The 144,179-nt window shown below is 40.2% G+C and overlaps 3 protein-coding genes across 8 annotated transcripts in view; all 3 read left to right on the forward strand.

Moving 5' to 3' along the window:
- Positions 1-12,692: 12,692 nt before the first annotated feature.
- GLCE (glucuronic acid epimerase) lies at positions 12,693-107,147 on the forward strand. 4 transcript variants are annotated; one of them, XM_081050198.1, is made up of 6 exons: positions 12,693-12,902; positions 95,204-95,799; positions 97,865-98,110; positions 103,377-103,783; positions 104,674-104,716; positions 104,914-107,147. In XM_081050198.1, exons 2-5 carry the CDS (start codon positions 95,217-95,219, stop codon positions 104,683-104,685), a joined length of 1,248 nt encoding a protein of 415 aa, XP_080906324.1. In that variant the 5' UTR covers positions 12,693-12,902; positions 95,204-95,216; the 3' UTR covers positions 104,686-104,716; positions 104,914-107,147. The 4 variants fall into 4 exon arrangements, with proteins under 4 accessions (XP_080906324.1, XP_080906323.1, XP_080906321.1 ...); XM_081050197.1 differs by having other exon boundaries at positions 104,674-107,147; XM_081050196.1 differs by lacking the exons at positions 104,674-104,716; positions 104,914-107,147 and adding an exon at positions 56,703-56,793 and having other exon boundaries at positions 12,724-12,902; positions 103,377-104,550.
- Positions 77,945-78,865, forward strand: LOC308497486 (latexin). Its single transcript, XM_081048272.1, has one exon. It carries the CDS (start codon positions 78,033-78,035, stop codon positions 78,699-78,701), a length of 669 nt encoding a protein of 222 aa, XP_080904398.1. The 5' UTR covers positions 77,945-78,032; the 3' UTR covers positions 78,702-78,865.
- A 26,796-nt stretch (positions 107,148-133,943) lies between the features above and the next one.
- PAQR5 (progestin and adipoQ receptor family member 5) overlaps positions 133,944-144,179 on the forward strand; it is a 70,183-nt gene continuing 59,947 nt past the window's right edge. Inside the window, exon 1 of one of the 3 annotated variants that reach the window (XM_081048522.1) lies at positions 133,944-134,087. Coding sequence is in view for 1 of the 3 variants with exons in the window: in XM_081048520.1 (XP_080904646.1) it covers positions 140,538-140,568 (31 nt within the window). In the remaining 2 variants the exon portion in view is untranslated. Of the gene's footprint in view, positions 134,088-140,390; positions 140,569-144,179 lie in introns of those variants that run through there. The other 2 variants (XM_081048521.1, XM_081048520.1) reach the window with 2 other exon arrangements.

Below are 144,179 nucleotides of genomic sequence, written 5' to 3' on the forward strand. Positions count from 1 at the left end.
TTAGACTTTTCTATATATGTCAAATTTTATTCAGTGAACATGCACTTTTATAGTAATAAAAATGCTCATTTAACATTTTTTAAAAATGTAAAATCCTCACACTCTGCCGTGAGACACTATTGTAAGCATCTTCCCTGTCTTTACAGATAATTCATTATCTCATCCTCAAATAGACAGACATTAATATTCCAACCAAATGATTGTTCAATAATTACTGCATTCATGGATTTTTTTGAAAATTCATTTAAAGCTGATATTCCTGGGTTCCCATGTAAACATCCCAGCTCCATGGCTTCCACTGGGTCGGAAACACTAAAGTCTCCCATTAATGTTCTCTGTAGCCGTTTAGATAAATCACTTTCCCTAGAGCCATAAATCTTAAATGAACGACACCCTTACTTCAGGGGATAGGCACCAAAGCCTTTGTCAAACTCCATGATTTATGAATCTGTGGCTTTCAGAATGTCAGGGGTCCTTCATCAATACCCACAGGGCCTTCCCAGGTATAAGAACATATCACAGCAGATGGAAAGCCATTACTGTACTCAGGTCAATAATTTTCACCTTTATCCTTCCTGTTTGGTTTGGGGGTTTATTTTTCTCCCTCTCATTGAAATAGCTGGGATATTAGCTGAGTAAGAGAAGCAGTGTATTAAATATGACTTGATCAGAATCCCAGCCAGCCTTTGCCCTCACTGCTATAAGGACAACATGAAGGTTAATAACCAAGAGAGGCCCCCACGCACTTAACCACAGTGCAGTACCCCATCGCCAAGTGACAATTAGGAACACTCCGTGAGTGCCAGTGACGGGTGATCAGAGCTTCACCCAAACCAGGTGGACTTCTGCATTACATTAGCTCAGCTCTCCATTCATCACTGAACTGACAGCCTCCAGAGCTCCATGTGGATGGAGCATGCGGCTCGGGCTTTCTGTTTTACACAACAAAATGATCTATGTTACCAGGCCTGGGTGGGAGAGGTGCAGGGGAGGGAACGAGGGACATGAAACAGGCTTGTCTTTGGCATGCTTGGGCAAAAGCTCAAAGTGTCTGAGACTTGAAAAGAAACACATTGCACAGTGATCTTGCTTGTCCCTGCTTGCAATTCTTTGGCTCTCAGACAAGGATGGTGCCACCTTAAATAGTTCTCTTTTTGCAGGCAGCATGACAAATTAAAGTGAGCACATAGCCAACTGCATGATTTTAGACAAGTCACTCTGGGCCTATGTTTTCTCATGCTTAGAATGAATGGGTTAGATGAGAACAGTGGTTTTCAAATTTGGTTCCTTGGGGTATTATGGTTCCTTAGTGGTGCCTCAGAACCTACAAGGATAGGGAGGTATGGAGGTTGGTGAATAGCAGGCACAGCCACTTCACAGAAGCGTATTGAATTTTATTTGTAGATCATTTAAAAATGTGCATAGCATGGTCTTACATACTGATCTCATTTGATCTTCACAACTTTATGAAGTAGTCAGGACAGATGTACTATCTATACCAGTTCCTATCGCTGCATGACAAACCACCCCAACACTTGATGGCATAAGACAACGGTTTTATTATGTGCATGGATTCCGTGGGTCACGATTTCAGATAGGCAGAGTAGGAAATGCTCTCTGACCCGTGGTGACTGGAACGTCAGCTGGGAAGATTCAAAGGCTAGGAGGGACTTAATAGCCAAGGGCTAGAATCTGGATATGTCTTCATTCACGTGTTGAACACCTACACGTGGCCTTTCTCTGGTTTTGCTACAGGGGCTAGTTTGGGCTTCCTCACTAAATAGCAACTGAGTTCAAAGAGCTGGTGTTCCAAGAGCAAGACAGATTACTATCATCTTCACTCAGAAGTCACATCGTGTTGCTTGTGCTGTACACTACTGGTTGAGGCAGTTCCAAAGTTTTACCCATGATCCTGGAAGAGGACAAGATGGGACAAGAATCAATATTACCGTGTAAGAAGAGCATGTGGGATGAGAGACAGTGTTGTAGCTATGATTGGACAATACATTCTGCTAAACCCTGTTCACTTGAAAGGTGAAGAGACAAACAATTAAGATACATCTACTAAGGTCAGAGCTAGCATGTGAACGACTTTTTCAGATTTGAGTTCCTTCTACTTTACCATGCTGCTTTTGGCTCTGGGCTTTATCTTTCTGAGCTGACTGGTCATTAATTTAGTGAAAACATTCATTCAAATATGAATCCTCATCATGGTGGTATATGAGCAGCCCAGGAGAACAATATCTTCTAGTGGATGGAACATCTAGGTTTCGTGTGTTCTCAGAAAATTGGAATGTTAGTGTGGTGAGTGTTTTGCAATATATACAAATATTGAATCATTATGTTGTACACCTGAAACTAATATAATGTTGCATGTCAATTACACCTCAATAAAAAAAGAAAAGAAAATTGAAATGAAAAATGTATATAAATTCTATTAAAATTAAAGTAAAAGGCTAGCATCAGGAATATAATAGGTACTTAGAAAAGGGTTGTTTTGTTGTTTTTTAATGAATCAACATTTGATGTTGAATCCTCTCCAAAGTCAAGGCCATATAAACACTCTTTTTTAGGTTGCTTTGATGTTTGATTGTTCCTACTTGGGGTTTACTTCTCTCTTCATCCATTCTCATAACACCTAAGTGGACTCACTTCTAACTTACCAGTCAGAAAAAGGACTTGGGAGACCGAGAGAGTCAGAAATATAGTATGGAGTCTGAGGAAAGAGTTGCACTTTGAGGGAAGTTGTAAAGTAGAAAAAGTTTTGCCAATCCAGCAACCATCGATTGGTAAGTGACAATGCCCCGTCCTACGCTAGACACAGAATCCAGAGACAAGTTAATGATGGACCCTGCCATTGAAGGCCTCACAGCCTAGAGGAGAAGGTATCTAACATCACCAGTGCTAAAGAGAGACTGACCAAAGTGCTGATGGAACACAGAGGAAGCAGCAACCGACACTGCCTGGGAGATTGGCAGGCTTCACAGGAATGATAACATTTAACCTGGACTTAAAGGGAGAGGTAAGAGCTGTCCACGCAGAGACCATGGGGTGGAAAAAGGGCCACCATGGGGGATAGATATGGGAGGTACAGAGACGTGAAAGTACAGGCTGTGTCTTGAGAAAGTTGGACATCTAGTCAGTGTTGGAGGAGGGTGTAAAAGGTGTGAGGAGGCTGGAGCAGTAAGTTGAGGTCATATTGTAAAGGAGTATCAGTAGCATCCCTAGCTACCTTCCTTTCTGTGAGCTTTGCCTTTCTCATAGTCCCACTTTACCCCCACTTCTGAGATCCTGCTATCTGCCTCTCCACAATTAAAATCTACTCTGGAAAGTGTGAGATCAGTCATTTGCACTATAGTGTAAATGAGATCATCTATAGCCTGAGCCAGTGAGTTCTTTCTTGGAGAGGTTTGTTTTTTAATTAGAAATTTGATTTCAGCTTATAAAACAAAAGGCTGTGTCTCTCTTATTCGAAAGAATGTTGTGGAAATCCTTCCTGTGGCCAATGAAACCTGAGACCACAGTGAGAGTCTTGTGGGCAAACATCTACCACTCTTCATCAGACACACAATCTTGGGCTCAAGCAACCATTTGTCCAGTTCAATTGTGCCTGTACCATCCTGGGTCATTCTGAGCTCCCTTGGTCTCTGGATGACAGCTTAATTATCCCAAGAGCTGCTAACTACTTCTCCCAATAAAACACCACACAATGATCAACGGCAGAACTCTTATCCTTCGCATATCGCAAGCCAAACTCCTAGGCATGGGGCAGAATGTAAATGTTAACAATCTCATAGCTCATTGCCTGTAAAAACTCTTTTATGAGTGTCTGAGGAACAGATGATTGTCCAGTGCCTGCAGCGAAAGTGATAATTCCACCTCATAGTACTAGCTGAATGAGATGAGTGCTGATTCTCTGTTTGAGAACATGTGGGTTACAGTGATGGGCACGGAAAGCCAGACCTCACCAACACACTGACACCGTTTATCCACCGAGCTGCAGGGGAGGAATGAGCATGTTTCCTTGGGGTGATAGGTTTTTTTTCCTTGTTGAATGACATCAGGTACTGCCTGACCTCCTGACTGATCGGTGCCTCTTATCATCTCCTACTTGTTGCCATTCTTGATGTCTACCTGACCTGGTATAAGAAGGCAACGGACGATCACTAAGCTCCATTCTTGCTGCTTTTTCTCAGATTCTTCTTCACTTCTTCTTCTTGCCATCTTTCACCTCCAGACCCCACAGATGGTCTCTTGACTTTTGTCTCACTTCCTGCGCTCTGGTTTCCTGAGCTCCCACAGGGTGACTGGCTTTTCTCCATGCTCTGCTGTTCTCTGACTGTGATTGCCAAGGCCACTTTGTACCCTCCTACAAGTACCACTCTATCAGACCACTCCCTGAGTACTATCCCAGAAGATTGACACTGAGTCAGCTATGCTGTGGCTACTGCTTCTGTTCCTTTGGCATGTCCCTGGGTCAAGGAAGAGGTTCTTGCCTTGTCTCCCTGTGTCCACACCTCTGCCTTGTACTGCAGTCCTATTCACCAGGTGTATAGCTTACCCTTTTGCTCCAACCCCTGGCCTGCCTGATTCCTTTCTAAATGTACCATCTCATTTCTTTGGAATTTGCCCTCACTGTACAAACTGTGCCCTCAGAGGCTGGAGTCCAGTGGAAAGGGAGCCCCAGTCCTTGGATCCCAAGACTCCCTCTTTTCATGCTAAGCTGCTGATGAGCTAAGGCTGCTAACATCACCTTGAAACCCTGATCTGGACTCTGACTCCTTTCCTGTCCATCTCATCTCTGGTCACTGCATTTTGTCTCCCCCTATGGACTTCCTGCTTCCATTCTTTCCTGGGTTTGCCCAGAAACCTGCGCTATCTCATCAATTAAGCCAACGCTATGACAACCCCAAATCTCAGCAGCCTAACAGATAACAGGTTTATTTCTCACCCACATAGTTCAAGTGTTCGACAGTCTGCCACATTGTGATTCAGGACCCACTCCTTTATCCAGTGCTCCCTCTGTCTTCTGAGACCTTAAAATCCTTAACTGGTACCTCTGTATCCAGCCATCCAGTAGGTGTGGGAGGAGAGATAGTAAAGGATATCTCAGGAGATTTTAGGGCCTGGCCAAGAGATGGTGTTCATTGTCTTTGCCCTCAACACTGACGAAAATTGGTACCTGACTGCAATTAGAAAATGCAGTCTTCCTGTGTGTCAGGAGAACGTGGAATGGTCAGTGTACAAGGAGCATTGTATACTACACAGTGGACACATCTGTTTCTAAGGGTGATCACCTCCCCTGCCCACCTCCCCCCACAGCCTTTTGTTTTATCATTCTGTCCAAAGCCTAGAAAGGACAGGACTCCTGAGAAGACGTCTTAGAAGTGACAGAAGATGTGGACCGAGGTTTTTGCCTTCCCACTCCCTGAGCAGAAGATGGATCCCAGGGTGGGAAGCCCTCTGCAGAGAACCTCAGGCCCTACATAATCTCACAAACTGGGCTCTCCTTGACAAGTGTGAGCCTTTCATTTCTTCCAAGAAATATTCTCTGTCCGCTCCTGGGGACTTGTTCAGAGAAGAGATACTCAAGTGATAGGTGCCTCACACATACCTAAATGGAGGGGAAAAAAACGGCATGAAGAATAATTTAGACAAAACAATGTAGATTGCCATGGAAACAATCTTTAGAACACACTGGGGAGAGAGAATCATTGTTAACATGGTTCATATGTTGCAGAGATATCCAATCATCAAATTCAATCCTGGGCCCTTCAGTCATGCTGGGGTTGTTATAGCCACAGAGCAAACGCTGGTTTTCAGGGAGCCCATTCCTTACCCATCTAATAATCTTTAATGAAGGTAATGCTTTAATTAAGGCAACTTATTGTTTCCCCGTTGGTTAATTTGAAACCAGGGAAAGGTCAAGTTACCACTAACAAGTTTACTAAGCTATTCCAGAAGTATTCTGATAGCAGAGGCTTATAAGAATATGAGGGAAACACATATTTAATTGAAATGTGCACAAGAAAAATGGGAGATTTATCACTTGTATTGCATGGGAAGAAAAAGAGAAGCTGTCCTTAACTACTCAAAAGCAGTTTTTCTCAAATTTTTCTGCCCCAACATATGTACAAAAGTTTATAGGTGTAAATGATTCTTGGTCAGTCATAATCCTTTAATATGGCTGTTTTAACAAAACCTCTTGGGTTGATCATGAGCAATTTGTTTCAAGTGCTACTAAGAAAAAATGTCAGAAGGGCAGTGGCTGTTGCAAATGAGGCCTTAGAGATGTAGGATCACCGCTGTCCAGGTGCTGGGCCCGAACCTGTAGCCTCGGAAATGTGGTGTCTGCTGTGGTAAGCTGCCCTGCTCTCACAGGGTTGTATTCCTGCCTGTTCAGCAGGAGCCCAGCCTTCCTGGGGAAAAGTTGGACGTCTTCTCATTGGAAGGCAAAGCCATTGTCTTACCTTGTGATCACAGGAACCAGCTGCATCACAAGTCATGCTCCAGGCACCCCAAGGACTTCTGGAGAATGAGTTTGTGTTCTCTTCTCTCTTTTCTTGCCTCTAGTCTCCCCAGTATATGACATGTGCAGGCTCAGGTAGAAAAGAGCCAATTAGCTTGCCTGAAACAGATGCCAAACCATGATAAAATCATAGGATTTCTCTCTTCTTCCACTTCTTCCTACCAATAATTCTTGAGCATATACTATGCACAGCGGGTCTTCGAATAATGTTTTGTTCAATGTCATTTCATTATAACACTGATGAGAAAAAAAACTCAATTCCTGGCTGGGGCTACTGTCTGTGTGGAGTTTGTACATTCTCCCTATGTCTGCATGGGTTTTGTCCGCGGGCTCTGGTTTCCTCTAACATCCCAGAGATGTGCATGGGAGGTGAACCGGGTGTCTACATTGTCCCGGTCTGGGGGAGTGAGGGCATAGGTGTGTGTGGCCTTGTGATGGAAGGGTGTCCTATCCAGAGACGCTTGCACCCTGAGCTGTCAGGATAGGCTCTGGCCACCCGTGACCCTGAACTGGAGTAAGTAGGTTGGAAAATAATTCTCTGGTTTTCATTAATCTTTCTTAAATGTATGTATAGCTCACATTTACTTCAATGTTTAATATCAGAAGTGTTTGAGGTTTTTATTTAGAAGTTTGGTGATGTTTTTGTGTCTAGCAATGTGCTGTAGAAACTTAATTCTTGTTAATACCTATTAGCCTATGGTCAAATTGGTTTTGTTGTGTGTCATTTTGCTTCAAGCCAGTTTGTAAGAACCTATCCACGTTAAGTGAAGACTTACTTCATCTGGCAAAGGGGAATGGAATAGTGGAGAGTGGACTAGCGCAAATAGTTCATTCCTGGAGCCAGGGCATTGCTGAACTAAAGCAGGTTTCTGTTAGAAGCAAGGAGTGGGTGGGGTTCTTGCTGTTGGCTAGGTAACCCAGAGTGACTGCCCAAGACGCCTTTTCATCAACTTATCTGCTAACAATTAAGAACCTACCACACACAAGGCAATATATATTTCTGATTCTCATCTAGTTCATCTGGCCTTTTTTTTAAATGGCAGGAACCACGGCTTATATTTCACATCTTCACAATACCTTGCACTTAGTAGCCATCCAATAAATATTTGTTGATTTTTTTTCAATTTGATGGTGAAGGGTTCAGAGAAGGGTGTAGAATTCAGTTTTTCTGGCATCTTGTGGTTCAAAGACTTAATTTTTGCCCTCACTGCTAAAGGAAATAGAAGATCACCATATCTGTGTTATGGCCATTTAAATCATGGAAATGCAAATGAATCTCATATATGTCTTCTTAGCTGTAAGTTATCTCCTGGTCAAATTGTAAATTATTTGACTCTTTGTGTGTATGACCCATCCATATAACTCTTACATATGTAAAATGAATTTAGACAAGCAATGTATATAACTTGGCTGACTGGTATCCTTTTTATGTGGCTTTTCCTCATTTTTTTATTTAATAGGGAAATTGTTCTCCCACTGAATCTTAATCCACAATGTTAAGACTTCAGAAATATAGTTTTATATTCAGAAAGAATTTTAATCTTACTGTCAAACACACACTGCTCTCACATGGGCACTTAATATTGTCAGGATGTCAATTTAATTTTGACAGGGCCCCCATAAGTGGAATTTTCAAATTTTTATGCTTAGTTAATTTGAATCGGTAAGAAGATGTTTGAGGTTTTTTTCCTCTCTGTTTTCATGGAAACATATACTTTCCCATAAGAGTGGATGACAGTAATATGTTTGTGAGGCACTCTAAGCTTTTGAGAGTGAAAAGTTTCTGTACTGCTCAAGACCTATTAACTCCTCTAAATAGCTCCCAGGTTGTTGTTATCTCCAAGTGCTGTGATGCTCTTAATAGTCTGAAGGCACTAGAATCTTTGTTCCCATCAAGAAATGATTTTTTTCCACTTTCTTTTGGTGCAGCACCACTTGACTTTTAGATGTAGCAATTTATGGTGACAGATCCATTGTTTTTTTCTCTTTAGTTAGTACTACTTCCAGATGATTAGTAGGATGTGAGTTTTTAGATTTTTGTCCAGGAGTAGGAGTAGCTTGAACTAATCTCAGGACTCTTGTATTAGCTAGCTAGGGCTGCATAACAAATGAAGCCAAAATGAAGTGTCTTAAAACAATAGACATGTATTATCTCATATTGTTTCTGGGTGGTATCTGGGAGAGGCTTAGCTGGGAGGTTTGGACTGAGGGCCTCTCATGATGTTACATAAAGGTGTTGGCCCTGGGACTACAGGCATCTGAAGGCTTAACTGGGGCCAGACTGGGCTTTCCAAGTAGCTCACTCACACAACTATTGGCTGGAGGTCCAAGTTTCTTGTCACGTGGGCCTCTGCTTGAATATCTGTATGACAGCAGCTGGCTTCCTCAAGAACGAGTGATCAAAGGAAGAAGCTGCAATGCCTCTTATAATCAAGTCTCAGAAGTCACACTCTGGCACTTCTGCCATATTCTCTTTGTTAGAAATGAGTTACTTGTCTAGCCCATACTCCGGGGGAGGGGAATTAAGCTCTACCTCTGGAAGAGAAGTATATCAAAGAATTTGTTTCAACCACTACAACTCTCTTAATGTACCCCCTTTGTTACTGGGTATCTGCAAAAAACAAACCAAAGTCAGAGGTTTGGTGGTCAGCAAATGGACAGATGAATATTGCTCCCTCAATCTTGGGGTAATTCAAATATAATTTCAGCCTTCCAACCTAACTAAATAGGTGCTCCCCCAAAACTCTAAAAGAATGGAGTGGAGGTGGGGTCTGAGAGAGTCAGATTTCTTCTTTAAGCTTTTCAAATAATACTGTCTTCTGTGCCCCTTGTGAATATGCAGTGGCCAGGAGGTAGCTCTTCCCAAGGCACGTGCAGAGAGTGAGACAGCAGTAAGGATGGGTGCTAAACACAGGTGTGTTTGGTTGTACTCGCCTGCACTAATAGCTCCAGATATAGGCAGCAGATGGTAAAACTGGGGTAAGAAGTTATCTGGTTCTGCTCTGCTTCTAGTTGGCAAAGATCAGCCACAGATGGTGAGAGTGAGGCTATGGGCAGAATCCAGTCTCAGGATCAAGCAAGCGCCAAAGCCTCCCACTGAAATCATCCGCAGCACCTCTGAGAGATGTGCAGGATCTGTGGACAGAATTCTAGGCTTGAATCTTGAAAACAGAAACCATGGTGGTTCTGGCTGTTAGCACAACGTGAGGAAGGGAGCACTTCGTACCAGATGGAGAGGTTGCGAGAACAGAGCGTGACTGTCAGGCCACAGAATGAAGCTTCATGCCATAAAGACAGATGGTGAGAGGGGTGCCCCCGTCTGTGGTGGCCTACTGCCTTTTCAGTACTCATCCTGCCTGTGTACCCTTCACATAGGGCCTCTTTAGGAGCTTCCACTTCCAAAGCATCTTAATTTAGAAGTCAAATGTTAATGTTCCAAGCTTCAGTTCAGGCTAAGAGCACTTCATAACTTCTTTTTTCTCACATTTAGAGACACCTGAGCTTCTGATACACTAATAAGGGAATCAGAGAATGGGATAATATATGAAACCAGGCATTGGAGAGAAGATGCCACATAAGGACAGAGGAGGGTGAAGAATACAGTTTCCTTCCAGGAACTTACTGCCATTAAGATACCTGTGCGAGACCACAGCAGGTGGGAAACATGGAAAACACACAGATTTATACTTCAGTAAACAGACTGACTACATATATCATTACCCTACTAAAGAAATTCAGTGTCTCTACCGCTATCACCTCTAGACGCAAGTGTGAGGGGCCTGCCCTTTATGGGCTCTGCTCTGGCCCTTGTCCAGTTGTACTCCTACGTACTGAGCAGAAGCCCATCAAGCCAAAGGAATGTGCTTGCCCAGAGTTGACTTTATGCCTTCAGAGCCGGCTCCAGGTACCCAGAAGCCAGAATTCCCTCCTCGCCCCTGAACCTGAATCCAAGGTCCATGTGTGCCTCTCCCCTTGATCCTGAGATATTACTCCTGGACCCAGGGAGTGGCCAAGAAATGACAGTTTTGTAGAAGGAAAAGTGGGAATAAAGTTTGGACGTGTGGACTGGAGTGCCCAGGGAGTGTGGAGTACCTCGCAGTGTGAGGCTGGACGTCTGAGGGAAGCAAAGGGGGAAGACTGCTCTGCGTGGGGACCAGTCTCCATGTTCCAATGGGGAACTCTTACAAGTCTCAGAATTCTAAGTGCAAACGTGGTCTTCCAATTTTTTAAATTTCACAGATTGTTGGCTTGTTTTATAACTTTTTCATATTTAGACATTTGATATGTGGGCCTCCACGTGTAGCCTTTTTGTGAGGCCCACAAATGTTATGATTGGTTCTGTTTCCCCATTTAATACAGAAGCAAGTTTAATCAGCTTGTCCTGGTTTTTAAGGCCTTTTATTATTGACTTCTCTCTAATCTTACCTCCCACTGCTCTTCTGCAGGAATCTTCCATCCACCAAACTGACCTACCCATAGCCAGATTCCACCCACGTCCTTTTCTCTGTGCTCAGGTTCACCCTATTTTTCTCTGAAAGGCCTCTGTTTCTGCCTACATTTGTATCGGCCTAGGTACTATTTCAAGACCCAATTGCATAGTCATGCCTCCTCCCTCTGGACTCTTCTAATAATTTTTGTCTGAGCCACTTATTGGCACTCAAAGTGTGCAACTGTGTGTAGTCATTTTCCTTATTACACACAAGGTGTGGCTATAAGATAAGGAGACATCAATATGCAATAGTTTTCAAACCAGGAAAGGAGACCAAAAAAAAAAATGTCAGAAGAGTAGCTAGAGAATCAGGAGAATGTGGTTAGGCAAGTACCAAAGGAGATGGTCAGCATTGTCCAAAGCCAGAGACGTCAATGGGAAAGATGTCCCCAAATAGACCATTTGTCCATTAGGAAAAAGGTCTTTTGTGACCATTGAAAGTACAGCAGATTGTGTGGGTGAAAACAACATTGTAGTGGGAAAAATAGAGATGCGAAAGTAGAAACAGCAAATACACTTTAATGTTTTCAAAGAAGTACGATTCTGAGAAGAAAGGAGATAGAGTAGTTTGAGAGGGTGGAAGAGGTTGGGTGTTTCGTTTTTCTTTTTTTTCCCAAAAGATGGGGAGATTGAGTTTTGTGGGGGGGGGGAGAGCTAGCTTAGAGGGGGAAATTGCTAATGGAGAAAGAGAAGATAGTTAATTAAATGAAATTTGGGAATGGCTGGGATCCAGTGCACAGGTGCAGGGTTAACCTTGGGGAGAAAGGGCGCTTCTTGCTGCTGTAGGTAAGGGGATGATGAATGAAGGCTACAGCACAGCATAGGCATAATAATGAAGATACTGGATTTAACAGTGAAGAGAGTGGCTGGCATTGTAGAGGAAAGGCTAGGAGAGCCTGAATTTTCCAAGGGAGGTCCAGATTTCATATATTTAAATATCTCATTCTTCATTCATTCCTTTCACATTTATTCAATGTCCTGCGTGTGCCAAATCACTGGGGTCTACAGAGATACGAACTTTTCATGTAATTTTGAAATTTGCCATATTGGTGACTCAACTGAGATTTACTTTTTACTTTTATAGAAGGCGTTAAGTAGAAATAAATGCACGAGTCAGAAGAGAGTCTTTTGTCAGACCAGATGTCTCGAGTTGGGATTTGGGAAACACGGGCATCTCAACAATGGCACCTTGTTCGAAGTGGAGAGGGAGGAACGGCGGAGATGGGGGAAAGGTAGTTTAGACCTGGATAATCGAGGAGGGTGAGCCTTCAACCAAGAAGACGCAACGTGCTACGCACTTCAGGCCAGGCTGTAACCGAGGGTAACAGCCCACCTGCCTACACAGGTGTGAAGACCGGCTTCTTCCCTAAACCAGGTGTATCTGCGGAGGCTGAGCAGGTCCAGACACAAGGCAAACCTCGCTATCCAAACTACCTTGCCGCGAAAGTCCACTGCCTCTCACTACGGAAGGTCACTGCTACCTACCTTTGCCCCCTGTTTATTGATGAGGCGCGGGGGAGGGAACGAAGCGGTGGGGGCGGGGACCGAATCACCTTTCCTATTTTACAATTGGTCGTAATTGGATGGGAGTCCCGCCTCCTGCGCCGCCGCCAACAGGCTCTCGGGGCTGTCACTCGAGCCGCCGCTCCCGCCCCTCGCCGTGGCCCCGCCCTCGCCGTGGCTGGGATCTCGCGGGAAGAGCGGTGGGCACGGCTGTGGCTGAGTCTCCTGGCTGCTCGCGGAGCGGGAGGGCTGTCCTCACACGAGCGCTTCCTCGCGGAGAGATTGGAGCTGCGGCAGCCGCAGGCCTGGCCCGCCCCCCATCTGCCGCCTCCTTCTCTTCCTCAGGGCTCCCCAGTCCGCTCACCCGCAGACGCTGCCCAGGTAAGGGAGCCCGGAGCGCGTCTCCGCCGGGGAGCGGTCGGGGAGCGGGGACCGCGAGCAGCCGGGGCAGGCGGGCTCCCGACGGGGGCGGCTCCGGGGGCGGCTCCCCGGGCAGCGCGGCGCTGCCTGGTGGGCTCAAGGCTTGGCGGGGTTCAGGAGCGCGGGGAGCGAGGAGGCGGTGTGGTGGGGTCGGTGCAGGCGCCCAAGGGCGGGGTAGTGGGTTCCTGGGCTCCCTGGGGTGAGGGAGCGGTTTGGGGGGCCCCTCGGGCTTGGGGTGGGGGGTGGGGGTGCCGGTCTTCGGGATCGAGGGCGATGTATCAGAGTCCTGGGGTTCCTGGAGGTGCGGTGGCGGGGTTCCGGGACCAGGGGTCCCTTATCGGGGTGCCGTGCTCTTCAGGGGCACAAGATCCAGCTTAGCAAGATCCCAGGGCTCTGAAGGGGCAGATCGTTGGGGTCTGGGGAGATCTTCTGAGCGGCAGCGGGCGTCTGTTTCGCATTCCTGGGATGAAGAAGCGGTATATTGGGGTTCCGGGGAGAGGGTCTGTGTGTCGGCGTCCTCGGGCTAGAGGGCGACGTGTCTGCGTCCTACCGGGGCCGGGCCGCCTGGGTGGGCTGCTGGGCGCAGGGTGTACGGCGGAGACCGGTGTCTTTACCGGGGTTTTTGCTTTGCCCAGCGGGGGGCGGTAACTTGGCGTGGTCTCCAGTCTTTCCGGGGGCCCCAGGGCGAGTTAGAGGGTCCCCGGGTGATCTTGAATGGAGGGCGCGGCTCAGCAGGCGCTGGGTCGGTTCCGAGCGGGAGAGGGCTTTGGTGGCCCGGTGGACGGTCTGTGGCCGGGCAGCATCTCGGAACAGGTCTCTTTCCCTCTAGATGAGTTGTACTCAGTCCTAGTTGGAAGGTTGATCTGTGTTGTTGCCCAGTTGGAGAAATAGTGGGTTGGTGCTGCAGTTTTCTTTTCTGCGCCCCAGGATTCCCGTGGGGGCGTGCTGGTCTCGCCGCTCTGGGAGCAAGAGTGGCAGCACCTTCCGTGGGTACGTAGACTGTAGGTTCTTTAGGAGGCGAGCGTCCTCAGGTTGATCGTGGAAGCCGCTGAGGATGGGGAAGACTGTGTGGGTTTGACTTCCCTCCCCTCGGTAGCCTGCTTTGCTGATACTGCACTGTTAGATCTTTCTAAAGCCTTCCTGAATGTTAGGCAGAGTCAAATGATGCTGGGGAGTATGTTCTGGCTTCTCTCTGTCCTTTGAAAGGTATTTGTGGAGAGGGATAACTTCAAGTTTAGCCTCCAAGTAACATACTGGAATTTGAAGTCGTGAAGCAAGGACTCGGCAGCAGTGTCATTTGAGACCTGTAAGGATGACTAACAGCTCTTTGAGAGAATCTTGCAACAGTTTTATTGTAAAGGTACAGTTAGTATTGCAATTATGCAGAGTTCTTGGTAACTAGCCCAGACTTACGTGGAATTCAAATAAGAAGACCTGTGTATATGTGAATGTGCTTTCAAAAGAAATCTGTAAATCAAAAGTGTGCATTTGCCTGACGGTTCTTCTGGTTAGATAACTACTTTATCATAGAGGCCTGTAAATGAAGTCTGATGTGGCAGGCAGTGGAGCCTGTACTCGTAGTAAGTCTGTAATTTTAAGTAAACAGACAAATTTGAGTGTGCCAAAGCAAAGAATTTTGTCTGCCTTAGTCTATTTCTTTTTATCTTAGAACCAGAAAGATTAGGGATAATGAACTTAATCCTTGAATCTTGCAATCATTTAAAAAAGCAACGGAATCCTACATAGTATTAGTTAACTCTTTGGAGAGCTTAAGTTGTTTTGTTGTTGTTGTTATAATTCAACCCAAAATACCTGATTTAATAGCTATCAAAACTGATCAGTTGAGCAGATATTTGTTTGGAACTACAGCCAAAAACAAACAAACAGAATGACAAATGATAAATTAAGCAGATTTCAATAACTTTTAAAGCAGCTTTTCTAATTTCTAAATAAACATACAGATCAGTCAACAAGTACTGGATTATCTGCGAGGTGTCAAGCACTGGAGGTACATTCCAGCTCTCATGTAACCTACATGGAAAAAGAAAAAGACAAGAAATTAAATAAATACATGAAATAATTGAGATGCTGGTAAGGAAGGAATAAACACCATACTTGGGGTTTAGCTCACTTTTTTTTAATAACCCCTGAATGATAATGTAATTGATGTCTCCTGTGATAACCAGAAACCAAGAAAGATAATGATCTACCTTCTGAATTATTAAAGACTAAATTATCAGTAGAATTTGAGTGTTAAATGTATATTTGCTTTTTGAAGATTAGCACCTTTTGTTATATAAGCATAACAAGTCTGTAAGAACACACATCAAACTTGCCAGTGCTGGGGAATTCTTCAGGAGACAATTGCGGAGGCATGGAAGACAGCTACTAACTTTATGCTTTTATATTACTGGAATCTATTACAATGAGCAGACATTACTTAAGTGTAAATTTAGAGAAATCTAAAAATTAAAACATCTTGGTGGCTGTGAAATTTATCAGGCCTTTTGTCAGTGTTGTCACTTCTACTTGTGTTACTAGTGAAGGAAAAAATATATTTCAAGGATCTAAAAATTATAGGAGTGGGAGGGAGCACAACAAAATAAGAAAAAGACTGAGACCTAAGTAAAATGTTAAAACATGTTAAAGATGTTGGAGATTTAATTATATAAAGATAAATTAATCTGAAGCCTTGCTTCTTTCAAATTTAATTGTTTCCTGAGTTCGAGAAAGTAAATTTGTAGACTCCCTACAGAAAAATAGGGTGTGTTTTTATGGCAGAGGAGGAGGTGTTCTTATTGTGTCACAGACGTCACAAAAAGATTTCTTTTTGTCAAACACATGCACATCTGTTAGGTATGCTTTTCTTGTGAGGCATATGAAACATAAAAACAGTTAACTATTACACTTCTGAAAATGACAATATCACAGTGCCTTTCAGATTATCATTCAAAATTCTGGAATCATAAATATGATATTCTAAAGCAGTTTCTAGAAAGAAACTCATAAGATATGAATTCCGGTCTTCACTGTGCAAATAACCACATATGACCTTAGGTAATTCCTTAGTCTCTCAGGGCCTGTTTCCGTATACATAAAATGAAGGCAAAAGAGGTCCCTGTCAATAATAATGAACTTCCAATTCCAAGGATTCTATTGCATTGGTTTTTAAGTTGCAGATCTACAGTATTACATGTACAAAAAGGGATAGATGTCATAAGAGTAGCTAGTTCTCAGGATACAACTAGTTTCATATAATTTTTCTATATCATAACTAAATTTAGAAGCCTCTTCATTTTTAAAATGTATAGGAAGTTCTTAATTCCAGAATATACATTCATGAAGACAAATGATTTCCTTGTGATAATTTAGCTTTATCTGTTAAAACATTGTTATTTTTATTTCTGATCCCTGGTTCTATAGTAGAATATCTGTATGACAATGTAATGCCCTTAGTTAACTCTGGTTGTAGAATGAGCTCTCTAGTGCTTGAGCCCCTTTAATCCATCCTTTATGCTACTGCCAAGGTGATTTTTCTAAAATGCAAATCTGTTCAATGCTTCTTTCTTAAAACCCATACTTCTTTCTCACCTACAGCATTTAGTCTTAACTATTTTTCGTTACAAGGCCCTTTATCTTCTGGCTTATCTCTTGCCTTTCTTCCACCATTAACCTCAAGCGTTCACTGAAAGAGACATACCAGATTAAGACACAGAACATTTTTAGGACCTTAGGAGCTTTTCTCATGCTGTCTCCTAGTCATTACTTTCCCGTTCTGACCTCCATCACAATAGATTAGTTTTGTTTATTTCTGAACCTCATATAAATGAAATCAAAAATTTTTTTTAATATCTGGTTTCCTTTGTTCAACATTAGGTCTGTGAGATTCATCCATGTTTTTAGAGGTAGCAGTAGTTCATTCTTTTTCATCATCGTGTAGTATTCCATTTTATGAGTATATATTTTTCTGTTCTACTGTTGATAGACATTTGGGCCATTTCCAGGTTTTAGCTCTTAGGAACAAGCTACTATGAACAATTTTGTACTTGTCTTTTGGTGGGCATACGGAGTCATTTTTTGGCTAACTATCTAGGAATTGGCCTCGCCTCTCGATAGACAGATAGATACACAGATAATTGTTTTTTTGTTGTTGTTTGTTTGTTTGTAAAACAGGATAGTTTATTAAAAGTAAAGAGTCGCAGCTCTGGGAACTAGAGGGGGTCCCGACCAGGTTGCTCCGATAATTCTTAATCCCATGTGGTTCTTAGTACATGCTAGATGATTATTAAATGACTAAAGATAAATTGCTAACTAATCATGGGCTGTGAGAGTATCTCAAATTTACTAATAATATTGGAGAACAGTTTCTGGTTCACGCTTTTTTTCTTATATCTGACATAAAACATGCAGTACTTAACTTTATCCAGTTCCTATACATTTCTCTTTCCTCTTGCTTTGCCTTTTTTTAAAGACCATATTCTTTGTTACTTGCTTTCCCTTCTCCAGAGATGGGAGAATTATATGCAGAAAAGAGAAAATTCAAATTAATTAATTTCAAGATACGAATTTCAGACCTGGTTGGCTATTTTCCTATATTTTTTCAACAGTAAAAGGAATTTCTTTCCAACAGTTTGGTTTTACCGTACATCATATATTTCCTACCAGTCTATACAATTCGAAATCAATGGGTAGAAAAACTGAATCTGTTTTTGATTCCTTTCATGTGTAACTAACTCATGTTTGGGGATATGTCAAAAAAAGACTTTCTTTGATGACCTTAAGGCATTGTAGAAGTGGCTTTAGTGAAGAATGCAAATGAGAGCTCCTACTATAATATTAATAAAAGATATCTTGAGAATATTTTTCTCATTCAGAAAAGTTTTCAGTTCCCTTTTGAAGTGACTTCTAAGCTAAGACTTGAAAGATGAGTAGGAAGCAAGGTGGATGGGAAACCCCGTAGGGAATGGGGAGGGTAAAAGCACCATAGGTAGGGAACTGAATTTGCAGAGAGAGAGAGAGCAGGGCAGATTTGGGAATCCCAGCAATTCAGGAGGGCTAGAGCCATGGATTTCAAACTATGTGCATATGAATCTCCTGGTAGGAGTAGGGCTCATGAATTTTGAGTTCTAACATGTTTACAGGTTATGGAGATGTTGCTGATTCAAAGATCACATTTTGCAAACCACCTGGCTAGCACATAGGAAGCAAATGAGAAGGAAGGAATAGGGAGTAAAGCAGGACCATATCATGAAGGAGTTTATAATCCATGTAAGGAATTTGGATTTAAAGCAGTGGTAATCCAGTAAAGGGGGCTAAGCATAATAGTGACTTTGTGAGATTTGTGATTTCTAAGTGGGCAGTTAGTGGTGGAAATAATTTTGGGGGCTAAACTCCATCTACATTTGAAACTACAGATTAGTTCATGTCTGAGAAATGACAATTGGTCCGTTCATTAATAAGTATTGTTTCTCCCACTAGCAGACTCAGTCCATTTAAAGGAAAAGTTTGGTTATATTTATTAATTTAGATGTTATATGTTTAATCAGTTCCTTCCAAGAATATTATTTTATCCTAATAAGTATTATAATTTAATTCATAATTACGTTATTAATCCTGCTTGATGGAGTTTAAATTTTGTCCATATTTACCATATGATAGTCTTCTTATAGAAAAAGATTTTTTTATTGCACTGATTTAAAAATAAGCTAGGTGATAGTGTTTATTATATGGTAGGAATGATCTTAATGATACATAGTATATGCACTAGTTTGTCATTGACTTCTATAAATGTTATTAATTAGAAGGTTTAAATTTAATTTATTTCAGCTGTTTAAATACCACATCAGTTTTGCAACATTATAAACTTAAGAACAAATGTTTGTGTATGGTCAGGGTTATATATATATGTTTATTTTATTATGTATATGTATGCATATATAAAAAATAAAATATTTTCCCCTAATTTTATAAGTTCTAGGAACTCATTTTAAAAAACTTGGAGAAACACAAAAGACAGAAATCTAATGCTTCAACCCAAATATAAGCATCACTAACATTATAATATATGTCCTCCCATGAATATATTTATTCATTTGTATACTGTTTATCCCCCCAGCAAGCACTAAATAATAAAGATTTTCCTACTTTGTTAAAATTGGTTTCAAACTTAATTTTTACTAGCAGCATAATATTGTATTAAGTGGATGTATAATGATTTAACCATTCCCAATTATTGAACATTTTATTCCTTGGCTGATAATGTTGATGAAAATCTTTGTGCATAAATCTTCCTCCGTACTTGGATTATTTTCCTAGGATAGGAATAAAAATGTTCAGTCAAAAGGAAAGAACTTAAAAAAATTATAGCTATTGACACATTGCTTTCTAGAAAGGTTATGCCAATTTATATGCCAATATTCAATATTAGTTTTAAAAAGCTTTTCTAATTTGGTAAGCAAAAATGATCTCACTTTAATTTGTATTTCCTTGATTATAAGTGAAGTTGAGCATTGTGAATTGTTTTTAAAACATTTTTTAAGATTATTGAAAGATAGTGCCTCATGATTTTCAAGATGAAATATTTTAACTAGAATTAATGTTTATTATTGTAGTTTTTCCTTTTAATCGATAAATTAATTTTTTGAATAGTTATTACAAAAACATACAAAAGTCAAAGATCCAAAAAAGTCAAAGTTGCCCCAGAGGCAATCACTGTTATCATTTTCTTTTGTGTATTTCCAGAGGTATTGTAGATCGTTTGTGTGTATGTATATGTCAAAACATTAGACGAATTATGGAGCACATTCATTAAAATACTGTCTAGTTCAGATGTGGTATTGTGTATACTAAATTGTGTAGTAAAAATTAGAAAGGGTCTAAAAATGATTAGTATCTGGCTACTGGCCCGGAAGGAAGAAAAGCAGGGTCTGGCAATATTCGGCAGTAATTTTCTATAAGACAAGTGGCCTTAGCTCTTTTTATTATTGGATCGATTCTTTGACAATAGCACTTCTGTTTATAGTGCCGATTCTATAGTACTCTTCCAAAAAAGAAAGCCAAGTTTTTGAAAATTAGTCATTTGATACCTGAAAGAAATTCTTTATAGTACAAAAGCTATTTGGAGGTATTTAAGAGAACATTTAGGGGAAAGATACTTTATTCTTAGGTATTTTGGGATTTCTTTGCCCGATGGCTACAGTTTTAGCAGAATTTTCATGATTTTGCTGCTTCACAGTAAAAGTTTAAGCTTGAATCATTGCAAATAAAATTCATCCTTTTCCCAAGCTCTTTTTACCTAATTCAAAAACCAGTCAGCCAGTGGTCCACCTACAGATGTCAGGGGCCTGGTCTCTGGGACCTGTGAATATGTTTTGTTATGTGGCAAAGAAGAATTAAGGTTGCTAATAAAATTATAGTTGCCAATAGTTCAACTGACTTTAAAATAGGGAGATTATCCTGGATTATCAAGGTGGGCCCCATGTAATATAGGGGGTCCTTAAATGGGGAAGAGGGAGACAGAAAAGGAGAGTCAGCAGAGCTGCAATGATAGAAAATGAGTGAGAGAAACTTTATGTTGCTGCCTTTGAAGACGGAGGAAGGGGCCACAAACAAAGGAATGTGAGCAGCCTCTAGAAGCTGGAAAAGACCAGGAAATAGTCTCCCTTGGGCCCTGCCGACACCTTGATCTTAGCCCAGTGGGACACATGTTGGACTTCTGATCTACAGACCTGCACCTTAATAAATTCGTGTTGTTTAAAAAAATATGCCATGATATAAATGTATTTTTAAAATTTTTTCATGCTAATAGTATAGTAGTAATTTGTCTCATACATCAAAGACCTTTATGAGCTTGGCTTGAATGCCACTGCTAAATAAGTGGCTTGAGCAATAAGTGTCAGAGGTCTTAATGGGATTCTACAGCGCTTTAACACTTCAGGGAAAAGGTATTTGCCTTTGGGATAGATTCTGTTAAGGCCTTTGTTTCCAAAAATAAAAATTTGGGATGACTGTTGTTTACTGAATACTGCCTCTCTGTGTGGCCCAGGATAATAAGTAGGGGTATTATTATAAGGGTACCTATTTGCTGGGGTTCATGTCTCCTATTCCAGATTAATTATAGGGCGGAAAAGACTGCTAAAGAATTAGCACTTAGTAGTGGTGGTAATATTTGAGGAGTTTTAAGAAAAAATTTATCAGAGGTGGGAAAAGATAATCTGGATCTGTTAAAAATGCTTACTTTTGAAATAGATATATCTTTATAGGAGAATTGCTAAGATAGTACAGAGAACTCCCATGTACCTTTCACTCAGCTTCCCCTAATGTTAACATCTTGAATAACCATGGTACATTTATGAACACTAAGAAATTCATCCTAATTTTTAAAAGGAGAAGACAGCAAATCTTGTTTTTGAACACTTACTATGTGTAAAAGAGTGTTTCCGCTGCTGAAGTATGTACAATGTTGGAAGGCAGGTCCAGGTTGCAAGTAACAATAATCAACTGATGACCTTGGTGTCATTCCTGAACAAATGCTTAGGTTATTGAGCACACGTTCTGTTGGTACTTAAAACAGTGATCACTAGGAGCCAGCATGGGTTCACAGAGAACAATTCATGCCACACTAACCTCACTCTCCTTCTAGGGGAAGTCAACTGGTAGGTACATTAGGAGGTATTCTGGCCATAGTTTATCTAGAATTATAGCTACATTTATTAGATTTTTAATTTTGTGCTAGACATTGGGTTACGTGCTTTACATAGATTGCCTCATTTAATACTGTTTTACAAATAAGGAAAGGGACCCCAAGGTTCTACAGTTGTATTTTGACAGCCTTTTATGATATCTTTATAGACCATAAAATGTAGTCTGAATCATTACACAGGTAGGTGGTTTTGTAATTGATTAATCAGCTGATGGTAAAAATAGACTGCAGTTTATTCTTAGTGGTATGCCTCAAGGTACTATCTTCCCCCATGTCCTATGTAAGGTATTTATTGGTTAGTGTCAAAATTATGAGGGGGGTGCTAGTCCTGTGGCAGAATCATGACCCTCCCCTCCCCCTGCCTGCCCCTTTATTTTTTAATAATTAGAACAAAAGACTAGAACAAAAATGTTTGTTACAATAATTTTATATTTGGTGTGTATGTAGTTTAAAGAACAAACAAAACACTATAAACGCATATTTTTAAAAAATATGCACAAATAACAGAGTTGGAGACTTGGAGGGCTAACAGCAGTCGGTGGGTTTTTCTTTTGTTTCGTTTTTTAAGCAGGTGTGTTCCTGGGTATATCTTATTGTCTGAAGTTGGAGAGTCAGTGGTTTATTATAACTGCCCAAAGGTTAACACCCACTAAAAACGTTATTTTAAAGCGTGTTGTCCAAAACATAGTTGATTATTTTTTTGTATCTGCGTTTAGCTTAGTGTTCTCAGTTCTATTTGTCACATTTTAAGGAGGGCATCAATAAACAGTGTATTCAGAGGAGAATAATCAGTATGAAGCAGTGTCTTGAAACAGTTACTTGCAAAATTGAAATATTTAAGATTTTTCAGCCTGGCAAAAAAAGAACACTTTAGTGGGGTATTTGATAGTGCTTTTAAAATTGGGTACTTGAATGATCTTTAAAATTCTTCCCGTCTCAGATCTGTGGTTCCGTGAACACACGAAGGAATGACATATGGAAGAGGGATTAAAACATCTTTTGCATCCCCATAGGATAGAAATAGGAACAATGAATGAAAAAGGAAGGCAAATATTGGTATATAATAATGTTTTTAACAACTGAAATGAAAATAGAGTGAACATTCTGTCGTTGAGGCATTAAAGCATAGACTGAGTAGAGTTTAATCAGGCTATCCTCTAAGGAATTTACCAACTCCAACCTTTTTTCTTCATTGGTTAGAATTCCCCATAGCAAAACTTTCTCTTAGGTACATCACTTATTCTCACCACCTGGTGGTTTCATATAGTATCAACTGTTAGTAATAAAATAATAATAATAATAACATAATACAAATTTAAGCAATAGCAGAGCATTTTTCACGCGTCAGATTGACAACAATTAAAAAGTTCAGTAATACACAATAATGGTAAGGGTATGTGGAATCACTTACTCTCATGCACCAGAGGCAGGAATGTAAATTTGTGCAGTTTTTTGGAGAACAAGTTGGCTTAACTTATTCAAATGATGAATGCTCATACTTTTTGACTCAGTAATTTCAAAGACTTTACCTTTGTTAATTATCAGTGGTATTAATTACATTGCCCAAAGCCCAAATTAGTCGTAATGTGGGTCTGGTTAAATAAATAATGATACAACCACACAGTGGGGTGTCACATAGACACAAAATGAAAGAAAAAGAAGCACTTTTGCCTGAGCTCATCTCTAAGACATTGTGTGTGAAAAAATAAGTTGCAGGACAATGTTTATGGTCGGTTGACATTAAAAAGGTAAATTGTTATATTTGAGTGTAAACACACATACATATGCACACATTAATAAACACATTCATGCTTCTATGTGCATAGACTTTCCTGGAAAGACACACAAGACGGAGCAGTAGTTGCTTCTCGATAGGAGCTGGGATATTAGGAGTCTGAGGTCTCAATAAGACTTTGGTTTGCTTTGGTTGTGTACATTTTTTTTTCCTATGTAATTTTTTTTTTTATTAAATTTATTGGGATGACAATTGTTAGTAAATTTACATAGATTTCAGGTGTACAATTCTGTATTACATCGTCTATAAATCCCATTGTGTGTTCACCACCCAGAGTCAGTTCTCCTTCCATCACCATATATTTGATCCCCCTTACCCTCATCACCCACCCCCCACCCCCTTACCCTCTGGTAACCACTAAATTATTGTCTGTATCTATGAGTTTTTCTTTCTCATTTGTTTGTCTTGTTCTTTTTGGTTTATATACCACATATCAGTGAAATCATAGGGTTCTCTGCTTTATCTGTCTGACTTATTTCACTTAGCATTATTCTCTCAAGATCCATCCATGTTGTCGGTTGTGTACATTTTTATACTGCTTGAATTTTTCTTTTTTGTCAAGAGTGTATTGTAAAAAAATTTCTTGGTTTTGAAGTAATTAGAGATTCACAGGAAGTTCCAAAATTAGTACAGAGAGGCTGCATGTACCCTTCATCCAATTCCCCCCAGTGGTAACGTCTTACACGACTGTAGTACAATGTCAAAACCAGAAAATCGACATTGGGACAATCTACAGATCGTATTCAGATGTCACCAGTTGTACACGTACTCGTGTGTGTGTAATTCTTTGCAGTTTTATCGTGTGTGGAGTTGTGTAATCACCATCCCGGTTGAGATACAGAACTGTTCTGTCACCAACAAGTCACATCCTGGTAGATCCCTTGTAGTCCCGTCCTTGTAGGTCCTCGTGTCATAGTCACATCCATCCCCCTAACCTCTAGCAATCACTCATCTGTTCTCCGTCAATCACACAGTATGTAACCTTTGAGATTGGCTTTTCTTACTCAGCATTATTCCACGTTGCATGTATCAACACTTCATTTTTATTGATGGACATTTGGGCAGTTTCCAATTTTTAGCTATTATAAATACAGCAGCTATCAACATTTGTGTACAAGTTTTTGTGTGGATGTGAGTTTTCATTTATCTGAGGTAATTGTCTAGGAGTGTGAATTGCTGGGTAATTTGGTTAAGTGTATTTAAGAAAGTGTAAAGTGTAAGAAACTGCCAAACCATTTTCCAAAATGGTGTACCATTTTACATTCCCATCAGCATTGTAAGAGAGGTCTAATTGCGCTGTGTTCTTTAGCATTTAGTGTTGTCACTATTTTTCATTTTAGGTGTGCTAATAGGTACGTAGTGATATCTCATCATGGTTTTAATTTGCATTTTTCTGATGACCAATGATGTATGAGGTGTGATCAAAAAATACAATGAATGTTCAAATAAAAAATCATTACAGTAAAAGACACATTACCATTAGTCCCCCTCAAAATCCTCCCCCTTGCTTTGACCACCCTCATCCCATTGTTCTTGCCACTTTCTGAAGCAGTTCTGGAAGTCCTCTTTCATGAGTGCCTTTAGTTGTGCTGTCGTGGCTGCCTCGGTGTCCTGAGTCTATTCAAAACATTTACCTTTTATGGTCATTTTGACTTTGGGGAAGAGCCAGAAGTCGCATGGTGCCAGAGCCAGTGAGTAAGGTGGATGAGGGCACACCGTAATGTTTTTATTTGACAGAAATTGTACCAGAAGCAATGTGTGATGCGGTGTGTTTTCATGATGGAGGATGAAACCGTTTGCCCATTTCTCAGGGCAGCACACTTTAAAACACACCTTGTCTTAACCGAAGCTCACACCCGACTGACTGTACCGAACAAGTTGAAACTTGTCGCACACTGTTACTGAGGTTCTGCGCGCCGCTTCCTGTGTTGAAGATCCCTGCCTTTCTGTTGGATGGCACTCGGCAGCAGCATTCACCTTATTTTGTGATCACACATCATACATATACTTGCCATCTGTGTATCCTCTTTGATGAAATGTCTCTTCATGTCTTCTGCTCATTTTTTAATTAATGTTTTGTATTATTTTTTACTGTTGAATTTGGAGAGTTTTGTACATACTTTAAATAGGAGTCCTTTGTCATATAAGTGGTTTGCAAATGCTTGTCTATTTCATCTAAGTTGTCAAATTTATTGGCATGAAGTTGATTATCATGTTTTCTTATTATCTATAGAATCTGTAGTGATGTCACTTCTTTCATTTGTAGTGTTGGTTATTTGTCTCTTTCTCTTTTTCTCAATCAGTCTGGCTAGAGGTTTGTCAATTGTATTGCTCTTCGCAAAGAATCAGCTTTCGGGTTCATTGATTTGTCTCTATTTCTATTTTCTGTTTTGTTGATTTCAGCTTTGATCTTTATTAATCCTTTTGCTTACCTTGGGTTTAATTTGCTCTTCTTTCTCTAGTTTCTAAAAGGTGGAAATTCAGGGCATTGATTTGAAAGCTTTGTTCTTTTCCAAATATGAGCATTTATTGCTATAAATTTCTCCTTAAGTACTGCTTTAGCAGAATCCTTCAAATTCTGATATGTTGTACTTTTCATTCAGTTAATAGTGCCTTCTAATTTGCTTCCCTTCTTATTTAACTCATTATTTAGAAATGTGTTCTTTAATTTCCAGATATTTGAAGATTTTCCTAAGACCTTTCTGTTATTGATTTCTAATTTAATTACATTGTGATCAGAGAATATATTTTGTATAACTTGAATAATTTTGAATTTATTTAGCCATGTTTTATTGCCGAGAATATGGTCTCTCTTCATAAGTGTTCTCTGTACTCTTGAGAAGTTTGTGTATTCTGCTGCTGTTAGGTAGAGTGTTTCAGAAACATCAGTCAGATCAAGTTGGTTGATAGTGTTGTCCAAATCTACATTAATCATGTATAATGATCACCACTAATTCCAGAATATTTCATCACCCCAAAAGGAAACCTTGTACCCTTTAAACAATCATTTCCCATTCCTCCTTTTCCTCCAGCCCCTGACAACCATTAATATACTTTGTGGATTTACCAATTCGGGGTATTTCATATAATGGAATCATGCAATATGTGCTCTTTTGTGTCTGGCTTCTTTCACTTAGCATATTGTTTTCAAGGTTCATCCATTTTGTAGCATGTATCACTACTTCATTCCTTTTCAATACTTTCTTGTATGGGTATAACACATTTTGTTTATCCATTCATTCACTGATGAACATTGGCTTGTTTCTACTTTATGGCGAGAGTGAACACTGCTACTGTGAACATGAGTGTAACATTTTTTGTTTAAATGTCTTTTTAATTGTTGGATGTATCTATCTAGGAATGAAATTGTTGTGTAACATGGAAATTACATAATTAACTTCTTGAGGAATTGCTATACTGTTTCCATGGTGGCTATAACATTTTACATTCCCACCAGCAATGTATGATGGTTCCATTTTCTCTACATCCTTGATGTTATTTTTTTTTTTTAATTATAGCCATCCTACTACATATGAAATGGCATTTCATTGTGGTTTTGATTTCCGTTTCTCTAATGACTAGTGATGCAGAGCATCTTTTTGTGTGCTTATTGGCCATTTGTGTATCTTTTTTGGAGAAATATCAAATCTTTTGCCTAATTTTTAATAGGGTTGTTTGTCTTTTTGTTGAGTTGTAAGACTTTTTTATATATTCTGTAAATAGGTCTTTGTCAGACATGATTTGCAAATTATTTTCTCCCATTCTGTAGGTTTTCTTTTTTACTTTTTTTTTTTTTATTTTTTTTTTATTTTTTTTTTATTTTTTTTTTTAATTTATTTATTGGGGTGACAATTGTTAATGAAATTACATAATTTCAGGTGTACAATTCCGTATTACATCATCAATAAATCCCATTGTGTGTTCACCACCCAGAGTCAGTTCTCCTTCCATCACCATATATTTGATCCCCCTTACCCTCATCTCCCTCCCCCCACCCCCCTTACCCTCTGGTAACCACTAAAATATGTCTGTGTCTATGAGTTCTTGTTTCTCATTTGTTTGTCTTGTTTTTGGTTTATATACCACATATCAGTGAAATCATAGGGTTCTCTGCTTTTTCTGTCTGACTTATTTCGCTTAGCATTATATTCTCAAGATCCATCCATGTTGTCAGAAATGTTCCTATATCATCTTTCCTTAACGCTGAATAGTATTCCATTGTGTATATATACCACAACTTCTTTATCCATTCATCTATCGAAGGACATTTTGGTTGTTTCCATGTCTTGGCCACCGTAAACAAAGCTGCAATGAACATTGGAGTACACGTGTCTCTATAGAGAAATGCTTTTATATTTTTGGGGTAGATACCCAGGAGAGCGATTGCTGGGTCATATGGTAATTCTATTCGTAATTTCTTGAGGAACCTCCACACTGCCTTCCATAGCGGCTGCACCAGTCTGCATTCCCACCAACAGTGTATGAGAGTTCCTTTTTCTCCACAGCCTCTCCAACACTTGTTGCTATTTGTCTTGTTGATGATAGCCATTCTGACTGGGGTGAGGTGATATCTCATTGTGGTTTTTATTTGCATTTCTCTGATGATTAGTGATGTTGAGCATTTTTTCATATGTCTATTTGCCATTTGTAAGTCCTCTTTAGAGAAATGCCTCTTTAGGTCCTCTGCCCATTTTTCAATTGGGTTGTTCGTTTTTTTGTTGTTGAGTTTCATGAGTTCCTTGTATATTTTGGATATTAGACCCTTATCGGAGGAACTATTTGCAAAAATCTTCTCCCATTCAGTCGGTAGCCTCTTTATTTTGTCGATGGTTTCTTTTGCTGTGCAGAAACTTTTAAGTTTCATATAGTCCCATTTGTTTATTTTATCTTTTACTTCCATTGCCTTTGGAGTCAAATTCATAAAATGCTCTTTGAACCCAAGGTCCATAAGTTTAGTACCTATGTTTTCTTCTATGCAGCTTATTGTGTCAGGTCTTATGCTTAAGTCTTTGATCCATTTTGAATTAATTTTGGTACATGGTGACAGATAACAGTCCAGTTTCATTTTTTTGCACGTGGCTATCCAATTCTCCCAGCACCATTTATTGAAGAGGCTGTCTTTTCTCCATTGTATGTTTTTAGCTTCTTTGTCAAAAATTATCTGTCCATATTTATGTGGTTTTATTTCTGGGTTCTCAATTCTATTCCATTGGTCTATGTGTCTGTTTTTCCGCCAATACCATGCTGTTTTGATTATTGTAGCCCTATAGTACAAGCTAAAGTCAGGCAGTGTGATACCTCCAGCACTGTTCTTTTTTCTTAAGATTGCTTTGGCTATTCGGGGTCTTTTGTGGTTCCAAACAAATCTGATGATACTTTCTTGATAGTATCTTCGGATTCACAAAATTTAATTTTGGTAAAGTTCAATTGATCTTTTTCTTTTGTGGCTCATGCTTTTGGTGTCATAATATAAGAAACCATTCCAAATCCAAGGTCATGCAGATTTCACTGTATGTTTTCTTCTTGTAGTTTTATGATTTTTAGCTGTTATAGTAGGTCTTTGCTCCGTTTTGAGTTAATTTCTGTATATGGTGTGATGTATGGGCCCAAATTACTCTTTTTCATGCGGATGTCCAGTTATCCCAGCACCATTGTTGAAAAGTCTGTTCTTTCCCTATTGATGGTCTTGTCAAAAATCAGTTCACCCTATATGAATGGGTTTATTTCTGGACTCTCAGTTCTCTTCCATTGATCTGTATGTCTGTCTGTATGTCAGTACTAACTACATGGTTACTGTAGCTTTTAGTACATTTTGAAATAGAGAAATGTGAGTCCTCCAACATTATTTTTTTCAAAATTATTTCGGATTTTGGAATCCCTTGCAATTCCATATGAATTTTAGGATCACCTTTTTTCATTCCTGCAAAAACAGTTGTTGAGATTTTGATAGGGATTGCATTGAGTCAGCGGATCGCTTTGGGGAATATTATCATTTTAACAATTTGAAGTCTTCCCACCCATGAACCTGTGATGTCTTTCCATTTATTTAGATCTTGAATTTTTTTCAACAATCTTTTCTCACTTTCAGTGTACAAGTCTTGCACCTCCTAGTTTAAATTTATTCCTAAGTGTTTTACTCTTTTTGAAGCTAATGTAAATGAAATTGTTTTCTTAATTTTCTTTTCAGATTATTTATTGCTAATATGTAGAAATACAACTGATATATATTTTTAAAGATTTTATTGGGGAAGGGGAACAGGACTTTATTGGGGAACAGTGTGTACTTCCAGGCCTTTTTTCCAAGTCAAGTATAGTTGTCCTTTTTAAAAAAAAAACTTAATTTAATTTTTTTTTTTGTCCTTTCAATCTTAGTTGTGGAGGGCGCAGCTCAGCTTCAGGTCCAGTTGCCGTTGCTAGTTGCAGGGGGCACAGCCCACCATCCCTTGCGGGAGTCAAACCGGTGACCTTGTGGTTGAGAGGATGCGCTCCAACCATCTGAGCCATCTGGGAGCTCAGCGGCAGCTCAGCTCAAGGTGCCATGTTCAGTCTTAGTTGCAGAGGGCACAGTCCACCATCCCTTGTGGGACTCGAGGAGTTGAACTGACAACCTTGTGGTTGAGAGCCCACTGGTCCTGTGGGGATCGAACCGGCAGCCTTTGGAGTTAGGAGCACGGAGCTCCAACCGCCTGAGCCACTGAGCCGGCCCGAAATACAACTGATTTTTGTGTGTTGATCTTATACTCTGTGGCTTTGTTGAATTTCTTTATTAGCTCTAATAATTTTTCTAGTGGAGTCAATAGCATTTTCTATGTATAGGATCGTGGCATCAGCAGATAGAGCTAGTTTTACTTTTTTCTTTCCAGTTTAGATGTCTTTTATTTTTCTTTTGTCTTACCTAATTGCTCTGGGTAGAATTTCCAGTACAGTGTTTGAATAGCAGTGATGAGAGTGAAGTGTGCTTTGTTTTGTTTTGTTTGTTTTAATAAAAGATAAAACTGTTAAATTTTAATCAGTGTTGAAACATGTTGCATTTTTAAGGTAGAATAATCTGGTAGAAAGTCCTTTGATCAGGATATTCATTACTGAAAACTGTTATGGAACTTCTTATAGTTTATCAGAAAAAAGGTGAGATGGGATTTGGGAAAACTGGGTTCATAGTTATAGGTACATGACATTGTGCCACAAAAGAAAAAAATAGATCAATTGGACTTTACCAACATTTAAAAAATTTGTCCAAAGATACTCTCAGTAGGGTAAAAAGAAAACCTACAGAATGGGAGAAAATATTTGCAAGTCATATGTCTGGTAAGGATCTAGCATCCAGACTATCTAAACAACTTTTACAACTCAACAACAAAAGACACAATTGACCTATCTTCAAGTTTGCCGATATTTTTTTTTCTGCTCAAATCTTCTTGTTGAACCCCTCCAATGAATTTTTCATTTCAGTTATTGTACTTTTCAGCTCTAGAATTTCTACTTTTTTCTTTTTATTACTTGTATTTCTTTATTGGTACTCTATTTGGTGAGACCTCATTCTCATGGTTTCCTTTAGTTCCTTTCCATGATTTCCTTTAGCTCTTTGAGCATATCGAAGGCAGTTGATTACAAGTCAGCTAGTCTAATATATCTAATATTGGCCTTCCTCAGGCATAATTTCTATTTGTTTCTTTTTTCCTGGCAGTGGCCCATGCTTTTTTGTTACTTTGCATGCCTCATAATTTTTTTTATTAAAAACTGGACATTTTTTATATTATCATATGGTAATTCTGGAGAATAGATTCTCCCACCACCCTGGGATTGATTGTTGCTGCTTATCATGGAATTTCAGTTTTTGTTTTTAGTTACTTTCTAAACTATTTTTGCAAAGACTATTCTTTGTCATGTATGGTCATTGACATCTTTGTTCCATTAGCATAGTGGTTTGGTAGTGATTTGACAGATTTTTCTAAACACCTGGAGCCAAAAAGAAAACCAAAACAACATCCAAACAAACAAAAACTACTCTTCTGGTCTTTGCATATTGATTCTTAGTAGGGATACTCCTACAGTGCTCAGCGAGGCTATTTGCAATTCTGCCTTAACCCTCAATTCCTGTTTACAAGGCTAAAATTCAGCAAGAGATGAAAGCTTAGGGAACTTCTTAGCTATTTTCTGACTTGTATCTAGCCTTGGACATGTGTGTGGCCTTCTAGATTCATAGGGGAGCTTTTCAAAGCTTTTATCTCCTTTTCTACCCTCTTCCTTCCAAAGCTTTTTGGTCTGTCTGATACTTAATGCCCTTACTCCAGGTGACTGTGATAGTACGTGTCTTTAAATGTTTTTGACAAGGACCCCTTGGAGGGTCACCCCAGTTCTGAGAGTGTTCCAAAGAGGTGCGATTCACAAGCAAGCCCCTGAGCCAGTCCTTCAGGGAGCCACCAGACAGGTCAAAATCCTCAATTATACTTCTTTGAGAGCAAGCCACACCTGTAATGTGAGCTTTCATCCATAAGGCCCCTCCGAGCTGGAGAATGGGGGATGGCGACCACTAACCAAAACCCCACAATGCTGTCATACTGAACTTTATCAACTTTTTCTACATTGAGCACTCCTATGGTTGTGGTAAGTTTTTGATTAATTTCCAAAGTTTAAAAAAGTTGATTCTGAGAGTTTTGTCCCCTTACTTGTTGCCTTAGTGGAGAGATGAATCCTTGGAGCTTTCTACTCTGCCATTCTCGATGACATCGCTTCTTCTGAGTCAGTTTTGATTGGTTCATTATGTTTCTAATGATGGGTCATGTTTTTCTGTCTTATTTTGTGCCTAGTAATGTTTGGATGCCAGAAAGTGTGAATTTTTCTTTTTTGGTGCTGGATATTTTCATGGTAACATATTTTAAGTTCCTTGCAGTCAAGTTACTTGAAAACAGTTTGAGCCTTTCAGGTCTTACTTTTATGATATGTTAGATGGGCCTGGAGCAGTGCTCAGACTAGGGGCAATACATATACAGTCAGCCCTCTGTATCCCCAGGTTTTGCATCCATGGATTCAATCAACGATGGATGGAAAACAGTATTTTCAATGTGCAGTTGGTAACCTGTGGATGCAGAGGGCCAAGTGTTTGCATTGTCATACGCCATTTTATATATGGGGCTTGCGCATCTATGGATTTTGCAGGGGTCCTGGAACCAATCTCCTGCGGATACCAAGAGACGAGGGACGACTATAATTAAGTTTTGGGGGAGTCAAAAGTTATATGCAGATTTTCAACTGTGTGGGGGTGGGGGTGCCCAACCCCCGCGTTGTTCAAGGGTCAACTATATTTGCAAAACACCTGAAGCACTTCCATAGAACAGTTTAGAAACGACCAATAATATAGACTAAACTTTTTATTTTGCAAATGAGGAAAACAATACCTAAAGAGAGACTGAGTTGCGCAAGGTCGGTCACATAATTATAACTAGAACCGTTTTCCCCAAATTATCTCATTGTTTCTCTAATAAACTATAAGAAAGTTCCATAATAGATTTCAGTAATGAATGTCCTGATCAAAGGAGTGGGTTTGCTAGATTATTCTATTTTAAAAATCCAACATGTTTTAACAGTGATTAAAATCTAATAGTTTTATCTTTCATTTTAAAAAGCCTCAGTGAAATTCTTTTTATAAATACGTAAGATTATTTTTGCCTGTGAATTATGGAGATCTATAAGACTGAATTTACAACCTGTATGATGATATATTTGCAATAAATGTGAATGAAATAAAAGTGTTCCTTTTGAGGAACTTGTTAAAGGACTGATTTTGAGACTAGTGTGTTTTATTTTATTGAGAGGCCATAAATTTCTTAATTGAATAAATCTATACAGCTAAAGTAAATTGATTTGATTCATGAGGGAATGTTACTGTGACTGCTCTGCTTTGGAAATCTGTCTTTAGCTCTTAAGAACATTGATCTTGTAGAAGCTTTGAATCTTTTTCTTGGTATTGGTTCTTTTTCTCCTGCCTTTCATAAACACTTGAGATGAATGATCTCTATCTCTGTAATGAAAGGACTGCTTCAAAACATTTTATAACTGTATAGTTCTGACTTTTTAGTACTGATTAGTAGGTCTATTACATTGGATAGTCACTAGATGCATAAATATACTCAGGCCAGGAAGTTTTCGAGGTATTAGGAAGAATTAAATTCTCTTAAGAATGTTGGGCTAGAGTATATGCTTTCCTTGTGAAAGGAATGTAGTAATTTATTAGTGACAACCGCCAGAACATACAGGAAAAAAAAAAAGAAAAAAGTTAGGAAAAGAAAAAGAAAAATATTCTAGGAACAAAAATAAAAGAATTTCATCACTTAATGGAAAGGAAGAGATTTTTTTTTTCAAAACTAGTTTTTAAAATATAGAAGCATTTGTGTGAATACTATGTAGTAATTAAATAACTACACAACGTCTGTGTCTGATTGAATTAAACTTTACATTTTGCCTACTATAACTCCAGTTGTTTTTTCAATGTTAATTTTATTAGAAGTTAACTTGAAGATGTTCATAGAAAATAAAAATCAACCATATTTTCTACCTCCAAAACCAACCATTATTTACTATTGGGTTTATTTTTTTCTATTATTGTTCCTGATTGTTATTTTTATCTGTGCACTTAAATAAAGGTGTCATAATGCATGTATAGTTTTTATCCTGCTCTTTTACCAACATTCATGAATATTTTTCATGTAATATAACATTTTCGAAAACAAGATGTTTTTCAATGTTTGTGTAGCATTCCATTGTCTTAACTTACAGTAAATAAGCCATTTCCCTGTTGTTAGACCAGCAATCTTACCAGTAACCAAGGACTGAAAATAAAATATCGCTGTGATTCATGGGAGGACACTCAAGTAAAGTGAGTGAACCCAACTCCCTTCCTTTCTCTGGGGGCCATGTGCTCTTTGTCTTTGCTGCTTTCTGCACGCCTGCGATCTAGGTCACTCTGCATATTTGTTAGTATCTGTTACCCTCTAACTTTGGGTTGTACATGGTTTGATTTGCCATGGCAGTACTCCAACTCTGAATATATTTGCTCTTACATCCAAGATCAGTGTCCTTAACTTAGTGTCTCTGTGTCACTTTCCAAATTGTAGGGAGAAAGAGTGTAGCTCATTTGGTTCAAGTGACTACCCTGAGTGTGTCAGAGAAGCAGGTGACTTGGCACGTAGGGCTGTACCATCCAGGGGCTGGGCAGGCTGGGTTCTCTAACATGGAGCGTAGGCGGGGAGGCAGTGGCGGGTACATTGTGTTTGAGTATGCTGAGGTGCCCAAGCATTGTCACAGGAGGGATGCTGGAGAGGGTGCAATACGCCAGCAGCTAAAATCTTCAAGAAACAACACGGAGGGCTTGGTACGTAACTGCAGTCGGGAAAGGAACTGAGGGCTGTAGTCTGATGACAGGAGACTCCAAGTTGGAGGTTTTTAGGGAAGAGTGAGGAAGAATGATCTAGAAGAGACAGAGAGGAGTGAAAAGGATACCTAGCCCACCTCCAGGCCCAGTTATATGAGGAGGTGGGAGAGAAAATACATAGCACGCGAGGAAGCTTCTGGGGAAGCAGTGGTCAGGGAGTAGCACGTGGCAGGTAGAGCAAGGATGACCCAACCAGCTGAGCTGGTAAAGAACATCCCAAATAGAGGGAATGCCACAGACACAGCCATAGGAGGTGCTGCTGTTGGAGAGCCCGAAAATTGTACTGCAGGTTTGGAAATTAGATGTCATCCCTGTCAGATATCTTCGTAGCCTTCTCCCTTTTAGCAGCACTTAGAATTTGTAAGCATTCTCTGTATTTCAGCATCTAGAAATATTTTGTAGAAAAGAATGTCAGCCCCAAGACTGAAATCATCAAGGCCTTGGTTTAGTATTTCCCGGACTGATCCTGAGCCCTTAATCACGAGTCTTGTTCCTCCTTCCCAACCACATCCTCATTTCAGTCTTAGCTCTGGGCAGGCGGTGCAGAATAAACGACACCTGTCCTCCCTCTGAGGCTTTCAGGAATCTCCAATTCAAAGAAAGATATTAATTATAAAATATAAGCATAGAGTTGTTCCATTTCTTTTCCAAAGTTTGTTCTATAGTTTGTTTCATCTATCTTATGTTACTACATCTAAATTACCTACTGATAGAATAGCAGTGTTTTTAAATCTGTTTAAAAATCCAAGAGCTCGTTTTGGTTCTTAGGTGTGTTTTGTAGTCCATCAGCTAGATGTTTTATCAACATGTCCGTTTCAGTTAGCCCTCTTCCAGCTGTAAGTATCAGAAAGCCCAATTCAAACAGCCTTACATAATAAGGACATGTCTTAGCATAGGTGGAAGTTCAGAAGCACTCGTTGGTCAGTACTTTGATGAAGACACCCAGGATTCTGAGTCTTTGCATTGTTCCACTTCTGTTATCCGTAATGCTGGCTTTATACCAAGGCAGGATTTTCCTAGTAGTTGTGTGATGGTTGCCAGGAAGGAACCATATGTTCCACAAGGAAGAAAAAGTCTGGTTTCCTTTAGCAGAAAGGATACACTTAACCAGAAGCTACCAGAAAACCTCTTTTCATGTGTCACTGGCGTGATTCCTCATTTCTAAATCAATTTCTGGCAGTGAGGATAGGCCCGCCCTAGAGCTGAAGGCAGTTCTCCAGTTGCCGCCCCTCGGATCGTCAGTGTCTGCCCTGGTTGTGTCCTGCTGCTCGGAGCGTTTCTCTATCCATTCCTTTTTGTTGTTGTTACACTTCCATAATGAGTCAAAATATACTGAGTCATATTTTATTGGTTTAATTGCCCATGTTCAGAGCTTTCTGTCATATAAAGCAATACAGCAATTATTAAACATTCCTTTCTTTAAAAAGAAAGAATGTTGGAGTAGTGAGAAGATTGGAATAGTTCGCAAATTGGAATCTGTATCTCCTTATAACCAGTCATTTTTAGCCTCTTTCACCTCCAGATAATTGACTTAGCTACTATTTACATGGAGGCTTTAGTGATTTGATGTGTCTCCTTTCTGTCTCCAAAGGTGCCTGACGCATTGTGATAAAGTAGTCAGCTGGGTTATGATGAAGGTTCTGATGAATTCTAGCTTCAGTGCTTTTCAGCTATGTGTGATCGTGGGCAAATCACTTCATCTCTCAGACTGTCAAGTGTCTTCTCTATAGGCTGAGGTAATATTACCCATCTCCTCAGCAAATTGTGTTTCAGGGAGTTAAAATGGTGTAAAAGAAATATGAAAAGTATAGAGTAGCACACAATTTTAAATTGTCTTAATAATTACACTAATTAAAGAGTAAGCAGTTAAAAAGAGGAAACCTAAATAACACGAGAGATTGTGTTCCTAAAAAATGAATAATAGCTCTTAGATTCTAAATATTCAAGATATATCAGTAGAAGGTGGTGTGTCCAGCTTTTTTGAAATCAGATGTTTAATGAATAAAAGATGTTTTGTAGAACAGCTGTTTAAGTGCTTGGTTCTCGTTAGTGTAACCTATTAGGGACTTTTCAAGTATTCCCCAGAATGTTTTTACTTCAGATTTTTGCCCTGGTTTTTTTGGTTAAAGCTGTTTTGAAGATATCAACTATGGAGTACATTGTAAAAAAAAAAATTGTATAAAGCTTTATGTGGCTTGCAGGGTATGATGGATACTTTTATTTATTTATTCTGGTTATTGACTTTTCTCGTATGCAGTCTATTCTTTTCCTTTATGGAACGTTATTCTTTTGAAGAACCTTGAGATTTCACACAGAAATGTGGATGGAGTTTGGTTGTTATTATTAAATGGGATATCACATTTCATTGCTGAGAACTTTGAAGAGCAAAGAGTATTTGGAGTTGAATGAAATTAAGATGATACTAAGGAATTTGACTTTTAAAATACTATTTAATATATTTATCATGTCTTAAGTCAGTGTAGATGTTGAATGTGAATATGTTTAAGTATAGATGATTAAATATACTTTCTTTAAATATCTTATTACTATTGGTGAAACAAAGCATACTCTTATATGCTTCTTGAGTTGATATCATTCACCTTTTTGTTTTGAGCTAGTTGCTGTTATCTGTCATGTTGGATTTGGGGCATTTCCCTTTTCTAAATGAGAAAGAAGATCAATCTTACAGAATGTCTTTCTGTTATATTGGAGATACTGTATATAGGCATTGATGGGAGGGGGAACTAATATGTGTTGACTTTGTTACTATGTACAAGCATAGTAAAGTACCTAACATTTGTGTTACTTTTTTTCCTCCAACCTGAAGAAAGAGTATTAGTGTCTCCATTTTACAAAAGAAAACATTGGCACTGAGAGATTAAATAAACTCGAAATTACTTTAATGGAGGAATCCCACTCTCCCTCCCTGTCTCACTCCTACCTTCATTACATTTTTTCATACCTGCTTTCATTTAATTATTATAGCTCCCCTTTGAGGAAGATGTTATTCTCTTTTGCAAGTATGTTTATCCACATACTTTTTATTTTAGTGCTCTCCATTCCTTTGTGTAGATTCGTGTTTTTGTCTAGTATCAGTTTTCTACTGCAAAACATCTTTAACATTTTTAATTGTGCAAGTCTGTTGTTGACAAATTCTTTCAGCTGTTATTTGTGTGGAAAAGAATTTTATCAACATTTCAGAAAGATAGTTTTGCTGGGTGCTGAATGTGAGTGTGCGGCGAGTCTCCAGCACTGCCTTCAGGTTTGGGGGATTCCGAGGACGCTCGGGACCGGGCATGTGGCCATACTCGTGGTTTATGACAGCACAAGAATGCAGAGCCACGTCAGCAGAGGGAAAAGGTACGCAGGTGAAGTCTGGAGGAAACCAAGCACAAACGTCCAGGAGTCCCACTGGAGGGACACAGGACGTGTTTAATTCCTCCAGCAATCAATTGTGACGACACTTGTCCAATTTTGTCTAACAGGGAAACTCATTGGAGACTCAGTGTCCAAGTTCTTACCGCGGGCTCTTCACAGAGCACCCTGTTCCTAGCATGTCCCAAACTTCCAGACTCCCAGAAGGATTTAAAGCATTAACCGTATTGTTTGCCCAAACACTTTAGGGACAGTAAACCACCCTTATTAGTTAGAAACCATCCTAAAGCCCAAGTTCACAGACCCCGCCAAGGGCCATCCTCGCAAGCCGGCCTTTCATGTTAACTCTTCTGCATACGAGGTTGCCTTGTTTTTCCCTTTTTGCACTTTAAAGATTTTATTTTGTTGTCTTCTGGCTTGCATACCTTATGAGGTGAAATCTGTGATGAGTCTCATCTTTGTTCCATTGTATGTAACTGTACCTTTTTTCCTCTGGCTGCTTTTAAGGTTTTTCTTTATCATTCTTTTAAGTAATTTGTTTGTGATGTGCCTTATGTATACAGAGGGTGCCCAAAAATATGTATACACATTTTAAGAAAGGAAAACTGTATTAAAATTGTAATACTCAATATACATCAATAACAAAAGATGAATACAAGTCACGTTTGACTTCTGCAATTACAAGAGGTGCTCCAAGTCGTTACCATCATTGTCCAGACACTTCTGATTACGGTGAACTACTGCTTGAGCAACGTTGACCAAAGTGTCCACTTGTGTACATTTTTTTGGCACCTCTGCGTGAATGTGTGTTGGGGATTCCTTGAACTTCTTGGAACTGTGAGTGTGTAGTTTTCAACAAATTGAAATTTTCTCAGCCATTATTTTTTCCAACATTGCCCCACCTCTGTTTTCATGCTTTAGTTAAACATATGCTAGACTGCTGATACTTGTCCCACAGGTCACGGAGACTGTCCATTTGGGAAGGGGTCTTTTTTTTTTTCCATTTCTACCTCCTTTTTTGAATAGTTTTATTTCTTTGTCTTTGGGTTTACTAATTTTTATTTTGCAGGGCTCATCTGCAATAAATTCCATTCAATGATGTTTTTAGTTCATATATTGTATTGTTCATCTCTAGAAGGTCCCTTTGATTCTTTTTTTTATGTTTCCTTGTCTCATTATGTTCAGATTTTCTGTTATGATGCTGAGCAAACATTTATTATAGCTGTTTTAACATCTTCAATCTAATGCAATCCTCTCTTTTCTGGTTCTGTTAATATTCATTATGTTTTTCTAGTTCATGGGTCACATTTTATAGCTTATTCGTTGATTTAATAATTCTTTATTGTATGCTTCTCACTGTGAATTTTATGTTGTTTGCTGGGTTTTGTTATGTTAATGTTGACATCTTTTCCTGGTAAGCTAAGTTACTTGTAGGTAAGTTTGATCCTGTTGCTTATTTTTAAGCAGTTTCAGGGCAAACCTAGAGTAGTCTTTACTCTAGGACTAATTTAACCTCACTTCTAGGGCATGGTCCTTCTGGAGTCACTATTGGCTTCCATATTCAGCAAGATTTCTCCACTTTGGATAGTGGGAACTTTAACAATTTCTGGCCCTTTTTGAGCTCTGACAATTGTTCATCTTACAGCTTCCTTGTAATTTTCTTTTCCTAGAGGTTGATTTTGATTTTGACTCACCTCTTGGTGTTTTACCTTCCACATATACAAATTGTGTTCAGCCAAAGATCCAATAGGACCCCATGCATTTTTTTAAAGCTTTCTTTGCAGAGATCTCTCCTCAACTATTCTACCCCCATCTCCCCCTAACCCCCAATTCTAACCACCTTGGCCTTCTCAAACTCTGAGGTGTGTCTTTTCAACTTAGCAAATTTGCTCATCTTTTGAGATTACCCTTTTCTGTACCGTTGTCTGGAAATGGTAGAGAGCTGGAGGGTTTCCTCGTTTATTGCTCTTTTAGGGCAGTCATCTGGGATCGCAGTCTTGTGCTACCTTTATTCAGTGTCAGAAAATAGTTGTTTCCTGTATTTTGTCTAGTTTCAAGTTGTTTAGGCAGAAGGGTAATTCCAAACCCTCTTTGGCCTTCATGTTCAAAGTGAAAATCTCTATAAACACTAAACTTTTCTATTTACACTATGAATTTTTCCCTTTTGTAAGGCAACTTCGTTTCAAAATACGTGCAGAAATGCCAAGCCTCTCATATATTTTTTTTTCTTGTTATAGCCATGATGAAGGTGATCAGGATCTCAAATTTAAAATTCTGCTCAGGAACTCACTGGAGCCACAAAAATCTTCTACTATGCCTTTGATACTTGTATATATCACAGTGGGTCAGTACTCTGAATAGGAGGAGGCAAGTGGGGTACCTAGGGTACAAAATTTAAGGAGGCACTCACTCTCAGGTGCCACCCCTGCACTTGAACTACTTATAGAGTCAGTGCCTCCTTAAATTTTGTGCCCTAGGTAACTTGCTTATCTCACTCTAGTTCTGGTTTTGCAAGGGATACTTGAGACAAAGACCATTTCATTACCTAGAACGTTGGTGCCAAACCACTCTTAACTAGATCACATATTTCCATCAGAGTAGGTGTAAGTCTTTTTTTTTTTTCAGAGTTAAATTATTTTACTTCTCTCCAACCCCTTATTTTCTTGGAGGAACTGTAATAAAGTCTGATGTAACATATCAGTCCTTCGGTATTGGCTGAAAAACGGAAGCAAGAAAAGAGTGTTTGAGGTAGCAAATACTATTCCACAAAGCCAAACGTGTACGGAAGCCATACCTATTTTTAGGTTAGTCTGTTCTGGCCCTAGAAATGAATGGCTCTCCCTACCTAAGCCAGATTCTATTAATTCCATGTGTGCTATTGCCCACTGGGCTTGCAGCCATAGTTGCAGTTTGAGAGTCCCAATAAGCCTAACATGGCTTTAGAAATGAGTCTAGACTTCTACTAGGAGAACTTTTAATGTGGGTCAGAGACACACCGGCTCTGGTGATGGGGGGAACAAAGCTTTTAATCTCGCAAGTGACTCTTGACTCACTTTTGGATTGCTTTAGGCTGCAGCTGGAATGACAAAGGAACCCCTCTCTCACTTCCCTCATCTGAGAATATTAAAGACCAGGAAGAGATCCAGATGAAATGAGTCATGGAGCCATTTGTTTATCTGAACCTGAACTAAGCCTCTGAGGAGAAGGCCAAAAAGAAGTCATTCTTATTATTTTCAGTCCAGATTTCCAGGGTTATTCAGATAAGGATCTAGTTTGAATTCTAGCAATAATTAGTGATTGTACCTGGATTGGCCTCTATTAAATATCTTCCTCTGGCTGCAGTGGTATTAGGTATCTGTTTAATAGTTCAAAGGATCTAAAACATTAATCTTGTGTGCAGAGAATAACCATTAAGCTCATGTTACTTCTGCTTTGGACACTAAGGTTTTTTTTACTAGACTTTTATTGAGTTCTTGGGCTTTTCTGCTTTTTTTTCCTATAAGAATATTAGCACATTTGTACCATCTGCAAAACACTTTTATAATGTATTGGAATGTGAAAACCCCGATCCTGAAGGCAGTTGCTTTACAGTCAGGTCTTTGTAGATTTATGCTGTGGTACCTTTCTTTAAGCACCGAGTGAGATAACAGGTCAGGATGGAAACCAGTGGATTTACATGTGGAAGAACTCAGTTAGAGTCCAGGTTGAACCACCTGTAGCTTATTGACCTCGAGCAAGTCAGTTAATCTTTTTGAAATTTTTTCCATCTGTAATGTAATTGTAAGTACGTGGGAGGTGGGGGAGATTGTGATTATCTCCCTGCTTATTGCACGTGTCAGTATGAAGATCATAATAAAGACGTAATAGCACTGTGGAAAGTGTGTAAAACACTATACAAATACAACTGTATAAAACAATATTTATAAAATTATTTTATCTCAGTTCAATCAAGTACTGTTCTTATATTTGAGAAACTGTTTAAATATTGTTTTATTTTGATAGTTTGTTTCTTTTATCACTGATAGTTTAAAAAAGGAAATGAAGTATATGTGGATGGAAACATACGATGTTATGTTAGACAAAGGCTATAAATTACCTGTGAAAAGATTTGTAGTCTCCTTAAAGTCTTTTGGGCTTTTCTTTTTGTGTTTTTTTGTCCTAGTACTAAAATTTGATTGAAATGTTTACTTATCCTGTCTTTGATCCCTAGACTTACAAATCCTTAACAGTTACATTCTATGAAATGTTGCCTGTAGATTTTCCACTTTGGATCATCTATGAAAAATTATTTTTTAAAGTCAATCCAGTTGCTTCTTGCTGTCTAGGATGGTTCTGGACTACTCTTCCCCTCCTAAGTAGTATGCATTGAGGAAATGCAAACTAATTTAATATAAGCCCTGTATGAGTGAATCAGGAAGTTAAATCTGTCAGAACATAAATCACCGTGATTGAACTATGAATGTAGTATTTTGGTACCTTTGAAATTATTCAGATTACTCCCCTATATTAGAATGGACCAGTGAGAGAATCCTCTTGATTGGTTCAGTCATTCATTAAACAAATATTAATACTATTGTCAGGCACTGTTCTACAACAGTAAATCAAATAGGCAGAAATTCCTGCCCATACGGAGCTTACATGTTAATGAAGGGAGACAGAAAATAACAGATAAAATACATAGTATGTCAGATAGCAATAAATGCTCTAAGAGAAAAATAAAGGAGGGGAAGGGAATGGGGTGTGTTGGGAGACATGGGGATTGGAGGAGGGCAAAGAGAAAAAAGGGAACATTTGAGCAAAGACCTGGAAGTGCAATCTATACAGACGGATATCAGGGAAGAGTATTCCTATTTTAAGGTAAAGCAAGTTCATCAGCCCTAAGGAAAGTGTGTGCCTAGTGTGTTCCGGGATCAATGAGGAGGCCAGTGACTGGAGTGGAATGAGCTTAGGGAAGAATAGTTGATGAGGACAAAGGGTAATGGCAGCTAGTTAAAGAACACTGTGGAAACTTTGCCTTTTAATCTGACAGAGGAAGCCATTGCACAGTTTTGAGCAGAATGATCACATGGCCTGACTTGAAAAGGCCCGGTGGTTCTGGCGGTTGGAGCTCCATGCTCCTAACTCTGAAGTCTGCCGTTTTGATTCCCACATGGGCCAGTGGGCTCTCAACCACAAGGTTGCCAGTTTGATTCCTCGAGTCCCGCAAGGGATGGTGGGCTGCGCCCCCTGCAACTAACAACAGCAACTGGATCTGGAGATGAGCTGTGCCCTCCACAACTAAGATTGAAAGGACAACAACTTGACTTGGAAAAACACACTGTTCCCCAATAAAGTCCTGTTCCCCTTCCCCAATAAAATCTTTTTAAAAAAAAAAGAAAAAGAAAAAAAAAGAAAAGGATCACCATTGGTGGGCAAATGGAAGTTCAAACAGAAATAGATCATGTAGGAGTGTATTGCAACAATCCACGTGATCATGTAGCAGTGGAGATGGTGAAAAATGGTTGGATTCTATCTTAAAAGTAAAGTCACAGGTTTTGCTAATGGATAAGAGATAAGAGGGAGAAAGGAAACAGGCCTAACACTAGATTTTTGGCCTGAGTTCCTGGAAGCTTACAGTTGTCATTTATTAAGATGGGGAAGATTATGGCAGAGGAGTGGGTCAGTGTGTGGGTGGTAATGAGGTTAATCAGGAACTGGGTTTAGAACTTAAGAAATGCATATTAATGTCCAAGTAAAAAATGTTGAGTAGGTAATTGGATATGTTCAAGGGCAATTAGGGAGAGAGGACCCGGCTATTTATCTTTTTTTAAATAATTTTGGGGGTCATCAGTTTGTAGATGGCTTTTAAGCCTTCAGACTGGAGAAGACCACGTAGGGAGTGGTAAAGTACTGTGTGTGGCTTTTTCCCCAGACCAAGCAATTCTTGGACACCAGCTGGATGTCTTACAATTCAACTCAATTCTGACTGTCTCCCTGGAGACAGCATCAGTCTTGTACAAGACTCTCCCCACCTCTTCTCACCCACTTCAGGTGCCAACCACAAGTCCAGATTCTCACCTGTGTTTCTGACCCCCCAGCTATATAAATTGGAGATTCCAACCACCACGTCCTTAGGTTTGATTAATTTGCTAGAACATCTCACAGAACTCAGAGAAACACTTACTAGATGACTGGTTTGTTATAGAAGGATATAACTCAGGAATAGCCAGATGGAAGAGAGCTATAGGGCCAAGTATGTGGAACGGGTGTGGAGCTTCCACGCCCTCTCCCAGCATAGCACTCTCCTCCTTCTCCATATGTTCATCAGCCTGAACACGCTTTGCACCCCCTCCTGTTGGGTTTTTATGGAGGCTTCATTATGGAGGCATGATCGATTGAACACTGTCCATCAATTGATTCAACCTCCAGCACTTCTCTTTCTGGAGGTCAGGGGATGGGACTCAAAGTTCCAATCCTCCAGTCACATGGTTGGTTCTCCTTGTCACCAGCCCCCATCCTTAGGTGCTTTCCAAAAGTTACTCCATTAACATCACAAAAGACTCTTTCATCACAGGCACCTCTTAGGAAATTCTAAAATTCCAAGGATTTGAGAAGCTCTTTTCCAGAAGTGGAGATGAAGACCATGTATATATATTTCTTATTATAAACCATAGTATCACAGAAGAGCAAGGAAGTCCAAGGAATAAGATCTAGAACATTCTATATTTGAGGAACCAGCAAAAGAGAATGAGGAACCAGCAAAAGAGAATGAGAAAGATGAAAACCAGGAAAGTGGGGTTTTCTGGGAGCCATGTATTTCAAGGAAGGTGCTAATTATCTATTGCTGCATAATAAAGTATCTCAAAACTTAGCAGCTCAAAACATTTATTATCTCACAGTGGATCAGGAATGCAGGAACAGCTTATTAGGTGGGTCTCTTAGAAGGCTACAGTGTGAGTTGCCTGCGCCTGTAGCCCATCCAGTGGCTTCCTAGCTCACTCACATGGTTGTTTGCAGGACTCATTTCCTCACTGGGCTTTGCCCAGAGGCCTCCCTTGGTTCCTTGCCACATGGATCTCTCCACAGAGCGTCTCCCTCAGAGCAAGCAGTCAAGATCAGCGCAAGTAAGCAGGAGGGCAAGGAAAAGGGCACGCAAGAAGGACATCCCCATCCTTTAGAATCTCATCCGAGAAGTGACACCCATCACTTTTCCCATATTCTGCTCTTCAGAAGGAGGTCACCAGGCCCAGCCCACAGTGAGGAACAGGCCATGACACAGGCATGTGACTGCCAGGACGTGGGATCGTCGGCCGTGGGTCTTAGAAGCCTGCCAGCCCGTCCTCACACGCTGCTGCCACCAAAGGCTTAGCTTGCTGAGGACATTCACGTTTCCCGTGCACCCTCATGCCTGTAACATGTCTTTGTCAGAGGGTTGGCCAAGGGAACAAACTTAGCCTGAAACTGTCAAACAGTAACTTGCTACTCAGGTTCCTGGTGTCATTGATGATTTGCTTTCATGAAATAAGTTAACATTAGTAAAAAGTTAAAATCATGTTATATTTTTAGGACCTAAATGAAACCAGGAATGCTACTTAAGAAAACCAGAATACATGCAATGTGTAATTTAATGGGAACTCAAGAAATAGTCTAATAGCAACCTATATTTTGAGATAATTCAAGCTTCCCCGTCATTCCCAACACATATACCATTTTATGGCCCAGATCGACGTAATGATATATCAACATCTGTGCAATTGAAGTATAGCTAAATTTGATAGCTACTGGAAGATAATCTTTCCTTACGAAAAGGTTTTAACAGGTTGGAATAAAGATCAGATCATGAATTTTTATTTATTTGTTTATTTATCTGGCACAGTTTAAATGTTGAGGCAATTTCTTATTTAGACGAGAACTAAGGAATCTCATCCTAGATTCATAACATGTTAGATATTAGAAACAACGTGTCCAACCTTATCTTTTTATAGGTGAGGAAATGGCTACCCGATGATGCGGCCAGGCTCGCTGGTGGCAGAGCCAGTGCCGGTTTCCAGGCTTCCTGATTGCGTTCGGTGCCCGGTACCATGTCACATTGCTAGTAATAAACCACAGCGGAACCACTTAGAGATCTTTAAAAATCCCGATGCCTGTCCCATCCCCAGACATTCTGATTTAATTGGTAAGGGTAGAACTTGAGTATTGGGATTTTTTAAAAGCTCTAAATTTGGGAACCTGCTCCATAAGGAATTAGTGTGCTTAAGGACTTGGAACCAGAGTGAAATCAATAGTACAGCCTTCCATCCATTCTGCTTCCTTAATCATATTTTTGGCTAGGTTTTTCTGGGCAGTAAAAAAATCTTTACATTGAGAAATAGCCAAGAGTTCTGCTGAACAAAGGCTTTCTTAATTAAGCTATCCTTTCACTCATAGTGTGTGTTTTGTAAATGAGATAGCCTGCAACAAAATTCTTCTTAATCATGAAATAGGAGAACACTTCCTTGACACTGATCATGAAAGGAGAGTCTTTCCGCCATCTGTGTTATGCATGCTCTGCTGTTGTTTTAACTAGATAAAATTCTAATTACTGTTAAACAGATTGTTTATGAGGTTGTTTTTAATATTTTAGAGCAAGTGTATAAAATACGAAGAGGCAAAGAAATTGTTCTAAGTTTTTTTTAAAAAAGGCTTATCCTTTGAAAGTAAATTAATCCGGATTTGATACACTGGGTTGTTTAGTAATGCATTTCTGTGTATGTCCTTGGTACTACATGTGGCAAAGAATGTGAAATTGGCAGTTTGATTATAACCATTCGGTGGGGCTGTCATGCACTTTTTGGCAGATTGTTGACCAAACATTGTAACTGGAAAAGACTAATTCATTTTGATTTAAAATATCCATTCTTTTAAACAAGATCTTTTCTTCATAATGACAAACGTGAGAAGTGTGAAGTAGAAGAGTTAAGATTAGGAGATTGTGGTCAAATTGAAGCATTTAAGAATTTTAGATCTTTTATTGAAGTAGTGGCAGGATGGTGGCCAGAGGCTGTACTCGTCTATTCAGATTGCTGGAGTAGAAGTTAAAGGCGGTGTATTAGTTTTCTGTTGCTACGGTAGCAAATCACGACAGATTTAGTGAATTTCTTAAACAACAGAAATTTATTATCTTAAAGCTCTGTAGATCAGTAGGATAACTCGGGGGTCCCACAGGGCTGAAATAAAAGTTTCTGCATGGTGGTGTTCCTTTCTGGAGGCTGTAGGGCAGGATTCTTTTCCTCCCAGTTGTAGGGCTTCAATCCCAGTTGTCTTGCTGGCTGTCGGATGAGGGCCCTTCCCAGCTCGTAGCCTCCACCCTCATTCCTTCCCTGTGGCCTACCTGCATCCATTTCAAAGCCAGCAGCAACAGGGCAAGTCCTTTCTAACACTTCCAATATCTCCTCCTCCTCCTTCCATTTCATCTCTCTGCCCCACCTTCTGTTTTCCTCTTCCACTTTAATAGACTCAGGTGCTTAGACTGTGCACCACTTGCATAATCTAGGATAATCTCCACATCTCGAGGTCCTTAACCTTAATTATAACTGAAAGTACCTTTTGTTATGCAAGGAAAACTAAACTGGGGAGGGAGGGCAAGGATATCTTTGGAGAGCCATTATTCTGCCTGTCAAAGGAGGCTTGGTTCCTGGAGTCAGGGAAGCCAGATTCAGTATTGTATTCATTTATCCAACAAATAATTCTTGAGCACTCAGTGCTAGGCATTGCAATAGGCTCTGGGCTGGGGTCATTGTGAAGAAAACAAGGCACGGTCCCTGCCCTTCTGTATCTAGCAGTATACTTATGAAAACAAGCAAAACATATAGCAGTGCTTTATAAAGGATTCTTCGTGTCTTCTATATTTACATAAATTCTTTGAAAGCAGGTACTTAGTGTCCTTTGTTTCGGCCCTTTCCTCACCCCACCACCACTACAGTGTTTTACATGCTAGATGCTGCACAGATATTGTTAACAAAGGCTTACTTTGTTCTTCCTTTGTGTGGTTAGGAACTTGACTTAGCTCTCTTTTCTATGTTCTACTCCAAAAACAGTGAGGAATTTTGAGTGCAAGTACTCCAGACTCAGATGACAATTTCAGATTTATCAGACACCTGCTGAAGAATTTTTTTAAAGGCTATAAAAATTATCATGTCCTCCATTTTATTTTTCTTAGTGAAAACCTTAAAGTGCTAAAGGCAGCTTTATAAATGCTGTCATCATAGAAATTGGCAAACTTTTGCTATTTTCCCCATGCATTCAATAGCCAGAAAGTACTTGCCCAATTCAAAAATAATCAGCAGTTGTTTTAAACCAGTGTTCACCAATAGATAATGAAGAATTGCCAACCCAGACATACATTAAAACGAACTTCTCACCATGCTTTTTCTGTGAAAGGATAGACTTTTAAAATAATGAAAAGATTTACTAACTGTTGTTTACTGCTATTGAGCTTCTGTCTTCCTCATACAGAATTCCCTAATGTGCTCCCACTGTGTGCTGAGTGCCAGTTTGCTCTTATGGAAAAACCACAGGATTCTTAATCAGTTGTTCAAAGATTTTCTAAAGATACTGTGTTTCCCCAAAAATAAGACCTACTTGGACAATCAGCTCTAAAGCGTCTTTTGGAGCAAAAATTAATATAAGACTCTAGGTCTCATTTTCGGGGAAACAAGGTAATTATTCTGAATTTTTTCAGTGATGGTCAAGGTTACAATTCTGTATTACGAGTTTCCCAAAGCAGCATTGGGGAACTTTAGTAATGATGAATTAGAGTAAGCATAGGTATGTGAAATTTATAGATAACCTACGCAGGTATTAATTTCAAACTTGGCCATTACAGAACTTTTTATAAGAACTTTTAGTGAGTGGCTAAATATACTTATAACACAGGTTTTGGCTACAAAGTGTAAATGTCACATGGGGTCTTGGAGTACCTTGATTTCAATATATACCAAATTCTCCATCCAAAATTCTTTCATGATTCTTTGGCAATTTCTCATTTTTTTAATGGATAATTTCTTATCAATAAGACTCTATGTCTTCAAACAATTTCTGAAAAATAACTTGGAATAGTGAGTGGAAAATTCATTTGACTTGCTTGTGTAGAGATGGCTATTGTCATATTTAGTTTGGATGATACTAACTTGAGTGAAGGAAAGTAATAGCTACTTTTATTTTACAAAGGTGGCTTAATGTTCTGTAATCTTTAATCTGCTGCTAGATAATGTTGATTTCTGTGAACTTTTTTTGCTGTCTCATTGTCTAGGAAAGTGTAGCATTCTGTTGGATTTACTTCACATGTAAAACTTCTTACTAACTGGAAACTTTTGAAGAAAGTTGGAAGTTTATCAGTGAATGGTGCAATAATAGAAATGACTGAGGTTCTCTTGATTCTTTTAAAAAGAGGGAAAAACCCTCCATGGTTATGGACAAAAAGGAGTGACTTAAATACATACATACAAAGCCATAGAGAGAGAGATGAAATGTACTGACTTACTGAAAGCTTTTGATAGGTGTATTCCATCTTCAGAAATCAGATTTGAATGATTAAAGCAGCCTTTGTTTAGTAAACGTAACATCTACTGAGAAGATGACATGGAGGAAAAAGCGTGTTTTAGTGGGTGTCAAAACTAAAATGGCCTTAGCGAACTATTAGAGCGACTACTCACAAATGGCTTCAGTTAGAAAAGGTAAGTTTCCAGATGTAAGTCATATATTTTTCCAAATGTGTCTCTGGGGAAAATAAACTGAAATTCTTGAAGCAGACCGTTTCACTTCTAATCGAATGTAATATTAGGAAAACAAAAGGCCTACGGCAAAAACTATTTCTCACAGTTGTTGTTTGTTTTTCATTTGAAATTAGTGCAATTGTAGATTGGTGTGTATGTATGTGAGTGTGTGTGTGTGTGTGTGTGTGTGTGTGTGTGTTTATATCTCTGATTCTTTAAAATAAAGAATGGCATTGTGAAATTGTTGCTAAATTTACTAGCACACTGAGAACAACTGTATCCTTAAAAACAAGTTAATCATTGAGTTTCACTTAAATACAAATATTTGGCTGAATATAATTTTATAAAATAACACCTAAGATAAACTTAGGAATTGAATGGATTAAATAATGTGATAAAGGTGTTCAGGACAGGTATCACCTTTGTACTTATGTTTTTAAATTTAATTCTATAGTATATTGATTTGAATGTTTTGTGCCATCTGCACAATAGCATATAACAGAAGCTTACAGTACTGCTGTGTTAACCGAGGTAAGATAACTCTTGCAAAAGGGTAGAATTCATTCTGAAGTATTGTTCATCTGATTTATATCCTTGCTTCATCTTGTCCTAATCATTCAAATAAAACAGCTGTTTTTTCCCCTGATAATAAAGGTGGAAACAAATGATTATGTTTTACTTTTTTTATTTTCAAAATGCTTTCTATGCATTTGAAGTAGAATGAATCACAAAACGTTTTTTTCAGACTTCACTGGAATTCTCTGACTGTACATCAGTATTCTAAAAAAAAAGACAACTTTCATGGAAGTTCTTTTCTGATGCCGTTCAGTCAGATGTCAGGAGTTACTCTTCGGTTAGGCGGGGTTGTGATCGTTAGCAGATGAGATCACTTTAGGTGATGCAGTGGCTAGAGGAACAAATACTTTGTAGACTATTGATCCCCCAGTGATTCTACACGTCTAGACTGAGCTGAGAAATTGGTCACTTGTTCTATCTTAAAAGTAGCCAGAAAAACAAGAGGATTTTTACACACCATCAAATCCAAACTAAATATCCTGGAAAAACGTTGATGATTTAAAGGTTACTTGTTTAAGTATCAGAAGTTTATTTTTTTTAAATGAACATGCAGTAAAATTGACTTTTTCTGTGCATATTTGATGAATGTTAACATGTCTGTAGATTCATGTAACCCCCATCACAGTTCGTATCCAAATAGTTCAATTAATTCATAAAACTCCTTCGTTCTGTCCTTCTGTAGTTGTACCTTCCCCACTCCACCAGTAACTCCTGGCAACCACCATATCATTTTAGTTTTGTCTTTTCAAAAATGACCATTAAATGGAATCATACAGTATGTAGCCATCTGAGACTGTTACACATGCATTTACTCAGCATAATGCCTTAAGATTCATCTAAGTTGTTTTGTGTATACTTCACTTCTTTTTATTTGAGTGGTGTTCAATTGTATGGCTGTACTACAGTTTATCCATTTATTTATAGAAGGACTTTGAGTTGTTTCGAGTTTTTAGCTATTTTGAATAGAAAAACTAAAAACATTTGTGTGCAGGCTTTTGTCTTACAGGCTTTTGTGTGAGTTCATTTCTCTTGGGTAAATACATAGTAGTGGGATTGCTTATTCATGTGGTAATTGTATAATTTAACTTTATGAGAAGTTGCCAAACTGTTTTCTAAGTGGCTGTACTACTTTGCATTTCCATGTACAAGGTCTGATAGTTGTGGTTGTTCTGCCTACTTGTCAGCACTTGGTATGCTCAGTTTTAATTTTAGCCATTCTAATAGGTTTGCATGATATCTGATAGTGGTTTTAGTTTGCATTTTCCTAATTGCTAATGAAGTTGAATATCTTGTCATGTGCTTTTTGCCATACACATACCCTCTTTGGTGAAGGGCCTGTTCAAGTCTTTTGTCCATTTTTTAAAATAATAGAAACTTTTATTTTGGCATAATTGTAGATGTATAGAAAAGTTGCAGAGATAATACAGAGTTCCCATATATCTCTCACTCAGCTTCCCATAATGATAACATCTTACAAAACCCAAACCAAGTGCATTTATCGAAACCAAGAAACCAACATTGGTACCTTACATTAACCAAACTCCAAATTCGAAACTCAGGTTTTGCCAGATTTTCCACTAGTCTTCCTTTTCTGTTCCAGGGTCCAAGCCAGGATTCCACGTTGCATTGGTGAGGTCTCCGTAGTCTCCCGGGCTCTGTGGCAGTTTCTTGGTCTTTCCTTGTCTCTTATGACCTTGGTAGTTTTGAGTATTAATGCTAGTCAGGTATGTTGTAGAATGTCCCTCGATTTGTGTCTGACTGATATTTTTAGGATTAGACTGAGGTTAAGAGTTTTAGGAAAGAACGTCAGTGTATTGAAGGTGAACGTGAAGTACCCATCGCGTCGTGTATCAGGGAATACAGAACGTCACCTGGTTAAGGTATGTTTGCAGGTTTCCCCACTGTAAAGTTATGATTTCTGTTATTCTAAACTCTGTTCTTTGGAAATAACTCACTAATTCCAGCCTAACCTCAAGGGGGTGGGGTGATTATGCTTCATTTTATGGTGGGGGTGTATCAACTTGTGTATATCTATCTATATATTATTAGGAATTCTTCCGCAAGGAAGTTTGTCCCTTCTCTTTCATTCTTCACCCATTCTTTCATTCAGTCATTTATATCAATGTGTATACTTATTTTATCTGTTGGTTTATAATCCAATACTATGCTATTTATTTTTGTTCCTAAAATTATACCATTGTTGACCCTGTGTCCCTTTGACATGCCCCATTCTTTTCTGAGTTCTGGCACAATGAGATGCTCCGGGCTCAATTTTGTATTTTCTCCTCCCTACTCTTAGAATTGCTCATTTCTCTAAGGACATCTGGTTTCTTGTTTTGGGTAATTGTGTTTAGAGACCATTGTCTTCTTGCTATTGGGATGTCACTGTTTCTGCACCTTCTCAGAGGACAGAGCGAGGAATTATATATATGAATGCTAATCCATGTACCTATCCATATGTATCATTGTTTCAGTATTTGTATTACATATTAAGCAGTATGTATGTTAAGTTCATATCGATTTCTGTGACTCTAAGGCAGTCCCACAGTGTTCATTCTAGTCTTCTCCCCTTTACTTATCTGCAACTTCTCTCTGACAGTGAGAAACCTGGCTTCAATCATCCATTTACTTATTTGTTCCACCCCAGTATATATGTAAAGCAAGTTCAGCATTATCAACCAGTACCGCAATGAGAAATAAACTTACAATTAAAGTACAGTGTTTGTGGACAGGTCCTTTTAAGTTTCCATGCAAAGCACTGTTTTCCAAAGTTCCTTAGGTCCCCCCCCAATCCTTTCTAGGGGTTATGCTTTTCATTTGCAATACAGTCAGATTCATTTGTCACAGACTACACTCTACCTTGAAATTCCGCGAGCACCTTAGTTGATTTTTTGAATTTGTATAGATTAAAGTTCACTCTGTGTGATGAATAATTCTGTACGGATTTTGACAAATGCACAGGGTCATTGTCCACTACCCCTGTTCCGTACAATTTCCTCACTCTAAAAATACTCCTGTTAAAGATTCTGGACCCGATTACAGTGTGGGTATTGGAGAGGGGTGGGTTTCCCATACCAACAAGCAATTCTCAGACATAAGCTGGGTGTCCTACAGTTCAACTCATTTTGGCACTATCTATCCAGAGATGACATCAGATTCCTCAGGTTAAGGGCTCAGTCCCGTCAGACTGCTCTCCCCTCGCCCTCCTGCTTCGGGTGCCAACCCCAAGTCCAGGTTCTCACCTGGGCCTCTGACCCAGCTACAGAGTGGAGATTCCAGTGCCTGCCCCTGCTTGGGTTTGATTAATTTGCTAGAGCAGCTCACAGAACTCAGACATTTTACTTATTAGATTACTGGTTTATAGAAAGATATAACCCAAGAACAGCCAGATGGAAAAGATCCCTAGAGCAAGGGATAGGGGAAAAGGATGTGGAGCTTCCATGCCCTCTCCAAGCCTGCCACTCTCCCCAAATTTTTACGTGTTTACCAACCTGGGAGCTCTTGGAATCCCCTCTTACTGGGTTGCACTGTAGGCACGAATGATTAAGTCATTGACCGTTGGTGATTGACTCAACCTCCAGCCTCTCTCCCCTCCCTGGAAGTGAGGGGTGTGGAACTGAAAGTGCCAACCCTGTAATCACATGGTTGATTGTCCTGGCAACCAGCCCCCATCCTTAGGTGCTTTCCAAAAGTCACTGTATTAAACCCAGTGTTGTGGAAAGGGGCTTGTTATGAATAATAAGACACCTGTTCCCCTTTGTGGCTCTGAATTGTGTACAGGAACTGAGGGCAAGAGACCAAAGATTACAACAAAGAATGCACTCCTTGCTCTTATCAGTCAGGAGATGCCAGGGGTTTGGGGAGCTGGGGCCAGGAACCACGGGTGAACACCAAACACACGTGAGAAATGTGTTTCGGTCGTTTGAACGGCCAAATGCGTGTATTTCTTGTGAATCACAATATTGCGCCTGTGCACCTGCTCTGCAGTCAGCTGTTCCCCGCTCCTCCGACCCCTGACAGCCGCTCGTCTCTTCCTATGGTTGTGCCTGGTCCTGTGTGCCATATGAATGCAGTCATATAATATGTAACTTTTTGGATCTGACTTCTTTCAAGACTTAGCAAAATGCATTTGAGCTTTATCCACGTGGCCACATGGACTGAATTAAGTAGTTCATTCCCGCAGAGCATTCTGTGCTGTGGGTGTACTGCAGTGGTTTATCTACTCACCTTGCTGAACTAACTCCCTAGGCCCAGTATGGAGCCACTTCTATGCCCAGGGGCCATGTCAGCAAACCAGACCTTATGTATCATGTCCCTCTAAATGGTCCACTTACCAGAAACACACTTGTCTCGTCAGCCAGTCCCCGAGTGCCACGCCCACAACTCCGGACCTCACCCCAAACTCAGTTGACTGTGCGGCCCCAGCCAATCAGTTATTTTCTCTTTTTCTCTTCCTTGTTCTTCATTCTTCATTTTATAAAAAAAAAAAAATTCCTGCTTTCTACCCTATTTTGCAGATCCCCAAGTGGAAACTGTCCACTTCTTGAAGTGTTAAGTAAAGTTTTTATCAGCTAAATTGTTTTCTGTAATCACTTTTTTAACAACCTGTTGAAGGACAGCTTGGTTTCTTCCAGTCTTTGGTGATTATAAATAAAGCTTCTGTTAAACAATTGTGGACAGATTTTTTGTGTGAATATAAGTTTTCAATTCACTTGAGTATCTAGGAGTTCTATTGCTGGATTGTAGAATACGTGTAAGTTTAACTTTATAAGAAACTGCCACTCTTTTTCAAAGTGGCTGTGCCAGTTTTCATTCCCACCAGCAATGAATTAAGAGTTCCATTGTCCTACGTCTTTGGCAGCACAAGTTTTTTGGATTTTAGCCTTTCTGATCAGTGTGCTTTTGCTCATCTACAAATTGTTTTCTTATTGTTGAGTTTTGAGAGTTCCTTATAGGTATATTTTGGTACAAATCTTTTGTTGGCCATGTAATATGCAAATATTATCTCCCTGTTTGTAGCTTGTCTTTACATTATCTTAGCTATCTTCCCAGAGCAAGAGTTTTTAATTTTGATAAAGTCCAATTTATCATTTTTTGCTTAATGGGTTATATTTTGGTGTCATACTTAAGAACTCTTTGCCTAACCGTTAGGACAAAGATTTTGTCCCCTCTTTTTGGTAAAGTTTTGTTTCACATTTAGGTTTATGATCCATTTTGAGTTAATTTTTATATAAAGCGAGAGGTTTAGGTCAAAGTTCATTTTTTTCTTTGCATTGGATGCTCAGTGGTTCCAACACCGTTTGTCGGAAAGACTATCCTTTTCTCATTGTATTATCTTTGCACCTTTGTCAAAAACCAGTTGGCCGTGTTGTGTAGAGCGTTTGTGGACAAGCTGTTCTGTCCCATTGATCTGTGCGTCTGTCCCTTCGCCAGTATCCCACTGTCGTGATAACTACGAGTATTGCTTAAAGTCTTAACACTGAATAGGGTTATTCCCTATTCAGTTATTCCCTATTCAACTTTCTCCTTTTTTTAAAATTTGTTTTTCATAGTTTGGGCTACTTTAGTTCTTCTGCCTTTCCATATTAATTTTAGAATCAGCTTGACTATAACTGCAAAGGATCCTGGGATTTTGATTGGATCTAAAGACCAGTTTGAGAGACAATTGACATCTTTACTATTTTGGGTTTTGCAGTCTGTGAACACAGTATGTCTTTCTATGTACTTAGGTCTTCTTTGACTTATTTCGTCAACATTTTGTAGCTTTTAGCCTATAGTAGATCCTATACATATTCTATCAGATTTAACACTTTCTTGTGTTAGAGAATCCCTTTCCCTCTCCTAGAGCCAGCACTAGACAGCTTCTCCTGAAGCTTTCTCTGGCTGATACCTACTTCTGGGTTTGGGGCTGCGTGAAGTTCAGGCTGGAGGATACCAGTGGGAAACAAAATGCTCTTTCAGTGGTACTTCAAATTCTGGTCTTCTTGCCCAATCTGCTTGCTACTGTTTACGTCTTAGTCCTCAAGTAGCTATTTCGTGTATTCTCTCCAGATCTTGCAGCTGCATTCACTCAGAGAGACAGGTTGGAGTGTGATTACCCCATTTTATCCAGTACTGGATCCTGACTTAAAGGCTTTTAATTTTGTTTCTCCAGGAATTTGACAGGAAACTGAAGTTTTGATCAAATATATTTTGAGTTTGAAACCAGACATGTACTAGAGTTTAGATTCTTTCATTTGACTAAGGTAAGATTGTTTAATAAAATGTAATCATACCCTTTACAGTTTCAAACTTATATTTTAATGTGTGCTTTATTAACACATGTTAACTTTTCAGTCTACCTGAGATTCTGACCTCAGAAAATACTTTCACGGTTCCTTTATGATATGATAGCTAATGTTCCGTATAACAACTTCCAGGTATGAGGAGAACATGTGATTATGTTTACCAAAGGTGTTGTATTTTGATAATCAGATGTGTTTGCCTAGTATGGGAGTTGGCAAGCTATGGCCTACAGGCCAGTCACCTGTATTGGTAAATAAAGGCTTATTGGAACATAGGCCACCCGTTCATTACATGTTGGCTATGGCTGCCTTAACAAACATGTGGCAATTTATTAAACAACCAGTGGCAGTTTATTAGTTGTAACAGTGTCTCGATGGCCTGCAAGCCTAAAATCTGGCCCTTTAAGAAAATTTTGCTGACCCTTAGCCTAGAAGATTAAATCAGGGTGTCTTATTATGCTGTGTAATTATACTGTGTGAAGTCATAGCTAACCAATTTTAGTTGTCAGTAAGTGTTGTCGTGTATGAAACTTATTAGAGATTTGAATATGCATATGAGTATGTGTGCTCCAACCTCAGGCCTAATTTCTTGAAGTGAAGCGTCTGTATTATTTCTTAGGAAGAGGTATTAATTTTCTGAACTAATTGATTTCTAAAATAAAACAATCTAATGAGTAGCTAAATGTCATATGTTTATTTCTAAGTAGGGGGTCTTTATTTGGCCTAAATTTTCAAAAATAAAAGTTTATATAATAAAGATGAAGTTTGTTCTGCTCTAAAAAATATTCACACTAATGTATTTAATTATATTTTGTCTTTCTTGGTAAATTTAAACAGAAAGGTAACATTTTGAGAAAAATGATTATGTGTTTTTAATATCTATCCTAGTAACAGTGGTTTAGAGTATATGAAGTTTTAAATGAAAACCTTCTGATATTAAACTATATTTAGTGGTTAAAGTTCGAATTATGTTTCTCTCTGAAGTTTATACTGAATCACTTATACCTGAGTGTTTAGAAAGCATAAGCCAGAAGGAGAAATTAAAACTTGAACCGAGAGAATTTATAAAATGTTTGCTAGGCTTCTCAGGAATGTCTTGACTGAAGAAAAAAACATATTTAAGCATGACATATAAATTAGAATTTCCAAGCAATATCAAATAAAAGAATTTCTCTTTTGTTTTGAATTTGTTTTAGAAACCAAAATCTTTAAAAGAATATTTTTTTGCTAGTTTCTAGGTAATTTTAACAAAATAAGTTTCTGAAATCTTCATCTCTTAAGAACTATTTGATTTGAAAAACAGCTTCTTTTATGTCATGCATAATCAGATATATTTGGGTTCTTAATAGATTTCTGTGAGGTATCTTTGCTTGTGTTCTTATAAATGCAACTCCAACCTCAGGCCTAACTTCTTGAAGTGAAGCGTCTGTATTATTTCTTAGAAAGAGGTATTAATTTTCTGAACTAATTGATTTCTAAAATAAAACAATCTAATGAGTAGCTAAATGTCATATGTTTATTTCTAAGTAGGGGGTCTTTATTTGGCCTAAATTTTCTAAAATTTTGTATAAATTTGGCTAAAATTTTGTAAAATTTACTTTTTAAAGGGAGAAATGTGGGAATTTATCTGTGAGAATGTCTGCTTCGTTTTATACATTTTATATTTAATTCAGTATAGATTTAGAATTAGAATGCTTATACATTTGAATTAAGAAGGATAAAATTAAGCTGCAGAAAAAATTGATAGGATTTCATTCTTTTTTATAGCCGAGTAATACTCCATTGCATAAATATACCACAGTTTCTTAACCCAGTCATCTACCAATGGGCATTCGGTTGTTTCTACGCCTTGGCTATTGTGTATAGTGCTGCGATAAACATAGGGGTGCATATGTTTTTTTGAATTAGCATCTTGGATTTCTCTGGATAAATACCTAACAGTGAAATTGCTGGGTCATAAGGGAGTTCCATTTCCAGATTTTGAGATACCTCCAGACCGATTTCCATACTGGCTGCACCAGTGTGCAATCCCAGCAACAGTGAACAAGGGTTCCCTTTTCTCCACAGCCTCACCAGCACTTGTTTGTTGATTTATTGATGATAGCCATTCTGACCAGAGTGAGATGGTATCTCATTGTGGTTTTTATTTGCATTTCTCTAATGATTAGTAAGGTTGAGCATTTTTTCATGTCTGTTGGCTCTGTACACCTGAAGCTGAATAACATTGTATGCTAACTATAATTTAATATATACATAGTCACGGGGTATGGAGTTCAGCATAGGGAATAGAGTCAATGGAATTGTAATAGATATGTACGATTTCGGGGGGGGCAATAGATTGGGGGAGGGGAGTGATCACTTTGTGGGGGGTGAAATGTCTGGCTATTGCATTGTATTGTGCACCTGAACCTAATTAAAAAACTAAAAAGAATTGATAGGAATCTTGATAGCTTAAATGTGTGAATGAGGCCACCTTAGTATTATGTGTGTTTAGCTGTGATCTAAACTGCATTGTGTTTGTAAAGCATCTGTCTGATTCATAGACTGTGACTTATGAATACGAATTCTCTTTTAAATGATGGATAATATAAGAAGATAGTGCTAAAGCTTTTTGCCTCTATCAAAATCGTATCTTAAGATACTTTTTTAAAAATCTTCCCTGATTTATATTTCAATATGGTATTTAAAAGTAAAAGAAAGAGAAACTTACAGAAAAGTTCACACTTTGATATTTTCCTTCCATATAATTTTCCACACAAACTTGTTAGATTATTCTAGGCCAACATAAACTATTTTAAAAATTAAATACTGCGCCATTACCAGTTTGACGATATCATTAAAATTAGATATGTGTGTATAAAAGGGCAGACTTTCTTCTTTAAATTAAATAATGCCACTTGTCTTTTAGAGCATATATGGCTGAATAAGAAAGGACTTAGGTAGACTTGTTTTGGAATCTTTTCTGTTCATATCTTTAATGGTATTCAGACTAAAAAGAATGTCAATATCTTAGTCCATTCAGGCTGCTCTAACAAAATAAGATAACTGGGTAGCTTATAAACAGTGGAAATTTATTTCTCACAGTTCTGGAGGCTGCTGGGAAGTTCAAGATCAAGGTGCTGGCAGATTGGGTGTCTAGTGAGGATCGGCTTTGTGGTTCATAAATGACTGTCTTTTCTCTCTGTCCTCGCGTGGAGGAAGAGGTGCAGAGCTCTCTGGAGCCTCTGCTAAAAGGGCACTAATTCCATTCATGAAGGCAGAGCCCTAATCACCTCCCTGAGGCCCCGCCTTCAATACCATCACATTGGGGGTTAGGATTTCAACATGAATTTTGGGGTGACACAAACATTCACTCCAGCAGTCAACTTTTTAACTTTGTAGACGCTGATCAATGTCATTGTATAGCCTTTAGGGTCAGTAAAGAAACTAGTTTGGAAATGAACCTCCAGGGTTTGTCCTCACAGGAGATAATATATGAACATCTTTCTTTAATTGGACAATATGGAATTTTCTTTTTTAAACAAAAAAAAAACAAAAAAAAAAGCCTTAAGTAATGTAGTTCTTAGAGCTTTTCTTTCTTTTTTATTTTTTAAGATTTTTATTGGGGAAGGGGAACAGGACTTTATTGGGGAACAGTGTGTACTTCCAGGCTTTTTTTTTTTCCAAGTTAAGTTGTCCTTTCAGTCTTAGTTGTGGAGGGCGCAGCTCAGCTCCAGGTCCAGTTGCTGTTGTTAGTTGCAGGGGGCGCTGCCCACCATCCCTTGTGGAGTCGAGGTATCAAACCAGTAACCTTGTGGTTGAGAAGATGTGCGCCAACCATCTGAGCCATCCGGGAGCTCAGCGGCAGCTCAGCTCAAGGTGCCGTGTTCAATCTTAGTTGCAGGGGGTGCTGCCCACCATCCCTTGCGGGACTCGAGGAATTGAACCGGCAACCTTGTGGTTGAGAGCCCGTTGGCCCATGTGGGAATCAAACTGGCAGCCTTCGGCGTTAGGAGCAAGGAGCTCCAACCGCCTGAGCCACTGGGCCGGCCCCGAGCTTTTCTTTATACACATTTTATTTTCTGCCAAATAATTTTTTTTTAGAGGAAAAACAATTTTACTCACAAAATTTGCTATCAAGAAAGATATACACACATTTGAAAGTGAGGGATGAAGGCTGGAGTTTTTTAAAGCTTCCTTTTTAAAAAATAACATTTTATTTTGGAATAATTTTAGACACAAATAAGTTTTAAAGATCGGTTTCCCCAAATGTTAATATCTTAAGTAACCTTTGTGCAGTGATCAGAGCTAAAGAATCAACAGTGACGACTAAGCTACAGACTTGAATAGGATTTCACCAATTTTTCCACTAACGTCCTTTTTCCAGGATCCCACATTATATTTATTCATCGTATTTCCTTTGTCTCCTCCAGTCTCTGACATTTCCTCAGTCTTTCCTTCTTTCATTGCTTTTGCACTTTGGAAGACTATAGGTCAGGTATTTTGTAGAGTGTCATTCAATTTGGTTTTCTCTGATTTTTCTCATAGTTAGATTGAATTTACAGATTTTGGGAACGAAAACCAGAGAGGTGATGTATCCTTCTCAGTACATGATATCAGGTTACATGATGTCCCTAGGTCTCATTACTGTGATGTTATTAACGATCACTTGATTTTGGTGATTTCTACCAGATTTCTCCACTGTAAAGTTACTGTTTTTCCCCTGATTAATAAATATTTGGGGGAAAATACTTTGAGATTACATATTGTTTCTCCTTAAATTTTTGGGCACTCATTTTAGCATTAATTGGTAGGTCTTGTCTGCAGCAATTATTACTCTGATTTTCTAAGGGTGATTTCCACTTCTTTCTTCTTCATTTATTAATTATAATTTGTAAGAAACAGGTGTCCCTCGCCACATTTATTTTATTTAATCATTTTTTATGTCAGTGCACACTCATGTATACTTATTTTATTCTCTAGATTAGAATCAATGCTATTATCATTTATTTTGTTGCTCAAATTGTTCCAGCTTTGGCCACTGGGAACCCTTTGAAATTTGCTTCTGTGTCCTTTCAGCAAGGGGTGTGTGTGTGTGTGTGTGTGTGTGTGTGTGTGTGTGTGTGTGTGTGTGTGTTTAAGCAATTTCTTACTTTCTGGTTCTACAAGATGCTACAGCCTCATCTTGTATGTTCCCTGCCCCAGGCCTGGAATTACCCACTTCTCCAAGGAGCCCAGGTCCATCTTATTGTAAAATAGTATTTAGAAGCCAACTTCTGGGTGCTAGATGTGCTCATTGTTACTGAAATATTACTGCTTCTAGGTCTTTCCGTGGTCAGAGCTAGGAAACGTATGTATGTATGATGTGTATATGTTACATATATACACACACATAAATATATACACACACATACATACATCAATGTTTATTTCTGTATGTATTGTCTATCTGTATATGTATAAAACAAATTAGTTCATACTGATAACTCCATATCCAGTCTAGCACCATAGGGATTATTCTAGCATTCCCCTTTTGCTTATTTGTAACTACATTTACATATTTGCTATACAGCTGTAGTAGTTTTAGAACTGCTAACCCATACCCCTGTGAGAAACAAATTTACCAAACAGAACAGTGTTTGGCATAGTTCTTTTTAATTTTTATTCTCACAGTACCCTGCAAAATGCTCTTTTCCAAAGTCAGTAAAGTCAGTTTTTTTCTTCCATATCTCCTTCACTCTGCTATGTCACTCATTTGTAATACAGTTAGAGGCATTTGTCACAGTTTGCATTCCATCTTTGGTTTCCCTGACACCCTGGTTTATGTGTTTTTATTTCATTTGTATCCTGCAAAGTTCACTTTTTGTGTTGCACAGTAGTATGGGTTTTGATAAATGCAGAGTCATGCATTTACCAACAACAGTTTCATCTCCCCCCAAATTCCCTTACGTTGCCCCTTTTTTGTCAGCCCCTCTTCCCACCCCAAGCCCTGGCAACCACTGATGTGTTTTCCATACCTTTAGTTAGCCCTTTCCAGAATTTCATATAAATGGAATCCTATAATATGTAGCCTCTTAGGACTAGCTTCTTTCACTTGATAAAATGCATTTAATATTCATCCATCTGTTGCATAAATCATTAGTTCTTTTCTATTGCCTAGTAACATTCCATTGTATTACCACATTTGGTTTATGTTTTTACCTGTTGAGGGACATCTGGATTGTTTCCAGCTTTGGGCAATTGTGAATAAGCTACTACAAATATTTACATAAAGTTGCTTTTTGTTTTTGTTTCATTTGGGTGAATACATAGGAGAGGTATTGTGGACCTTATTGTAAGTGTATATTTAACTTTATAAGAAACTGCCAAACCTTTTCTCAAGTGACTGTACAATTTTGCCTCCCAACCACCAGAGAATGCGAGTTCCTGTTGCTGTGTATCCTCGTTAGCACCTTGGTATTGTCAGTTTGTTTTTGTCTTTTAGCTGTTCTGATACGTATCTTCTGGTTTTCATTTGTATTTCCCCAAGGACTAATGGTGTTGAGATGCCATCCATATGTCTGTGAAGGGGCAGCTAGTCCCTTTTATTGCTCTTGATTTTCTCCTTTTCTGATAAACCAGGTGGGTAGAGTCTTTTCCAATATATTTTGATTGAACTAGTTGCCATCATTTTTGAATGTTTGGCTATATTTTATAATGAAAATAGACATTTCCTTGTATGAGTTTTGGTTTTCTGTGCTTTTTGCAATAGAAAGACTATGTCGTTTTTTATAGCTGAATATTTGAATGATAATTTCATTGTTGTCCAAAGCTAGATGGCTTTGTAAGAATTTATTCATAGATTATTACATCTCTGACTGAAAAGACATGCAAGACAAGGTAAAATGTAATAAATTCTGCCAGTGGTAAAGGTTGAATTTGGATTAACAAGTGTTACCTTAGAAAAAGAAATTTTTGGGTCTTTGGCAAGATCTTTTCCCCTTTGACAATCAAATGAACAAAGAAAACCTCATAATTTCCTGGGATGTCTGTCAACATATATAACCTTTTGTATGTTCTTATAACTAATCAGTTAATGTTAGGTGAAAGAGATTAGAAATGAATGTTTTTATATTTAGGCCACTTTACATCAACATTTGAATTGACAGGTTAAAAATACTTTAATGTATTGCTTCATCGGGCTGAATCAATAAAAATGTGTGGAATACTCATCACCTATTGCGTTTTAAAGACTACTGCTAAAAAATAAACACACCTGTAATTCAATGACTAATTGAATTCTCAGTTTGTATTTAGCTTTCATCGGAATAGAATAAAGACATCAAGTTTTAGTGAGTGATTCTTAGCATATTTGAGCTTTGTGTTTACTATTTCTGTTTTGTAAAGACCTACATTTGATCTGCTACAATATGTGCAGGGATGCTGTGTTATTTAAATAGATTTTTCTTTTTACTGTGTAAAGTCCTTTTAAGAACTTAATATATTACATAAAATATATGCTTAAATGGGGAAAATACTATATGCCTTAAAGGACAGCATTCCTGTCACGTCATTTGGGTAACTATGATTGATTCCATTGATACAGATTCTAGTTAACTAGATGCGTTATCCCCTATTTCAGTAGGAGAAAGCCAAAACAGTACTTTACATATTCAGATTCTAACATATTATTAGAAGTCATTATAAATGGAAAAATAACTTTCTTATCTCCTTTAGAATATAACTCTATAAACATCTTATTTGATAGTGTGATTACATCACTGATATTTCTATTGGCTAAACCCAGGTTTGTTGTAGTTATTATGATGACAGTCTTTGAATTTAAGCCACCAAGTTTTAAATTGGAAAGTGCAAACTCTTCTATAATGGCTGCTCTGGTCACTGTACATAACTTACATTGTCCTACTTTCTCAGGCTCTCTTTGTAAATAAGATATGACATTGTTTTCCTAGCCTTGTGAAAGGGATAAAAAGTACTATATATATTTATACTATAAATACATTTTTATTTCCTTCTTCTCTTTCCTGGACAGCAAGGAAAAAAAAGGAAAGTGTGGGTTTTTGTTTGTTAAGGTCTTAATGGCAGCCTACTTCCTTATTTACAGAGGACTCAAGGTAAAATTTGTGACTTTGGTTGAATATTCTTTAGAGCCCGAGACTAATAAAGTGGCAGCTACAAACAGGTGTGCTGGTGTGACAGTTGACCGTATCAATTTTACCTTAGTGTTGAAATCAGCATTTCTGAATTGGAGAGCTGAGGAAGGGTGGAGTTTAACTTCTTTTGAGCAGCTGTTTTTTGGATGACTTCAAGTCAGGGACTTTGTTTTGCATGTTATTTACCTTAAATCCTCACCATTAGCTTACATGGGATGCATGGTCACCTACACTTCACAAATAAAAAGACTTGATCCAAGGTAACACACTGAGTAGTGGCGAAGTCAGGGTTTGAAACTTTGTTTTCTTACCTAAAAGTCCACACTCTTATCTACTATACTACACTGCTTCTCCTAAAATTAGAAGAGTCATGAAAATTATTAGAAAATCTTCTAAACTTTTAAGCCTCTGGGAGGGAAACTAATAATTAGATAAGACTGACATTATCTCTACCTTATGTAGTGTTTTCTTCTCTCATAAGGGGCTTCATTTTTGGAAAAGCTATTTTTATACATGTTCTATGAGGGAACCCCTAACATAGTACTCATTAATGCTAATTATATGACTGAGTCGCCAACTGATATCTCAGGATTCTCTAATGATATTAGTGATAACTAATAGCTTTCTTGAAAATAAAAATCATCTGTTCTCAGAAATAATACACATCTACATTGCTGTTAGCAGTAAAAATATTTAAAAATTTGGCACATTTGCAGAAACTTTTTAATGGCCTAATTAAACTCTTAAAAATAATACTTGGTATAACATTTGCAAAACAAAGTCATATAACTTCAAGTAATGCTTTAAACTGTTTTATCAATAAACTCATTTTATGGTAGATCAATAAATTCCATTTACACAGTGATTAAACCATCTTTATCTGCAATAATGTTATACTGTCAAAATTAACAACTACATGTAGAATTGTCAGTTGTAAGAGTTTTTCTTAATATTTTTGTTATGGTAGTGATCTTATTGTACACTTAATTTATCTATAGGCCAGTCATTAGTTTAGTTTTTATTTCTAGCATATTAAAATTCTCAAATGACTAAATATAGAAAATATTTCAAGTATGATAAAATCATATGGGAAATTGTTTCAGTATATATAAGCAGTCAAACTATAGACTTTTTATTTAAAAAGTACTGAATATTAGTTGACATTTGGTAAGGAAAACGTCCAGAATTCAGTATTTCCTTTTGTCACATTCCAAGGCAAAGTATATTGCAATACTAACTAGGATGATGTAAAAGCATTACCTGAGTCTCTATTTTCTTATTTATTTATTTTGGTGTTGCAGGTAGATCAGTAACGGCAGTAAGTGGTAATGGAAAGCACAGCCTTAGAAATCAGAATTGAATTCTAATGTTTGTGCAGCCAATGCCAATTCTGTGACTTTGGGAAAGTCATTAAACTTCTCTAGATCTTAATTTTTATTTTTTTATCTGTAAATAAAGTAGTTGGACTACGGTTTCTAAGATTATTCCCAGCTCTATGATTCTTATGCCAGAAGTTCTGAACTAAACCTAGCATAAAAAGTATAATCGGTCTACTGTTCTTTTCTGGTTCTTAATGAATAGGGATTTTTGTTTTATTTTTACAATGGGCAGCCCAACAGAACTATGTCGGTGAATTTAAGTGTGTATGGTAGTGTATATACCTGTAGTAATACAGTACATGTAAAAAAGTATGATTTTTGCTATTAGGAATAAAAGACTGTAACATTAGCCAAATAGTTTTAAAGCTTTTTTCCCCCCTATTTTTGTAGGTGGGAGGTTAGGAAGGGTCAGATTATTAGGTCTTCTCTTGGCTTGGTGTGATGCAGAGTTAGCCCTTAGTTCTGGGAATGCCTGCAATATGGTAGGCATTCTCGCATCAACTCTCGTGGTATTCCCTGTTGTTATAGTCAGAATATATGTTCTGTACCAGAGATCAGCATTTGATCATATATGGTCTTAATTCTATGTAATTGGTTTGTTAATGATTATAAGGTTTTGAGAGGTAGTTATGCCTTTTGTTTTTACATGCTAGTACCTAGTAGGTGTTCAATAAACACTTGTTGATTAGATCATCATGTATAAGGAGCAATGTTTTGTGGAGTAGTAAAGGTTTTCAAATTTGGATAGACATTAGATTGGAAGTGTATACAACTTTCTGTAAGGTATATTTAAATGAAAAATTTTTGAACTTTGACTTACATTTTTAATTATTAAAGATTCTTTCTCTCATTTTTAAAACAATATGATGGTGGTGGTGGTGGTGGTGGTGATATTTCCTGACATTTATTAAATACTTTCTGTGTGCCTGGCATTGATCTAGACACTTTACATACATTAACTCATTTACTTCTACCCTGTAAAGTAGTTATTCTTGAAGCCCATAGGTTTACGAGGAAACTGAAATGTAAACAAGTTTAAAAACTGTCTTAAAAGACATAGACTTAATAAGTGATAGAACCAGGATTCAAACTCAAAAAGCACACTTAGAAGCCTACATCCTTATCTACTTTGCTATATAGCTTCCGAATGTTATATATGTGAAGTTTCAGAATTTTTTTGTCAGACTGAAGCCCTAAATTGATCAAAACTCAACCTCCTAACCACACACACACACACACACACAAACACCTATTTCAATTCTTTGTTATTAATATAGTGATCAGACTTTCTTGTGATGGTGGCATTTTCTGTTGCTCAGTTGCTTATCATTAGGTGAGTTGAATAAGAATTAGGTCTTTGACACAAATATCACTTTTGTTCCAATTTGAAACTATTTCATGGCTAATAAACATGATTTAGGCAAAGTTTCAAACACTGCTGTTGTTGGAAGTGTCAAACTAGATAGAATTCTATTTATTAAGATAAATAGATATTGCAAATGAAATATTTTTACAAAGCTCTCATAAACCTCCTGGTCTATATAAATCCTGCCTGTCTCATAAATGTACAAATGCAGAAGATAGGAAAATCTGGGGCAATAATATAGCCAGTCAGTCACTTCTTTTTTAAAAATTTTATATATATTTTTTAGTTTCAGTGTACAAAGCAATGTAATAGTTAGACATTAAACCCCTCATAAAGTGATAACCCACCCCCCAAGCTTCTACCCCTCTGACATCTTATACAGCTGTTAAAATTCTGTTGACTATCTTCCCTATGTTGTACTGCACATCCCATGACTATATATACCTATATATTTCGTTATAGTTGGCATTCAGTATTATTCTACTTCAGCTTCAGGTGTCTAGCGCATTGGACACAGTCTATGAAGTGATCACCCTGATAAGTCCAGTGCCCATCTGGCACCTTACATGATTTTTACAACTTTGTTGATTATATTCCCCATGTTGTATTAATTACCAATTTGTATTTCTTATTACCTTCATCTTTTTCACTCTGCCCCCAACCCCATTCCCATCTATCACCCTGATAGATCTAGTAGGGATGGTGCCAGATAGTCACTTCTTAAATGTAGCGTTGTCCATAGTGTTTATTCCAAAACAGCATAGAAATAATGGAGTCTTCAGAGGAATGCTAAATTGCCAAGCAGGAAAGTTCATACTAATATAAATTCCAACTCCTTAGTGAAAAATCAAAACATGGCTGCATGGAAACATTATGAGGACTTCATGTTCATGTATATTTCTAATCTGTAAATCAGGACTTTTAATACAGATTTCATGTTTTCAGCCAGAGTAAGCCTGCTAGCTAGTATTATCTTGAGTAGATGTCAGTAGAAAAAGAAAAACAATACACCAAAAAAATATTGCCTAATTAAGTCAATAGTGATTAATTGTTTAAATGTAATTTGAGGCAGTGGGACCATGTGTGAACAAGAAATAAATTTGTTTTGCTAAGTCACTAAGAGTGTGGGGAACATTAGGTACTACCCCAGGCCTTGATTATCCTGACCAGACTAATTTGTGTGTTTTACAGTAAGGGTATCCAATTAATCATTGGTGATGACCCCTTTTTATATAAAAGGATACTTTGGAGGGAGAACATCAGTATTGGTCAAGTCCTATAACAACACAAGTCACTAGTCTTAAATATTATATTCTCATTAGTGAGCTGATAACTAGAGTAGGTGTATCGGAGGAAGCTTTTAAAAACACAGCATTCAATAGAATGCACTGTTAGATAACTAAATAAGGGGAGTCATCAACTTATTTTTTTATTGGACAGTAAAAAAAAGGGGGGATAATCTTTTCTGAGCAAAGGCTTTGGGTCAAACATAAGCCCTGCAAGAAGCATTCTTCTACAAAGAATGTAGAAGGCAGAAAATAAAAGTTAGGGCCAACGTGAATGAAGGACAAAAAACAGAAGAGATTCAACAAAATCAGTACACTTAATAAAAGTAATAAACGCAATGAAGAAAAAAAGGAAAAGGCATACATTTCCAATTTCAGAAATGAAAAAGGAACATCTTAGATCCTACAGATTTTTTTTAAAAAAGATAATAGGATTTTTAAATGAGTTTATGTCAATAGATTTGAGATCTGAAAATTTAGATGAAATAGACAAATTCCTAGAAAAGCAGAACTAGTTAAAACTTACAAAAAATTAAAAATCTGAGTAGTTCCATATTAGTGAAATTGAGTCTGTAATTGGGAATTTTTCCACAAAAAAGGTTTCAGGTCCAGATGGCTTCCAAATAAATTCTTCCAAGAATTTTCAGAAGAAATGACATCAATATTACTAAAACTTTTTCAGACAGTAAAAAGAGAGAAAATGTTTCCCAGTCCATTTTGAGACTTGCATAACTTGAATATCAACACCTGGTAAGGACATTATAAGAAAGGAAAATTTTAAATCCATTTCACTTGTGAATATGGGTGAAGAATTTCCTTTCATTCGTGAATATAGGTAAACAAATTCTAAAAATATTAGCAAATCAAATCTAGATAGACAGATATAGATATTACAAGCAAGTTGCTTTTATTATAGGAGCGCAAGTTTGGTTTAATATTCAGAAGTCAGTCAGTGTGTTAACTGACCAGATTAACAGAAAAAGAGAGAGAGAATAACATCATCTCAATACACTGTCAAATAGAAGTATTTGGTAAAATTTACCCATTCTTGATTTTATTAAGTGCCTTTAGCAATCTGTCAGCAAAACAGACCCTCCTTAATCTGATAGGGAGTTCTACCCCCCATTCCACTCTCCTCAAAACACCTACAGCAAGCATGGCATTTAGTGATGAAATAGTGAAAGCATTTGTTGTGAGCTAAGGAATAAGACAAGGATGCCTGCTTATCCACTTGTTATTTGCCACTGTACTGGAGCTCCTAGACCTGAACTGTCCACTGCCACGTGTGGCGATTTATTATGTTTTTGCACTAAAGAATTTGACAGTTTTATGCAGGAACCATCAAAGTTTTAGTGTTTAATATTTAATAGTACAACTGACCAAGGTCCAAGATGTGAAGTTATCATACATTAAAAAATCTTGGGGGTGTTGGGAATCACTCTATAAACTATATAGTATGTGATAAGAATGCACACTTTATAATGTGAAACCTGTCTACACATAGCAGTTATTTGCAAAAAAGTATTCGGTCTTCTCTTGGCTTGTTCCGGATTTCAGTGTAAATTAGCAGATTTCAGTGTAAAAACAATGTTCCGGATTTCAGTGTAAATTAGCAACCTTCAACTCTTATGTGTGGCAAGTATCTTGTTTGTGCCGTCTAGTTCTTCTCACTAGCCTTTGTCGTGAGGTCTGCAGTGTATATCTCCAGCTCATGAATGTGACTACTCATATCATCAATTCCCATGATCTGGGCAGACATGGTCTGAAACATATCTTGCATCTGTTGCAGGAGTGTCTACACAACTGAGGTGAGATCCTGCAAGGTCTTGGGGCCAGTCTCGGCCATCTCCCCAGTTCCCAACTTGGTGGTGAAGTCTCAGACCATCACCAACCCACATGTGGCAATTTAAATTTCAATTAGTTAAAATTAAAATTAGAGCTCATCAGTTACTCTCACCACGTGTAAGGTACTCAGTAGGCACATGTGCCCAGTGGCTACCATACACCACAAATACAGAACATTTCCATTATCACAGAATGTTCTATTGGGCAGTGCTGGCCCAGACAGTGCAATAAGGGCAGAAGCTGATTAGAATGAGAGGAATACAACTGCAGGTTTTTACAGACGATATGATTGTTACAAAGAAAATTCAAAAGAGTCTGTAAACTAATGTAATTAAAAAGTGAATTTAGCAAGGTTGCCAGGTACATGATTTATGTACAAAAATCTCTTTTAGGCCTGTATACCAGCAACAAACAAACAAAAAGTGAAATTTTTAAAATGATATTTCGGTATATCAAAAACATCAAATACCCAAGAGTAATTTAACGAGGAGACTTCTATACTGAACATTTTAAGACATTATTGAGAGAAATTAAGAAGACAAATAAATAGAGAAATATGCCAGCTCATGGATTGAAAGACTCAGTGTTGTAAAAATGTCAGTTCTTTCCATACAAATTTAGTACAATCTCAAACAAATTCCAGAAGACTTGTTTGTTTTTTGAAATTGGCAAGCTGATTCTTAAATTATTATGGAAATGAAAAGTGCCAAGGTTAGCCAAGATAGTCTTAAAGAATAACAAAACTGGAGGATTTATACTACAAGATATCAAGACATATTATAAAGCTACAGGAATAAAGGCCGAGAAAAGACAAGCCAGTGAAACAAAATAGAGCCAACAGATGCGCACATATTTAGTGACTTGATTTATATCAAAGATAACATTGGAGTGCAGGGAAGAAAGGACGTTCTTTTCCATAAATTGTGCTATGTCAGTTAGATACCCATGTGGGGAAAAAGACGAATCTTGATCTCAACCTCAAACCATATAAAGAAGTTAATTACAAGTGAATTATAGATAAGAAAAATAAAACAATAAAGCTTCTGGGAGTAAATAATATCTTCATGACCATGAGCTGGGCAAAGATTTTTAAAGAGTATGTAAAGTATTAACAATAAAAGGGGAAAAAAGGATAAATTGGACTACATTAAAATTAAGAAATTCTGATCATTAAAAGACATCATTAAGAATGAAAAGGCAAGTCACAGAGTGGGGAAAAAGATATTTGCAATTTGTATTACGTATATCTGACAAAGAACTCAGCCAGAATATGTAAAAGTGTCCTGCTCATCGATAAGAAAGACAGACAACCCAATAAAAAAATGAGCAAAACACTTAAATGGTCACTTCCCAGAATATATTTAAAAAGCAAGGAGACATATTAAAAGATGCTGCATCTCATTAGTTATCTGCAAAGTACAGTTTAAACTCATGGTGAGATACCACTGCCTCCCCTACAAAATGGCTAGACTTAAAGTCAGACAATACCACATGTTGGTGAGGATGTGTTGCATTTGCAGCTCATTTCCCACAGCTGGTGAAAATACAAATTGCTTTAATAATTTTTTTCACTAAAGTTAAACTTACACCATATGACCTTACAATTCCACTCTTCAGTATATAGCCAACAAAAATGCAACATTTGTTCACTAAAACACCTGTGTAAGAGTGTTCAAAGAGCAACATTCACATAGCCAAAAACTGAAAACAATCCAAAATGTTGGCCAACAGCAAACTGGATAACTAAATAGCAGTGTATCTGTATACAATGGAATACCATACAGCAATGAGAATAAGGAAACTACTGCAGTACACAACCACGTAGATGAATCTCAGGAACATAATGTTCGGTGGAAAAAGCCAGTCACAAAGGAGTACACATTGTATGATTCCAGTTAGATGAAGTTTAAAAACAGGCAAAACTGATTAATTATGTTAGAAGTCAGGAGAGTTGGTCCTTTGGGGGAAAGGTTTTAAAGGGAAAATAACATGAACAGATCTTGTGTGGCTGGTTAAGGCAGTTCTGTTCTACTGATAATTTGCTATAAGCATTTAATAAAATCAAGACTGGATGTCAAAAGCTTCTATTTGATAAATCCTATTGAGATGATGTGATTTTTCTCTTTTTCTGTTAATTTGAATTTTGAATGTTAAACCAACCTTGTGTTCTTGTAGTATATTTCTTGATCTGGGTACTGGTTACACAGTGCATTCACTTTTTGAAAATTAAACATGGTGTACACTATATTATACTATGATAAAACGTTTATTTAAAATTTTTAGTTTAAAAAATTTAAAGGCTATTTGGAGAGTTAGCCAAAAATTTTCACGTTCAATTTATAGGATTAGAAGAGACAAAGAAAAGTTTACATTTCCACAGAAGAGTATCCTTCCCAGTCAGGACTGATTTAGAATGTGCTCTATAGAAGAAGATTTTATGAGCTAGTTTAGTAATTAACCCTATGCAGTCAGTTACAACTATGGCAAGGCTTTTTAAGTTTCAGTAAAACAATGGCATAATAATTAAGTGAGACGTATTAATCGTAAGAATTGACTTCTCAACTATACTTCTCCTTTCTTAGTTGTGGTTTTTCAGATCCTGGATAAAAGTCAATCCAGGAAAATGGTCTCTGAGAGAAGAGAAATGAGGTGAGCCCACAGTGTTTCTAAGCCACATCGCAGGGAGAGGAAACCTAAATAGCCCAGGAATGTCACAGGATTGAGTCTGGGAGTCAGAGATGAGAAGGAAGCTAAAACTTTGAGGGCAAAATATTGGAAAGGAGAGGGCTACACAACGGGAGAGCCTCAGAGACCTGTAAAGGGCCCCCTCAAATCTTTGGCTCAGTATCAATCTGTACAGACATGTGAAGTAAATACTCAGCAGTAGGAAAAGAACCACTGGAAGGAGTAGGAAGAAAAGCCCTCAGAGGTTACAGAATAAGTGGCCCCAGCAACCAGAATGGAACGACTTCCTAATAGACAGGCATTGGGTAAAGTCTTAAATAGGGCATTGGCCTGGATTAAAAGCTACTTGGGTCCCACTTAACAAAGTTTAAAGGTAAGCCTTGAAACAATCAAACTGTTTCCGAGTACCGTAAGTACACCCAGAACAAAGCTCGAAAACATTTAAAGGAATACCAAAAATCCACGCCATGTGATCCAGCAGTCCCACATCTAGGTATTTCTCCAAAACAATTAATATCAGGATCTTAAAGAGGTATTTGCACTTCTATGTTCATTGAAGTGTTATTCACAATAGCCAAGGTATGGAAAGCAATCTAACTGTCCATCAGCGGATGAATGGATAAAGAATGTGTGGTATATACATACAATGCAATATTATTGAGCCTTTGGAAAAAAAAGGAATTCTTTCATGCAAAAACACGGATGAACTTTGAGGACCGTAGCTAAGTGAAATAAGCCAGTCCTAAAAGGAACAAATGCTGCATGATTCCACTTATATAAGGTATCTAAAGTTGTCAAACTCATAGAAGCAGAAAGAATAGTGGTTGCTAGGTGCTAGAGGGAATGGGGAGTTGCTGTTCAGTGGCTATAAAGTTTCGGTTATGCAAGATGAAAAAGTTCTAGAGATCTGCTGTATAACATTGTGCTTATAGTTAACAGTACTATACAGTACACTTAAAAATTTGTTGCAGGTAAACTCATTTGTCCACTCATATCTGCTATAAATAGCATTCTCTGCTTTTAAAAATATGCAATATATTTATGTAGTGAAGACTAAGCATGAAAGAGAAATGTCCATAACAAATCTGAAAAAAATAGTACCTAACAATGTAAAATTCTTAATGTTTTGCATCCTATAAAAAATTACCAGACATGCAAAGAAGCAGAAAAATATGATCCATAACCAGGACAAACATCAAGCAATAGGAAAGGAGAAATGACACAGATGACTGAATTAGCAGACAAGGACATTAAAGCAGCAATTATAAATATACTCCATATTTTCAGAAGGATAGAGGAAAACATAAACATTCCAAGGAGAGAAATGGAAGTTATTTTTAAACAGAGACCCAAGTAGAACTTTTAGAGATGAAAAGTATAATATCTGAAATGGAAAATACAGCGAAAGAGATTAATAGATTAGACATTGAAGGAGAAAAAGATTAGTTAAATCCTAAAGACACAGCAATAGCAAACCTATCTAAAATGAAACACTAAGAAAAAACTTGGGGGGAGAGAAAAGAACACAATATCAGTGAGCTCTGGGACAATATCAAGAAGTTTAACACAAGTATAACAAGTTTCAGAAGGAGATGTGGAGACAGAAAAAATATTTCATTTAGAAATAGTGGGTAAATATTTACCAAATTTGTTGAAAAGTATAAACCCACAGATTATAGTTCACAAATCTCCAAGCAGAAGAACCAGGCACAATAATCAAATCATTGAAACCAAATGACAGAAATCTTTAAAATTATCTTAAAAGGAGCCCCAGGAAAAAAACATAACCATAAATAACAGATGAACAGATACATACAAATTAATGTAGACCTTGTCAGAAACTATGCATGTCAGAAGACAGTGAAATGACATCCTTAAAGTACTGGAAGAAGAAGAAAAAACACTCAACCTAGAACTCTATACCTGGAAAAAAGATCTTTCCAAAAGGAAGGCAAAATAAAGACTTTTTTGGATAAACAAAGCTGAGAGAATTTGTCACCAACAGATCTGCACTATAATAAATGTGAAAAGTAGTTCTTCAGGCAGAAAGAAAATGATATCGGGGAAATTTGCATCTACTGAAGGAAATGAAGAGCACTGGAAATGGTAAATAGGTGGGTAAATATAAATTCCATTTTCCCCTCATTTAAGAATTTTTTTCCTTAAAGAGAATTGATTAAAACAAGAATAAAAATGTATTTTTATTCTTGTGTGTCTATAACATAAATAGAAGTAAAAAACAACAACAAACGTTTAGCTAATAAATCAATGGTGGAGATAAAATGGAATCATAAAAATTACTCAAAGAGGATAGGACTTTTGAAAAGAACAAAAGATGAGACAAATACACAAATAGCAAGATAGAGATTTAAATCCAACCTTATCAATAATCACATTTAATGTAAATGGTCTAAACACCCTAGTTAAAAGAGATTGTCTGATTAGATTTTTAAAAAGAAACTCAGTTATATACCGTCTACAAGAAACTTGAATATAAAGATACGGGTTAAAAGACAACAAATGAGAAATGATGTACAATGTAGACACTAATCAAAAGAAAACTGGAGTACCTATATGAATATCAGATAATGTAGATCTATGAGCAAGAAATAAGAGATATTCCAAAATGGAAATGGAGTCAATTCACCAAAAGGATATAAAAATTCTAAATGCGTAGGCATCTGATAACAGAGCTTTAAAATAGATGAAGGAAAACTAGTAGAACTGAAAGGAGAAATAGACAAATACACAATTATGGTTGGGAACTTCAGCATTGTCCCTCAGTAACTGATGTTCGTTGAGATGTATTCTATCACAAGATGCGTGATTTATCCCTCCATTTTTTTAGCTTTAGTGTTTTCCTTCTATTGGGATTTGCTCTCTCATTAGCCAGAAGATTATGCCTGCCAAACCTAATCATTGAAGTAGTATTAAGGTGCAGATTCTATGTAAGTATCTATAACCAGGGGTCAGTAAAAATTGTAAATATTGAGTTTTACGAATTGCTAGCTGTATTAGTATCCTATTGCTGTTGTAACAAACTACCACAAACAGTGGCTTAAAACAGCACAAACTTATTATATTACAGTTCTAGAGACCAGAAGTCCAAAATGAGTTTCACTGGCTACTTCTCTTTACAGGGGAGATATAACTCAGTGTTTAGGATGGCAGAGTAGAATTTGAGGTAGGAATTATATTCATAGAATTTATTCAAAAGTATTCCAGGAATAATTAGATCATTATATGGAAGGAAAATAAAACCAGCATTGCCTTAGGCATTTTGGGAGGGGGAAAAAATCCATTCATATGTGGTTTCTCTTCTCAAGGAGTTTATTTTCTCGTATAAATGCAACAACAAGGTCATGTAAAATATTCATCCTTGGAGTTACAAGGTTTAGATTAGTCTAAAATCATGGACGAATTGAGAGTGTTTCTGTTTGAGTGGAGGATGTGCTGTCTGGTGAGGAGCAGCAGACCGGAAGGAATGAGCCAGAGAATATGCAAATGAGAAATGCTTTTCTAAGAATGTAAAGAAATGTAAAGACATAACTTACTTGACATTACTAAAGATTGTAGAATATCCATATTTGGGCATTTTAGGGTAATTTCTCATTTCCTAGAAAGGTTACAGGAAGGTATACTGGCTTAGAATTTGATGAGTCATCTTAAGGAGTTCCTTACACAAAAGTAGTTCCAGTTGGGCATATTTAACGTTAGGGTACTCTATAACCGCCAAGAGTTTCAGGTCTAAAGTATATGAAAAACATGTTTTTCATATGTTTTCCATATGACCCCCCCCAAAAGTCTTGAAACCACCAAATTTCTATGACCTCAGTCACGTAATTCAGGTGGAGAATGAGAAAAGTTCATTGATGTTATGTTTATTTTTAGCTTATAAATAAAATCCCCGTTTCATTTCTGCATTTAGACTATGTAAATTTACACCAAGAAAGTGCTAGAAGAATTTGTCAGTCAAGAGATAGACACCAATAACATGCTTGAACACCTTTTGCCTTCCCAACCCCACTCTGTAGTAAGGGGGTAGAAAACATTGGTGTCATATCTTCAAATTCAATGTATAACATTAAGTTTCTTTTTAAACTCACTCTGCTTCCTAGAGATGGAATTTTAGTACTAACAAAAAAGAATGATATCTATCCTTATTACAAATTTGTGTCATAGGGCATAAGAGGAGCTCAGTTTATAACGTAGATTTCTATTGGATTGTTTGGAGGTCATAGCTGCTTTGTGGTTGGCTTAATAGAGAAGATTTGTGTATCATCTTAGTTTCTTATTCCTTAATCAATATTTGCCACAGTTTGAAATCTAAAGCTCATGAGAGGTGGGATGATACTCTAAATTCTATGTTGAAGGAGCAATTTAAAAAAAAATATGAAGCAGACTTTTCCGCCTCGGCGACCTGGCAGCAGGCTGGACGACGGCGCACTGGTACGCGTCCCGTTAAGCTTGAGCCGACCGGTGCTCGCCCAGCCTTCGATCACCAAGAATGGAAATCCCGCCGACCCACTACCCAGCCTCCAGAGCGGCCTCAGTGGCAGAGAACTGCATCAACTACCAGCAGGGGACCCCCCACAAGGTGTTTTTGGTGCAGACAGTCACGCAAGCCAGCATGGAGGATATTCAAGGAAGAGGACATAAGTATCACCTTAAATTTTCTGTGGAAGAAATTATCCAAAAACAAGTGACAGTGAACTGCACAGCTGAAGTACTTTACCCTCCAATGGGAGAAGACACTGCACCAGAAGTCAACTTCACATTTGAAGGAGAAATTGGAAAGAACCCAGATGAAGAAGATAACACATTTTATCAAAGACTCAAGTCCATGAAGGAACCACTAGAAGCACAAAATATTCCAGACAGTTTTGGAAATATAGCCCCAGAAATGAAGCCAGTTCGACATTTAGCCTGGGTTGCCTGTGGTTATATAATATGGCAGAATTCTACTGAAAACACATGGTATAAAATGGTAAAAATTCAAACTGTCAAGCAAGTGCAAAGAAACGATGACTTCATTGAGTTAGACTACACGATTCTACTTCATGACATTGCATCTCAGGAGATTATTCCTTGGCAAATGCAAGTTCTGTGGCATCCACAATATGGTACTAAAGTAAAACATAACAGTCGTCTGCCAAAGGAGGCACAACTGGAATGAATGAAGACCCTAACACTGGATGAAGTGTCAGTATGCTTATTGAGGATGTATATGTCAGTCCATTGATATCTAGCTTAATGGGCTAAATAAATCCCAAAGTGTCACTTTCTATAAATGTCTTGATTACAGCACAGAACTGTATAGCTTCCATAATAAAGAGTGTCACGATGAAAAAAAAAAAAAAAAAAAAAAAAAAAAAATATGAAGCAGTGTGTGGGCTATATGGTGGGGTTTGTTGCAGGAAGAAAATATATGTATATATAGATATCAATATATATGTAGATATAGATATAGATATATGGAATATATATGATACACATACATACATTTATGAAGAAAAGGATTTTGATTTGGGAAGAAAAACAAAATATAATTTTCTCTTTGCCAAATATTTGTAATTCAAGTTTCACTCTTATAAATAATCCCAGTGCCAAGATCTGAGACTGTTTTTGTAAATGTCAGTGAAACCTTAGTTTCAACCATTAGAATATGTATAGAAATGTATTTCTATACATTAAAAAATACTGTTTTGGATAAATTTCATTTCTACTTATTAATTCAGCCACCTTATTAATTCAGGTGAATGGAATTTGTGTTGCAATTTACATTCATCTCAAATTTAAAAACCAATAAAAAGTATCTATACCCTTTGCTCAGCATGCAGTAAGGTCTTAAATAGGAGTTAAATGAAAGTTCCTACAGTGCTGAAGTTAATTCAATTTGGTAATCTTCCTGTTTGTTTAGAAAAATTGTACATCTGGGAAATCTTAGTTTAAATCTTACTTAATTCACACTTATTGTTGGTAAAATTTATGCTCTGTACCAATATATCATTCTGTGGAAAGTCAGATTGTATTTGCTTCTTGATTGCTGTTCTTATCATCTTTTATGAGATAATAAAAATTACAGAAGCTTAGAGAAAGGTGTTCTTTTTAGGGGGACATGTACTTCTCTTTTTTTCAAATTGCTTGTTTGGAAAATGTTAACATACCATATAATAGATGCTTAACAAATAATGTATTGATTGAATGAACTGATACAGATAGATGGATACCTTTTTTTTTTTTTTTAATTGGGGAATGTTGGGCTTCTCCAGAGCCCATCAGCTCCAAGTTGCTGTCCTTCAATCTAGTTGTGGAGGGCACAGCTCACTGGTCCATGTGGGAATCAAACCGGCAACCCTGTTATTTAGAGCTTGTGCTCTAACCAACTGAGCCATCCGGCCACCCCGGTTACTCTTTCTTTATTGACTTAAATGTCCATAGACCTTTTCCTTTGTTTGCCTACTATGTGGTAGGAACCAAATTAATTGTTCATTTAATCTTACAACTTTGTAAAGTAGAAAGTATTATCTCAGCTTCACAGATGAGAATATCGAGATTTGGAAAGGTTACCTAACTTGTCCAAGATTGTCCAGTTTACCAGTACCGTATTCAAATTTAGATCTATGAGACTCAAGAGCTCAGGGGCCGGCCTGGTGGCTCAGGCGGTTGGAGCTCCGTGCTCCTAACTCCGAAGGCTGCCGGTTCAATTCCCACATGGGCCAGTGGGCTCTCAACCACAAGGTTGCCGGTTTGACTCCTCGACTCCCACAACGGATGATGGGCTGCGCCCCCGGCAACTAGAAATGGCAACTGGACCTGGAGCTGAGCTGCGCCCTCCACAACTACAATTGGAAGGACAACAACTTGACTTGGAAAAAAAAAAAATCCTGGAAGTACACACTGTTCCCCAATAAAGTCGTGTTCCCCTTCCCCAGTAAAATCTTTAAAAAAAAAACCTCAGGTTTTTTCCAAAATATATTATCCGTTTGACCTATTTGATTGGTTTCTTCTATATTTTCATAGTATTTATTATTCAAAAGACTAGAAATGCATTTATTCTTGACTAATTTTATAAGTTGTTTTAAAAATCAGATTTATTGAGGTGTAATTTACATACAATAAAATGCTCTCCTTTTAAAGTTACAGTTAGATGAGTTTTGACAGACGTATGCAGTCATGTCACCTGCACCACAACAATGAAAATCTGGAACATTTCCATTTCCACCCCAAAAGGCCTCGTGCCCCTTTTGTAGTCAGTCCCTCCCTGTCACTACTGATTTAGCTTTTATCCCTGTAGTTTTGCTTTTTCCAGAATGTCACATAAAAGAAATCATATGTGTCCGACTTCTTTCACTTACCAAAATACTTTTAGGATTCATCCATGTTGTTGCAGATCCCAGGTATCAGTTTATTGAGGAGTTGTGTTCATTGTATGAGTGAACCACAGTTTATCTAATTACCAGTTTGATGGACATTTGGGTCCATCAAACTGGACATTTTCCAGTTTGGGATTATTATGAATAAACTTATAAACATTTATGTTCATAACTTATTTAGGTTTAGAATCTCTGGGTTAGTATGGCATTCTGTTGAGGGGCTAGTTCATAGATCCCTTAGTCTTAGATAATCTAAAATGAGACATCTCGCTGAGCATTCTGAGACCGCTATTAGAAATTTGGGATGAAAAACGTGTTAGCGGTTTTCAAAATTTGGAGGGTACTACGTGACATTTGGGACATGCTTTTTTTTTTTTAATTAGCATGCTGTAGTAGTAGAAAGATAAATGATAAGAAATGAAATACAATGAAAATGTAGTGCAATGGCAAACACTGAACTAAGTGTTCAAAAATTGACTTCTAGTCCTTTTATCTGGTGTCAGTTTCTAGCTATAGACTTTGGACAGATTAATATCCTCTGCAAAAAGAAAAATGAACCTAACATTTCCCCATTTTTTTAGATATATATACATTATCTCATTTAACCCTCAAGACCACCATATGAAGTACGTCAGAGGTAGATAGTACTAGTTCTGTTTCACTGATGAGGAAACTGTGCTTCACAGAAGTGAAGTAACTGGCAGTTACTGTAAAGCTGGTAAGTAGGTGCTTGAGGCAACAGTTGACTCCCGATCAGTTTCCTAGCTAGAAAATGGAGATAATACCCACTTTGAGAATTATGAGAATTATGTGATTACATCATTCAGAACTGCTCGTCTCTTCGTGTCTGTCCCTTTTTACAAAGATCCCTCTTTCTCTGTCTCCTTGCTCTGCTATTCTGTTAACTATTAAGAGAAATCTGAAATATAGATGCTAACCTTATCATGTTTTTTTAATTGCAAAAAATTATACAGTGTCTGAAGGCTGGTATAGTAGATGTTTCTTTTTATCATAAACATTAGAAAAACACTAAGTCAACCGACAATTAGAGTTTACAGTATAATCTAACAACCTGACAGATTGTTCTCACATGATTCCTGTTAGCACGTTCTCTCCATCATTTTTTCCAATGTGATGCTTTCTGCATTGGCTTTGTGAAGTAGCTCAGAACTGCATTCTATTTCTGTGTCAACAACTAGCCCAATAATTTCTCACGTTTAAAAATCAGCTTGGGCACTGATTTCTTCCATGTACAGCTTCTTTTGCATAGCCAAAACTATACCTTTATGCCTTATGATTGTTTTAAATTATTATAAGCAAGCAACTTGATGAACCTTTCCCCTTCTGTTGTTGCTGTTTTGTGAGATTGCACCAAACTTCATAAAAACTTAGCAGCTAACCATTGAAGAACTTCTTAGGATAGTTCTACCAATTTGTATTGTAAAGTCCCCCATGTATGAGCCATGCAGAGTAAACACATCATTAGGTTTTCGTTCTCCTGGCTTTCCTAATGAGGGGAGAAATCTTACACAGCCGGGAAGCCTGAAACTCGTTTCTTAACTGATTTATTTATATAGCATATGCTTAGTTTGACACATTGCTTAGAAGAAGCAGAGATCTTTTTTAGTTAAGTACTATACAATACTTCAAAGAACATTTTAGCCACACTGTAATTGTTTAGCTTTTCTGGATACAAAGCTGCTCTTTGCTCTTCAAAAAACATTCCTGTCCTAGTTCTTTATATTATTGCTTTCAATGTGAAAGAGAATTAAGCTGAATACATTTAGGAGCTCTTTTCAGAAACAAAGTTTAGTTTCAGAAACAGCTGCACATAATACTAGTAGTTTAGGATGTCTGCACAAACCAAGGGCAGATCATTCTGCTTTGATGTCGTTGGTGAGAAAGTAAATAGTGACTTGGAGCCAGATCATATTTTATTGTGGTCTGATATAAAGAACCTATACTTTGAAGCCAGGTAAATCTAGGTTTAAACCCCACTATGTGCTTGCTAATATTTTTTCTTCAGGAGAGTTACAACTACTCAGTTTGTTCGACTATGCTTGTGATAACAAGAACTCCTTGTTAAGGTTTGATTTCAGTAACTGAAAGTATGTATAGCACCTGGCATGTGGTAAATCTACCTATTAAATGTTTCCTTTCCCTGTAACCTTTCCCCTACCCCCTCAAAAAAAAAAAAAAAGGAACAACTTCCTTTATCATTCAAATGTGATTTGGTGGTTTTTGTAAAAAAAACAAACCTAAATATGTCTCATGCAGATTTGAAGATAGATGAGGGTAGCAGGTTGACCTATCTGTGGAGTACTGGGGATGATTTGTAGCACAAGCTCTGGACTATGGGAAGACTAGGTTGCCATATTAGGTAACACAAGCCAATAGTTTGAAAATATACATGATTATAAACAGTGACTAAGATACATACCTTCAGTATGACTGAAGAAGGCATATTCCAGTTTAATACTTATGGAGTACCCACAGGGATAAGATATTCTGCCGAGGGAAGACACGCTCTTTTGCCCTTCTGTCTTTCCTCTTCTTTCTGGGCTGTAACACAGACACTGTGGCTGAGGCTTTGGTAGCTTTCTTGGGCACAGTGTGATGTAGAAAGATAGCAGGTGCCTAGGTCCTTGATGCTGCAGGATCGTGTTGGCTCCAGACTGCCTCCTTCTGGGTTTTGTCCAACGAAAGCCTCCTTGTCAAGTCAACCGCAGGAGTCCCCAGTATGGGGTGTGGTGAAGGGGGAGTGACTTTATTCAGTGCAAACAGTTCAGTTGTGACACAACGTGGCTGTGGAACAGCACAGTTGTAAGACAGCTCAATAGTGATACCGCTCAATTATGATAAGCACAGCTGTGGAACAGCTCAGGCAAGGCGGCCCAGCTGAGGCAGCGTAGGCAAGGGGGCCCGTATTGTAGCTCTGCTCCACTCTGACAAGACAGTTCCACGTCAGCTGACAGCTCCAGGTCCACTGTTACAGCTCTAGATGGGAAACGCAGTCTTTGATGGAAACTTTAAGTGGGCTCCCATGAGGCAGAAGTGGAGGTGGCTTATATAGACAGTAGTGACCACCTGAGGTCCCTGATTGGTTCATTCTCATGCAGGTGAGGCCTTCACATCCTCAGTTTGATTGGCACAAAAAGCACTGTCCTGATTGGTCTGAACGGAGCCACTCATATTGGTTGGTGAAGATGCAAATAAGGATATAGCTGCACAGCTCCAATTGGACAGGGAAAGTCTCAGTCCTATTGGTTGAAATACCGTAGGAGCTCTCTTATAAGCGCCCGCTAGGCAGCAGGAACACAGTGCAGGAGGCTTGGAGCCCAGTCTGGCTTTTCCTTGAAATGCAGCATGCGTGACAGACCTCTGCAAACAATGACTGCTAGGCTCTAGTTATGAATTTGAGCCCAGTTAACCACAAGGAGTCCTTTTTGGCAGGTGTATTCTTCTTGGGGTCAACAGTTCCTTTTACATGAGTGAAAAATACCAATGGCTGGAACATAAAAGGATTTGTTTCTGGTGTCTGCTACTAGCAGCAAAACCCGATCCTAACAGATTCAGAGAGCAGTCTGGGTACAGGCATCTGACTCCCTCTAACCACACACCTCCAGTCACCACTGAAATGACTAAATATATCTAAAAATAGTACACCAGTACTGAAACGTGGAAAAGCAGTGTTCTTATACCTGAAATATAGAAATGTCAAGAAATTTCTATTAGAAATAATCTAGATATTCCCACTGAAAGCAACTAGAACTCTGTGAAGAATGGCTGTTTCAGGTCTTTGGTAGGAAGCATACATGATGATCCCAGGATATTTTGTCAAACAAGAAAGCAGGAAAGCTATCAGAAACTACTTGGGTTGTGTCAAAAGGAGCCAGCTTGAAGAGATTTGCACTGATGAAAGATAGGATAATTTGAGCATCAAAAAATAATAACTGTAATGGATAATGGATACGTCTAAAATTTGTGAGTTCATATATTACTGAAAAACTGTTTATTTTTGGAGGTTATTAGGAAGCCAATTCATTATTTCTAAAATTGGTAAATAAAAGGAAAGATTCAAGCATTCTGCCTTTCCTATACAAACTATATACTTCAGGATAACCAAATAGATGGCAAGGGCGAGATTTTCTTTGCAGAAGTATTTCAGCTCATACATTAAGAAGGGCTGATAGAATTAGAATAGCACCATTTTGTTATCCCTAGTGAAACAGTCATCAGTGATTGCTAAAACTATTAGATGGACTGCTAATGGAGAACTTTATAATGGCTGGATCAGACTGACAACACTTCAACATATGGAGTAATCCTAACATAACAAAAAGAGAGACTATCAGATATTATACACTTCCTAGTGAAAGTTCACACCTCTACCATAAAGTCTTCTTGCTGAAAAATCAAACCCTACTTTTACCAAGTTGTAGATCGAGGTACTGGTTTATAGGAAATAACCCAGGACAGAATCTGAGATAAGACTCTGCAACCACTAAAAAGAGGAATGTGGCGCTCAATACAAGGCAACAGCATATTCTTGATACTGTCGACATAAGGAATGTCCATACCTGTAGGGAATTTTTATGAGCTTATTTGAGCCAAACCGATGACAATTGCCAGGAAGCAAAATCTCAACAGATTGAGAAAATACTCCAGAGAATGGCCGTTTTGCAGCTTATTTTATACATTAGAATAAAAGGAGGAGACATAAGGAGAGTTACATGAAATTCGTTAGTGGTAGATTCAAGGGGTAGGAGAAAGCAAAGTGGGAAAATCTCTGGGATTGGATAAAAAGTAAAACAAAAAGACACTTCATTTACATTGGTGGGTACAGGATAGTTAATAATTAACATTTACAGCACATAGAGATGGTATGCAGAGAACAAAATAACAATGAGGGGTTCTGTGATCTTAAGGGACCCCAGATAGCCTAAGCAGTCTTAAGAAAGAAGAACAAAACTGGAAGACTCACACTTCCTAATTTTAAAACTTACTACTACAAAGCAACAGCAATCACAACATACTGTCTGTCATATGACAGACATATAGACCAATGAAACAGAATAGAGAGCCCAGAAATAAATCCTGGCATATATGATCAAATGATTTTTGACAGGATTGCCAAGACCATCTAATGGAGAAAGGACAGTCTTCTTCAACAAGTGTTGCTGGAAAACTGGACATCCACATGCAAAAGAATGAAATTGGATTCCTGTCACACACCACATGCAAAAGTTAACTCAAAAATGTATCAAAGAACTAAATGTAAGACCTAAAACTATAAAATTCTTAGAGGAAAACATTCGACAAAAGCTTACAACATTAGATTTGGCAGTGATTTCTTGACAATGACACCAAAGGCATCGGGATCAAAAGACAAAATAGACAAATTGGACTACATGAAAATTACATTTTATTCATCAGTAAACACTATCAACAAAGTAGAAGGGCAACCCACAGAATGGGAGAAAATATTTGCAAATCACATCTCTAAGGAGGGATTAAAATCCAGAATATATAGCTAACTCCTAAAACTCAGTAACAAAAAAAACAACCGAATTCAAAAATGGGCAAAGGACTTGAATAGACGTTTCTCCAAAGATGTACAAATGACCGATAAGAACAATAAAAAGATGCCCAACATCACTAATCATTAGAGAAACGTGTATCAGAACCACAATTGGATGCTACCTCACATACATTAGGATGGCTGCTTTTAAAAACCAAAAACCAAAATAACAAGTGTTGGTGAGGATGTGGAGAAATTGGAACCCTGTGCACTGTTGGTGGGTATGTAAATAATAAGTTAAAGCCGCTGTGAAAAACAGAATGATGGTTCCTCAGAAACTTAAAAATAGAATTACCATGTGATCCAGCAATTCTACTTCTGGGTGTATATCCAAAAGAATTGAACACAGGGTCTCGGAAAGATATTTGTACACCCATATTTATAGCAGCATTGTTCACAATAGCCAACAAGTAGAAGAGCCCAAGTATCCATCAATTGATGAATAGATAAGCAAATGTGGTATATAGATACAATGGAATATTATTCAGCCTTATAAAGGAAGGAAATTCTGACGTGCTACAACATGGATGAAACTTGAGGTCATTATGCTAAGTGAAATAGGCCAGTCCCAAAAAGACGAATACTGTACACGTATGATTTCACTTATACGAGATACTTAGAGTAGTCAGAATCATAGACACAGAAAGTAGATTGGTGGTTGCCAGGGTCTGGTGGGGAAAGAGGAGTAGGGAGTTGTTTAATATTTAGTGAGTTTCAGTTTTACAAGATGAGAGTTATGGAGGTGAATAGTAGTGATAATAGTACAACAGTATGAATGTATTTAATACCACTTAACTGTACACTTAAAAATGGTTAAGATGGTAAATTTTATGTTGTGTGTATTTTACTACAATTTATTTTTTAATTGGAAAAAAAAAAAGAATGTGAGCTTCCACATTCTGGGCTAATAGAAGACACCAACCAGGTAGTCGCAGCTCTCCTTGCAAATAGCGCACAGTACCACAAGTGTGCCTTCCCCCAACTCCCAAGTTCTATTTTGAGTGTTCATTTATACAATTAACATATTCTTTATTGGAAGGTTATCCTTTATTGCTGCAGTTTGAAGCCTTTCATTTTTTGTTTTCTTGTTTTTGTTTTTGTTAGTTTTAGGTGTACAAAATAATGATTAGACATTTACACCCCTCCCAAAGTGATAACCCGCCAAGTCTAATACCTCTCTGACATCGTACATAGCTATTACAATACCATTGACTGTATCCCTATGTTGTACTTTATATCTCGTGACTGTGTGTTTGTGTGTGTGTGTGTAATTTTAGTTGACATTCAATATTATTTTACATTAGTTTCAGGTGTATAGCATAGTGGTTAGGCATTTCGTATATAAATTACAAAGTGATCCCCTGGATAAGTCCAGTACCCATCTGACACCCTACATAGTCTTTACAACATTATTGATTACATTCCCCATTGATGTTTTTCATTTTTGTTTTGTTTTGTGTTTTTTCTTTCATAGCACTGGATATGTTTACAGGAGAATAGCAGATAAAGCAAAAGTATTGGTTTAAGTTGCTTCCAAGCAGATTTCTGTTGAGTAACTGAGCAGGTAAATTTGAGCTTTGATGTCACTGGTAGTTTCTGAGAGTAATTATGTACATTCTATGTCCAAGATTATATGTTCTTTCCAGAAATTAAACCAAGTAGAAAAAAAGTTAAAGCATGTATATTCCAGTTTGTGGTTTTTGTTTTGTTTTGTTTTGGGCATGGCTAATGAGACAATCTTGAACTGAAAATATTTTTATTTTAAGATTTATACCTTTTTACACTCTTAACTTTTTATACTAATGCTACTCTCCTTATACATACTGCCACCTGAGGATTTTTAGAACACCAACACATACATTATTTTCAAAGCTTCAAATTAACATGGACTGGTGAAACTGTTATTATGCTCCATTTCTTTCTCTGGAGAAAGGTTTTGCTTCCCCAAGTTACCCCAGATCATCATCATAATTACTTGCAAAAATGCAGCTCTGTAATACATTTGTAAGCTGTTGCTGGATTTGTGAGGCCAGTGGAAATTCTGTTTTCAAGGGCTTAATTATTTTAATCCACCTGGAGACAAGATATCTTTATTAGACTATATATGCATAAATATTCATAATTATGACTCTCACTTCTACTCTTCTTATATTAATATCACATGTAATTATACTGTTGGATTCAAAGAAAGTTTAAAAATTCCATTCAAATATGCAAATAAATTTTTAGAATAACTAGATAACTTTTCCTAAAATTATCTTTTACATTTGCAAACTATTGATTCAAGATTAAAATTCAACTTTGTCTAGAATAAGACCTGTCAGTGTTTGAATTCAATTCATAACTGGTAACCTGTAATAAATTAGAATATCTCCTGAGGAAGGGGATATTCAGCTTCTGAAATACAATATATATCTGTTCAAAGATACCCTATGACATGTCCATTGGTACATAAGGTTTGGAATCAAACAAACTTAAGTTCAAATCTCAAGTGAACTGTCAAATAATCAAATGACCTAGGGTAAATTACTTAACATCACAAAGCCTCAGTTTCGTCATCCATAAAATACGGAGAAATAATTTTTAATCATGTTTAAGTTCTCGTTTATTTTAGTATATGTGCTGCCGAAGCGAGCACTAAGTTCTCATTTATATTGGTTTTGTCCCTGTCCTCTTCCTTAGTGAATGAAGCTCTTGTGGGCTATTATACCTTAGTCTTTTCATCTATGAAATGCAAATAATGTAATATACCATATACTCCTGCTCAATTTTGGGGGGATGTTTGCCCAGAAATATAATCTTACATGGTGAAGCATTGTGAGCCGTTTGTATCAAAGATTATTTTAACATTGTTATTAAAAAAAAAAAAAACACGGTCTAGCATAATTACCTTCTCAGTTTGTCCTTTATTGTAATGACAGAGAATACTGCTTGTTTTCATTACTGGGAGAGGCCTAACCACCAGAAATATTAGACAGTTGAGTTAGAGCTATCACAGAATGCTTAACCATTTGCCTATAATTTAAATCTCGGTCTATCAAGCAGTAAACAGATGGAACATTACTAACAGCAGTAATTAAATTGTGAATCTATGTTAAAGAATTGGCAAATATACAACATCACAATCCATATTCAGTTGTGTCCGTTATGTTCATTTTTATATGGATTATGATTTTAGAATACCCAAATGTGGGAACGAAAACAAAAAATAGACATTTGTCTATTTTAAATGTCTATTATTTCTAAAATTGTATACTTAACAATGTTTGTTCATTTAACAAATCTTTATTGAATGCCTGCTGTAAACCAGATACATTTCTAGCCACTGGGGATCCAGGAGAAACAAATTCCAGGCCTCATGGAATTTAGATTCTAGTGGATTGAAGATGGCTAATAATCTAAATGTGTACACTTACTATCAGGTGGTGATAAACACTTTGAAGAAAAATAAAGCTAAATAAGAACATAGAGAATAATGGGATGAGAGCTGCTATTTTAGATAGGGTGGTCAGAGGAAGCCTCTTTGATAAATTGACCCTTAAGCAGGGGCCTGAAGAAGTAAAGGAGCAAGCCAGTGGATATTTGAAGAAACAGTGCCAGGCAGAGGGAATGGCTATCGTGAATACCGTGATTTGGTAGCATGCTTGGCAGTCAATCTTTGACTCATTCCACCTTGAAGCTTTCCTTACCACCTTAGAAAGTTAAGGCAGAGTTACGGGTTTCCTCCTCTGTTTTACACCATAGAGGTTTACAGTTCTTGTCTCCTAACATTTTTTCCTTTTTAACATAGATGTTTCCCACTAACCTGGCCTTTAGGGGTAATGCCTTACCTGCTACACAGCAGCTGCTGAATTGATGCTGATTGAACCAGACAGTTTGATTATCTAATGAGCAACTCCTTCCGTTTACTTGGTACCAAAGTATTATAGCAAATGTAAATTGTTAGGTATATAAATAAGAGAAAAGAATGAGCAAGCAAGCCTTTAGTCTACATTATTCAGAGAACAGAAAAAGCCAATAATTTTTTTCAATGAAATCTTTTACAAGTTTATTTAAAGGTTGTTTTTAACTGAAATATAACCTTCATATTTTAAAAACTCGTGATATCCAGTTTTAATGTTTATTGAATTACTCTAATAGTTACTTGAAACACTCAGGAAAATGAATTTAGAAAGTAAGGTATAAATGTTCTTTGAATTGCAAATCATTTTAAAAGAGAACAGTTTGCTCTCCCAAAGGAAAACTGTTATATTTTGCTTTCTGTAATTTTTAACTATTTCTGCAAAGAAGTTTTTCCACGGTTTATTTATGATGCTTACTGAATGTTATTTTCTGTTTTAGGTCTCCAAAGTTACTAAAACCAATTTCTATTGCATTATGTTTCTAATAAAATAAATCTTTAGGGTCAGCAGTAGATGAGGTTTCAAGGTTTTTGAATTTAGGGGGTTAGTAACTTTTTTTTTTCAATTTGAAAGGTTAATCTAATCTAGTTCATGGAGGTGGTAAAAGCTTTAAAGTGAGTAGGAAGCTTATCACCACTCCGCAGAAAACCCTCGTTTTCCCTTTTAAAGTTACTATCGTTTATACTCAGCAAAATGTCAATGCAGTCCCCTTGAAATTTGAAAGTTTCTGTCGTCAGTTTTCTACAATTTGAGGAACATTATGATAAAATGATCGCTTTTACCTTTAATAAGCTAGTTAACACTGCATATCATGCTCAAGGTTTTCTCTCTATCTCCTCTGTCTCTCCTCCTTCCCCCAAAAAATGTCAGTGCCTATTTTGAAAACTAAATATAGACATTTTTAACTTAAAATTTATATTCCTTTCAATATTTTAACAAAATTGACTTTGATCTTTTTAAATTTTATGGTTAAAAACAGTAAATATACTCATGGAAAATTAGAAAATAAAGACATATATGCATTGTTTTCTAAAGTGAGAATTTACTGTATTGCTGTTTTTTAACCTTTTTTAAATTAACAATCTCCATATGTCCTTCCAGCTTTCCTTCTTTTTAAATCCATAGTCAGATTTCCCAGGGTAGGACCAACTTTCGCAGCTGGTTGTTATATCTCTTTACATCTCTTTAAGAAAAACTAACCCAGTTCCCTTTTTCTTTTCATACCACTCGTGAGTACAGGATGTCTCACCTTCTAAATGTGTCTGGTTGCTTCCACATTTAACTTGTTCCTCTGCCCCTTCTATTTCCTGTTAACTAGAAGTTAAACCTTAAGGCCTGAGAGATGCAAGTTAATCATTTTTGGTTGGGATATAGGATAGGTCATGTACTTCTTATTGTAACTCATCAAGACACATCGTATCTGGATGAGCCACTGCAAATGAAACTGAATCGGACCACTGAGTTAGGGTAATGACCATCCAATCCCTTCATTGCAGTTTCCTGTTTTTCTCCTTTTGACTAGAAAATAATGTATTTGGTGTTACTTTGCACAGTATGGATCTCCAGGTCCCTATCAAACATGTACCTGAATATAATACTTCCCTAAATTAGTAATTTCATGAGGGATCCAATAATACTAATTTTCTGATTTTTTTTTTTTAATTTCTACATTATTAGCCATGTTTTTCTGTAAAATGGAATTTTGTAACATCTGGAGCTATTGGTATGTTCTCCTGCAAAGGCCAGATAGATTAATTCTTTCACTCAGTTACTAATTTTCACCAGCTCAGAAGATGACATAAGTTTGTTTTTCTGGCTTTCACCTTTTTTAATATCATTGTAAACTCATGTGTTGTTTTTTTTTTATTATTAATTCAGTGTGTTTCAGTTAACATCAGTCCTAATTCTCACAACTTTGACTAGGGGGAAGGGGACCTTTCAGGATGATTCCTATCCTGTGTCTTTTTGCCGTGATACTATTTTTTTAATTATGGAAATGTTTAAACATAAACAAAAGTATAGAGAAAAATATAGTGAATCTCCAACATTTCTTTTAGCTCAGCAATTATTAGTATATTCCCAATCTTGTTTTATCTATCCTCCTCTACTTTTTTGATCCCCTGGATTATGGTACATTGATATTTGAAAAGTTTTCTTTGTTTTCTGGCACAGCAAGGCCCCAAACTTGGAATCATCCACCCATTTACCTAAGCAGCCCGATTGCTTTTACTACGATTGCTTTTACTATGGAATGGTATCAGATAACAAAATCTGGGTATAAAGGTTATTAAAAGTTTTTAATTTTGATTTTTCTATACTTTCCCCTCATGAGCCTCATCATAATGGTAGCTTAGTTTTCATAAGCAGGATTATTCTCATTTGAGTCATGGAGGTTGGTCACTTCTCAAAGATGGTACAAAATGTTTTATATTTCTATTTTACTTGATCTAAATGTTAGGTAGAGCTGACAAATGATTCACATGTTGGCAGGTAAGTGTTTTTAATGAAGGATTTAAAAAAAATAAAATAAAACACCATTTAGTACTATCAGTTTGCCTGTACTACATTCTGGCATTTAGAGGGCCAGCCGACTCCCCACCTGTGCACCCTAAAGGAACACTACCAATCAGCCTACACCTAGCCCACACAGAGACCCCCTCAGGAGAACAATCTAGCCAAATAACACGCCATCTTCACAGTAACAGAGAAAATCTATGTTGGCTAGTGAGTCATTCAGGCCTAAATATGAATGAGTAACCAGAGATCACCAGGCATGTGAGGAAAACTAACGGCATGAAAGACGAAAATAACCAGAAAAATTGCCACTGGAGAAAATAGAGCTAATCAGAGAGAAAAGGAACTCCAATATACTCAGAGTTGCAAAAAGATAGTATACCCATTAAACAGGAATAAGAGAACACAGGTTTTCAGACTGAAAGGACCATACTGAAAAGTGACTCGTACTGTAACGCCTCCTCAATAAACTGCAGAATACCTAGGTTAAACAAAAGCACCAGAGGGAAGTCGTGTACAAAGTGACAAGCATCAGACTGAAATCAAATCTCTCATGAGTATCCTTTAATGCTTTAAGATAGTAAAATATTGCCTACAACCTTTTGAAAGAAAATAATACGCAACCAGGAATTCTGTATCCTGCCAAACTATGCATGAAAGGTGAGAATAAACTTGTTTTCACAGAGGTAAGGACTCAGAGCTTACCCTCTCTTGTAAAAGAAATGAGTGGATTACAAATTACACAAGAAAAACCATTTATTGTATAATTTTTCATTAAACATTTTCTTTCTGGGGTTTGATTTTTTTTTTTAATCTCACTGGTGCCAAAAGAGTTTATTGAGAGGAAAAGGGGAAGGAGGATTACAAACAATAAAATAAGTAGTTGTGGATTTAAACATAAATTACAGAGCTACCGCAGCAAACAGCAAGGAGAACGACTCCCTTTCCTCTTAGCAGGCTGAAATAGTCCATGTGTTGCACACATGATAACTAAGCCATAATTTTTCGTGTTTCTCAATGACCCCAGCACCAGGCAAGCCAGGACTGCTTGCGTGCAATCCCAACTGGCTGGTACAGCAGATGACCAGCAGGGACAGCATCACATTCTTCTCGCATCATGACCGGAATGACATGATCTGGCTTCTATTTAACAACATCATTCTGGCTGCCATGCTACATTGAGAATAGACTTGGGAGTAAATAGTAGGAGCAGGGAGACCAGTTTGGACGTCACTGCTGCATTCCAGATGCAAGATGACAGTGGCTCTGACATGGTGGTAACAGAAAATAGGTCAGATTCTGGGTAGAATCTGAAGCCAGAGCCAACAGGATTTCCTTACTGATTGTTGTCGATGGGGTGAGCAAGAAAGGAGTCACGATTTCTAGTCTGAGCAGTGGACATGAGGAACAGTTTGAGGGGAAAGATTAGAAGTCAAGTTTGAGATGTTATATTTCAAAAGTCCATTTGACCTCCACGTAAAGCTGTCAGTTACTTGGATTGGCACTTAGATATATGTTTTGCAGTTCTGAAGAAAGGTCTGGCCTGGAGATAGAATTTTGGGGAATCGTCAGCATATAAATTGTGTTTAAAGCTATGAGATTGGGTGAGATCACCGAGGAGTGAATAGAGAAAGAAGAGCTCTGAGGACTGGAATCCAAAGGCACTGCAATATGTTAGGTTCAGGGAGAGGAGAGGAATGATCAAAGATGGCTGAGGAGGAACAGCCAGTGGGGTATAAAGAGAATCAGGAGAGAATGGTGCCTGAGAAGGCATGCGAAGAAAGTGCTTCAATAAGGAGTCATTGACTATTTCATACTGCTGAGAGGTCAAATCGGATGAGTGCTAAAAACGCAGTGTTGGATTTGGCAACATTGATGTCAGTGTTTGATGTCAGTATTTATCTTAACAAGACCGGTTACTTTTTTTTAAACAGCTAGTAAGTTGTCAGGACAAAAATATGTATTAAATTCTTTGGGCCCAGCTGCTTAATAAATGGAACTATTAGACATTTATTTGGATTAAGGTCTTTGCGAAAAAGTTACAAATGGAGCCAGAAACAGAAAGTGTGGGAATCTCTGCTTTAGAGGATCATGGTAATGAGCATTTTAAGAGGGGAAAGTACCTCTTGCCTTTTCTTTGTCTCTCCTGAAAAGTTTGAGTTAGTCATTTTAAATTTGATTAGATTACATGCAATTAATAAAATTTCCCTAATGTGGTTGCTCAGCATCCAAAATGAAAGAAAACCTTATCCTATGACATGTCAGTGGTACATCTTTGCATGAATGTTTCTTCTTGCCTCCGTAGGTATGGTGTGAATATGCGTTGCTTGGCAGCTCGGGTCAACTATAAGACTTTGATTATCATCTGCGCACTCTTCACTTTGGTCACAGTGCTTCTGTGGAATAAGTGTTCCAGCGACAAAGCAATCCAGTTTCCACGGCACTTGAGTAGTGGCTTCAGAGTGGATGGATTAGAAAAAAGAGCAGCAGCATCGGAGAGTAACAACTATGTGAACCACCAGGCCAAACAGTCTGAGGAGGCCTTCCCTCAAGAGCAGCAGAAAGCGCCCCCTGTCGCCGGTGGCTTCAACAGCAATGGGGGAAGCAAGGTGTTAGGGCTCAAATACGAAGAAATTGACTGCCTCATAAATGATGAACACACGATTAAAGGGAGACGAGAGGGCAATGAAATCTTTCTTCCGTTCACTTGGGTAGAGAAATATTTTGACGTTTATGGAAAGATGGTTCAGTATGATGGCTATGACAGGTTTGAGTTCTCTCATAGCTATTCCAAAGTCTATGCTCAGAGAGCCCCTTATCATCCTGATGGTGTGTTTATGTCCTTCGAAGGCTACAATGTGGAAGTCCGAGACAGAGTCAAGTGCATAAGTGGGCTTGAAGGTAGGTATCCGTGTGCTCCACTGCACTTTTTTTAATCTTGGCTGTGTTAAAGAATAGGAAACTGTAGGTGTTAATTATATAGCAAGTACATACATACAGTAGCTTACTTTCAAGAGACCTTTCATCACTGACTTAGCAGGGAGGAACACATTAAGTCTGAACCTAGGGCAACCTTCAAGCTGGTATGATTTAAGGGCTGCAATAAGATCATACCTGACTAAATAGGATTATCCCATTAACCTGCCGCAGAATCTAAGTTCTTACCAGTAAGGTCAAGGCACCGCATCTCCAGAAATTTTGAGTTAAAATATACAGTTATTATCCTATCAGAGGAGATGGGAAAGAGACAGACATCATTCAATGGACCCATCAATATTCCAATACAGTCTTTTTCCGGATTAGCCAGGTATCATCTCTAGATGGAGGTTTAAAGTCCTTAGAACAATACAATACGTAGATACCATTTTCTCTGAACGTATTCTGAACTTCTATAGTCTATTACATGTTGTCTTTCAAACTTGGAGCAGTAAGCGTTCCTTATAGTATGTTAGTACAATTTGGAATTTGTATTTCAAACCTAGGATTGATCAGAAAGCCAAATTGAATTTGGCTTTTCATTTACTTATGATGTGCTAATTTTAGAAGTTTTCAGTTCTATTTACTAAACAAAGGGACTTTTAACCTTTTTCTTTTGTGCTTTGAAAGTCATTTGTCCCACTATGATCAGCTGTTCATCTGTATTTTCTCTGAATGTTCTATGGTTTTTGGTGTTTTTTTTACATTTATCTTTTTAGTCCTGCTAAATTGATTTATGTTTTGGTAAATGGTACAGAGTTAAGGTCTTACTTTAGATTTTTTTTTCCCAACATGTATTGAATAATGTCTTTTCCCCATTGATTCATGACGGAGTCTCTATCATTATACTAAAATATTTTGAATACTACAGTATGTTCCTAGCCAACTAGTCCATCAATCAGCCTCTCAATTCTTAAGCCAGTTGCACATTATTATAGTTATCACCCATCTTTAATGAGATTGTATAAGCCTCCTTTTATTAAATAAAAATAATTCTATTTGAATTTTGGGGAGAAAAAAATCCCCCGTTGGAGAAAGAATACAGAAGTTAAAAAGCTTATTTGTAGCCTAGGTTTCTTAGCCTGTATGGTCCCTAATTTCTTATCCTGTGTTGAAACTACATCAGAACACAAATGGTTTTATAGGTTCCCAGTTTCTGCTGAGACTAGAACTACAGATAGGAGCTTATATCTCAGCACATACACCGTGACGCAACAATACAACCTTCTGTGCAATGTGATAGGGTTGTGTTTCCCACGTAGAAAATTACTAAAATAAACACTGACACCAAACGTTTAAAGGTTTTCCTTAGAACTTTACAATAGGTGACCCATTAGTGAATTATTTCAAGAATCTATGTTTAAATATACAACTTTAATTCATTTTTTAAAATCCTCCTTGTTCTCAAGAATTACGTTTTGACATGAAGGATATGGAAAAGAGTCACAAGCTATGTTTATACTTTAAGTTGTCTAGTCACAACTGACTTCTTAAAGAAATACGTTAACTATCAGATTATATACTTATTAGACCACATCTTGATATTGGAGGGAAAGATGAGTAACTAGTTAACTTGATTGTTAAGTACAAATATTTAAGAAAATTTCAGGATTGACATTCGAGAATAAAGCTGTGATAACATTATCTACATGTATTTAAATTGTGCAAAACTTGAATGTATGAAACAATTATAAAATATGATATCTGTAACTGTGAGCAAAATTAACACATAAAAAGTCAGTCCTTGAAAGATAATCTACAATATTGCATTGCTATCTGTCAACAAATAATGAATGAAAGTGAATGAACACTTAATTTTGTTTTTCATATCTGGTTAATTTGATACTATTTTTTCGTAATTATGAAAATCATATAATAAGGAAGCTTAAAATGTGCTGATAACCTTACAATATCTCCAAAAGTAGCACAGTTCAGAACAAGCTTGTAAATATCTGGACATGGTTATTTATTTTGTTTCTCTATTTTATAGGTGTACCTTTATCTACGCAGTGGGGACCTCAAGGCTATTTCTACCCAATCCAAATCGCACAGTATGGGTTAAGTCATTACAGCAAGAATCTAACTGAGAAACCCCCTCACATAGAGGTGTATGAAACAGCAGAAGACAGGGACAAACTCAGCAAGCCCAGTGACTGGACCGTGCCGAAGGGCTGCTCTGTGGCTAGTGTGGCTGATAAGTCTAGATTTACCAATGTTAAACAGTTCATAGCCCCAGGTATGTGATGTATTATATGTGTCTGGTAATTTTATGTTGATTTATGGCATCTGACACTCCCTTAAAATTGTTTTTATGGTTTTAAAAAAACACATTAGCAGACCCTTTATATTACGTATATAAACAAATGGTGTCACCCAAATGAAACCCCTAAAAAAGGAACAGCTAAAAAGTCAGGGTTATAAGAGGCATATTTACTCTGTGAAGAGCCAAGCCATAGATTTAATATTAAGGTCCAGGTGACTGTATCGTGTGTATCTCCTTCCAGGATCTATATCCCACAGGAACGAAGTTCCTCTGTTTATTTTACTATTTCAGTACAGTATTCTTTAATTTTTAAATTCTATCTTTATTTTGCATGAAGGTAGAAATTTTTGTTTATGGAAAGAACCATCCTTTTCTTTGCCTATTTTTTACCAGTAGCTTATAGCTTTTTTAAGATAATACAGCATACCAACTAGGCTTGCTTCCCATATTAAATTTTGTTAATGTACTAGATTGTCTCAAATTTCATATACAACCATTTCATTAATAAAATCATTTATAAAATCAAATTAACTTTATGCAACATTTCCCCTTTTACTAAGACAGTCTCATTAATTAGGATGTAATGCATTTTTCTCCACTAATCAATATCCGTGAGAATGAATGAGTCCATTATTTTAAAAGACAATGAAATAATTTTGGTTAGCACCTCAGGCTTAAATTCCCTATCGGGAAATGTTGTCAAGAACAGAACTCACCCCACCCCCCATCCCGTCAACCTTGCAGTCGGTAAATAAAAAGAGAGAAAGGTTATAAGACCTCTTCTGTATTCTCTTCTTGTCCTTTATTGATGACTGCATAATTCACAGACCTTGAAAGCCACAATACAAATCTAGTCATTCTGGATGGCCTTCAGTAAGGGATTTATGAGTGCTTAATGCAGTGCAAATAATGGGTGACCTTTCGTTTTTATTCTGTCACTAGAACTTCTTTTCTCCTATGGCATTCTGTGATATTCCAATGCATAGAGCATCTTTACTTATTGTAAAACAACAGACGTGGCAGGGTGAGAAAGTACATGGAAATGTTTAAGAATATTTAGCTTGTGATACCTAAGAGGTTATTGCAGCAGGAAATGATGAGACTAAGCAAAAGGATATTTGGTTGGGGATGCACCCAATGCGCTTATTTTTGCACTAATTAATAATATCTGGATTAGGGTAGAAAACAGCAGTCCTCATCTTGATCTCCTCAAGTGTTAGGAAGTTTTCTAAAACAATCTTTTGAACCCTATCCTATTTAGAGCAATAGATTTCATGGCGCACTTTTGGATGCCCTGGCTACTGCCTAAGGTGGTTTTAAGCCTATGGAGGAGAGAAGTCTGTGACAGTCAGTCACTCTGCCAGTGAGACACACACTACTCACAGTTGGAACTCCCTGTTGGTGGCAGTGTGCTAGCTGGGACTGGGGTGCTTGTTTTGATAACAGGTACACCTGGCATTGCATTCAATACAAGTGTATGAGGGGGAGTAAGTTGGAGTTACATGGGAGTTGTTGCTCAGAGCAGGAGAAAGAAATCTCAGAGTGAGTCTGTTTTGTTAAGGCATTGGTATGAGATGAGGCTTTTTGGAGGATATCGGCCCATGGGAGACATTCAGAGAATCACTGTGGAGAAGAAGTGAGGACTTGTACATAAAAGCATAGGACTAAGTGAGGTGAGGCTCTGGTGGACCACGGCCTAAATGCTGTTGGCCTTCTAGTCTTTCTTTTTTGGCCTTGAAATTTTTTTTTCCCTCAAAGGGACGAAATCATCTAGAGGAAAGAATCATAGCGTGGGTCTGCAGCATATTTTTCATTTATTTGTTGAATAATGGTTTGTTCCTCTTCCTAATTTTAAAATGGAACTGAATTTTCAATGAATTGAAACCTTATACCTGTCCTACTCTATTAAATTAAATGAACTCTCCCTTTTCCAGAGCACTCTCTTCACGTCATCTCCACGACCTCATTTTCTCCTCTCTCTGTAGCCATTCTTTCTCAGGCTTCTTATGAGCTTCTCTTCCTCTACCTGACCCTTATCTCTCACTGTTCCTGGAGGTTCTAAGTAGGGCCTCTTCTCATTCCACATAGTAAACCTGTTGATTAAATAAATGAGTGATGATAACAGTTTGTGTTGTATGTAAAAACATTGAATTAAAGACTGCTCTTAAATGTTTATCATTCTTTGTTGCCTAAAGTACGTGTACACATATCGGAAAAATAGACACTTGTAGTGACTCCTGGGAACACCTACTCAGAGAGAGGAGGGGTCATGGATTTCAAACAATTAGGAAATTCAATTTTCTATTAGTAGATTTAAAGCAGGGGCCTCCAAGTAGCGTAAGGCCACCAGTAGAGCTGAGCGCCTTGCCTACTGTACTTCCATACTGGTTGCCACTACCAAAGTCACATTTCATTTGATACCATTCAGATCCTTCTGAGTGATGTTGACAATTATAAAATGTGAACTAAAAGAACTATCGTAAAATCGTTGTGAAAATTATAATTGTTGGTAGATTGATTTAAATGGGGAATTGTGACTTCCCTGTCACTTCTCCTATGTGGCTCAGTAATCCCCCCTGGTGGTGGTAGGTTTTAGGGAAATTAATAGTGGTTTTTTAAAAGGTTACGTCCTATGACATCATTCATTACTGAGTTATTTGATCGAATCTGTTTCACTGAGACATTATGTAATTGATTGAACCATATCATTTCATTGGATTTATATACATAAAGTAAAATTCAGAATGGAATTCTGGAAGAAAAATGATGGGTATTTTTTCAGCTTCCTTCCATTTGGACTTCTAAAGATGGGTCATTGTTACCCCGTTTGGTAAGAATGGATGTCATAGTTAATACTATTGTCTGATTAATGAGGCATTACCCTAAGAATGAAAAAATAAGCAGCACTCAAGATAGTCTGCTCTGCTGAATATAATTTAATTTTGAGTGATTCATAAGACAGTGGAATCTTACAGTGTTTCAGGGATGTTGTAATGAGCATCAGATTCTGTTTGACTATAGTTGCAGAAAAATGCTAGTTAAGAGGGAGATTGCATGTTCACATTTTTCCAGATTGAATGGATTTTTACTATGTTAGAACTGTACTTCTGAAACCACTTTTTAAAAAAGCCACTCAAAGCATCATTTTATGTATAAATCTATCAAGATTTTCTCATTCTTGGTACAATTTCCATAATTGTCCCATCAAACGAAGTAATTAAGAGCCTGGGGTCAATTATCTCCACACTGGTCAAGTCCAATATTAGGAGAGTTAAGTGATCAACTCAGCATGAGAATACTCTCCAAACTAGTCACACTGTATATGCTATCATCAGTTCACATTTCTAATCTTTGCTCTTGGTGACACACTGAAGATTTCCTCAAGGACTCCTCAAAGCAGATCTGATTCTATGGCTGTATTTAAGAGACATAACTCTTCCACTGATTATTCTCACGAGATGCTGTTTCCAATATAATTTCTGTTTTCACGGTCTTTGAAACTAGGTCTGGGAATCCTGGTTTCTAGTCCCTACTGCACCACTAATTAGCATTTGGCTTTGGGTAAACCTTTTAACCTTGCAAAGCCTCCATATCTTCATCTCTAAAAAGGGAAGTCAAGTGAGATAATACCATGTTTCTCCAAATATAAGATCGGACAATCAGCTCTAATGTGTCTTTTGGAGCAAAAATTAATATAAAACCCGGTCTTATTTTATCATAATATTAAGACCGGGTCTTTAATGTAATGTAACGTACCGTAACATAACATAACATAATATAATAATATAATATAATATAAATTCGGTCTTATATATATAATACAATATAAGACCGGGTCTTATATAATATAATCATAATTATATAATATAATATAAGACTCAGTCTTATATTAATTTTTGCTCCAAAAGACACATTAGAGCTAATTGTCTGGCTAGGTCTTATTTTGGGGGAAACACGGTACATGTGTTTTGAAATTTTAAGCTCTATAAAGATTGAGATATTCATATTTATCTTTAAAATTTGTATGACATATATTTTTTGTTCTTGTTCTTGCTGCTGCTGCTGGTGCTGTCTGGTTTAATGTGCTTGGTTTCTTTTCTCGGTAATCCTAGCCCAGCAGTATTCAGAAAGTCATCTTCCTGGGAGTCAGCCATCATTGCACTATAGACATCCAGGAGAAATTTCCTATTTGACAATTTACTGGATAAAACAACTTTCACTATTTTACCAGCCTCTGAAGCCAATGGCTTCAGGAAAATAATGATAATCACTGTAATTTTTTAATATGTTGCAAGCCACTATCTTTTTTTAAAATCCTCACAATTACCTTGCAGAATAATATCATCTCTATTTAACATGTGAAAAAATTGAGATGCAAAGAGTTATATTTATTGAACATCTCAAAGCTAGTAAGTGGGAGAGTAAGAATTGAGACAAGGTGGTGGTGTTTTAATTCCAAAGCCTGCGCTGCTTCCTCCACCTCCCCCAGTATCCCTCACTGTGTGTTGACTACGTGAGCCTATTCCTTAATTTCCAGAAATTTTATTCACAGTTTCTGCAAATATCTGAAAACAAACCTATCATTTCCCATGTCAAGTCATGATTAAGAGTATGTATTGTGGAGCCAGATTAGACAACTTGGGTTCAACTCTTGGTACCTGAGGCAATTTACTTAACCTCTCTGTGTCTAAATTCCTCCTTTGTAAAGTGAGAGTGACTGCACTTACTCTTGTAATTTGCATAAAGATTAAGTGAGTTAATATTTATAAAGCACTTAGAACATAGTAAATACTTATTAAATGTTAATTAAATTTAAAATTTTACATTCATGTGTAGGCATTCTTTCCTTCTAGTCTCTCCCTTGCAAGATTATGTGCTGAGCCAGCTTCGGACTATGTTTTTCTCTTTGCAGAATGAGTATAGTAGAACAGTCATTGATTATTGACCACCAACATTTGATCTAGAAAACAATACCTTAGCCCTTTGCTCTTCACCCTCTAATGTAAACCAGTCAGGCCTAAAGGTAAGAGCTTTGGCCTGATGCTCACAAGCCATCATGGAATTACCAATTCTGTGGTTTGTGGTAATGTAGTAAAAATAATACTAATAATATGACACAAAATATTGAAGCGTTAATCTTGTATGACCAGTTCTTGTCAAGGATGAATTATAGTTAACTTTTAAATACAAAGAGCTTTTATTCTAACCAGTCTTTGTGGATATATTTTATCCCCTACAGAAACCAGTGATGGTGTATCTTTGCAACTGGGGAACACAAAAGATTTTATTATTTCATTCGACCTCAAGTTCTTGACAAATGGAAGTGTGTCCGTGGTTCTAGAGACCACAGAAAAGAATCAGCTCTTCACTGTACATTACGTCTCAAATACCCAGCTAATTGCTTTTAAAGAAAGAGACATATACTATGGCATCGGGCCCAGAACTTCATGGAGCACAGTTACCAGGGACCTGGTCACTGACCTCAGGAAAGGAGTGGGTCTTTCCAACACAAAAGCTGTCAAGCCAACCAAAATAATGCCCAAGAAGGTGGTTAGGCTGATTGCAAAAGGGAAAGGATTCCTTGACAACGTTACCATCTCCACCACAGCCCACATGGCCGCATTCTTCGCTGCCAGTGATTGGCTGGTAAGGAACCAAGACGAGAAAGGTGGCTGGCCAATTATGGTGACCCGTAAGTTAGGGGAAGGGTTCAAGTCTTTAGAGCCAGGGTGGTACTCTGCCATGGCCCAAGGGCAAGCCATCTCTACCTTAGTCAGGGCCTATCTGTTAACAAAAGACCAAGTATTCCTCAATTCAGCTTTAAGGGCAACAGCCCCTTACAAGTTTCTATCAGAACAGCATGGAGTTAAAGCTGTGTTTATGAATAAACATGACTGGTATGAAGAATATCCAACCACACCTAGCTCTTTTGTTTTAAATGGCTTTATGTATTCTTTAATTGGGCTGTATGACTTAAAAGAAACTGCAGGGGAAAAACTCGGGAAAGAAGCGAGGTTCCTGTATGAGCGTGGCATGGAATCCTTGAAAGCCATGCTCCCCTTGTACGACACTGGCTCAGGAACCATCTATGACCTCCGGCACTTCATGCTGGGCATTGCCCCCAACCTGGCCCGCTGGGACTATCACACCACCCACATCAATCAGCTGCAGCTCCTCAGCACCATTGATGAGTCCCCAATCTTCAAAGAGTTTGTCAAGAGGTGGAAAAGCTACCTTAAAGGCAGCAGGGCAAAGCACAACTAGAGCTCACAACCAAAATCAGATTTCAGCCTCTGCTGTACACAAGAACTCCGGGCCCTGTCTCAGCAGAGCACAGGCACATGTTCAAAGGTCGTAGACTAGGCTTTTGTGGATGTCATCAAAGTGATCAATGATCCTTCAAACCAGCCTTCAGAGAGAACTGCATTCCACCTGTTGGTTGTTTAGAAATGTAGATGGCATTTAGAGCAGGAAGGTGTTTAGCCAGTGGGCCGAACAACGGCGTTTAACTCTGCCTTGCTTGTCTCCCTGTACAGCTCCACAGGTAGCCAAGTCCCTCTCGGCTTGGGAAAGCGAATGGTAAGTAACTTACTGGCCAACTGTCTAGCACTTACCTGAAAGCTTAGTATGGGGTGCTTTTAAAATGTGATTATTTATGTTTATGTTGAAAGCAGACTTTTAAAAAATGTGCTGTAATACAGTAAATATTTACTTGTAGCCTGAATAGTGAACTGTGTGCAACTTTTTAAAATGATGTTTGTTTGTTTTTTCTATAGATTAACTTCTTGGGGGCAAATGAGCATTTGTTGCATTTGTTCAATTTGTTATATATGGAGAATATTTTGAATTTATAGTTTTCTTGATGTGTAAATTAAAAACACAGTCAGTGTTCAGGCTTCACAGTTACGTGATGTAAGCACAACTAAAATGAAACATGTTGACTGCACAAGAAATTACAAAAATGTTATGTTATGAAACTTGATCTACAATCAGTAAAGGTTTGATAATCAGTCTGTCCCTCCCCTATCCCCATTGTGATAGTTTCTTTTGTCAGTATCTAGAATTTTGTATTTCATTTCAGACGACACTCAAGAGTTTTGTCTATTTGGGGGGAACATTTTTAGGACATTTTTGGGAAACTTGATTATAAACTTAAATTTGGGAAGGAGCTAGTAATTTTGATAAGTCCACCGCCACTACTGTTTCAAGATTTTTCCCCCTCTTAAAGAAAAATATTAGATCAAATATCACATACAAGAATCATACCAGGTTTTTTTCTCTACTTAGATTATTCTTGGTCTTCAACTTTCTAAACCGTTGACTCGGCGCATTATTTTTTTTCCTTTGCAATTTTAATCTTTAATTATTTCAGCCGTGGACAGAAGTGATGCTACTGCATTTGCTGTGTATGTGTAATCAGACCTTTATTTGGCTTTTATACCTCACTATACCCCACTACACCTATAGGTTTCCTAGCCCACATAACCTGGGCAGTGTCTGCTGTAGGGCTTCAAGCATTAGGTCAGAACCGAGAGGTTGATTTTGCTCTTTTCTTTTAGTGTATGACCGTACACTAAATCAATACTATAACTGATACAGATTGGAAATATGAGACCCCACAGTGCAGTTTGTCTATGACCTATATCAAATGCACATCAAAACTCTTTTTTGCCCATAACAAAACAGTCGTGGATTATTAGGTTCCCCCTAGCTTTTGACCTTCATAGTTCTTATACATTAGATGTCCCAACAAGAATATCTAGATGCCTTCATTTCTATTTTCAGCACTCAAAAATAAACTTTCTCCAATCTGGGAACCCTTTTTACTTCATATTATTTGCTATTATTTTAGAACGGTCCAGACTTCTGCCTTGTGTTTGCGTACTGGCACTTCAGATTACGGAGTCAATAAAAACAGTAGCGTACTGCTTCTGTGACAAATATCAGTGCCTTAACAATGTGTCTGTCCTTTTCCACTGAAAAAGGAAAGACATTTTGATCTAGAAATGGCATTGCTATTTCATTGCTGTTGGTTTCACACTGCCTTCCACATTGCAACAGCAACTTGATTTTTCTTGTGATCCCAGACTTTCCTGAGAGTGAGTTGAACCTGTAGCAACACCATCAGTACAAACTAGTGGTTCTCAAATTTTTAGGATGACTCAGAACCACCTAGGAGCTTATTGAAATACAGATTCCAGGTATTCAGTAAATCTGCCTGTGAACCATGGTGATCTGCATTTTTCACAAGCATTCAGGTGATTCTGACGCAGGTGAGCTGGGGGCGTGCACGGAGGAACACTGCCCAAGACCATCCATTGCATTTTTGTTCCTAAACACCGATGGAGTTTTCTAGGATTTGAAATCATGTAAAATGTTTACTTACGATGAGCTTAGAGAGAATGGGGAAGGTATTTGAAAGTTTTTATTTTCTTTAAATTTTTCTTTGTTTCAAGATTATAGGTATTAGTTTTTTACACTTATCTTGAGTTAGCTTTGATGTTAAATTAAGTCTATTGCCACTTCAGTTTTAAAACCAGCCAAAAGTTTCCAGATAAAGGTCAAGTTTGACCCTTTAGCAGTTACTGTACATAAAGGCTTCATCCAAAAACCATCCAGTGTCTGTGAGCAAATACAAAAGTGACACACAAGCACAACTCCAGATGTGGCAATCCTTTTTCTTTGTCAACGTGCAAACTTTCACGGAAAGCTGCTATTTTCATCCTTCTTGTAATTGCTTTTCTTGTTTTTCCTCCATTGTACATGTGGGTTATATACCATGTGTTAAATATGCAATAAAGTGTTTACTGGATGCCCTTCTGAAGGGTAGTCCTTTGTAAAGCTGTACAGACTTTGCAGTTTAAGCACAATGTGCACACGTTAGTTTTATATACAGCAAAACTTGATTTTTTGCAAATGGAAAGGTATTTTGTTTCTATACAAAGTAAATGGATTGTTTGTGCTTAATGTAAAGCTGCTTTATAAAATTGTAAAATAAAGTTTTTATCTTAAAAAGAATATACCTGGATATTTCTCTTTCTTCTCTAATTATTCTAACATCGTTTGACCCCAGCAAGCGGATTTCTGACCATCATTTCCTGTTCAGCCTGTGATAACTAGGCACGCAACAGATGTTCATTAAAAGGTATATCAGGCCCTTTTAAGACAGCGTCAGAGTATGTTCCATGGGCCTTACTCTAGGAGGTTTAGTCTGTAGAGGAGAACACAATGTCCACAAAACAGTTTCAGAAAAATAAAATGCTGAATTGTGTGGCCAGTCAGCTGAGGTGCTATGGAGGAGACAGGGTGTGGGCAGGGGCTTCAGGCCTGGGTCCCAGGAGGAAGGAAGAAGAGGAGGTGACATGAGCAAAAACTGTGTCATGCCAGCTGTGATAACCTCCTTTCCATGCTAATTCAGATGTAACTACTTTTATCTGATTTAGATTTATTTGAAAGTTGGTCCTTCCTGTATATCCTATACTTGCCTTTTCTCCAGAACAATACGCATCATTTAATCTTTTCCCCATTTCTCAGAGAGTAATAATTTAGGCTCCCAAATACATATAAAACCAGAGACCAGTCTGGTTTCATATTATGTTTCATTGCACATTATTTTGGGGGTTATAAACATTCTGCAGCATTTATGTAATGGAATTTCCATTGATCACCAATCAGCTTTTTCCAGCTGATGGGTGCACATATTTTGACAGGCTGCTAATCAACATTCTTGAACTCTCTTCCTTCTCTGTCATCCTCAGTTGGAAAACAGCCATAAGAGGGCAAGCAGTTTTTGGTCTGGATGAGGTCTCATGCTGATCTTGCTTTGATTTTGCTGTTTGTAGCCAAACTGTTAATATATTAGTTATTCTGCTGTAGCACACTGAATTTCACGTATGTCTCCCCATTACCCTTGAGAGGGGACAGACCCTCCATGCCACAGAGGACGTACTCCACGGTGTGCTGAGCTCTCCTTTCCTGAGGACGCCTTATTCATATCCACAGGGCTCTGACGGCCACTGTGTGCCACTTGACCCTGCCTCCTCTGGCCGTGACTATTAAACCAGGTAAGTCCTTCAGTCAGGCTGGGTCAATCAATCTCTTCCCCAGGAATCAAAATGCGGCTGGACTAAAAAGAAGAAGAAGAAAAAGAAAAACTGAAGCAGAGACAGTATAAAATCAGAGATGAAAACAAAATCTTGACAGTGCTTCAGGTCCTGGATCCAAGGCATTTCTGAGGCCAGCTGCACTCCGTTCTGGTTCCATGAGATACTACTGTACCCTTAAGGTAAATGCCTCTGTGTGTGAAGTTGGCTGGATTTGATATATGTTACTTATAACTAATGAGCCCTCATTCATAACACAGTGCCTCCATTACAGAGAAAAATATAATGTAAATTCTACATTTTCCTCTAATCTGGACCACTGTATTTGCTAGGGCTACCATAACAAAATACCACAGACTGAGTGGCTTAAACAACAGAAATTTATTTTCTCATAATTCCAGAGGCTGAAGGTCTGAAATCAAGGTGTCAGCAGGTTTGGTTTCCAAGGCCTCCCCTTGGGTTACAGATGGCCGCCTTCTCCCTGTGCCCTCTGAGTGTTGTCTGTGTCCTAATCTCTTCTTATAAGGACATCAGCCATACTAAATTCAGGCCATTTGCATGACCTCTTTTTAATGACCTCTTGAAAGGTCGTACCTCTACATACAGTCACGACCTGAGATCCTAGGAGTTAGAGCTTCAACATGGATTTGGCTGGGATTGGGGCTCAATTCAGACCACTCTTCACTCTTAAGTGCACAGACGCTGAACTGGCCAGGGTTGCAATTCAATTTGTTGATAAGCAGTTAAGGCCCAAACTCAGAGATCTTTGGGGACCATGAGGTGTGCAGAAATCTAGACGTAGGACACACAAGACAGGGCTCCCTGGCTCTCCGCCTGTTGCATTAGGAGCTTCCCCCATCCCATTGGCCTCTGTTGCCTCATCATACAGTCCAATCAGCGAGAACTAATTGATCTTAAAGGTTTTTTAATAAACAAAAGTCACCACTAAAATTAAGCAGTGGTGTTTAAAAAATTACAGACACCAATATCAGTTGCTAGATTTCTATTCTTCCTCGCATGTGCCATCTCCATTGGCCCATTCTGAATATAGAACTCTGAGGTAGTGAAAAAATACATACTAGAGATACAGACTGTATCAAAATAGCAAGTGGTGGTGAGATTTGTTTAATGACAACTTTTAAAACTCAAGTCTGCATTATTATAACTGTGAGAGTTAACAATATAGGGATAAAATATTGATTTTCATTATACTAACTCATTAAGGATATCAAATTGAAAATGGATGTGAATTTAAATGTTGTATTGGTGATGAATTGGAATGTTTGCTGCTCACTTTCTGATGAAACGAGATACATGTACCATCTGGTAAGCGTGATTGGTGGTGTGTGTGTGTGTGTGTGTGTGTGTGTGTGTGTGCGATGCATTTCCTGAGTGTTAAGTAGCAGCAACACTAATTTTGCTCATCCTTTTCCAGGAGTAGAAGGATTTTGTGAAATGACAGGTCTGCAAAACAAACCACTGAGGAGCAGTAGCAAAGAGAACAGCAAAAGGGGAAAAAAACAAAGCCCCTGTGAAGGATCAGAAATAGAGCAGCCCACAAACTGATGGTAAACGCAGATTAGATCTGATCTTACTAGGCAACCCCAAGCTCACTGCATCCAAGCTCAGCACATGGAAGAGCTGATGCCTTCCTGGGACTTTGTGCTGTTCTCAGCACCTGGTGAAACCATTGAGATAAGAATGGCTGCCCCGTTTCAGTTTGGAAAACCTAGTATAGAGTGTTAATGGATTTGAGGACTAGAGAAGGAAGGAAATCTCTGTGTGGAGGTGGGGATGGGGGGTCTTGGCAAAAGTGCATGATCTTATATTAATGCCTGTTATTCTGTTTTTCCTTTTGAGCACTGGTGAAATTAAATCTGTGCAATTCAATTGAATATGGAGTGGGAGGCCCCAGACTAATTCTCAAATCCCATCAATGGCATGACAAGTTAATCAGGAGGAGAGTGTATCTTCTCAACTCTTGCAGGCAACCTAGAGAGGCACTAGCTTCATCTGGAAATACCCACCATAAGATACTACCCTGGGCAACTTCTTAGGAGCTTGAATAAATATTCATAGTTCTTAGGGTCTGGGCACAGCAAACTATGGTTCTGAATTGGTGCTTTTTGATAACCTGTTTAGGAACAGGGAGAGGGAACAATCACCATTGTAGCAGCTCCCCACACTAAATCCCATTTGCAACTCAGCAGGACTCCAAACCCGGCTCTGGTGGTAGATGAGGAAAGGAAGCACTATTTAACTAACTTGCTCCAGGTCATGCAACTCTTTTCACTAAATACTTACTGAATACCTTTCTACCAATCATGTGCTACCTGCCAAGACAGAAAAGTTGAGAAGATCCCTCTCATAGCCCAAGTCACAGCCTGGGGTGCTCTTGCTGTGGTAGGCTTTGGGTAGCCTTTCCTTTCCAAAATCAAGGACCAAGCAATGGTGTTAATACAGCTAAAGTGGCTGAGTGCCCACAGCGGAGCTCTTGCAAAAGGACTCCACGTGTATTCTTCCTAATTCTGGAAATACGCTGTGGACTTGACAGAGGAAAGAACAAACTTGAAGAACTTAACTTGCCAGAGGTTGTTCAGTTATTTGCCAAGATCTGGAAGCCAGGTATATCTGCCCCCAAATTCCATCTTCCGAACCATCGTCCCCACATAATAGCATGATCCACAATCTCCTGACTCCACACCAGGGGTTCCACATGGTGCACTGAACCAGGGATGCAGGGCTCGGCCCCAGCAGCCTCCCTCATCCACCAGGTGAGAAAATTAGCCCGTTTCATCTGTGGACTCTAAATCGAATCTGCTCAAATTGGTACCTGCCCCACGAGGTGATTAGAGGAGCCTAGAAATAGGAGGTTTTTCGGCGAACAAGTCTCCTTGGCCTGTGCCCCCTTGCTTTAGCATCCCTGGGCCGGCTGTTTACATTCGGTCTTGGACAGCCCAGCATCACAGCTGCTCTGTAGCCTGGGCAAACACTCCTGCTGGTTACTATCTCCCCAATGGACTTGCAAAAGCTATATATATATTACTGAGTAAGCTGCAAGTGGAGTGTGCTCGTGTATGTGCAAAGGCGCACATACATGTGTAAATGCACAGCAAACGTCTGGAAGGATTCACAGCCGTTACCAGGCATCCTGCTGGGGATGCAGTGATGAGGACGGCCGCCTGCCCTCAGTAAGTCTGGGAAGTAACAGATTAGGAGGCACACATTTTGTGTTCTTGGCTGTGAAAACAAAACGTGTTTAAAATACTACCAGTTCCAAATTAGTTCGTTAATTGAATGAATGTTCAATTAGTTCGTTACTTGAATGAATGATGCGAAAGAGTCCTTTCATTAGATTGTCCTCCGCGTGGTCCTAGGGAACCAGCGGAATGGGCATCTCCTTTCGCAGAGGAGCAGAGAAGCGGGTGTGTGGTGGCTTTCAGAGGTCAGTGTGCTGGTGGCAGGCGCGGAACGGAAACCTGGGTCTCTGGACTTGCAGTTTAAGCCTCGCAGCCTCGATGAGAGTGTAGAGAGGAGCCCCCAGGGCGGCCATTGCCTGCTGTGGACCCGGGCAGGGCCTGGGGAAACACTGTTTCCCCACGTATCCCTCTGCCCTCAGCTCGTCATGAAAGGTGAGGGGGCACTTCTCTCTTGGTTTCTCTTTCCCTTTGGTTATCGGTTATCAGTTCTCTGTCTCATCACATCTAAGCTGTCCTGACAGCACAGAAGGGAGTGACCCAGAAAACTACCCAAAGGTCTGCCTACATGTTGCCCCGTCACCTTGTTTAAAGTTGGGATTTTATCTAAAGAAAATACATTTTAAAGAGAAAACATACTCTATCGTAAGGATGTCGAATACCTCATAAACTCAAGGGGAATCTTACACCACTAAGGAGCTCGCTCCCCAGCCTTTCATTCTCATGAGGCCATGGGAAGGGCTGCATCACATTGGAGGTGACTGACCCACGGCTCACGAGCTGTGGGAGGTGGAGCAAGTTCGTGACTTCGCCTCTCCACACCTCAGGGACTCCCCCGGCTGTGTGGACACAGTTGCAGGGGCAGGAGTGAAAGCAGAGTGATCACTGCAGAAGCACCAGTGAAAAGGGAGGGTGGCTGGGACTGAGGGGCGGTGGTGAGATGTGATTGGATTAAGGAGAGATAGCAGAGCTGGTGGGCGGGCCGGCAGGATGAGGGATAACAAGGGAAGGAGTCAAGGGGCAACTCCTAGGAACTGATGGCAGAAGGACCACTGGCTGAGCTGGGAAGTCTGGATATTCTCACAGAGGTCTTCTAAAGACTGAGTCTCCTCCTGGGCCTAAAGGCAGTGCCTTTTCCAAGGGTATTTGAAAGTATGAAGACGGAAGAGGATTTAGGGTGTGTATGTGTGAATGTGTGTCCAAATGGGATTTCACTCCAGCCTTCCTCTAATCCTGTGTCCACATAGCCAGCAGAGACAACTGTTTTAGATTAAAAATCAGATGCTTGAAACTCCCCAGTGGATCCCCAAAAACAGACTGCGCAAAAACAGATCCCGATTCCTCACCAGGTCTGGGAAGCCCAGAGCGAGCTGCCCCTATGTCCACCCCGCCTGGGCCTCATTTTTAGCCTGTCACACACTGAAGTCTTCTTGAACAGCCAGCTTCGGGCCTTTGCCTGCCATTCCCTCTGCCTGAGACTCTCGTTTCCTGATTCTTCATGAGGCTGGTTTCTCGTTCAGTCCTCAGCTCGTGTCCGCTCCTTGGCGAGGCTCCTCTGACCACCACTCAGGCAGCAGCCAGGGGGGCCCTGATCACAGTACCTTGCTTTACATGTTTTCATAGCCTTTCTTCTGAACAGAAATGGACTTGTTCACGTGTCTGTTTACGTGTGCACAGCCCCGCTTGCCCCACAGAATGTAACCTTCCTGAGAGCAGGATCTTTACTCTCGTCTCTGCTTTATTCCTGGCACCTAGACAGAGCTTGGTCCATAGAATGAGCTCAATAGATGGTGGGTGGGTGGGTGGGTGGGTGGTTGAATGAATGAATGAATGAATGAATGCTTCCTTCCAAAGAGAGGGGGCCTGGGACCTAGCTTTCTCCTCCCAGCACTCTGTCAGATTTCTTCACACCCTGCAGGGCAGCATGAGCCTCAGCCAGGAACTTCCTGGAAATAAATCTCAGGATCCATCCCAAATCTACTGAATCAGTCAGTGCTGTACCCATATCCCCAAGTAACTGGGGTGCACTTCCTCGTGCGCTGTCAGACTTCCTGCACATTGGAATTACCTGGGGAGTTATATAAAACACTGATGCCTGGGCCCATCCCTGCGGATTCTGATCTCATATGTCTTGGTGTGGGACATATGAGACTACGCAGCTGATTGTAATGTGCAGCTAAGGTGAAGAACGAGATGGTGTTCAGTCTTCTTCCCTGTGGGGAAGCAGAGAGCAAAGCTCCAGGAATGGTCAGGGTAAGGCTGGATGGGGTGGGACGAAGAAGGAAATGTGTGACTGCCTCCCCGTCAGGCTCAGCCATCGGCAAGGCGCTCGTTTGCCGTATAGGTTATATTCAGGTGGCCTTCTCTTAGTTCCTCAGGTGCTCTGGGCCTTCCTTTCCTCCTCTTCAAGGAGCTTTCTGAAGGGTGGACTGTGACTCCTCTGATTGGGGCATCACCAAGGTGGGGCTGCACCCTGGTCAGACAGGGACCTCCCTGAAGCTTCTCATTTTCTCTATTCCCCCAAACAAGCCCGTTCCCCAGAATCCTCAGCACAGAGCTCTCTGGAGGGTGCTCAGCTGGGGAGGTGGGTCAGGGACAAGGCAACCCCCAGACCCATGTGTGAATACATGCACCCATGCACGCGCGCACACACACACACGCACAGTGGGCAGCCTGCCTACCACCTCAGGGAATCCGAAGTTCCGCCCAGCAGATCCTCGGCAAAAGCTACAAGGAGGCAGGATGAACAAAAACCCAAGAGAAGTCAGGAAAATCAGCCAGCTGCAGTCTTTTCGGTGGAGAGGGGGATCTGTGCCCAGGCCGGAACCACCCAGAAGAAATGCCAGGATGCCCCTGGGTCTCAACAATTCCAATTCTCGGACGAAGAAAAGGGAAGTTAGGTCTGAGAACCTGCCTCCTGCCCTGACGCCAAGCCCACCTCACAGGTCCCCCCACAAAGCTGCCCTCCACACTTACCTCCCCCCAGAAAGCCACCCTGGAAATCAGATTCAGCCCCGGGGCTGAACTATGATTCCAGTCAAAATGCAGACTAAACTGTAAGCTGTTTTCATCATTTAGACATTGGTGTAAATGGAGTAACCAGACCCTTTTCTGAGAGAGGGTTGCTGAGATGGCAGCACAGCCAGGAGGGTGAGGGACATGTGGTGAGGCGCTCCCCACCCAGGCCGTGTCCCCCATGGCTGACTTCCCCCTCCAAGCTGCAGTACTTGTGTCCCTCTCTGGCTCCCTATCTCTTTCAAAGAGGCCTCTTAATGGGTGGAGGAAATCGTTAAGTGAAGGCTTTCTCTCTGGTTCACAAAGTCACTCACTTTGCCCGGCTGCCTTAAATCAATGCGCCTAGCCCCCTGGTGACAGCCACAGTACCTGCCTGTGCTCTAAGCAGATCTCACAGCGCATTAATATTCTTAATTACCAACCAAATTAAAATAGACTGAGAGGAAAAGGTGAACGGAACTCAGCCCTGGATCTCTCCTTTACTGATTGCACAAAATTTCTCCAAGGACCAGCAGAGACCCCTCCCCACTTAGCTAGGCCTCTGTCAGGGAGAGGGAGACCTTTTGGAGAACTCGATGGAAGCCAGGGTCTGTCTCATCAGAAAAAATGCTCAGAGAATCTTAGATACATTTCAGACTTCATGGTCCCTGCTCACAACTGTGGAGCTTCCTGGTGCCCTGAGTTTTATCCAAAGATCTGGAGACGGTCCATGAATCCCCAAGTGAAAAATCTCTGTTGTTTTTTTTTATCTTTAAAAATATAATAACTCACAAGCCTTCAGAAACAAAACATTGTAAATGAATAACTGGGTCAGTGGGTGATAAGGAATGGTGGGGATTGTGGCTAAAAGGAATCATTAGGGGTGGCTCGTTAACTCAGTTGGTTAGAGCGTGGTGCTGATAACACCAAGGTTGCCGGTTCAATCCCCACATGGCCCTCCTTAAAAAAAAAAAAAAGAAAAAAGAAAAGAAAAAAATTCAAAAATTAAACTATTACTAGATGGACCAAACAAATGATCTTAAGACTAGATTTAACTCCTGGATAACCTATATAATGTCTTAGGATTTTCTAGGTATTTATACCTGCCCCCCCCCCAACTGATAATGAGACCTATCCATGATCTAACCCCAAGCATTCCCTCTAGAGCTTAAGCTTATTTCTCCTCAGTCTTACCTGGTAAGAGATCTCTCAACTCTTTTCCTCCGTGCTGTTGCCAGTTCTTCCAGAGCTCTGCTCAGCTCCAAAGCCCAAGTTAAACAGCACCTGAGCCATGAAGCATCCTGACAGCCAGAGTACAGAGCTTCCTGAGCCCTCTGTGACTCAGTTGTCACCACCCATTCCCTAAGCCAGTTAGCAGCCAGGGGCGACTGCCCCACAGGGGACATTTGGTAACGTCTGGAGACATCCTTTATGGATGGTCACAATTTGGGGGAGGGGTACATCTGGTATCTAGTGGGTAGAAGCTAAGGATGTTGTCAAACATCCTACAGTGCGCAGGACAGCCCCCACAACAAAGAGTTATCCTGCCCACATGTTGGTAGTACCCAGGTTGAGAAACACTGTTGTGAGCTGGCCCGGGATGAGCTCCTTGAGGGCAGGGCAGTGTCGTGGATGATGCTATGTTCCCAAGGCCTATGACACAGGGTCCGGCACACAGTAGGCACTCAGCTTGGGCTTGTTGAGGAGGTGGAATGGCTAGGGCATGGGTCTAAATAGAAAGATCCCATCTCAGCCCCAAATGGCACACAGTTGAGTCAGGAAGGTGACGGCCCCGCCCCCGTCTACATTGGCTCTCCTCCACACAGACAACTTAACTAAGGCTGACAACCATGAAGTGAATTTGCTGAGGGGGGCTTCATGAGTTTGGGGAGGGGGCATTAGAATGGTTTTTTTAGTTGGGCTCTTTAGGTGGCAAGGATAGAATACACCCAGGGCCCCCTGAGAGGTAGAACATCTCATGGTGAAGAGAGAGTGAAGGGAAACCCAGGCCTTGGGAAAAGCAGAGCAGCCAAAGGGAGTCTAGGTTGGGAGCCATCATTAAGAAGATGCAGAAAAAGCCATGTCTCTTTTCTCCATCCTGCACCATCCCACCCCCAGGTCCATCTAGACTTTCCTATTTACCCTTGACCTAAGCTCCTACTAGGGCCAAATTATGTTAGCCAAAGTGCCTAGGGCCCATGAAAATGTTTTAACTTTAATTTCTTTTAAAATCAGAAAAACAAAAGAATAATAATGAATATAAAATAATGAATCTAGTCTGGATTATATTCATCTTTATACCAATGCAGTCGTATTACATTTAATACTATATATTTTTATGGAGAGGCCTCCCCAAAAGTACTGCCTGTCACACCCTCCCATCCCCTTTGCACTGTGACCTCTCAGGTACAACTCCCACCGTGACCACTGTCCTTTGTTTCTTAATGAAAATTCCACAGAGAATCCACTGGCAACATTTTGAATACAAACATGTAACTAGGAAGTATGCTGACTTTAATGAATTTTCCTTAGGAAAGGGTTTTCCGGAATAGACTCCATTAAGTCAATTTAATTCCTTGATCAATTTTCTATAAACCTCAGATAAGCTATTTCCAATTTTTTCACTTTTTCATTTTCAGTTGACTGAAAAGTATTTTCATTGGGACTAATTCCTTTGCACTTTTTATATCAGAAATTTGGTTCATAGATCAAATTTTTGTCAATATCAAATTTCACTGATGATAGCTTCTGTCACGGCGGGTTTTATTTTGTGACCTTTATTTCTACCAAATCCATTTTCTGGGCTCAATTTTCATTCTAAATGTAGTCAAGAACATTTGATTCTTTCATGAATTCTAGTAGATAACAACCTAATTGAGCCATCACAGATTTCTATGCATTGGATAAAATACTTGAGTTCGTAACTAATATTTCTTCGCTTAAACCACAAGAAAACTGAGACTACATTTATGAGATGGAGAGAAAGGGTAATGCAGGAGTGGAGGTAGAGTAAAGAAGAGAGAAGTCCATGCCAGAGGACAGGATGTCCTGGGAGGGATGAGGAATCAGTGGGAGGATCAAAATATTCTTCCCTGTTCCAGTTTATCTTTGTCTACTCTTATTTCATAGGTCACTTGACTATTCTTGGGCCAACAGGGTGAGAGGAAGCGTGTGGTATAAAATATGACAGTGGCCACTGAGGCAACACCTGGGGCAAGCCATTATTCCTTTGGAAGGAGATAAGGCATGGAACCATGGGCAGAATAGTTTCCATCTGGACAGTTCTATCCATGTGATGAAGCACTTCCACATATACTATTTCACATGAGTTCTAAGCATCATTGTGAGGCAGGCAGTATCGCCTTTGATTTATAGATAACAAAGGAAAATAAGGCGAGTGAGGTGGGTCCTCTTGTTTCAGACCCAGGTTTTCCCCATTATGCCTCACAGCCTCTCAAAAGAAGGCGCGTGAGGCACGTGCAGATCAGATCATGTTACAGTTGGCAGAGGTCTTCAGGCTGCATCCTAACATTTCTGAGGCCTGGAACAAGAGTACAAATGGAGGCCTCCCCTCCCAACCATGTGACTAAATATTTAAAAGTTATTAATCAGGCTCACAAGCCCTTAAAAGAACATTCTTTTCTCCTGCTACCTTGACAAATATACTTTAATAATGACAAAATTGAAAAATAGTGTTTTTCATATGACTGAAAACTGGTTTTTCTATGGCTGAACGTAAAATATCAAAGATGACAGCATTTAATCATTACTAGGTAAATGATTCCTCGGTAGTGTTCTATTGTTAAGCCAGTGAGGTTTGAAAGAATAATAAAATAAAAACACATGTAAGTTATATATTATTTCTTTAGTTCATAAAATTTGTCTTTTTATTTCAAGAAAATTACTATGTATGTTGTTATAACAAAGATTTTTGCAAAAGTTTTTGTTCCGTTGGCGGAAATGCCAAATTAGACAACCATTCTTGAGTTCTTAGACAGTTTTGCTTTAATTTCTAGAGGGAGAAACTTCAGTTTTCTGAGACAATAGCAACTAGAATTATAAACATAATCCATAAAGCAGTATTTAGATTCAGAAGTGAACCATACATTTTACATATCATGTTCAAACACGGTAATGAAGTTATCTGTGGTAACTTATTATTACAAGAAACATTACATAATATTCTAATTTTCCCATATAAATTGCTATCATTTATAGATTTCCACATCTCCTGAAGCAGTATCTAGCTTGGTACTACTCAGAATGCCAGCATGAAATATTGGTTGCTGGTCTGTGATGAGATACGGGGAGGTTGTGGAAGATTGTGTCCCTAGGCACACGCTTTAATTCAGCTGGTGTTGTTTCATAGCAAGACTTTCTTGATGAAGGAAGCAGTGTGTTGATTTACATTCGTTAATTAGCTTGAAGAATCCATGTGGCATTTAAGTTCTTTCACATTTTTAATAGTGGGATATTCTAAAGAAAACCAAAAATACCAGTACTTTGCTCATTTGTTCAAATCTCTCTTCAGTTGAGACTCTGCTTTAGTCTATAAAGGCCAGAAAATAGTCTCTATTTGACTATTTGAATGTGAATCTTCTCCTTAATAGTCATCTGAGCATTTTATTTCTATTTTCTAATTTCCTTATATTTTATTGATATACGAGGTCGGACAATTAAGTTTGCAAACTCATCGTAGAAAAAGTACTACATACCTTATTGCTGAATATCACTATGGTCACCTTCAAAATACTCCCCTTGGGAAGCTATGCACCGAAGCCTGTACCTAGTCCACCCTTTAAAGCAATTTTGGAACTCATTTTTTTGGATGGCCATCAGAGCTGTCATCGTATTACCCTTGATGTCCTGAATGTCATCAAAATGTCTTCCTTTCAATATTTCCTTCATCTTCAGGTAAAGAAAAAAGTCATTGGGGGCCAGATCAGCTGAGTAGGGAGGGTGTTCCAATACAGTTATTTGTTTACTGGCTAAAAACTCCCTCACAGACAGTGCCATGTGAGCTGGTGCATTATTGTGATGCAAGAGCCATGAATTGTTGGTGAAAAGTTCAGGTTGTTTAACTTTTTCATGCAGCCTTTTCAGCCTTTCCAAATAGTAAACTTGGTTAACTGTCCAGTTGGTGCAAATTCATGAATAATCCCTCTGATATAAAAAAACAGGTTAGCAACATCATTATAAGTTCTCGAACTTAATTGTCATACCATGTATCAGTTTTGTTAGATATTATACATGAAGTATTGTTCTATTTATAAAAAATAATCTTTAAAAAGATTTAAAAGTATTTTTAGTTCTCTAAAAAAATGACACAAACAATTTAGATCTGTTTTTTAAAACAACCTTTTGCTAACATTATTAATGACAAGCAAGAGTTCATACCAAATAATTATGGGTCGCACAATTTTTAAAAATATTTCACTTTCTGTCAAGCACCATGATTTGCACTTTATTTGAGGACCTTTTGTTGTTTCACTGAACTCCTCAAATCATATTGTATCTTGTCCAAATTACTTCTGATTCCTTTAGGAGCGTTTTGCTGCCCTTCTCATCAAGTTTCTGTAAGTGGTTCTAAGGTCAAATTTGACATGCATTTCATCAAGATGTTCTATCTTGGAACAGATCCAGAAAATATCATATCACTGAATTGTCCAAATAATGCCATTGAATTGGCATAGTTGAAGCCACATCTCCTAGTATGAACTGAAACCATGAGCTGTACACAGCACAGAGAATGCTTCCGCATTTTTTGTCAAAATTCTGGCTCATATACTTTTTCCTCTGTGATCACATTGGTGGTGTCATCAGAGATTTACCCTTGACAAGTTTTTAAAAGCAATGCCTATAATTGAAAGCTGTTATTTTGTTTGTCACTTTAATCGAAAGTTATACTTTTTATAAAAGGCATAAAACGAATGAAATACTCCTTAATTTGTTTTCTTTTTCTGTAGTTCAAATCTTGTACAATAAATATTAGTCATCCGATGTTACTTCTGTCTCGGATGCAATCTAATTAATCTGAATAATATTTATTTTTAAAAAATTATATTGTTTAATTTCTTCTGTCACTGTTTACCCTCCAAATTAATAATCTCATTTTGAATTCTACACCCTAGATAATTATTTTTTCACTTTTTAAAAATCTGTCACGTATTTGCGTATTTTAGCATCAAAATTTAAAGTCATTTCTAACCTAGTCTTTCTTATTTTCTGTATATATACCATGTCATTAGTGCCTCTCCCCTCCCCCGACAAAGCATTCTGTCTGGCTGAATAGTGGGTATATCCTTGTGTTCTTTAAAAACATCCCATCAATGTTTCCTGTTGGTGTTTAACTAATTTTTATTTAAGACCGTCCACAGTTAGCTGTTTATTCAGCTCCTTTTTCCATTTTTAGTGATTGAAGGAGAGTTTTTTAGCGGTACAGGTAAATAAAATCTGCTCACTTTTGTTGTTGGCAGTTTTAAAAGTCTTAAGCAGACTGTCGCTTTCATGATTTTCTGTTTCTTTTTGCCTCTTTTTGTTGGAGCCCCACTTTCATAATTGCTCTTTCTATCATTTTTATTTGCACTCATTCTCAATGATCCATGGGATTAAAAATAAAACGAATTACATCAAGACTATGAAATTTGAATATATTTTCATCATACCGTGTTTCCCCGAAAATAAGACCTAGCTGCATCTTTTGGAGCAAAAATTAATGTAAGACCCAGTATTATATTATATTATGTTATGTTATGTTATGTTATGTTGTGTTGTGTTGTGTTGTGTTATGTATGTCATGTTATGTTACGTTACGTTACATACGTTACTTATAGTAAAATAAGACCAGGTCTTATATCAATTTTTGCTCCAAAAGACACATTAGAGCTGATTGTCTGGCTAGGTCATATTTTCAGGGAAACACGATAGCAATGTAAGTTAAATCAACTGTAAAAATTAACTTTTGAAAAGGTATGTGAAAAATAATTTTATTTTTTCTAAAATATTAAAAAGTCTCTATTAAATTGGAAAGGCCAAATACAAATTATAAGTAATGTGTATCAAAATTTAAAACCAAAATTACTTAAACTTGGAATTTTTTTATTTAATTTTTTGAAATTATAATTATATCTTAACTAGTTTATGAAAATAAAATCACTTGTGATTCTAGCCTTCAATATCCATCTAGTTAGCAATATAACCTTTCCTGACTGACATTTTTTAAGTGCTTATTGTGTTTTGACAGCCCTATAAAACAAGAGAGATTGTTCACTCTTTTCAGGTAGGAAAACAGAGAAATTAAGGACTTGTCTGGTGTCCTCAGGCAGTGAGGGGCAGCACCAGGATTTGAACCCAGTTTTTTTTGACTCGCCACACACTGAGTGGCACCCTAGGAAAGGCCCACAGGACAAAGCGCTTGAACGATTTGGGGCAGGTGGGCGGTCCACAAAGCAGGGTTTTCTCTGTCTCGCACAGATGCCACAGCAGCTAACTCTGGCTCCTGGAGGCCGGAGGCCTGAGGCCTGGGGTCCTGCAGCCCATAGCTTGAGGCCCAGGGTGGGACCAGACCCAGGCCACAGGCCACAGGCCACAGCTGCTGCAGACCAAGTCTGCACTGCCTCCTAACCAGCACGAGGGCGCCACCTACAGGGCAGCATGTCCCTCACCAAGCAAGCCTGCTTGTATCACAGCGAGAACCGACCCTGATGAGGCCGGCTGGTTTAGGCCCACGGAGGATCGCGCAGGAAGAAAGGAAGTCTGGACTAGTGCAACCAGAAAATACCCACGCTACTCTCCCTACCATTAACTCAGTTATCCCTTTTCACTTCTTCCTCTGGCAAAGGGAAAGTTCTTCCTGATGTCTAACTTCAATCCCTCAAACTGCAATGGAAGCCCTTTCACTGAAAAGAAACAGAGACTAGAGCAGTCTTTGAAGCTGCTTGCTAGAGTTTCCAGAAATATAGCTCCGTGGAAATGCATCAGGAGTTCCTGTGCCAGTCAAGCTGTGGGTCCCTTCACCCACAGCTCTTGCTTAGGCCCATCTCCTTGCCTTAGAAAAGCTCCCCAGTTTGTAGTGTGTCTAGAATCCGGCTACCAGATTACATCTCCACAGCGCTCACAACCACGCAGTGAGATCTGGATTGTTATTGCCGTTTTTTCAAATAATGAAACTGTGGCCTGAGCAGATGACCTGACTTGTTCTAGAGAGTCAGGGACAGGCCAGAAACGGCAGAAATCTGATCCCAAGCCTAGGGCACTTCTCACCAAGCACTGGCTCCCCTTGTGGGAAAGGAGAGTGGTGCAAAGACAAATTCCTGTGTCCATTTGGTGAGTAAATGGAGTTGTGCTCACACGAGCATCCAGCCCCAGGGTGCATACGCATGTGCTTTGCACAAATGTATGAATGACTGGGACAATTGGACATCTATGAGTATTTGCAAGACAAACAAAACAAAACACCTCACGTACCCCACATCTTATACAAAAATTAACTCAAAAATGAATCATAGTCCTCAATGTAAAATGCAAACCTATGAAACTTCTACAGGAGAAAATGTTTGTCACTTTGGGTTAGGCAAAGAGTTCTTAGATACCAAAAGCATAATCGGTACAAGAAAAAAGTAATAATAAATGGGATGTCATCAGCATTAAAAACTTGCTCTGCAAAACACACTGAAAATGAAAACACAGACTGGGAGAAAAGTTTTACAAATCATATCTCTGACAAAGGATTACCTTCAAATTATGTAAAGGAGTCTGCAGGGGTGGCCGGTTGGCTCAGTTGGTTAGAGCGCAGTGCTCATAACACCAAGGTTGCCGGTTCAATTCCCACATGGGCCGGTGATGGGCCAGTGAGCTGCGTCCTCCTTAAAAAAAAAAAAAAAATAGAGGATTTCAATAGACACTTCACCAAAGAAGAAATAAGGCAAATAAATACATAATAACCAAGATGGCTACTAAGTGACAGGTGGGTGGGGAGCACACACAGCGTGGACGTGCTCGACAAAGGGAGGACTCACATAACTAGATTTCATCATGTTACTTAAAGGCATGCAATTTAAAACTTATGAATTGTTTATTTCTGGAATCTTCCTTTTAATATTTTTGGACTGAGGCTGATCGTAAGTAACTGAAACCGCGGAGAGCGAAACAGCAGATGAGGGGGGACTACTGTAAGGGTATAGTGATATTATGGTACATTTGTGCAAAAGTATATTATTCACCCTTCAAAAATTATATTTTGTTCTTCAAAATAACATAAAAAATATTTAAGTAAAATGAACAGGATTTAAAAATATAAACAGTATTACCCCAACTTGAAGGAAAATTGTGTGTTAGATACTTGTATTAAATAAAGACTAAAGTACGTAAAAATATAAATAGGGCTCATTTCTGGGTATGGCAGTTATAGGAGATTTCATTTTTCTTCCTTATATTTTTCAGAATTCTCCAAAGTATTTCCCAACATATATGTATTGCTTTCATAAATTGTCTAATTAAGAGAGAAAGAAATGGATGCATGTCTGAGCCCCTAGGCCCTCCCTAATCGTTCAGTCCTTCACAGATGATGGCTCCCAACAACGGGAGTTGTAGGTTTAAGGTGTCCCTCCCTCTGAGACCCCTTTGGCGCTCTGCTCCTGGTGCTGCTGTCTTCCCTTCCTTCTGGGAACCCCCCCTCCCCTGGCAGTCTCCTCACTCTCCCCTCTCCTCCAGCTGCTCCTCCTGTTTTGTGGCTGCTCCTGCTGCCCCTCTCCATTCCCTTTTCCTTCCTGATCGTCATGCTGTCCCCGGGGATTTCATTCACTCCATGGCATCAGCAAGGACACCCAGGACACCCACATCACCATGTCAGGCCTAAACAGTTCCTGCAAGCTCCAAACCCTTGCTCATTCACCCGTCCATTCAGCACAGGTTCACTGGGAATCTATTGCCAGGTGCTGGTCTGGTAGCGACAGCAAAGGTGATGCTTTCACAGCCCTGACATTCTAGCAGAGGGTTCCGGCAATAAACACAGCAACAAATAAATGAACAAATTAACTGCAGAACCTGCATGTGAACAAGATCCCCAGGACATTGAATGCATATTAAAATTTGAAAGCCTCTGCTCTACACCAGCAGTTCTCAAAGTGTGATCCCTAGCCAGTGTCTCTGGGGAGCTTGTTACAAAGCAAATTCTCAGCCCAGACCTACTGAATCGGAGAGTCTGTGGGTGGAGCCCAGGATCTGTGTTTAACAAGCCCTCTGGGGGATCCTGCATAGCCCCATAAAGGCTCCTCAAGATGAGGGACCACATCCCTTTTATCTTGGTTAGCTTTATTAGTTTTAGTTTCCTATGGCTCTAACAAATTACCACAAACACCGTGGCTTAAAACAACACACATCTGTTATCTTACAGTTCTGGAGATCAGAAATCCAACATCAGTCTCAGTGGGCTAAAATCAAGGTGGTGGTGTTGACATCGCCGTGTTTCCTTCTGGAGGCTCTTGGGGAGAATCCATTTCCTGCCTTTTCCAGCTTCGAGAGGCTGCTCACAATCATTGGCTCCTGGCTGCATCACTCTGACCTCTGCTTCTATCATCGCACTTCTCCTCTGGCCTCTAACCCTCCTGCCTTTCTCTTACAAGAACTCTTATGACTACAAGGGACCCGCTCTGATAATCCAGCATAATTGTCTCGTCTCAAGATCCTTAACTTTATCACATCTGCAAAATCCTGTTCACCATGTAAGGTAATATATTCATGGGATCTGGGATCAGGACGTGGACATCTTTAAGGGGGCGTTTTTCGGCCTGCCACAGCATTTGTCACAGAAATCATGGCCCAGATGAAGCCTCTTCCCTGCACCCTGTGAGCCCTGGCCCACCTGTGAGCTTCTGACCTGGTCCCGGGGTGATGAGACCCCGCAGTGCTCCTTGGCACACTGGTCCTGCAATTCAAGTGGACAGATGCCTTGTGTGTTGGGAGGGTGAGCCTTAAAATTGAAGCTGTACCAGCCAGGACAGAGCTGGGGCCAGCAAACCAGTGATCCGAAGGTCGGCTGTGAGGGGAATACTGGGGTGCCAGATGGCGAGCTTGATTTCTAGAGTCACCAAGAAAACATGCCCTTGCGTTCAAGTCCTGACTCAGCCATTTGCCAAGTGCGTGAGCTTGACCAAGCCACTTATCCATTCTGTGCCAACTCCGGGACCTCATCTGCCTCCCCAGGTTGTCCGGAGAACTACAGAGAAGTCATGAAATACCTGACTCTCAGGTGGTGGATGGGGCAGGGATGCTGCTTCTACTGCTGAAGAGGTGAAATGGGGGGTTGGAGCCAGGGCCTGGGCTGGCAGGGTGGCACAGGGGCTGACCTGACTCGGGGACTAGCCCCTGCCCTGAGCCCCCTGGCCCCCAGCCCTGACAGTCCTGGGAGTGAATTCGGCTTTAGGTCTTACATGGCCCTTTGTCTCTGTGCAATTTGCCGACTCCCTTTCGTCCTTCATTACAGGAGAACTGAACTCTGGGAATGGAGAAATCACAGGGGTCCCGTGGTCCTGGGGGCCTCCCTGTGTTGACCCCAAGGAAGGGCAGGACATGTTCAGGATCTAGGTGAAGAAACCTGAGCTCAGCACTTACCAGCTTCCCTGACCCTTTAAGCTTTAGTTTCCTTCTCTCTCTCCCACCTCTCCCTTGGCCCTTGGTAATGAGGACATACCAGGGAGGTGAAGGGTAACATGGGTGTGGGCTGGTAGGATGGTGGGAACAGAGTGTTTGAGTAATAGAAAGAGTCCCTATCTGGAGTCTTGTGACCCGGGGTTTGATGTGATCCCGAGAAAGGGCTGTTTGTTAGACTATGATAAAGACATTAATGTTTTGTAATTCAGGAGACCAACTTGGGGCTACATTAAATATTTACACAGCCTTCAACTATCTTCTCCCTCTCTTTAACAACTCCCTGCCCACGCTAAAACATTTAGCAGGGATTTCAGGAGCACTCTCAACCCCGGCTCTGGTAAGAATGTGACTTGATGATGAGGGGTACTGTGATCATGGCTCTTAGCAGATTCCCAGCCACTGTGGCTTTCGTTGGGCTCGCTCAGGACACCCCGCTGGGCTCGCTCAGATCTGCATGTTGGAAAAAAGACATCGCCCTTAGATCGTTACAAGGAAAACTAAATAAACCATGTAGGCTGATGTGACACAGGCTGGATCCAAGGGGACCTTCTAGTATACATAGCAGCAACCACCCTGAAAATAGCTGCACAACAACCTCTGAGGAGAAAAAAAGCCCAGATGGCAAGCTAATGCAAATTCAGCCTTTAATTCATGGAGTGACCTCAGGCAAGTCACTTGCCCTTTCAGGATCTTACTGTTCCTGGAATAGCTAATACATATCTCCACCTCCCCGTATGCTAATGTACGAAATTGACTACAAGGACTCCATATTTCCCATAAGTGGACGATTTCTCAAAGGCTTGATCTTGTGAAAGCCTCAAGATTGGCTGGCTCATGTGAATAGGAGTCATATTTTGAACATTGACTGTAGGATGTATGTTTTCGTGAACCTCAGAGTAGACATGTTCCAGGAAAAATTGTATATGTATTTAATTTTTGGACATTGAAATATACCCTCTGATTACTAAGAAAGGCAGGGTAGTTCAGCAATGGAGAGCACAAAGTTTGAACCAGTCCTGAGTTAAGCCCCAGCTGTGTGACTTTATACAAGTCATGACCTCAACTTTCCAATCTAGGGAACAGGCACAATATTAGACGTGGGGTTTAGGGAGCATCAAATGAGATATCATGTCTGGTCTGTTAAGAGCTTGGTAAACACTGGTTACAATGATCACTGTAAATCCTCTTGTCAAAGCGAAGCCTTCTGCTGGGCTAAATGTTTTGTGTGAATCGGGACTTCTACGCCTTAAGTAGACGGGCTATGTCATAGGATTCATCCGAGTCCAGAGCTGCCCCGCCCAGCCAGCCTGGCCCCTGGAGAGCAGAAAGGCAGTACTTCTGTCTGCCACAGCTCCTGAGCTGGGTGTGTCCAGAGCACAGCAAAGCTTCCTCTGGCCTTTCCTGAGAACACAACTTCAAAAGGTCCACACCCAGACTTTAAGACAGCCTGGGGCCCAGCGCCCGCCCCTCTCCTTCCTAGGGTCAGCGCTGTGTCCCAGCCCTATTTCTAGAAGTGTCCTTGCCCATCCAGGCTGCCGCTGAGGAGGTCATCCCTCCACTTCCGGGGTGGGGGGGAGGACCCAAAGACAGACAGCAGAAGCGCTTATCCTCACTGAACCCCACCAGGGTTCAGATCTCAACCTTGCCCTGTCCTACTATCTGTGGACCCTCTGCACCTTTCTTACTTAGTGTTCCTGTCTGACCCCACAGGTTGTCTTGTTAATGAATAAAATAATGTGCAGAGCAGGTGATGCTCAGAGGCTGTTACCTGTAACTTCTCCAGCTGCTGCTCCACAAACTGGGTACACAGAGGGCGGAGGGCCGATTAGGTGGGAGCATGGAGAAGGGGGCTCATCTACAGGTGGGGACTTCGGGGCCTTACCCACCTGTAAGATAGCTCTGCCACGCTGCTCTAAATGCCAGTTTGTCTGAACCGCTAGCTTCTTTCAAATGCAAATATTCCACAGAGACAGCCCACAGAGGACCTGTGCTCATTTACACCTGAGCTTGAATGGGTATGTTCAAGAGACTTCCCTCAATGCAAGACTACTAATAATTACTTTTATATGCTCAGACAAATATGCATTTATTGCACACACATTATTGCCGCAATACCAGAAATCAGAAAAAGACTCATAATCCTAAAGCTAGTAAACGGAAATTTGGGTTTTCTTTTTCCCCCAATTCCCCTGCAGCCCTTGTACAGGCACATACACAACTTTTCACAGCTGGACTCGTGCCCAATGCAGTTTTGTATTCAACACCATATCATCAGCATGTTCTCATGTTGCAACAGTCTTCACAATTTGCTTTTAAAATGGGTGGGCTGCTGCTTACCAGTTCTCTAGAGCTGGATTTAGGTTGCTTCAAGTTCCCCTGCTGTTAGATATAATACTGGAATTTTGTTCAAAGAGCTTTTTCATTGTGTGAGGATTATTCCCTTAGGATACATTCTTAGGTGTGGGATTGCTGGGTTAAAGGTGATGAATATTTGTGTAGCTCTTGAAAGAGAGCAGAGTCCAGGTTTTGCTTCGGGCTTGCAGACAGCTGGTACTTAGGGACCGAGAGAGAGCTGGGGTCAGGGAGGGCGTCTCTGGGTTCACCGGAGCAGTCACGCATTTGTGGGACAATCCTGAGAGGCTGTTAGCCCTGGAGGAGACGCAGCAGCCTTAGGCTCAGGGCAGATGCCAGCGGCTGCCCACCTTGCCACTCCTCCGGCATGTACAGTGCCGTGAGGGCTCAGGTGGCTGGCAGAGGGAGAAACTCAGGGAAGCAGGGAGCCCCGTGCCCTGGACGGTCAAGAATTCAGGCAGGAAGTGCAATTGTCCTTGCTGCTCCGGAAATCCACCGCCATCGCTATGTGTGTGCTGGAGTGGTCATGGCAGGTGCCCCGTGTTCTGCACACTTTTCTTGGTATAAATAGTATGTTTGCTGTGTGGTGAGTCTAACCCAGGGCACTGTGGATGGAGCTGGATGATGAGGACACAGATGGGACCTTGGCTCTAGGCGCCCCAAGAGTCAAGCAGCTGAGGGGGTTGGACTAGCTGGGGGTCTCCACACTGGCTGCACATGAGAATCACCTGGGGAAGACTTGGTCCCACCCGGAGATTCGGATTGAATTGGTGGCTGATACTGACATCCGCCAGGACTGAGAACCACTGGACTGAGTATTAGATTTTCTTGCTACAGCATTTTGGGATCAGGGACAGAGACCCTCCGAGGCTAGTAGGAGAAAACGGAGGTTATAGTGGGGTAACGATTGTACTTTCAGGGGAAGGTGGGCTAAACCTCCTTCATAATCTCCATGCGTGCCCTTTCCCTGGCCACCCATATAAACCCTCCACCCAAATAAAGCAGTGCGCTTCTTTGCTCATAGAGCTTCAACACCAGTCTCCTGGTACTCCCCTTGCAAGCAGGCAGCTGCCCAAACCCATTGTGTAGAGAGTTGTGGGCCTTTGGCTGCTGTACAATTACTGCCTCGGGCCTGGGAAGCTGGGATCTGAGACAGAAGCAGCCCTGATCCCACAGGTCTGCTGGTTGCTCTTATGGTATCTCTGCTTCTTTCTGAGCGTCTTTACTGCTAAGGTCAAATGACCCTTTGGATTCTCTGGTTCTTGATGGATATTGACCCTGAGGAACCTTCCTGGCAAGGGGCAGGCCTGGGCCTTCCTTCAGACACCCGAGATGTGGCGCCCTCGTTGTCTCTTCCTGGGGAGGCAGGGGCCCAAGCCTAAGCTCAGCCATTTGGCCCGGCCCTGGCCGAGAGGAGTCCCAGACAAGGTAAGTCACTCTCCTTCCCTTCTAGCATCTTCCTTCTCCGCACACATTCTTCAAGGGCCAGCCATTCATGCTGTGCCTTGCTCAATCCTGCTCTGAGGACAGGATCTCCATCGGGGGAGGGACTATGCACTCCACCCCAGGGGGTTTGCCTGGGAGCTTTATTCTTCCTGGCAAAGGGTTGTCAGCACCTGGGCATCAGAGGAGGGGCTCGGACACAGGGTGGGGTGAGCACGTTCTCCAAAAGGGGCAAGATACCTCCCAAAGGTACTCCATGATGGAAAGAGGTTAGAGGAAGGGGTGCAAAGCATGCTATGGAAAGGGCCATGGTCAGACTGTGAGGCAGTGATAGAGGAATTTGAAGGGAGGTGATTCCCCCAACTCAATGCCCCCAGCAAGGTCCTGATATGGCTTGTCTCCTTTCTCCTCCATAACACCACCAGATGGAAGATAGCTGAGATGAGGTGAGAAATAGAATGAAGAAGAAAAGGAGACTGAGTTCCAGATATCACCAGTGGCTGCCAGTAGGAGAAGAGACACCACCTTGGGTGGAACAGTATCCCCCCAAAAGATAAGTTCACGTCCTAACCTCCAGTCCTTGTGACTGTGACTTTATTTGGAAAAAAGGTCTTTGCAGATGTAATTAAGGATCTCAAAATGAGATCATCCTGAACCCAACGACTGGTGTCCTTATACACATAGGAGAGGACACAGAGACAGAGGAGAGGCCATGGGAAGACAGAGGCAGGGATTGGAGTCATGCTGCCACAATCTAGGAAACTCGTGGGGCCACCAGAAGCTGGAAGAGACAAGAACACATTCTCCTACGGAAACTTTAGAGGGAGTCTGGCCCTGCTGACACCTGGATTTGGGACTTCCTCCAGGATTGTGAGAGAGGAAGTTTCTGTTGTTTTAAACCATTCCATTTGTGGTAATTTGTTATGGCAGCCCTAGAAAACTAATTACAGCACTGACCGCTTGTCTGAACACAGTGGCTGAAAAGAAAGCTCTTTGAGAAGTTCCTGTCAACCATGTACTGTTTCTGAGTAGCCATGTCCTCCTCTGTACAATGAGGATAATACTCCCAGCCCTGATGAAAAGATGGCTGGAAATAGGGCCTTGTCAGCAGGGCAGCTCCAACGGTGTGAGGGAGGTGGCTGTTTCAGATCTGGCACTGCAAGCAAGTCCTGGCACATCTCCCGGCCTCAGTTTTCTCATCTGCAAAGTGGAGCAGTAAACCCTGCCCTAGTGATTCCATTACAGAGGAGATAAAAAGAGGGAGAGGACTTATGGGTTAAATTAGGATTGGGTGCTAGAAGGCTGAGAATGTGTGAGCGACCTGAATCCTGCTGTTAAGTGGGGATGATTGTCCCTTTTGAACTGTTTCTGCTGTCACACAAGGCATTTCGAACAAAAAGGACAGTCTGGGCCCATCAGGGAGGAGCTGGTGAGCCCCCTGAGGAGTAAGCACCCGGTTGGGAAAATAACTTCTGATACTGTGCACCCTAAACTCCCAGGTGCCATGAGAGGCAGAAGCAGAGATGGGAGATTCCCAGTCATATAGATGGGGCACGACTATTCTCCCCCAAAGGGTATTGTTATGTTGTAAAGGTGTCCAAAGTAGATGTGACATTTATGACTGCCGCTCTCCTTTGTTCCTACCCTCCTTGGTTCCCTCTGACTGCTTGCACCCCACTCCCCTTGTGTGGTCCACCCACCCATTGCCACGAAGAGACATGCAGGGACCAACCTAATGTGGATCATTTCCACAAATATTTACAGAGGCCCTAGAAAAAAACAACAAAGCCCCAAATGTTAAATTCACTCCGCATTCTGCCGTTTACAGAGCACTTCCAAATGCATGCTGTGGTCCTCATGATAACCCTAAAAGGAAAGAGGCTAGGATGCCCACTCTAGAGATAAAGAAACCGACAGAGAAGAGAAGCAACTGCTCAAAGCCATTTGAATACAGGTTGCCTGAGTCCTTCTGCTCTTTCCATGTCACCTCACTGCCTTCTTGACGTGTCATGCTGCCTTGTTGGGTAATTTGGGGCCTGGGCCTCTCCAGGAGCACCCGGTGCCCATATCTCCCCAACTGGCGTGGTCTCAAAAATCCTCTGAGGCCTATAATTCTCAGCCTGGCTTTGCAGACCCTCCCTGGGACTCCCGCACCCTCCCCTCTGCTCCTTCCCACCTTTGCACCTTGGCTCAGCTCCTTCTCCCACTAGAATGCTTCTCCCAGTCCATCCTGTGCTTCAAGTTTCTTGGGCTGCATGGGAAGCCCCAACCCGGTTCCCCTGCTCTGCCCTCTCTGTGCTCACCATCCACAACAACCTTTCCTCACTCCACATCTTTCTCCAAAGTGTTCCTGTTTAACCATTCAGCTAGATGTTAATCTCCCTAAGATCAGAGGTGGATATCTGTGGCACCTGCCAACCAGGTGTGCAGCTAAGATATGCTGATCTGTTCATTGCTTATCCACAGACCACATCCCTTTAGGTTGGGAGCCTCCTCGTCTTCCTTCTTTGGTTTCCCACGGTGCACACAAAGGGCCTGCAGTGGGCCAGAGTCGGGTGAGGTATTGTGCATCTCTGTGCACCTTGCTGGGGGTGATGGGGGGTCCATGCCTGACTGTGAATGCTGCAGCTTCTGTAGGGTGGAAATGAGGCCAGCGCTCGGCTTTGAACATTTCAAGCCCTAGTCTGCCTCCAAAATCCATCAGTGTCAGTGGCATCAACAGATGACATCAGACAGCACACCTCTTGCCTTCCCCATTCAAAGGGCTTCATATCTAATATCTCATTTAGCCTCCCGACACCCCTGGGAAGGCAAAGTGAGGATTATTAATGAGGGACCTGTCTGAGGCCACTCTGAGTTCAGCATGAGCTGGGACCAGGATCCATTCCCCCTTGCCAGCCATTCTTGTCAAGGTCTGCTTTGCTCAGGGAGACTGCTTACCTGTTTGTATGCCCTCAGTCACTTTTCCTTCAAGAACTTAAATCTGGGAGAACAAGCTAATCTAGACTGAGAGGCACACACACACCCCCCTTCTCAGGATGTGTAGTCACAGAAAACTTTATAAAGCAAGATGCCCAATTGCACAATTCAGGATCTGTAAGAAGGGTCTTAAAGATAATCAGCTGCAACCCACTCACTGCAAATGATGGAGAAAATGAGGCCCAGAAAGGCACAGAGACTTGTCCAAGGTCACAGAGCTAAACGGATGCCTCTGGACTCTGGGTCCAGTGCTCCTTCCACTGTTGGTGCCCTTAGCAAACAAGGCCAAGCAGGGAACAGAAGGAGCTCAGTGAGCCTGAGGCTGCAAGGAGGGACAACCATCCAGTTCCGTCTGGGAGTTTTGTCCAAGGGGTGGATTATCCAGAGTTCCTCTGGGAAGGTAGAGTAGGGAGTAGACACAGAGTCTGGGTCCCAGGGACCAAATGTGTCTTCGTCCTTGGTGTCCCTTCAACTCTTATCGCTGTCCACTGAGTGGCACAGGTCCAGGACCAGCCCCTTCCAGACCTAGGAAATGGAAACCTGGGGGAAAGGGTGAGGGGTGGCAAAGCAACACCCCTCTCACCCCCGCCCCACATCCACCGGACTTCTCCCCCACTCGGGAGAGCCAGATAGAACTGACAACAGGGCCACACAGCCAGGAGTCTCTACCACCCGGAAAGAGGACATGTGGGGTGCGGCTGCGGGTACCCAGTTGTTTTTTTTTCCTCTGTGCTCCACCCCATGCATTCTTCTGAAGGGCAAGCTCAGGAGCACGGTCTTCAAGAAGGCCTCGGGCTCCCAGCCCTCAGCACCTGGGGGTGGGGGTGGGCGTGAACTCTGGGCATGGAGGGCTTTGGGGTGAGGGTGCCTCTGCGTCCCCCCACGACGCCACTTGGGCGCTTGGTTTTGGTCGTGCCGCAGCCTGGCGAGCGGTGGCGGGCGATCCTTTGGAGGTCACGGAGTCCAGCGTCGGTGGCTGGTCAGTTGTTAGGTGCGGCCCCGCGAGGGGAGGGGGCCCCCTGTCCGCGGCTCCTCCTCCCGCCTCCCCGCCCCGCCCCGCGCGGGAGGCGATCGCGGGCGGGACCCGCCGGGGCGGCGCGCCTACCAGCCTGGCCAGGTGCAGCGCCCGCGTGTCTGGGGGCCGCTGCGCCCGAGCAGCGTCCGGGTCTCTGGACTGCCCGTACTGCGTCCCCGCGCCCTCTCGGCCGGACGTCCGCGACCCCCTGAACCCAGGTAACCGAGGGCGGGACTCCTCTCGGGAGCCGCCAGGGGTCCCCGCGCGCACGCCCTCTCCGCCTCCCAGCCGGTGCGCGCCCTGCCCGGCGGCCGCCCGCGAGCTCCCCTGGGGCCCGCCGGCCGCTCCGAGGGCGGGTCTTGGAAAGTTCGCGCCGGGACTGCAGCGCGCGGGGCGGCGATAAGATACAGCCCGGTTCCCCGCATAGCCTCCTCCCGCCTCCTGCCGCGGGGAGCTCGGACCCCGGTGGGGCGGCAGCCGCGTGTGCACAGGGTCTCCGCTGAAATCGGTTGAGTTTTGCCTGCTCCCTTTTCCCATCTCTCACTCTTCTGAGCCTTTGCGTCCCTCCCCCCTCCCCCGCCCCCTAATCCCTTAAAAAAGAAATCCTTGGATGGGGACTGCAGAGTTGGCGATTTCTTGAGGGATGTTTACACTTGTGCTTCCCGCCTCTTCGGGCCACATACACGCTAGGCCCCCGGGTTGAGCGAGACGGGGTGCGGGTGAGGCGGCAGCCCTTGGCCCAGGGGTTACGTCTGGGTGCTGTTGAAGTGGGTGCCCAGCCGTGGGCGAGTCCCGCCTTCTGTCCTGTCTCACGGCAAGCCACAGCCCAGGCTGGGCATCTTGGCTCCCCAGCACTTCCCAAACCCCAGTTAAGATGAGCGCAGGAGAGAGGCTGGCGGGCAGCACAGCAATAACCCTTGCTGATTTTAGCAGAATGGGCTTCCTCCAGCCTAGGCTGTGAGGAGGGCTCAGGTTGGGGTGCGGATGGGAATTTCCCACGCAGAACTAGAGAGAACAGACTGGGGGAGGTCAGTGGATCAGAGAGGCGATAACATGGACATATCTGATTTTCTTTTAGCCCCATAATAAGCCAGTGCCCTCCTAGGTCTTATTCCATTGGCACATGAGGGAAAAAAAAGGCTCAAAGATGTTAGGTCATTTGCTTGTGAACAGTGTAGGCCTGGACCTCAAACCGCAGTCTCCTAGAGCCAGATGGTTGCTTCTCCATTTTTGCTGGGCCCCTGACTGGGCAGGCCTTTGTTTCTTTCCCCCCTCCCTGAGGTTCCTCCCCTGAAAGGGGTAGGCCAGGAGAAGGCACCTCCAAGAAGAAATAAAATCTGGTCAGGAAGCTACTCCAAAAGAGAACCTGCTCCTGACTAAGTAAGAACTACAGGAGGGCAGGGCCTGTTTTGTTCACAGCTGTAGCCAACATACCTGGAATAAGTATTGAAAGAATTAACCTGAAACAGCAGAGATCCTTTTCCAGATGATGGCTCTCTGTCTTTGGTGAGCAAAGAAAGGGCGCTCTGAAAAGCTGGACCAGAAAGGTGCCCACCACCACCACCACCAAGGGCTCTTGCCATTCTTACCCACTTGGGGCAATTTGACATTTTTTAAACCAGTGAGCACATCCACAATCCCAAAACGTGCTTTCGTTTTACCCTCAGTCCACTTCTTGTCAGGCCCAGGAGAAGCAGAGGGATGGGTTATATGCCCAGCTCCACCTGCCCTGGCTTGGAGGCAGAGGCCCTTTGTCTCACCTACACCCAAGTCTTGCCCATACCTCCAGAACATTTTATTTGGAAACGTTAATTTTCATTTTCCCCTCCCTCTCCTTACCACTTCATGGGGTAACCATAGACAGAGGAAAGAGAACTTGCTTTTCTGGGCCTCAATTTCATTATAAAATGGGGACAACAGAGAGAGTAATTGGCCCAAAGGTCTTTGTAAGCTTCAGAGCAAACTGTAGTTATTTTGTTATGTGTATGTGTGTACGAGATCAGATAATTACGCTTGCGAACTCAGCCTAGAAAAAGTGCTACATACCTCATTGCTGAATATCAATCACTACGGTCACCTTCGAAGTACTCCCCTTGGGAAGCTATGCACCAATGCCAGCACCTAGTCCACCCTTCAAAGCAATTTTGGAACTCTCTCTGGAATGGCCATCAGAGCTGTCATCGTATTACCCTTGATGTCCTGAATGTCATCAAAATGTCTTCCTTTCAGTGTTTCCTTTATCTTCGGGTAAAAAAAGAAGTCATTGGGGGCCAGATCAGCTGAGTAGGGAGGGTGTTCCAATACAGTTATTTGTTTACTGGCTAAAAACTCCCTCACAGACAGTGCCGTGGGGGCTGGTGCATTGTCGTGATGTAAGAGCCATGCATTGTTGGCGAAAAGTTCAGATCATCTAACTTTTTCACACAGCCTTTTCAGCACTTCCAAATAGTAAACTTGGTTAACTGTTCAGTTGGTGCAAATTCATAATGAATAATCCCTCTGATATCAAAAAAGGTTAGTAACATCATTGCAACAAGTTCGCAAACTTAATTGTCGTGCCTCGTATGTCAACCTCACCTGCCCAGGTGGACTGTAAATTCCTTTGGGAAGTAACCATGCATCTTGGAATCCCTCAGAGACCTGATTTCATCCTGAGTACACAGGAGGTTCATAGAAAGTACTTATTATTTTAAAAGCAATCTCTACAGGAAGAGAAATTGTTAAAATTGGTGGGAAAAGGGAGAGTTTTAATCCCTCTTCCCCTATGTAAGGAGAGGGGACATGCTCCCATACAGGGCAGGGTCCAGGAGGAAGGATGGAAGTGGTATGAGAGCCCCTGGAGGTGGAAGTGATCAGTCTCTTGTTCATCCAAGGCCAGAGTCAAGTGGGAAGGCATAGCGAGGGCCCTAGAAGACTTTCCGAGGCAGTACCCTGAAGACAGGTCCTGCCAGGGACCCATAACCACTGGACCCTTCAGCAGACCCCAGCATCTGCTTTGGCCCAAGGACAGACCAGGACACCCAGAGTTGGTCAGTTCTGTTCCCTGAGAGCATAGCTGGGATTTAAGGCCCTGCACCAACACGCCACCCCCACTTCTCCCTGCACACTTAGGGCCCTGCCCAGCTCCCTCCTGCCAGTCCCTTCATCTTAACAAGAGCTTTAGACCCAGAATTTCTCAGCTGAAATCAGCCTTAGAGATCATATCTCTGTACCCCTTCTCAGCTTTATTTTCCATAACACTTATCACTATCTAACATCCTGTATATTTTGCTTTTTTTTAATCTTGTTTATCATCTATCTGTTGTCCCTGTTAGAATATCAGCTACCTGAGGGCAGGGCTACCTGTCTGTTTTATTCTCTGCTTTATCACCAGGGATATCATCAGGGATCAGAGCAGTGCCTAGTGTGTAGTGGGCGCTGGGTTAAGAAGCGTTGCAGAACTGGTACGTCCAGCCCGCTCTTCCTCATAGTACAGATAGGGAGACTGAGGCCCAGAGAAGAGGAGTGACCTGTTGGAGGCAGAACTGGAACTTTCTCTGATTGGACTCAAGCTACTTCAAAGCTGATTCTCTGTCCCCTGCACCAGGTTGCTAGGCTGCTTCAGGCCAGCCGCCTCCAGTCACCCAGAGGGCCAGCTACTAGGCTGAACAGATGGCCACACAGACAGATCTGAGAAAGCCGGGGAGGGCCCCCCTTCAGATCCCCATCCTGTAAATGGGCAGTTCCTCTGTTAGTTCCTCAAGTTTCTCAGGGCACTAGAGAACCGAGGAGGACCAAAGCCAGGTTCCAGCAACCCTGGGGAGAGGGGTGGAGCTTCAGGTCACCTTGGCCAGGGAAAACAAACCAGTCTGAGAAGGTGCAGCCAGACTTGTGGGCCAGGAAGAGTGAGGACATTATTCTGCCCAAGGCCAGGGGAGGGCTTGGGGCTCCGAGGCCTCACTGAGGAATCTGATAAGCGTGGACCCAGGAGCTTGAATTTCTGAGACACTGTGTGTAGGGACAAGCGGGCTGCAGAAGCTCAAGTGTGGAGTGTGGGGGTCGAAATCCAAGAGCTATGTCTGGGTGGAAGCTGGAACTTTCTGTGGGATAGGAAATATGGGAGATGCATCTACACCCACCAAGCAACTTCAACTCCCTTCCCTCCTCATTCTTCCAGCCGCCATTATTTCAGCAAAGGAATCTGATCTGTGTTCTTAGGCAAAACTCTGGGGCCCTGTGGAGTTGATTGGAAGGGAAGAGACGGGTGGTAAGGAGACCTCCTGAGGAAGCTATTGCAGGAATTTAGATGGGTGACAGGGTCCCTGGAGGCGTCCCTTCTCCTCACATCCGGGAAGTATAGAACCCTGCCTTCTTTCCTGATTGCTTGGAGGGAGGAGGGCTGTGTTTTTAATAATAGTAATAAACATTCAGGAACTGTTATCTGGATGCCAGGCCCTGTTCTAAGTACTTTACATGTATTACGATAACCCCATGAGGTTGAAACTATATCATCTCCATTTTACTGATGGGGAAACTGAGCTTCAGAAAGGTAGCATAACTTTGCTCAAGATGACACTTGTAGGGAGAGGGGGCACCAGCATTAGCCTGGAGAGTCTGGCTGCAGACCCTGCAGCCTTAGCCCCCATGCCGTGCTGCCTCGATCAACCAAGTAGTCCACACAGGTGGGACAGAGAGCCTGGAGGCTGGGGGGTCAGCATACCCCTCACATAGGAAGCAGCTCCTGTGCAAACTTATACCTTAGATCCATGGGGAGCTTTGGCTTTTTCCTCAAGCCCTGCTATTGAACCCCAAATCCTTTCCTATTGTTATTGTGGTTTGCTCAGTTAAGAGCTGAAATGCACCTGAGCCTTGGTGTTGGGGGGGGGACTCTAGAAATTGGGCCTTATAGCATGTGTAGGAGTTTACCAGCCTGTTGGGAAAAATTGGAGAGGAACTGGGACAGGGCAGGTGGAGAGAACAATGATAGTGCTTTGCCTGAAGAAATGAATTCATAATGGTGACCCCTCCTGTGTCTGAAGCCACTGTAGGACCCCCCCCCCCCAGTCCTGGTCCCCCAACCACTCCCTATGGTCTCCCTTCCTCTAAAGAGAATGAGGCCTTGACCTGAGGCATAACTCAGGCATTTCTGTCCCCTGGCCTCTTTATCGCCACCATCACTACAAGTTTGGTGGCTTTCAGCAACAGTGGATGGAAAAGTACTCCTGCTCTGACATGATGTGAGTCAGCCCTTCATTAATAATGGGGTTGCACCATCAGCGCTGATGCCTGGTCCTGCACCCTGTGTCTGGCCCGTGGTTGGAGACATGGTGTTGGCTCCTGCTGGAGAAGGACAAGGTACCTAGATGTTATTTTGAAATTATGCAGGATGGCAGTGAGAAGCCAATAGGCACAAGGGATACAGTCATTTTTGGCATCTAGGAAAAAAGACAGTGTCTCCCAAGGCAGTGATCCAAAGTATAATTCCCACCTGTTCTCTAAGCCAGGGTTTATCTTGGAGAGTTGTGCTCACTTCTGGCCTTGTCACCAGGCCGGGGTCACCCCCAGAAAGCTCTGTGGGGACTTAAGTGGCAAATTTTGCCTATAATTCAAACAGGCATTTTGCCTGGACACATAGCCCTTTAAGACCGTGGCCAGGCTGACCTTGCTGGGGTTCATTTGGAGCCTGCCAGGGGCACAGAGCCCAGGCATCACTGGCTTCTAGATCCCATGGTCCCAGAGTCAGCCAGTCTACTAGCTTGTCACTAGTCTTTGCGTTGGTCACGGCGCTCTAGGGCACTGAAGGCTGGTGTGTCTGGTGTGCTGGTGGGGAGCCCTGGATTCTAATTCTGACACTAACTCACAGTTGACTTTGGCCCTGTCCTTTTCTGTGTCTCAGTTTCCTCATCTGTAGAAGACACAGCTCAGCTTAGATCAGGGACTGTTGACATACTTGACTAGGTACTTTGTTGCGTGGCCGTCCTGTGCGCTGTAGAGCATTCAGCGGCATCCCAGGCCTCCACCCACCAATGTCAGCACCACCTTTCACTTCCGTCTTTACAACCAAAGTTGTCTCCAGACATGGCCAAGTGGCCCCTGGGACAAAACTGTCTCTGGTTGAGAACCACTGGGTTATATTCTCTCTGAAGACCCTCCCAAGGATTACCCTCAGAACCCAGCAGAAAGTTTTCTCTTTCCAGCCCCTGTTTTGTAAATGGGGACTGTGTGTGAACCAGGAGGCCATGGGTGAGGGCTGCAAGGGATTATAGGGTGCGATGTGAGCTACGAGAAAAGGGAAGGCTCCCAGTCTGCTGGGCCCCTTGCTGAGAGCCAAGGCCAAGTTCTTTTTGCCTTCCAGACCTTGAGTTACATAAAAAGGTGGGGGGCAGGGGAGTCAGGCCTGTGGTTGGCCCACGCACTAAGGTCAACAGCCTTCCAGCCAGTGACTAATCATCTCTACATGCTCTAAGGACTTGGCTTCTCCATGGTCCCCTCTCTTGCTGCCCTGGGAGAGGACACAGGAAGTAGATCAGCCCGCCTCCTGCACAGAGGAGGGAGAGCACAGAGCATGATGGTATCAGACACAAGGGCTACGCATGCCTGCCCCCGACCAGCCCTAGTTTTATTTTGTTTATTCCTCTCAGTTTGCTGTTATCTTTGTCCACGGAAGTCCCTTCTGACCTTGTTGCTTAATGGAAGGGCGAAGATTTATCTTCTCCAGAGGTGAGAAGGGTTTATCGATGAATCTTGGAAGGAAATCACTGTTCTGGGGACAACAGGCTACGAGATTTGGGGTAGTATTAACCCAAAATAATTGGTTTGGTTATTTATTCTCACAATCCTCATTAAAGGACTGTAGATTGCTCTAGACTGCAGGCTAGATGCTGGGGAAGGAGCAGTGAGTTAGACTTAGTCCCTGCGTGCAGAAGCCTTCACTGGGAGGACAAGATATCAGTCTGTGATTGCAGGGTGCTCTGACTGTGTGCAAGCCTACGCAGCAGCAGGTCTGGTCCACCTCACCCAGGGCACGTTGTAGGGAATTGGGGGTGCATGGATGGGGTTTGGGGGGGTGGCGGTAGTGTACAGAGGATTTCAATAAGAAGAGGTGGGTTTGGAGTTTCTTTTCGCCTTTTTCATTATGGTAAATATACATAAAATTTACTGTTTTTATTATTTTAAAATATGTATGTCAGTGCCATTAAGTCTATTCACATTGTTGTACAACCATCACTCTAACCTTGGAACTCTTCACTTTACAAAACTGAAACTGTGTACCCTTTAGACAGTAACTCCTCTTTCCCCTCTCCCCACAGCCCCTGTAACCACCATGCTTGTCCCCACAGCCCCTGTAACCACCATGCTTCTCTCCACAGCCCCTGTAACCACCATGCTTCTCCCCACAGCCCCTGTAACCACCATGCTTCTTTCTGTCTCCATGAATTTGACTATTTTAGGTCCGTCATGTAAGTAGCCTCATACAGCATGGGAGCTTTTGTGTCTGACTTCTTTCACTTAGCGTCAGATTTTACGTTTCGTCTGTGTTGTAGTGTGCTTCAGAATGTCCCTCCTTTTGAAGGCTGAATAATATTCCCTTCTATGGGTAGACCATACTTTGTTTATCCCTTCTTCGGTCCACGGACACTTGGGTTGCTGCCACCTTTTGGCTATTGTGAGTAGTGCTGCCATGAACATGGGTGTGCAGACATCTGTTTGAGTCCCTGCTTTTACTTCTTTTAGGCATATACGCAGAAGTAGAAACGCTCGATCCTGTGGTAATTTATGTTTAATTTTTTTGAGGAACCGCCACACTTTTGAGGAAGAAGTGTTTGAATTAGATTTTAAGGATGAACATGAAATCTCCAGGCATCAAAGGAGAGGAAGAGGAACGGAAAAGAAAGGAGAGGGGAGATTAAGGGAGAGAAAGGAAACAGAGAGCCTAAAATGTGGCATGAAACTAATGAATGGCACAGTGGCGTTTGTGCGTGGGACTGAAGCAGGTGTGACTGGTGATGAGGCCGTGGAGGGGTAGAGTGAAGGGCCTTGGGCCAGGCTAGGGAACTTGGCCTCCACACTGGAGGCCGTGAGAAGCATTGAAGGGGTTTCTAATCAGGACGTGATACAGGCCAATTGTCACCTTAGAAGGACATAGCTGGGAGTGATGTCACAGATAGACTGTGAGAGAGAGAAGGTTAAGGCAAGAACCAAGTGGAAGAAAACTGGGTAACACTAAAGCCACATCATTGGAGTGGGTGGAGGGAGCAGGTCTGAAGGGTGCATGTACTGCACGGGGGTGCCCAGCTTTCTGGTTTGGCAACTTGGTGAATGGTGGGTAAGCTTACAGGAGGAGCAGCCGGTTTGACAAGATGATGAGGAGATAAGCTTGGGCCTACTTGGCTTGGAGGGGCCCCTGGAACCACCTGGGTGGAGACAAGGGCTTGAGGGGTACCCAGAGCCATGCAGAGGTAGGTGCTGCAATTGGGGATGGGAGCTGGGCAAGGGCAAGGGGAATGACTGCTGTTGTACGGCACAGAGGACCCCGTGGAATCGGAGGCCAAGACACAGGATAGCCTCTGCTCTGTGCTGGTCAGTCCCGGCCCTGAGCATTTCACATCCACACACGTTCACTGCCAAGCTCAAAGTTCTGTGTTTGAGGCTGGCCACTGGGGGTGGAGATAGAGAGCTAAACATAAGCCAGTGATTTTAATTCATTTATACACTCCGTAGAGCTTAGAAAATGGAACTTGGCTAATACCTTTGTACAGTTAAATATTTAATCACGATTGTGAGAAGTGATATGCAAGAGAAATGGCACATGTTATGAAAGTATGTTGTGGGGACATGATTTAGTCTAAGGCAGGGTTTCTCACCTCTGCACTATGGACATTTTGAGTCACATTATTCTTTGCCGAGGGGCTGTCCTGTGCATTGTAGGATGTTTTACAGCATCCTGACTACTGCCCCTATGCCACACACACCCCCACCCCAATTGTGACAACCAAAAATGGCTCCAGATATTGCCAAATGTCCCCTGGGGGCACAGTCACCCTCAACTGAGATCCATTGGTCTAGGGGTCAGGAAAGCTTCTTGAGGAAATGATGTTAATCTGAGTTCTAGAGGACAGATAAGAATGAATGAAGATAAAGCAGGTGTGGAGAGTGGAGGAGAGTGTTCAGGGCACAGGTGTGTGCAAAGGCCCTGAGCGAGGAAAGAGCACGAAGGAGACCAACAGGAGGCTGGAGGAGCCAATGAAGAGCCGCCCAGTCAGTGAGCAGTGGGGGAGGGGATGGACTAGGGACACTCCTTGGAGGTGGAGGACGAGACTCGCTGGATGCTGCTGAGATACGTTTTCAGCTTGTTGGGTTGGAGCTCCCTGGGAGACACTCAGGTGGGGTGCTGAGCTCAAAAGCTAGGTCTGGCTGGACCTATGGATTTGGGAAGTACATGCATATAGAAGGTGAGTGAAGCCCTGAGGTGAATGAGCCAGGGAGCGTGTGTGGACCAAGAAGAGAAGAGCAAAGAGGAAGCCTAGAAGTGAGCTCTAGCAGCGCCAGCATTTGGAGAGTGAAGAGGAGCCTGCAGAGACTGTAGGAGTTCCCAGAGAGGGAGCAGAGGAACCGTGGGTTGTGTGGCGCCCAGGACGTGTGTTCACGGAGGGGCCTGGCCTGCTGGGAAGTGTGTGGAGCCAGAGCGAGTAAGATGAGGACTGGGAAGCAGCCACTGGGCTTAGAGACCCATAAACGCCCTGGGAGAGGTCAGAGTGAGGGAGCTGAGGAATGGGGCAGGAGGGAAGGGAGAGAGCAGCATACAGCTTTTCCAAAAATGTGTCAGCAGAGGTGAGGAGAGAAAGTGTAGATGCCGAAAGGGAAGTGGGTTAGGAAGGGTTTTGTTTTGTTTGTTTATTTAATCTTGTGTGTTTTGCCCCCTCCCACATACACACATTCCCCCCCCGCCCCTTAGAAAATAAATGTACATAGTTCAGAATTCAAAAACTGAAGATTTCACGAAAAGTCTTCACCCCCATCTTTCTTGGCTTCCCAATTTCCTCCCCTCCTCCGAGGCAACTTCCCCAAGTTCTTACAAATTCTGCCAGAGATGCCAAGTGCATGAATCAGTTAACACACATGTAGCGTCTTTCCCCCCAAATGGTAGCACACTGTATGCAGTCTTCTGCCCCGACTCATTCTTTCCCCAGTTAGCTATTGTGAGATGCTTCCAGATTGGTATATGGTCTTCATTCTTGTTTACAGCTTTATAATATTCTACTACTACATAGATGTCATATAATTTAGCTAATCTTCTATTTTTTGGACATTACAATGTCCCATTGAATCAC

The sequence above is a fragment of the Rhinolophus hipposideros genome, assembly GCF_964194185.1.
Source record: "Rhinolophus hipposideros genome assembly, chromosome: 5".
Classification (NCBI taxonomy): domain Eukaryota; kingdom Metazoa; phylum Chordata; class Mammalia; order Chiroptera; family Rhinolophidae; genus Rhinolophus; species Rhinolophus hipposideros.

Coding starts and splice junctions, on each gene's coding strand:
- LOC308497486 (XM_081048272.1), top strand. CDS start 78,033: ATGGAAATCCCGCCGACCCACTACCCAGCCTCCAGAGCGGCCTCAGTG.
- GLCE (XM_081050195.1), top strand. CDS start 95,217: ATGCGTTGCTTGGCAGCTCGGGTCAACTATAAGACTTTGATTATCATC. Junction 95,800..97,864: donor GTGCATAAGTGGGCTTGAAG/GTAGGTATCCGT, acceptor TCTATTTTATAG/GTGTACCTTTATCTACGCAG. Junction 98,111..103,376: donor TAAACAGTTCATAGCCCCAG/GTATGTGATGTA, acceptor TATCCCCTACAG/AAACCAGTGATGGTGTATCT.